The sequence below is a fragment of the Alosa sapidissima genome, chromosome 6, assembly GCF_018492685.1.
Source record: "Alosa sapidissima isolate fAloSap1 chromosome 6, fAloSap1.pri, whole genome shotgun sequence".
Lineage (NCBI taxonomy): Eukaryota > Metazoa > Chordata > Actinopteri > Clupeiformes > Clupeidae > Alosa > Alosa sapidissima.
The window spans coordinates 14203849-14331797 of NC_055962.1; the positions used below are offsets into that span (position 1 = coordinate 14203849).

Consider the following 127949-nt stretch of genomic DNA (forward strand, 5'->3'; position numbering starts at 1 on the left):
TCCTTGGTCATCCTAACACTGACTGCACCTTCATTGTTTACACAGATGCGAGTGCCATAGGTCTCGGTGCTGTACTTGCTCAGAGATCGTCAGTGTTGGCTGATGAGGAAGTGCTAGCATATGCGAGCCGGTCACTCTCTGGTGCAGAGAAGAACTATTCAACCACTGAGCGTGAGTGTCTAGCTGTGATGTGGGCGCTAGAGAGATGGAGACACTACTTAGAGGGAAAACCGTTTGTAGTGGTGACCGATCATTCCTCTCTTCTTTGGGTGTTCAACACCACTAAAGCAAACTCTCGTCTGGTGCGTTGGGCCTTACGTCTGCAGGAGTTTTGTTTCACCATAGAGTACAGGAAGGGTAAATTGAATGCTGCTCCTGACGCGCTCTCCCGTGCAACCTGCCTTGGCGGTGAGAGTTCCTTGGCTGTGTGTAGTGTAGATTTAGACAAGCTTGTTCCATTCCCTTTGACTGACGATGACGTGTGGAAAGCACAACAGGAAGATCCTGAAAGTCAGGGGCTATACAGAATGGTAACTGAGGCAGAGAGCACCACTGGTCCGTGTGCCTTAGAGTATGCAATTGTGGAAGATAAGGTCTATCGTAAAACTGTGCATCCTCAGCGGGGTACACATTATCAGATCTTTGTCCCCAGACCATTGCGTGACTCTGTACTCAGAGCTTACCATGACAGCCCACTGAGTGGTCATTTGGGTCGTTATAAAACTCTGAAAAGAGTAATGGATGTGGCTTACTGGCCAAAGATGTGGAAGGATGTTGGAGATTATGTCCAGACCTGTCGTGTTTGCCAGACCCATAAGCCAGAGTGTGTCAAACCTGCTGGTTACTTGCAGCAGACTGAAGTTTCAGAACCATGGCAGATGCTTGGTCTTGATCTCATGGGTCCTTTGCCGCAAAGTTCTCTGAGGAACACCCAGTTACTGGTAGTGGTAGATTACTACACAAGGTGGGTTGAACTCTTCCCACTACGTCAAGCTACTGCAGAGGCAATTAGCAAATGTCTGCTTAAGGACATTTTCACTCGTTGGGGTGTCCCGCAGTACATTTTATCAGATCGTGGGCCGCAGTTTGTGTCTGATGTCTTTAAAGACCTTTGTGATCGCTGGGGTGTGGTGAAAAAACTAACAACTGCTTACCACCCGCAGACCAACCTCACTGAAACGGTGAATCGTACCCTTAAGACGATGTTGAGCTCGTATGTGGGTGATCAGCACAAACTATGGGATAAACACCTCCCAGAACTGCGTTTTGCCATCAACACTGCTGTGCAGGAATCCACTGGCCATTCACCTGCTGAGTTACTGCTCAGAGGTAAAGTAATGGGACCGTTTGATAGGGTGTTACAGCCTCAGCCTCAGTCACATCACAGAGCTCCGCGAGATCTTGAACATCTCCGGTTGCTAGTAGCCAAGAACTTGGCAAAAGCAAAAGAAAAACAGAAAAGAAATTACGACAAAACTCGTCGGGAAATTACCTACGACAACAAAGAGCGAGTGTGGATGAGAGCTTATCCCTTGTCTCAAGCGTCTCGTGGTTTCTCGGCAAAGTTGGCTCCTAAATGGGTTGGACCCTATAGAGTTGTGTCAAAGTTAGGACCTGTCAACTATCAAGTGGTGAGAGAAGATTCTGGGGAGGACTTGCGTACAGTCCATGTGAGCCGCCTTAAGCAATGCTTCCTCACTGCTGCTGAAGTTGACCGTAGAGAACGGGAGCAACTATTGAAAATCTTTTCGGAACCTGATGTTGATGAGTTCCTAGGTTTCATTTAGGATGTCCTCCTAAGATCAACTTTTCTTGTTTCTGTTCTTTCTTAGGTATAGACACCTATTGAATATCTTGTAATATGGGTGGTCCACTTTTGTCCTTTTTTAAGGGGAGAAGAGTGTGGCAATCAAACCTGACCCCCTATAATAAAGTAATGTAATGAAAACATGGCAGCTACATACGGAAGATGGTCAGCGTCTATAAATAACAGCCCAGGTAGCGCTGTCCCCGCCTCTCTCGTTTCCCTCTACCGGTGTTTCGTCTGCTGTGTGTTTGGTTCGCTGGTGTTGCCCTGCGTAGGCTGAACGTGACGACAGGTAGTGTTTTGCCTTGTGAGAGCGGCCTGGTTGGTCCTTGTCTCGGACGCTCCGTGAGTATTGCCTAGCCTCAAAGAACTGTCTTTCCATTGTTCGGCAGGTTGATAACTCCACCGAGTTGTTCAGAGTTTTGTGCGTGTTTGGTCTAGTCCAATCACTTTGCAATAACGAACTGTTTTATCATTGTTCAGCAAGCGATCACGGCAGCAAAGTTGTTGTTCCTGGCCTGTCGGCCTGTCTTGCCCCATTCGTTCCGTGATCTCCTTGCGCTGTAACTGTCTTATCATTGTTTGCAGGAGTCACGCAACGTGGGTAAGCTAGTAGTTTTGTGCGAGTTGTTTGGTCCTTTGGTGTGCACTCCATTCGCTCCGTGATCTCCTTGCATTAGAACTGTTTTACCATTGTTTGCAGGAGACACGCGACAGTAGCGAAGTTGTAGCAGCTGGCCCACTTCTCTGTGTTGTCCTGTGCTCTTTAAAAGCGCTCTTGTTGTTTAGTCGTGAGCGGCGCGACTTTAAGTTGAATATAGATTACATAGGCTACTGGGGAGGGTTTCCTTAGGGGTTTTCCTGGGGATTATTATTTTGTCTTTTGGGGATATTTTTATTTCTACATTTTCCTTTCCTCCGGCGCCGGCCTGCCTTTATTGTAATCTAATCTAAACTGTAAACTGAAAGCAATCACGTTTGTGCTCTAGTTTTGGAGAGCTCTTCTTTTGTTAAGTGATTTTGCTATTTTATGTTATTTTGTTTATTGGTTTATCCACACTGGGAGCTTTGAAGCAGTCGGCTATGTTATAGTAGCCAATTAGTTATAGCCTAACTAAAAGGTCTTGTTTGTGCTGCACTTGAGTAGCTTGTAAAAGCAGCATAATTTGTTTAACCTGTTTGAATTTATTGTGGCCTTAGGCCGAAGAGGTCTTTTTTGACCGAAGATACTTTTCGTTTTTGGACCTTTTTGCGTCTTGCCTTTTGCATTTTTGTCGAGGCTACCGCCTACTGCCTCCTAGTGGCCTGACCTAAAAATAGGCTGAATGGACTGCTACTGCTGTTGTGGTGATTTGTTTGCTTGTGTGGTGTTCATGTGTGTCCTGAACAATATATTCAATTTTTGAACACACCTGTTTGCATTTCTTGAAGTCTTTTAGGTAGAGTTAAAACCATTTAATGTTTTGTGGTGCTTTATAAAGCCATTTAGTTATTATTTCTTAACTTTAGTTTATCTTCACTCTGTCTGAGTGGTGGTGGATAAATCCACCTGGCGCCCAACCGTTACGCTACCCCACTACCGCCAAACCTCTATGCCATGAACAATGCATTGCCCTCTATTCTGTATAGGCGAATCTAGTGTAAAGGGGATACATTTTAGCCTATATTGTCCAGGCAAAACAGATTAAACACCCCAAACCATATATTTTCTAAAAGCATATAACCTCTAGATGAGATATAACACCAGTTAAGACATGTCTTATCTTCCTCCATGCCATGGAGATGGTTAATAATCCTGTATTGCATTTGCTCTGTATTAAAACGCATTGATTTTAATTTATGGCTGAAAAAGGTAGAGCATTGAAACATTTTCAATTTTAACATTTAAAATCCTATTCTTGTTTAATTTGACCATCATTTGATATCAATTTCACCCCTGTAGGCTGAATAGTAATTGAGATATAGCCATTCTAACCTGTTGACAGCCATTTTGGCGGCCATTTTGAAAATGACCCCTTTCCCAAGGTCAGATTTTAGTTTTTTAGTATGTTATTTAGCATGTCCAACAGTACCAGAATTCATAAAAAAAACTTTTGTATAATTTTTTTTGACGTTGAACCCTATATTGACCCGCCTAGATACTTTATGCTAGAAACAAACTGAGCACACCTTTCAAAAGAGTGGAAGATAGGCTTTTATCTGAAACCTTGATTGTACATGTAATTAGAATGTAAGAGTTAACAATGCCTCTTAATTCATAGGTATACAAAGATATATATAAATATTTAAAGAACATTCCATTATATTCAGGTGGCATTCTTTTCCCTTTGTTGTTGTTAAAATAAACAAAATACCATGTGAAGTTAACTTTTACAGATTAAATAATATTTTGATCATTTTACTAACCAGACTTCAGACCCATTAACACATTTAGAGGGAATTCAATTTCAAGCCTATGATTGCCTATCAAGTCAAACAAGATCCAAGAAAGGTTTACTGTTAATCTGTTAACTGATGTGAATTGTAGTACAGCTCTGTTTCTATACAGTAGGCCTACATAGTTTGCCTATTTAAGCAAGATCTGTTATTTGTATTATAATGTCTAGTATTTCTAATATTCTTTCACAAATGGGATAGCTTTATTTATTCTATCGAAATTAAAAAAAAAGGATTTCAGGATTTGGGGTTAGGCGGGTTATTCTGGAGTTCAATCCAGGTGTTTGGAGTGTAAGATAGACAACTAAATGTTGAAAGACTAAAACACACAGGAGTCATGTGTGGAGTAGTTTTTTTTTAAATACTGATTAAAACAGTTACATTAAGCAGCAATTTGTAAAAAAAAAAAAAAAAAAACAATTAATGAAACAGGCAAACAGATTACAATTCAGGGTGATAACTAATTTCTGTAATAATGTTTATACAATTTGTTTAGCTGTTTTCAGAGTCACTGCTGCTGTCGCTGCTCTCTAGTGTTTCAGCAGATAGATAGATAGATAGATAGATAGACAGTATCCACATAGTGGGTGATTTATCAACAGGTGCTTGCAATGACTGAGGCAGGGACTGAGCCTGTGATTCTCTGTGCATAGTAAGGTAAGGTAAGGTGCTCTGTGTGAGTGAGTGTCATGGTGATGGTGCAAATGAGTAAGTCCAACAGTGCAAGAATAAAGTCTAAAGACCAGCATAAAATAAGTATGGACATATCAGCGAGTAGGCAAGGTAATATAAAAAACTATAGAAAAAACTATATCTATCTATCTATCTATCTATCTATATATATATATATATTATATATATATATATATATATATATATATATATATATATATATATATATATATATATATATATATAGATTTAGATATTAAGATAGATTTAGATATTATATTAAGTATATTAATATAGATACTATATTAAGAAAAGGTTTAGTGTGGCCACAATTTGGCTGTGGCATGGAGGGAGGGGTTATGCATATGTGCTAATATAGCACGCAAACAGTGAGGAAGTAAGACAGTGGTAAAAAGTGGCTAGTGGCAGTATCCAAACATGGAGGGGGTGGAGAGGCAGACAGACTATGCGGAGAAGTCTATCTCTCCTCTTCCCTTAGGTGAAGCATTGAACAGTTCAATGGCCCTGGGGACAAATGACTTCCTTGTCTGTCTGTTGTGCAAGGCAGTGAGCGAAGTCTCCAGCTGATCAGGCTCTTCTGCTTTACAATAGTGCTGTGGAGTGGATGACACTCATTGTCCAAGATGTTGATCAGTGTTCAGGGTCCTTTTGTCAGATATTGAAGTGATGCATTCCAGTTCAGCTCCCACTACAGAGCCAGCTTTCCTTACCAGCCTGTCAAGTTGCCCCGCATCCTTCTTCTTTGTGCTTCCTCCCTAGCATACCACTGCATAGAAGAGGACGCTGGCAACAACAGACTGCTTGAACATCCTGAGGAGCTTGCTGCACACATTGAAGGACCGCAGCCTCCTCAGGAAGTACAGCCTGCTCTGCCCTTTCTTGTAGAGTGTGTCCGTGTTGGCTGACCAGTCCAGTTTATTGTCCAGGTGGAGACCCAGATACTTTTGTAGGTGCTTACCACCTCCACATTGACCCCATCAATGGAGACTGGTAGCAGAGTGGGCTTAGACCTGCGTCAGAAAACTTCTGTATGTGGCATGACTCTGTGTTGTAGCAGAAGTCAGATGTGTACAGGGTGAACAGGACTGGTCAGGTAATCTGTACCAGGTTACCAGGTGAGCATCCACACCCATCTGCAATAGCTTGTCTCCTAGTCTGAGGGGTTGGATGGTGTTAAAAGCACTTGAGAAATCAAGTGATGTCTTGATGTCTTTCACAGTGTTGGAACTTGTCCGAGGCGTAGACTCAAGTTAAAGATGTGCTTCAGTGGCTTCCCCAGTTCAGCAGCACAGGCCTTGAGTAGCCTTGGACACAGTCTGTCAGGCCTTCTTGGGGCGAAGTTTCTTTAGTTGAACTCTTACTTGATCTGTTGTGATGATGGGGGGTGTGGGGAGGGGGAGGGGTGCATCTGGGATCTGTGTGTGATTGCTGTTGACTGAAGTCATTGTCACCTCATTGTTCGTGATCGCTATGTGGGGGAGGGGTGCAATATCCAGTGATGGGGGGGTACGATAGCCTGTGATGTGGAGGTGAGTGTTGCACTGGTATTGTGGGGGTGCATGGGGGCTGGGGAATGACCACCTCCTTGATGTCCCTGTCAAGGATGCCAGAGTCGTGGACACCTCAACAGGCACAGGCAAGGAGGCGTCAGGGTGCAGGGCGTGAGGTGATGGTGGCTTAGGTCGTTGGGTGTCACCGGGATGCAGAGCTGGAGAGACTGGGAGGCTGGGAGGTGAGGATAGGGCAGGCACGCAAACAAGAGCAATGTCTGAGTCAGCAGGGGGTGGTGGACAGACCACTGCCATTGGAGCTGGAGCAGGGCAGTCAAACCTGTTGTAGAAGTGGTTCAGCTGGTTCGCCCTGTCCAGGTCCCCCTCAACAGAGCTGCTGCTCTTCTTCAGGCCCCTGGCAAAGGCATCCTATGTAGCATGGAATTGCCCTCTTTGCACAGGAGCAGCTCTTCTGACAACCCTTAACACAACCACATGATATTGCCATGGCCATTGACACAGGCCAGGCAGGCTGTGTAGATGGAATTGAAAATGCTTGGCCCTCATCCAGAGACCATCCAAAATTTCTGATTTTTTACTGCCCAAGCGATTCATCATTATTATAGTGTTCATATTAATAGCGACTTGAAATACAACCCCAAAACAGAAAAGTTGGGACGTTGTGCAAAATGCAAATAAAAACTAAATGTGATAATATACAAGTCTCGTAAACCCATATTTAGCAGCAAAAAGGACACAGACAACATATCTAATATTGAAAATGAAAATTTGGACTATTTCATGGAAAATATATGTTCATTTTGAATTTGATGCCAGCAACATGTTTCAAAAAAGTTGGGACGGGAGCATGTTTATCACTGTACTGCTTCACCTCTTCATTTAACAAAATTCTGTAAATGTTTAGGAACTGAGGAGACTATTTGCTAGAGTTTTGAGAATGAACTCTAGCAAATAGTCATTACTACACGATTTCAGTTGCTCAACAGTATGGGGTATTCTTAGTCATGCGTTCCACTCCATTATGCACCTAATTTGACAAATCTGAACTGCAGACAGGCCATTTTAGCACCTGGACTCTTCCTCTATGGAGAAATACTATTTAAATATGTGCAGAATTCATTTGGCCATTGTTTTCCTGAAATATTCAAGGTCTTCTCTAGAATAGATATTGACTGGATGGCAGTATATGTTGCTCAAAACCTATATACATCTTTCAGAATTGATTGTGCTTTGCCAAATGTGCAAGATGCCCATGCTGTAGGCACTAATGCTCCTCCACACAGTCATAGATGTTGGGTTTCAAACTGAGCACTAAAACAAGTTGGATAGGTTGGATACATGGATAGGCCCTCTCCTCTTTAGCCCAGATGAGTCCATGATTTCCAAAAACAATGGCAGATGTTGATTGGTCTAACCACAGGACCTTTTTCAACGTTACCTCAGTTCATTTTAAACAAGCTCAGACCCAGATAAGACAGTGGTATTTTCTGTATTGTCTCAATACAATTTCGGTTGTTAGAATTTTGGCTGCAGTTTTTGAATTGAGTATCAAACAGTGCACATAGACAATGGTTATCAGAGGTTGTCCTGAGCCCATACAATGACAGGTGTGGAAACAGGTCTGGTGTTGATGCAGTGCCATCTGAGGTCCAGAAGACCACGACCATCCAATGTGTTTTTCAGCTCCTTCCCTTGTCCTGTAGATGATGGACCCCCCAAATACTTCACAATTTCATCTTAAGAAGCATTAAAATGCCATTGTTTCATCATTTGTGTACACAGGTTTACACAGAATGATGAATACCCGTACATCTTTACTTCTAAGAGACCCTGCTCGGATGCTCTTTTTCATACCCAATCATGTTGCCAGTTACCCGAATTAGTTTTGAAACATTCCTCCTTTTGTTTTCTTTATCATTACACAACTTTTCCAGCATTTTGTTATCCCTGTCCCAACTTTTTTTGAAACATGTTGCTGGTATCAAATTCAAAATTAAAATATATATTTCATGAAATAGTCAAATTTTCCATCAATAGTCAACATTTGATATGCTGTCTGTGTCCTTTTTTCAAGTAAATATGAGTTTAAGAGATTTGCAGATTATTACATTCTGTTTTTATTCACATTTTACACAACGTCCCAAGTTTTTCTATTTTGGGTTGTAATTGTTTTATAATGAAAACTGAAAAGCACTTAGACTACCATGAAATTTCTCAATATATTATATATTTATATATATCTAAAATATTGCCTTCTAGTGGTGAAATGAAAATCCAAGTAGCCTAGCCTATTTTACATGGGATTTCCAACAATACAGGAAGTAGCGTTAATCGTGCACCACCAGTGACGGACTGGGATTAAAAAACGGCCCTGGCATTTTCACCAACCAGCGGCCCACACGGGGACGCGCATGCATGCGCATGCATGTGCTCGCCACACACAGATATAACTTCACATGCACGGACATAACACGTTTGCAGCCCCATTGGTGATGAACTCTAACTTTAATATGCATAAAGACTGAACCAAGAACATGGATATATCAATGCACAACTCCAAAAAAATGAATGCAATATGAAATATGAAAATGAAAAAAGCCTAGAATACATGGATTTCTATGTAACGTCACGAAAACATGCGTGCGCAAGAGGCAGAAAGCACCATAGAACAGCATATTCAGCATTTACACCCACTTCTTCTGATGAGGCAGGAGTTGACCACACAACCATGATAATTTTAATACTAAGCAATGCACAAAGAATCAAATATATTAAAGAATAACAACTCATTAAGCTTGGATGAATGAATCAAATATTGTTTAATAAAAAATACTGAGTGAGACAACAAGATGTGTGTGTGTAAATGTGTGTATCTAACTGGAAAAACAAGAACAAAGTGAAGGAACAGGGAGGAATATTATAAGTGATTAATACATTTTAAAAAAATCCTCCACATAAATCAGGCTTCAGAGTGCATCAGGGCTGAAAGGAAGGACAACATTCATAATAAAGGTACCTGGCATAAGATAAAAATGAACAGTGTGGAACAAAAAAAAAATGGGAACAAGGAACAAGCATGAATAATATCAACAAACATACGTACAGTGGCCACAACAACGATACTGGTGGTCCAGCAAGATCTGTTGAGACAGGGGCACAAATATGTTCTAACAAGCCAGTTCACTCAGGACTGCCTAGAACATACTTTCTCTTGCATACATCAGACTCACACCTGTGGAGTTCCACTATGCACTATGGCCAGTCACTGTAGGGCAGTTCCTCTCGACAACGCATACTAACATCCTCTTCATCTGTGTCCTGGACACTAAAATGCAGATAAAGTGAAATAGGGCGACAATAGATTCAACAATAGATTCAACAATGGACAGACACCACCAGCAGCCATGGCCAGCACCAGCCACCATTACCAGCAGCCGCCACCAGCAGCAGCTGCCAGCAGTAGCCGCCACCAGCAGTCGCCACCAGCAGTAGCAGCTACCAGCAGCAGCCGCCATCACCATCCTTCTCCAACACCAGCCAGCTCAAGCAGTCATCGCCTCCAGCAGCAGCCGCCTGCAGCAGCAGTGTTTGGGGAACAAATTAGTCACACTACTGTCTGAGTAATAAACATTTTAAAGCTCATTATGGCTTATGATATTTTTTTGTGTGTAATAATTTGTATTCCTACATGCAATCCAACAGCCATTTCAAGGGTGTAATTAAACAAACCTTATTTCTACTAGCATCAGATACACAGTACTCAGCTGACTAGCTAACACCGCCAGGTTCAGCAGATACAACCTAAAAAAAAAACGTCCTTAATCAACCTTAAAGATCCTAGTAATCTAACATCAATAATTTACTAAATAAAATGTCAGAGATTCACTACTGAACTTCGTAATTTTTGGTGTAGCGATACCTTCTTCACAGCTCGCAAAATCAAGATAACTAAGTAGCAGGCAATGACTGAAAATCGGTTGTCTACCAAGTTAAGACAATATATATAAATTGCACTGTGCACATACAAATAAATATAAGCATATGCACCATAAAGGGCCTATTTATATAATATACAGAGTTGACAATTCAAAAGAGGTAGCTATTTAATCAATTTACGCCTGGATATAACGTTAACGTTACCTTTACAGAGGGCGAAGTCAAGCTAACAAACTAGCAGGCAATCGGTGGTCTACCAAGATAAAACATATATATATATATAATTACGCTGTGTACATACAACAAAAGATCAGTATATGCATCATAAAGGGCCTATGATACAATATAGACAGTTGACAATTCAAAACAGGTAGCTATTTAATCAACTTACCTCAGAAGTTACTCGACAGTCAGCAACAAAGTGAATGATGTCCAACGCCATAGAATGGCTTTTTGGAACTACGCGAGGCTGCATACCCCGGAAGTAGGCGGCAAAAAGCGTACAACGGAGTCCAATGGGAGTGTCGCAGCTCTGGGCCGGCCCAAACGGCCCACGAGGGGCCGCGGCCCTTCTGGCATCTGCCCAAATGCCAGACCGTCCAGACCGACTGATATCTTATTCATGGACTGTTTTACAAGATCACCTTTTCGGTAAGTAGTATACGTAAAACTATTTGATCAATCAAAACTATTTTATTTGCAGCAGGCTAAGCTAGAACTAGTGCTAGTGTAGAAACATGGATAATTAGCAACAGAAGTTCAAAGTCTTTCAATGTAACGTTACATGATCACAACTTTATTTCATACTGCTTGTACAATCAAGATATCGTTTGAAAGCTGTATTCCCGTTGTGTTGGTAGGGCTGTAGATTTCACAACTAAAATGATAGCAGAGATATGAAAGCAGTTATGGATGATGGCATTTGATCGCGACTGCTAGCTGCCTGATATGGAACTGCAAAGAGCTTCAAAAGCGCATTTTTTTGCGGGGGGACATACATACTTTGAACACATCCTACAAGTTTCCAGCAGCTTGTTGACCGGTTGTCCACCCAGGTTGTGATCCTCAGACATCATAGATTTCAATTTTATATGACAACCTTTTACAGCAGCCCATGTCTGATTTAGTAAAAAACGGGTGTTTTGCCCCCTGGGTATTCGGTGTTTTATGATTAAGTGTTTGTCCGATAATGTCAAGGAGCAAGCAAACTGTATGTTACACTTGAGTTAACGTTATATATCATATACTACTCAGTTCGCAACTTTCTTCTCACTAAGTTACATTCCTTTGCGATCAAAGCCATCGTGTCAAAAACATTACGAAAAGCGTTTATTACTACATTCTATTATTTTTTGCGAAACAATGGCACTGTAGTCATCGCACAATCTTGTTCAACGAGTTCCTCTCCATGTATTTCCAGGCGCCATAAGAAATCAATGTACCCACGCTGCATTCCAGCATGCCTGATCGCCACAGGGTAGAATCTAATCTGATGACATCACACAAACCAAGTTCGACTGGTCTTTCTGGTTGGCAGAAGTTCTGATGTCAAAATGTTGTCTCTGTGTTAGTAGATTAGCATCAATAGACCCGTTTTCTGTTTGTACACAATGATGACGGAACTACGCGAGGCTGCATACCCCGGAAGTAGGCGGCAAAAAGCGTACAACGGAGTCCAATGGGAGTGTCGCAGCTCTGGGCCGGCCCAAACGGCCCACGAGGGGCCGCGGCCCTTCTGGCATCTGCCCAAATGCCAGACCGTCCAGTCCGTCACTGTGCACCACTGCAGAAGAAGACGTTGTGTTTTTGATGTGTTTGTGGACTAAGTTTGTGCACAGTAAAAGTGCAAGGATACAAAGACAGAACCGACTGATATCTTATTCATGGACTGTTTTACAAGATCACCTTTTCGGTAAGTAGTATACGTAAAACTATTTGATCAATCAAAACTATTTTATTTGCAGCAGGCTAAGCTAGAACTAGTGCTAGTGTAGAAACATGGATAATTAGCAACAGAAGTTCAAAGTCTTTCAATGTAACGTTACATGATCACAACTTTATTTCATACTGCTTGTACAATCAAGATATCGTTTGAAAGCTGTATTCCCGTTGTGTTGGTAGGGCTGTAGATTTCACAACTAAAATGATAGCAGAGATATGAAAGCAGTTATGGATGATGGCATTTGATCGCGACTGCTAGCTGCCTGATATGGAACTGCAAAGAGCTTCAAAAGCGCATTTTTTTGCGGGGGGACATACATACTTTGAACACATCCTACAAGTTTCCAGCAGCTTGTTGACCGGTTGTCCACCCAGGTTGTGATCCTCAGACATCATAGATTTCAATTTTATATGACAACCTTTTACAGCAGCCCATGTCTGATTTAGTAAAAAACGGGTGTTTTGCCCCCTGGGTATTCGGTGTTTTATGATTAAGTGTTTGTCCGATAATGTCAAGGAGCAAGCAAACTGTATGTTACACTTGAGTTAACGTTATATATCATATACTACTCAGTTCGCAACTTTCTTCTCACTAAGTTACATTCCTTTGCGATCAAAGCCATCGTGTCAAAAACATTACGAAAAGCGTTTATTACTACATTCTATTATTTTTTGCGAAACAATGGCACTGTAGTCATCGCACGATCTTGTTCAACGAGTTCCTCCATGTATTTCCAGGCGCCATAAGAAATCAATGTACCCACGCTGCATTCCAGCATGCCTGATCGCCACAGAGTAGAATCTAATCTGATGACATCACACAAACCAAGTTCGACTGGTCTTTCTGGTTGGCAGAAGTTCTGATGTCAAAATGTTGTCTCTGTGTTAGTAGATTAGCATCAATAGACCCGTTTTCTGTTTGTACACAATGATGACGTAGAACGTTTGCGCGCGCATTTTGGCAACAGAAGTATGGAGGAGATACACAGCTTGTCAAGCTATGCAAGGGGATTATCAGCTAAAGATCGCGAATGTTACTTTAACAAGTTAACTTTAACAAATGGTGTCCGACTTACAGATCCGTCTTCTATTAATACATGGGTTGAAGATGTTAGAAAGTGGCCAAATATACAGTGGCCGGATATATATACCTATTTAATTGAGAAACCAAGTGTGTACACCAGAGAGAAATTACGAGCCTATAAGTCACTGGATGCTTATGAATACGTTGTCTGTGGACATGTACAGGATGTCAAATACCATGACATAGACTCAGAGTTTTGTGTTTTAAGAGCAGAAGTTCTCCCTAGTCAACGACAAGGACACAAGACAATGATGTACGATGCTTGGGTTATAATCAACAAACAAGAAACCTACGTCCTCACAGCTAATTGCACCTGTATGGCAGGGTAAGTAGTATTATTATTTGGTGTTGTAGACTTTTAGATAACAGTTCAGAGGTGCGTTTCCCAAAAAACATAGATGAACTAGCCTATATTAACAAACTTAAGTCAGCAACGTTGTTGGTTAATGCAATTTCCAACTAAGTTGCTAACAGGTAGCATAACATAGCATATAAGTTGCTGTTGCTATGGTTTTGGGAAAGCATCGAGAACTCTTTGATCTAGTTGTTATGCAAAGATGAAATAACCAGGTGATACCAAGATCCACGCGAAGCTGGTTAGGTGCAGGTAGATTGCAGGAACATACTTAAATAGCAAAAATAAGATAGCTCTACCGCACACTGTTGACGTTTACTCGATTTAATGACTTGAGTAAACGTCAACAGTGTGCGGTAGAGCTATCTTATTTTTGCTATGAAATAACCAGGGTTTGAAACTAACTGATTACGTTTAGGATACTTACCGGTAGTCATATATCTAGTAAGTTAGATGTTTATTACCATCTAGTAAGTTAGATGTGTACCTACCTCATAGCCAGAGTTGAGATCTGTTTGAGTGTTACTTTCAAGCCCTGGTCATAACATTATGGATCAGAATGTATGTTTATTAGCCTACTGTATGTTTTTGTGAAATTTCAGGCTTGGGTCATGCTACAGCCATGCATCTGCAATATTATTCAAAGTTGAGTTATATGGTAGGATGGGAAGGACAGAGAAAGAAGCGGTTACTTCTTGAGTGTGCATGTGGAAAGATGTCAGCAGGAAAGAAGTCACACCGGCTCCATTGAGGGATATCTGCTTCCAGAAACCAAAAAGGCTAGGCAGGCAACTTTCAGCAGCTTCAACATCTACTAGGAAGAATAGTATCACACCCAGAGGCATGTAGTGTATAATAGTTGACAGAGCCTAGATAAGTTTCCTTTTGCCATTGTGCGTTTAATTAATTCTCGGGATTTCTTTTCAGTGTTTTGACACAATAATAGCCTGAGAAAGGTGTTGATAATGCAAAAATGAACAGGCTGACAGACCAACATGGCTGATTTTTCATTAACACACTCAGTTTGAATAGTTTCACTATTATGTTAGTTTGAATGTCTTCAGATTACTGATTCTAGAAATTAGATTGTTATCTACAGCTTAACTGGTCTGGTTTTTAGAAATATTCTTATGAAGCACACTGATTGTGTCTTTTTGTTGCTCTATTGTCAGTGTTGACAGATGATGACATTCGGGAACTGCGGGATGTGGACCCAGGTGCTGCAGTGCTGACAAGCCTTGAAAACAGTGACACGGACACAGCATCATCTGACACTGATTCAGAGGAACATCCAGACTTACCTGAGCCCTTGACAGCTTTATGGGATGCAACACTAAGGGAGCTCTCACCACAGGACATGCAGGTGAAATGTGAAGATACATTTCTTAAACTAAAAACTACACTACAACCTCAGCAATGTGAGAAACTGGAATTTGTGACACGGCAACAGTCAAAGTCAAATGAGTGGCACACCTATAGGGCTGGTTGGATCACAAGCACCAAACTTCACCATGCAACCACAACTGACAAGATAAGCAAAACATACCTAAATGATATAATGCAGTACAACAAAACAGAGTTAAATGTCCCATCTGTGCTCTGGGGTCAAAACATGGAGGAAACAGCAAGACAAGCCTACACTGCATTTATGTCCCAAAGCCATCCAGATTTCAGCATCAGCTCATGTGGCTTAGTAGTACAACCTTCTGAGCCACACCTTGGATCATCGCCAGATGGGATTGTAAGATGTTCCTGCTGTGGCAAAGGGGTGGTAGAGATAAAGTGTCCCTACAAATATAGGAATAGCCTTCAAGGATGTACAGAAGACAAGCAGTTTTGTCTGGACAAGTCATTTTCGTTGAAACATTCGCACACATACTATTATCAAACTCAACTTCACATCTTTGTCTGTGATGTAAGCTATTGTGACTTTGTGTTGTGGACGAAGGAGAAGTTCTTTGTGCAACGCATCATAAGAAATGAAGAGTTTCTCCAGGAGGCTTTGCCAAAAGCACATGACTTCTTTATCTCAAATGTGTTGCCTGAATTACTAACAAGAAGACATGATCCACAGAGCCTGTGAATACTGTGAAAGACCAGATTTTGGTAAAATGATAATCTGTGCCAAATGCAACAACCACATTCACTACAGTTGTGCACAAATAAAAAGGAAGCGAGCAACATGGTTGTGTAGGAAATGTGTGAGGGTAGAGGCTTGAATGCCTTCATGTACGAGTGGGCAATATGATGTATTGTGATAAAAGACCATATATGGTGTTAGATGTTGGTTATGGAATGTTTTTCTTTTGTTTTTGAAGTTAGATAAAAGTTAAATGATGTACTGACTATCTACAGTAATAACTATTCCAGATCATATATATAGATTAAAGATCCCATTGTGTAAATGTTTGTGTTATTGACTGCTGTGTCTATGCACTTCAGTGCAACAAGATATTTAAAAGTTGTACTCTTTAATTCAATGTACGTATCAATAGATATAATTTAGACCTAAAATTATTATTGTTTACAACATACAAAACCAGTTTGATTATAATATATTGTACATACTCCTACTATCCATGTTGTTATTGTTTAATGAAATGGAAATGGAATGAAACTCATTAGTAACAACATTACAAATAAAAAAGTTAAACTACACTCGGAATTGTTGAGATAATCTGGGTGGAGGGGAAGGACCATTACACACACCAGTATCAGCCAATGTGGGGAGGTTTATTAAAATTCATTAAGTAACAGAGAAGAACTGTAACAGTAAGCCTAAATACATGTTTTACAAAAAGTAAAATCCCTTTACATGTCATACATGTTTATGTGTAACTCATTTGGGAACAACACTCTTACAGAGGTTTGTGAGGGCACCACATACAATAACAACATCATCTAGTATGTTAACCTGCGACACTGGAATAACTGTCTGCAAAATCTTAAAGTTTTTCACCGCAGAAAGCTGCTTCTTTCCTTTTGTGAAATGAGGGATACGTAGGGTTGCACCATAGGCCGCAAGCTCGTCTCTGATGAGAAATCCTCTGTCAGCTAAAACCTCATCCCTAGGCTCCAAAAGTTTTAGGAAACCTGACTCATTAGTGATCTGCTTGTCTGAGACCCTTCCTCCCCACCCAGGAGACAGAAATGAAATTGCACCAGCTGGACTGATGGCGATCAAATATTTAATGGTGTTGTTGTGTTTATAGTTTGACCATGTCTGGGCCCTGGCAGTCAGACTACTAGGTCTAGCTATGAAAATTTCGGTGCAATCTATTATGCACCTGCATCTTTTAAAGTTGCGCTTGAATATTTTTGGCATATTTTTCAGTATTGCACCCTTACTTGGCCATTTAATGAGTGGCTTGAGGATGAAGGCCATAGCAGGGACCCAGCTCCGCAAAATATTTGATATGGTGGTTTTTGATACCTGAAATCTATAAGCCAAGTCAGTATTGCATAGGCCCAACCTTAATATAATCAATAGGTGGTCCTCTACTGTAAGTTTGTTGTGAATTCTCTCTACGCTGCCCATTATTTTGGTAATCAGCCACTCAAAGACCACAGAGGTCAGTCCTGTGAGAAAAAGCAATTGTGTAATGTTGCATTTAACAGTGGTGTAGGAGAATGTAGATTTGTGTAGATCAGCTTTACATTTTCTGCTCGTAGTGTCTCCAATTCCTGTCGCAGGTTGACATAGTCCTCCTGAAGTTGACAGTATTTCAGGTTCAGATCATCATATTCTCTTGGAACTGGGATGTCCTCTTCAGCTTTAATATAGAAAAATGAAAAATTAACATGTGCGGTAACCAATGAAAACAAGTTCACAATCCAGGGTATTTCACAGTTCCACACAATGAATTTTCCAAACATGACAGAAAAGAAGATACATTATTGATTTCTCATCAGAGACGAGCTTGCGGCCTATGGTGCAACCCTACGTATCCCTCATTTCACAAAAGGAAAGAAGCAGCTTTCTGCACAGGAAGTGGACAGAACTAGACAACTTTCTCGTGTGAGGATCCATGTAGAAAGAGTAATTGGTCGGTGGAAAAAAGAAGATACATTATTGATCCCAGGGAGAGATTTCTCCTCTGCATTTAACCCATCCAGGGGACAGTGGGCCTTGCAGGAGCACGCTCACACACACACACACACACACACACACACACACACACACACACACACACAACGAGCAAACTGACTTTCAGTGAGGGTGGGAACTGTGACAATCAATCAGTTAATTGTAAGATGATAATTAATATATTCATACCAGGACAATGATCCATGCTGCATTCTTGTTCTGGAGGTTCTGGAGTTTCAGAAGGAGCACGTTGGTTTGCTGCAGTACTAGGTCCGTCTTCTCTCCTCCTTTTCCTATGGTACCTACAGTAACAGCAGAAATATACAGGTAGACTCAGCCACATGTCTCAAAACAGCAGCTGTAAGCTTATTAAAAACAAAATGCAGCACCTAAACGAGGTGGAGCAGCAAAGCTAGATCTAACGTTACGTGTCAAATGTTTTCGCTAATCCAGAAGTCGCCAAATCAGTCGGTGAATGCACCATGAACAAAGCAAAAGATTGGAAGATTATCTAGCGTTTCTACTTTGGACACATCAGTTAACTGAAGGGAATTCGAGGTTAAGTCACAGGGTTGACAGGTATGGCTTAGGGGAAAACAAACAATACAAAAAACGACCGAGGAGGGCAACTCTAATCCTACCTGTCCATCTTTGCACCTGGGTTCTGGCTTTGTTTTGTGTATGTAAACACAGATGGCACAAAATCAGGACTAGGCCTACTAGAGTCCAATGACATCTCGCCTGCAAAAATAAAACACAAACACGTCTGTTTAGCTAGCAAGCTATCAAACTTTTAAGCTGCATAGCAAGCTAGCAGCTACTACTAGCTAAATCTAACTCCAGTCTATCCAATTTAAGCTGCATTTTATTATTATTCTACATCATACAATTATAAATGTAAACAAGGCTTTCCTGTAATATTAAAGAGTAGCCTATCTAGATAGATAACCTTACCTGATATAAAGTGGGCGCCGCAGACACGAGCATTTTTGATGATGTCCTCATTCCAGTCCACACGTTTAATAGTTTGCAGCCACAGACGCCTTCGGTTGCTCTGAAATGGTCGTGGTCCTGTCGGAATCCTATAAAACTTAAGTCCACTGGTTGAATAGCGGTTAGTACAACCGTACACGCAACAACCTGACATGTTGATGCCTTATACAGTTCGTGAATACCTACTAACTGGTTGCTACCTCCTCTTCCTCAATCAGAACTGCTGGAAAATAACACGACTTCTGTTGCCAAAATGCGCGCGCAAATATTTGCTGACGTCGGATGTAAATGGGTCTATAGTGCAGCAGCCTGCTCAGGCCTCAGTTTTTTCATGTTTAGCCTCTTGTCAGACGCTAACAATGAACATTATCATCAAAATAAACAATTTCACATAGTCATAAAGCCTAGGCTACATTAAAATAGCCCTAATAATAATTGACTAATTAATTTTAACAGAAACCGTCAGAGTAAGGACAAGGTGACATTGTAAGGAGAACTAATTAATTAGATAAGGTAAGCTTTTTTTTTTTTGTAATTTCAATTTTCAAGTTGGATCACATACATAACCAAAGTTGTTCTTGGTCACAATGTACGTATACAGTAAAGGAGAAAAACAAAACAAAAAAGCAAAATAACTTACAAAACGATATAGAGTAATAAACCAGGGAGTCCATTTAGACAAAAGTTCTGTTTACTTCAAATAGGCCTAATTATAAGCTACCATTTAAATTATTAGATTTGCACCAAATGGGGGAACAGCTGCCCCCAGTGTATCAGAACCCACACTACACAAAATCAGGCCTTTGATCGGCCTACATAGGAAAGCCACAACAACCAGTTTTCATGAAATGTGTGTTTGGCCTCGCAAGGTTTCCATGTTATATTATAAACCACATCGATCCATTCATTCACTGTTGGAGGGTGGTTTTGAAGCCATTTTCTTGTTAAAGGAGTGGTTCAGGATTTTGGACATAGGACCTCATTTTCAAGTTAGCAAGTGTGATATTTATCAGTGGAGACCGCTTTCAACACGTTTCATCCAGTCCTTTTAATTGCAGAGTTTGCAGGTGCTAGGCTAGCGCAAGTCATCGGTATGTGTTAGCCCGCCACTAAAAACAGTCTTACCACCCCTTTAAAGCCTTTTTCGCTGCCACTAATAGTATTCTCAACAAATACTCAACTCCTCTTGTACAGTGAAGCTCCTCAAAATCACCAAGATACATTGCTTTAAAATCATAGTTGATTCTTAGTCCAAGTGCTGATTCTAAGCCATCATGAACTTTGGTCCAAAATGGAGCCACAGAGGGACAATCCCAAAAGATGTGGAAGTGATCTGCCACAACGCATCCACAAGATCTCCAACAGTCAGTTTGATCAGAGTATTTGACCTTTTGAGCAGGAGTACAAAAAAACGTACCATATATTTCCAGACTCTCCAAGAGGGTGAATTTGTAGTCCTCCACTGCTCTCTGCAAATTCCCTCCCATTCCTCCTGTGTTATTGTTAAATTACCCTCTTTTTCCCTAACCTGGCAATAGCCAAATGAATTTCGCTCCGCCTAGCTCCACTCATCCATCTGGAACCGATCCATTGAAGTGTTGCTTCAGAAGGCTGGGCCTAATCAAAAAATGCTTGCATATGATTGAATAAGCCACTTGTCCGTCATCTATTGACGTGCTACTTCAACCACTCACATCGAAGCCAACCCGTGACGCTAATAACAGACTCACAGTCGCTTCTACGCTATGTCACATCTATGAAACTCCCACCCTGCGTCCTGATTGGCTAAACCATAAAGTTAGTTGGAGAAATCACTCTCAATGGAAGAGGTCCCAGATGGATGTGAGTGAAGCTAGGCGGAGCTAAGCGGAACGACATTCATCTGGCTAGGGTCAGGTTACTTTTTCCCCATCTGGCTTTAATTGACAATGTATGATCACCTGATAAGGCCTGAAGAGTTACACACAATTGAGATAATTTTTTGGTATGCTACATCTTCGTAGGCCTTTTGAAAAATGTCAATGAGGTCTCTGCCCACCATCATATCTTCTTTTGAAAATGTCTTGGAAATAAAGTCCCTGATCTGTAAATATCTAAAATGATAGTCTATACATTGTTAAATTGTGTTACCTACATCCGAAAACGAGCACACTTTGAAATAGTCAAATTTTCCTCAGGCAGTAATTTGCCTAGTTGCTTATCTATGCATGCTGCTTTGTTTAGGCCTAGGCTACTATCAGAGATGGTGTTGCGGAGGTGGTGTATTCCGATGTTTCACTGAGCAACCCTCTCACGCACGCACACACACTTAAGGTAACAAAAAGTGTAAATTAAGTATAGCCTATCGTAGCAGCATTTTTTCCTCTACAGTTTGCAATAGGAAAGTAGAATAGGCTACAGTGCAAGTTGACCGATAATTCATCTCCCATGTCGCGTCTCGTTGCAGAGCCTTTAGCACTAAGCAAATCTGCAACCAGCCCAGCCGGTATTGGAGGAGGCCTAAACATCAGATGAGACTGCCTGGCTTATCTAGTTTCGATATCATATATAAAACACATAGTCATTGTAGCCTACCATTCAGGGAATAGGCATTTAAAAGAGAGACAGATTATGGAGTGATATGACTCAGAAATGGCATCGGGCAATGCGAGATGAGAACGTAAGAGTTAAACTTCTACAAGCTCAATAACATCCACTTCGGGAAAAAGAAGGTAAGATAGTCGGAAAACTTAGATGTGTAAGGCAAGCAAGCAAGTTTGATGGTTGTTACTAAAAATGTGAGCATGCACGTTGCACTGTTGTGCGGTGGACTTTCGGAATGAATAGAGTCGGCGTTTCTTTACATTACATTATATTACATTACATTTGGCTGACGCTTTTTAACCAAAGCGACTAACAACATGGTAAACAGTAAGTTTTAGAACAATTCTCACAATTTTAGGACAGTTTAAAAAAAAAAAAAAAAAAAAAAAAAAACATTATAGTACAGTAAGAATAAGTGCGTCGGTGAGTGCTGTTTTTAACAGTTACTTGTCAGTTTAAAACGGCTGGTGAGTGCTAGGATCAGTAAGACTTGTTGTAAGTGTTGCTATGAGAGTAGATGTTCTCTAAAGAGCTGGGTATTCAGGAGTTTTTTGAAAGTGGAAAAGGATGTCCCTGACTTTAACCTGTCTTTGACCTGTCTTTAATATCGAGGCGCCATACACTGTAAAAAATAATAAGTAATGGTTACTTGAAAAAAGGGTGGAAACTCGTTGCCTTAAATAAGTTAAGTAAACAAAACTTTTCTCTTTCAAGTTATGTTTACTTGATGTCTACAAGTAATGCTTACTTAGAAGAAGTTATCCTTACTTAAGACTTTAAAGTTCTGGTTACTTACTTCCAACTAGTAAAGTTTACTTCATGCCCTCAAGTAAAGCTTACTTGAAACAAAGTTGTATTTACTACTGTTAAATGAGTTACCCTTACTTTGAGTTGTAAAGGGTACTTTATGTTGGATAGTAAAGTTTACTTGCAGAATATACACAAATAGTTGGCACTATTAGATTAGATAACTTTATTGTCATTTTGCAGAGTACAAGTACAAAGACAACAAAATGCAGTTTGCATCTAACTAGAAGTGCAAAAAAAGCAGAAAAATGCAATGTGATATACAAAGACAGGTGGTGCATAGACAGGATAGGAAATATGCGGTGTAAACAGTAGTATACAGTTGGTTTACAGAAGGTGGTTTAGAGTAATATAAATTAGGTATAAATATGTGCAGTGTATTAGCAGAATAAATATGGCTATATTTGGTATGAACCATATAGACATATATGTACAGTATACAGCTATGTGCAGTGTGGTAACAGTACTGTAGTGCAGAAACAGTAACATTATAACAGTAGTAAGAATACGTGTATGTGCAGGATGAATAGTATGAAGAGCAGTAGAAAATGGAATGGCTATATGTGTAATTACAGTATGTACATTTGTAAATAAATAGAACACTATGGGTGGGATAGGGTAGTGCAATTGTCCACGGGGGGTGGGTGTCCCCCGTCAAGGTTTCCGTGGTCATGGTGGACACCTCAACAGGCACAGGCAAGGAGGCATCGGGCGGGGGCTTAGTTGGTTGGTTGTCACCGGGATGCACAGCTAGAGTTCAGTAGGGTGACAGCCGCAGGGAAGGAGCTTCCTCTGAACCTGCTGAATCTTCATTAAGAGAGCTCATGAAGACAACTGCTATTGGCAAATTTATACAGCCTAGTTTTAGACCCCAGGCGCCACCACTTCCTCATAACTTCGATAACAAAAAATATCAAAGGGCTTGAATACCTAGAATATTTGTTTTCTGCTCAGCATGGTCTGAGGCAGTGTTAACAAAGATCTTTGGTTTTAACTCGCATAGCTGCTATCAGTTAGCTGCAAACTGTTAGCAGCTAGCGCATATATCGGCCACTTAGCAAGTTGAACTTAACATTACCCCAGCTGTTAATGAAACCGAATGTACAGTTTTGCACAAATGCTGTTAGTTCAACCTATACTGTAAACATTTGACACATTAATACATACTGTAAACTTACCGGACAGAGCAAGTCACTGGTGAAGCTGCGTTACACTCCCATCCCAAAAGTCAGCCACCGTAACACTGCCGACCAAAGATTCTAGAACAGAGCTCTGTTCTAGAATCTTTGCTGCCGACCGTTGGCTGTGGAATCCAGAATGCTCCCTCTGCAACTGTGCGCGTGTGCACTGCGTGAGTCCAGTTTACTCAGGTCTGAGTTGTGAAGCTTACTCGTGTATCTCAAGTTTTAGACCCCATTGTTGCAAGTTCGGCACATTACTAATGTTACTCTAGTAAGAACACTAGGTCAGCCTATAGTAAGTAAAGTATACTTGTGTTACTGCAGTAAGATGTAGTGTTATTTTTTACAGTGTAGTTTGACCGATCGGCCTGCTGCTATAAAATGAATTGCGCTGTCGGTCTGAAAAAGACGCGCTCTCTTCCCATGCAGTCAAAATGAATGGGAGTCTTCAGAGCAGGCTTGTCATAGTGTCACCCTGACATGGCAGTGCATAAAGTAGCCTATAATGTGAATGACTTGTTGATTTATTAAGGATTTCTTTCTTTTTGCAAAAAATAAAGTACAATAGGCATTAATTAGTAGGCAAAATAGCAGCATGTTGAAATTACGTACCAAATTGCATTTTTTATTACAATGATAGGTTACAGGCCGATGTGCGTTTTATTTGGAGACTGTTTTGCGAGACAGAGACTGAGTTTGCTGCTGATATTCTGGGGATAGGCTACAACATAGCCAATGTAGGACTTTATCATTGTAATATATTTGCTGCATTGAATCAGTCTTTCTAGAACAGGCAAGAGCTTTCTAGCCTCACGTCAGCAGCGCAGCATCACCCATAAAAAAAAAACAGCGGATGGCGGGCGGGTGCGGTTTTGAAAATTGGTCAAAAAACGTTGGTGCGGATGGATGGCGGATGGATGATAATATGCAGTTACGGTTGAAATAATAGCCCATCCGCGCATCTCTAGTCTACATACACCAAAAATGAACGTTCTGTCACACTGCCCCTAAACTCTGGATTTCTCTTGATTTGACTGCATAAGTTGATATTTTTTATTTTAATATTATATTAATTATTTTTGTAAGTGACCTTGGGTGTCATTAAAGGCACTTTTAAATAAAATGTATTATTATTTATTATTATTATCTGAGAAGGGTTCCCTTGGTAAAGATGAACGATTTTGAAGTTGAACGAAAGTTGACGTCTTCTGTTCCTGATATATGTTCCAGTATCTGTAATTTCTTTTATTATTGAAAATACATTGTCTATTTTTATTTGAGACTCGTTTTTCCATCCCCTGAATTGCCCCATTTCTCCCATATCATCAGCATGGTCAGCGAAATGTCTTGCTATTTGGTGTTTTTCTTGAGATGTTTTTTTCTCCTTTCTAGGCATCTTCAAACGTTTTAGATACACATACAGCAGGCAATGTTTGTGACTAGATTTCTACGGATTTCATTTCACAGCTGCAGGAGGATTGTTATTATGCTGCTTTTCAGCCTCTCTATAACTGGAAGTCACTCACATAATGAATTGATAGAGGATGCGTTGCCCAAGCTCCCACAAAAAAGCACTATTAAGAAGATCCTGGTAATGTTTATGACAGTAAAAAGTTCATCTTAAATTAAATGAAGGTCACATGGGAAAACCATTCTAGAAGTTACGCTTTGCCTCTGTCAGGACTTAGTTCTTACCATTTTGGGTCATATAACTCTATCTCCAAAGGAAATGATCAGACACTCTCCATTAGATACCAGAGGAGTGATTATAGGACTCAAACATCTTCACAGCCTCTCTCTCACTTTCTCTCTCTCACACACTAGGTGGATGTTGCTGATATGTGTATTATCATTGATTGTAATTTCTTACTGATTTGAAAGGTGGATGAATCCCAAGATAGGCTTTGCGGGGCTACACATTCTTGTTATTTTCATCCTATAGAACCATCTACTTACTATGCAATGTTCTAGTAGTGGAACTTCATTCTATTAATGGATATGGTTTTAGTTGCTTGGCAGATCCAAATCCAAAATGATTTACAACATACTGTACATTATAAAAACATTACAATAGTTTACAATACAGTGTCTTATTAAAATGTCTGTGTCTTTGAAATCTGCTGTACTTCCTTGCATTTTAAATTTCACAGGAATTACATCAGAAAAATAAATCTCAAAATCAGTGTTCTACTTTTGATCTAAAATCAAAAGTCTGACAAACAAAGTGTTGTTGTAATAGGTTTGTATCACATTCATAAACAAATAATGAAATAACAAGTATTTTTTTACATTTTGGATTCTCAATTGAATCAAATGAACGAATCATACACAGACTATATGCGTACCTCAATCTTAGAAATATTTAAACCTTATAGTACTCCATCATTTGCTTGACAAATTAAAGGAACACGCCAACATTTTGGGAAATTAGCTAATTCAGAGTCTACTCCAGAGTTAGATAAGATGATGCATATCCTTCTCGTCTCTGGGCATGCAGTAACTCAGTATGACGCACTCACTGTTAGCCTAGCTTAGCATAGCTCATTGAGATGGGCAGAACCAATTAGCCTTCAGCTCCCAAACGTGATAAAAGAACTCCAACATTTTCCACATTTACATGTTTTGACTTGTATACTTACAACATAGGCTACAAATACCAATATAAAATGAGACCATGATTTTCTATGTTCTCATTCAGGCAAAGAACTTGGGTGGAGTGATTTGCACGTAGCACCTGAAAAGATCCGGTGTTACTTCAGCAAATCCCAACTAGCAGTGCTTTGCCTGAATTAGAATGTAGTTCTAAGTTGTACATGCTTAGAAAAGTCATGTGTCTCATTTTAGATTGAAATTTGTACACATTGTAAATAGTCTCAACATGTAAATAGGACAATGTTGGAGTTATTTTGACACTTTTGAGAGATAGCTAGTTGGATCTGGCCACCTCTGCTAAGCTAGGCTGATGGTGGGAGCAATGATGTATGACTGGGGGCACGGTGATGTGCGGCTGGATGTGCATTGCTTCACAGTAGTGCTTAACACATCCATGTGATGTCATGGTAATGGCCACTTAGAAATAATTGTTTTGTTGTCATTGCCTCTCTCATTTGACCTGATCATCTGCTTTGCCTCTCAGCATAAAGATGAAGATGACAAGAGTTCAGTCCTGCTGGAGTAGGGCCTTGGTCTGTGTTGTGGCCTTCCTCTTCAGCTGTGTGATGTTCAAGAGGTACCACTATGTGGTCGTCCCACTGGACTCCAAATCATCACCTTTCCACCAGACACACACACACCCTCTGTTGTCCAACATATTTAACAGTGGCACTCCCTCACCACCAGTGTCCCCCCCATGCTCTGGCAATGACAGCACAGAGGTCATTCCATCACACCTGCCCCAGTCATACCAGGAATTCTTACGCTACAGACATTGCCGGACATTCCCAATCCTATTGACCCCTTCACCTTGTGAGGATGACCTCTATCTACTGTTGGCCGTGAAGTCCACAGCTATGCATGTCGACCGCCGTGCTGCAGTGCGGAACACCTGGGGTCACGCAGGTAAAATCCAGGGTCGACGAGTTAAGCTGGTCTTCCTGATGGGCCGCTCACATGACCTGGTGCAGGGTCACGACCTTCAGCCACTGCTGCAGAGGGAGAGCCATCGCTATGGGGACATCTTGCAGTGGGACTTTGTGGACAAATTCTTGAACCTGACCAGGAAGGAAGTAGGATTCCTCAGTTGGTTCTCGCGTATGTGCAACAGCACGCAATTTGTGTTAAAGGGTGACGATGACGTGTTTATAAACACAGAGAATCTGGTTGAGTTCCTGACAGACCACAAACCTGTGAATCACCTGTTTGTAGGATACATCCATGACCCTGAGTTGCCCATCAGAGACAGAAACTCAAAGTATTTTGTCCCTGTTGAGATGTACCCAGCCGGTAAGCTCTATCCACCCTTTCCGAGTGGCGGTGGATATCTGATGTCACAGCAGACTATGTTGAGACTGGATGTGGCGGCCCAGAAGGTGAAGCTGTTCCCACTCGATGATGTCTTTTTGGGATTGTGCTTGCAGAAAATGGGTGTGAGCCTCACACACCATAGAGGTTTTCTGACATTTGGCTTCAGAAATAAAATAAAGCACCCCTGTGTATATCGTGAAATCATGCTGCTGCACAAGATGAACCCAGTAGAGATGCAGCTCATGTGGTTGTTGATGCAAGACAGTCCACCATGTGGAAATTGAAAGGAAACACTTTGAGCCTGTGGAATGACAAAAAACTAAACTAAAACTATAAAGTCTCAAAAATGTCTTTAAACAGCCTAGGGGGGACAAAGTCTGGGAGGGAATTTAATTTGGCCAATGATATCCTTTAGAAGAGAAAGTGTGACACATATAAAATTAGCTGAAGACAGCAGGGTAGCCCTGTGTTCAGCCCCTCCTACATTCTTGTCTATCAGCATGAGTAATCTCATTCAACCAAGGTTCAGATTAAGATTTAGTTCTCATGGTTTTGAGGGAGCAACTATATCCAAGATCTTTTTGGAAGTGGACTAAAGAAGTGAGAGAATTATTTACAGTCAAGGGGTGTGCTTAAATGAGTCGCAGTAGCATGTTTCAAAGCACTTGAGGATTGGGTAGCAGACAGTGGAAGGATTAAAGGAAAACTCCAGCGATTTTTCACACAGATCTCTGTTTCTCCAGGTCACCAAGTAGTAAAAAAACAACAACAACTAGAGCAGCTAGGGCATCTTTAAAACCATGCCCCCAGAGTGTAGCACTGTAGCTGTTTCCATTTTTCTTTGTACAGACAGTACTCAGTAACCTTGAGAAACCGAGATCTATGTGAGAAATCGCCAGTTCTCCTGTGTGACAATAATGGGATTCTCACTCACTTACTGTTATGACCTTGCCAGGTCTTTCTGGGCCCTGCCCATCTTGTGTGCCCATGTGTCTCTTTTCCTCTCAGTTGCAGCAGGTGAATAGCCAAGGTGTACTCAGGTGTAAGAGGCCTGCTTTCCCCATTCTGGCTGTTCTGATTTCTGTTTTGCTTTACGTCCCCAAGACACTGACTGGCATTAGGGGCCTTCACACCAAGAACGATAACGGTAACTATAACCATAGCGATAAAAATGTCCACACTGAACAACGACAAACATTAACAAAGTCTCTCCTTGTGTTAATGAATGTGACAGCTAAAATTTGATGGGTTCTGATTGGCTATTAGCTTTTTATCGTTCTCAAAATCGCTCTGAAAGTGATCCCCAACGATCTCGTTCTTCATGTCGTTATAGGTTATGTGTGAACGTTGTCATTCATATTCACAAGAATAATATTTGTTTATAGTTATCGTTGGTGTGAATGATCCTTTACACTTTTGTTTTATCTGACTTTCTTAAAGGAACCATATGTAAGAAATGTATTTCAATTAATCATAAAATGGCCCTGATATGTCACTAGACATTAAGAAATCATGCTAATTTCAAATACTTATATCACTGACAACAGTAGTCCGGCCAGGATATTGTCATTTAAAAAGTGAAGTTGCAACCCTCAACTCATGTTGATGTTGTGTTTTGTCATGTCATGTGTTTTGGCCTGATGCGCCACCCTCCACCTATCTACTAATCACAAAGTCAGTTGTGTTTCGGCATCCGGGTTGGCAACCTCAAATCAGGGGGGAGGGGGAGGGCATACACCGCTCTACAGTAATTTGAAAGTGATTGTGGCCAAAACTGGTACTGCAATCTTACATATACAAGGATACAAGGAAGTTTATTGTCACATGCATATAGTTACTGGAAGTAAGAAATGCAGTGAAATTATGTCTGGTGTCAGCCTATTTGTGCATTAATGGGGGGGGGGCAAGGGCTGCATAGGAAAGTGTGCTGTAAGTATGTTGGGGATGTGTGTTGGAGAAGCTTCCTGATGAAATAATGTGCTGTGTATGTAGGGGATGGGGGGGGGGGGGGGGGCAGTGTACTGCAAGTATGGTGAAGGGACTTACTATTGCAAGCAGAGTACTGTATGTATGATGTATGTGAGTGATGATAGTGAAGATGTGTGTGTGGGCGGGAGGGGAGTGGAGCAGTGACTGTGTGTGTGGTGTGTGTGTGTAGTGTGTGTGTGGGTTGGTGGGGGCAGTGTGCTGTAAGTATGTAGAGGATGTGTGTTGGAGAAGATCCTGTAGACAATGTGCTGTGTATGTGGGGGGGGGGGGGACATACGGTTCCTTTAACATTTTTATTCTTTAATAAATGTACTTATGATTTAAATTCTGTGTGTGGCCTCCCTTTCCTGTTTCCACGCTAGAGTCGGCATGTATTAAAGGTGCCCTGCCACACTTATTTCATTACTTTGTGGTAATGTCTGAAGTTCTACCATAGATTCTGTAACATTTTTTGTGAAAAACATGCCTTGGTTACCTTGTTTAAAGCCATTCTAGCTGTATAGAAAGCCTGTAGGAAGACTCCGCTTGATTTGCGCCACTTCTCATTAATATTCAACGAGCTAAGTTGCTTGACTGTAATTGGCAAACAGCTAGTCGGTTTTGTCCATAACATGACAGCTATCAACTAATTTGGCATGAACTTAGCTTGGCTAGTGAGTGCTAGCATTGTCCAAATGGGCATAAAACCTGCTAGGCTAGCAAGTGCATTAAACCTAATAACACTTCCTTGAGTTTACAATATCCTTTTACTTACGGACTGGGCACTGGTCGTAGACTGCCGCGATGGTAGCTGTTATCAACTAATTTTAGCTTCATTGCATGAACTTGGCTTGCGAGTGCTAGCCTTGTCCAAATAGGCATAAAACCTGCTAGGCTAGCAAGTCTATTAAACCTGTATAACATAGTGTAGTGAGAAATTCCAGACTGTATGTATTTTAACATTAATTTTAATCATCACCCTAGTCTTTGATTATGCCAAACCCTTTGTCGACCAAACTGCTCTTGTGACCTTTGTCAATCAAATGCTCACGTGACCCATTGTTACTAGACGATCATGAGAACCGCATGAGGACACATGACGACAATAGAGTGGTGAAGTCCCGCCCCTTCCGTTTGCCTCCATGGGACCTATCTTTCAAAAAAATTTGAACGGCAGTCTATAGCGAAAAATAAATTATTTTCTGGTCCCGGTTGACTTGTGCCTTGAATTACCCATATGATGTTTGTCAATTTTAAAGACAATTTTTCATGTAAAGACATTTGCAGTTTGTTTCGTAACTATTGAATTACAACATTGTGAAAGATCGTAATTCCAACGACTACAAACCCATCAGTCGCGCTAGTGACGTTAGCTCATTCACAGCCACACTAGAATGTACAAGCATACCAGCAACAGGTCTTAATTGGGCTTTCCTTGCCGAAGAAAATACCATGAGTCAGAGGATTAATTAATTAAGTAAGTTGTATTCGTCCATAGACTGTACATTACATACTGTTAAAGGAACCATAAGTAAGAAATGTATTTCAATTAATCATAAAATGGCCCTGATATGCCACTAGACATTAAGAAATCATGTTCATTTCAAATACTTATATCACTGACAACAGTAGTCCGGCCAGGATATTGCCATTTAAAAAGTGAAGTTGCAGCCCTCAACTGATGTTGATGTTGTGTTTTGTCATATCATGTTGTGTTTTGGCCTGATGCGCCACCCTCTACCTATCTACTAATCACAAAGTCAGTAGTGTTTTGGCATCCAGGTTGGCAACCTTGAGTCAAGGGGGAGGGGGAGGGGATACACCACTCTACAGTAATTTGAAAGTGATTGCAGTACCAGTTTTGGCCACAATCTTACATATGGTTCCTTTAAGTGACATAGCAGGCAGCAAGATGCAACCGTTAACTAGCATAACAGCTCTTATCGTTTCATTACGTTGGTGACGTACATCGTTCGAGACGAGAGATGTAGTCCACTGAGTGGAATCGCACAAAACCAACATAACTTTTGAAGTCTATCGAACAACAGTACTTTCTTGACGTGAAAAATTATCTTTTAAATTCACACACATCATATGTGAAATTTGTGGCACAATTCAAACTGGACCAAAAAATAATTGTAATCTCTCCATTAACTCCCGTTCATAATTTTTTGAAAGATAGGTCCCATGGACCGGAAGTAGAAGGGGCGGGACTTCACCACTCTATTAATCATTTGATGATGAGTCCTTTCCTCTTGACACAATCAAAGAGGGTGGGCTACGCTTTAAATGCAGAGGGAAGACGCAGCTCTAGAGGTTCAGTTGGCCACCGCCATAAGCGATGAGCTATGCTGGCCTCTGAGCTCGTAGTTCTAACACCATTGTTAACCAATAAACGTTTCACCATGTTTTCAAACCTGCCTCTGTCTGTTTGCACTCAATTTTTCTTACAACAATAGCACTTACTTGAGTTGACAATAACGTTTTACTTACGACTGGGCACTGGTCGTAGACTGCCGCGATGGTAGCCTATACTGCTCCAGGCTTCAGCAGCAACGTTTTTGCAAAGCCTGTGGTATTGTTCCAAAAAATAAACTGAAGCCATTTGATCCTCAACTCAATTTTATCAACCACGTCAAACTGAAGAGCTATTGCAATTGGTCTGATGTCTCCGCTTATTTCTTTTCAGTGGCTAGAGCTGACAGAGGAGGTAGCTGTTCATTTTCACATTCACGACATACTGTAGCACAAACACATATGGACCTATAATGTATTTTTAAAAATACAAGTAAAAATGATTGTGTGGCAGGGCATCTTTAAGGGCCGTTCACACCAAGAACACTAACTATAACAATAACGGCAAAATAATTATCATTCTAGCTAATATGAATGACGATGTCCACAGATAAACTATAACTATAACAACATGAAGAACGATATAGTTAGGGATCACTTTCAGAGCGATTTGAGAATGATAAAAGCTGACAGCCAATCAGAATCTATCAAATTTTAGCCATCACATTCATCAACACGAGGAGAGACTTTCCCTATCGTTGGTCAGTGTGGAAGCTTTTATCACCATAGTTATCTTTACTGTTCCTGGTGTGAACAGCCCTTAACACTTATGCACACAACAGCAACTGATATCTTGTTACACGCACGTAATACAGATGATATACATGTTTCCTTTCTGATATTAAACACGCCTTCTTTGAGAAGTTTGAACACAACACAACAAACAAACAGGTTTACAAACGTGTTTTTTTTTTTCATGCTACTTTTATTTTTACTTCACATGCTTGTTGACTTTTAAATGATCAAGACAGCACAATAACAACAGCTGTCATTGCTGTTACAGAAATACATCTCATCAACACAGATCACTGCTACACCAGTGTGGGAAGTCCACTTTAATGCATGTACTAATGGTCAATCAAACCCTTGGGTCCTCAGTGGGAGACTCATCCTTCCAACAGCCAGTTCTTCCTCAACAAGGACACCCAAACCGGACTTTGTAGTCCCGGCAGTCTTGTTTGGGCCCGTTCTGGCATACAAGCCCAGTCGTCGGAGAGTAGCTGTACAGAGAGGGGTGGGGGTATAGACATGTGCCAGTCATCGTACTTATAGAGCGAGACATTAATCTTACCCTATGTAATGGGATTTCCCATTTTTACACTTACAGCCCTGAAAAGCCTTTCTTAGGTAAAATCAACTATTTGTTTGTCTGTTTTAAACTCAAACTCCAAGATATATTTTACATTAATACTCACACTCTTGCTGACATATACAAGGGAAGTACATTGTAGTAAAATACATAAATAACTATATTTTGAAAATAAAAAAATCCCTTACTGGAGGAAGTCTTCGCCAGTCAAGGTCGCGGGCTTGTTTGTGTCCACAGTTCTGCTCTCAATGGCGATGGGATTGGCGCAGATCTCTCCAGGGTTCGCATTTTGCAGGTTGGTGAGTAACTCCCAGTCACCCGTACCGGAGGGATCGTCACGATCGTACCACTTTGTCCAGCACACTGCACGAGAGCACAAGAAAGGAAATCTGGTTTAAATAGAACGTCAGATGTGTTGTAGCAGTTATTGTTTTAGTGTACCTATACGGACCCGGTTGGATGAACATGTTAAGATGTGCATGTGAAGGTTTTTCACATGTATCACAGTTGAATAAAGAGTTGCCCTGTTGGGCAGAAACAATATATTCAGGGCCAGATGTACGAACACTTTTGCGTGCGTGCATGCGTGCATAATCATTGCCAGGTATGTACAAACAGGCCGCACTGAGGTAAAAGCGCAAACTGCCTGTCGCGGAAGCTGAAAATGGCTACAGAATGCAGAAATGTTATGGACAAAACCGACTAGCTGTTTGCCAATTACAGTCAAGCAACTTAGCTCGTTGAATATTAAAGGTAAACTACATACATTGAGACCAGCACCGATCTGCACGCTGCAGCCAGGGGCTTCTGCGAAGGTAGCACACAGTCGAAAGTGGCACACAGTCTATGAATATGGGGGCGACATATTCCTATTTCGCCCAGGGCGCAGGATTGCCTTACCCCGGCCCTGAGTCTAGCAGCTGTGTTTTGTACCATTTGTAATCTGGCAATGTTAGATTGGGTCATGCCAGTGTATAAGGAGTTACAATAGTCAAGCCTTGAGGTGATAAAAGCATGGATAAGAATTTCAAGGTCATTGTGAGATTAAAAAGGACTTTACCTTAGCTATGGTTCTGAGCTGATAAAAACTGCTTTTAACCACACTACTGGTTTGTTTGTTGAAATTAAGTGAGTTGTCCAATAAAACTTCTTTCCACACTGATTTCTGACCACACTGCAGGCTGGCAGACAGGGGACCAAGTCCATTACTTAGACTGGTGACAGAGCCAAATAAAATTACTTTGGTTTTACTACCGTTTAGTTGAAGAAACCGTAAACAGTATCTTTAGTGAACCGGTTACATCAGATGTGAGTGGTAAGTACAACTGTGTGTCGTCTGCATAGCAGTTATATTGAATATTATGCTTCTGCAGGATAGAACCAAGTGGCAGTATGTAGAGAGAGAATAAAAGAGGACCTAAAATTGATCCTTGAGGGACACCATCTAATTTGACTGAGAAGGTTCTATCTTTCAAATAAGTCAAGTCAAGTCAAGTCAACTTTATTTCTATAGCACATTTAAAAACAACTGAGTTGAACCAAAGTGCTTACAAACAAACATAAAACAATGACAATGGTACAACAACAATATAACATGGGGGGGGAAATAAATGAATAATTGAAATAATAAACAAATTGGTCAAAAATAAAATAAAGAATAAAGAGTGTGTATGTGTGTGTGTGTGTGTGGGGGGGGGTATTAAGGTAGATTAAAAGCTTGGGATAAAATGAAAGTCTTTAAGTTAGACTTAAAGCAGTCAATGGTTGGAGAGGACTTAATATGTACAGGTAGACTATTCCAGAGTTGGGGGGCAACAACAGAGAAGGCTCTATCACCCTTAGTCTTAAGGCGTGTTTTGGGGATATAGAGAAGATTCTGAGATGAAGACCTAAGTGATCTTGGAGTGCTGTAAGGAATTAGTAGGTCACCTATGTAACTAGGTGCCAAACCACTGAGGGCTTTGAAGACAAAAAGTAAAATTTTAAACTTAACTCTGTGCTCCACAGGTAACCAGTGCAGCTTAGCCAACACAGGAGTTATATGCTCACGTTTCTTAGAGCCACTTAATAATCTAGCTGCTGCATTTTGAACTAGCTGAAGTCTGTTGAGAGTGGAGTTGGTCAGGCCTGCATATAATGAATTACAATAATCTAGTCTAGATGTTATGAAAGCATGTATAAGAGTTTCAAGATCGGAGAAGGACAAAAAGGGCTTCAGTTTTGCAATGGTTCTTAAATGGAAAAAGCTGCCTTTGACCACACTATTTATTTGCTTATTAAAATTTAAAGAGGAGTCAAAGAAAACCCCAAGATTCTTCACTGTGGCAGTTTGCAGAGAGAGGTCCTAGTGCATTTTTCAAGATAGAAACATCACTTGGAGGACCAAAAATAATTATATCAGTTTTACTTTCGTTCAGTTGAAGAAAATTTCTTGCCATCCAGCATTTGATGTCACTGAGACAGTTAAAAATATTCTCCAAAGAACAAATGCCATTAGTGTTAACAGGCAGGTAAAACTGAGTGTCATCTGAATAGCAGTGATACTGAATGTTATACTTTTTAAAAATTGAGCCAAGGGGTAGCATATAAAGAGAGAATAAAAGAGGGCCCAAAATGGAACCCTGAGGAACACCACACTTTATAAGGGCAGAGGAAGAGGAGAAATTGCCTAAACTAACTGAAAATGATCTATCACTAAGATAAGAATAGAACCATTGCGAAACAGAACCCTGGAGACCAACTTCATCCTCCAAGCGTTTTAATAGGATGTTATGGTCAATGGTGTCAAATGCTGCACTCAGATCAAGAAGCACCAAGAGGGCGCAAGATCCAGAATCAACTGCTAAGAGAATGTCGTTTTGGACTTTAAGCAAGGCCGATTCAGTGCTGTGCAGAGATCTAAACCCTGATTGGAATTTATCACATATATTGAACTCACTCAGATAAGAAGAAACCTGAGAGAGGACAACCTTTTCTAGTATCTTTGACAGAAAAGGTAATTTAGAAATAAGCCTATAATTCTTCAGGTCACTGGGCTCAAGGTTAGGTTTCTTAAGTAAAGGTTGCACAATTGCACGTTTAAAACCTGAGGGGACCACTCCATTGGTTAGTGAGTGACTAATTATGGCCAATACAAGAGGGCAGATGATGGTAAAAACTTCTTTAAAAAGGTGTGCAGGTAAAACATCTAAGTGGCAGGATGTAGATTTCATATGGGAGACAACCTCAGAAAGCTGGGAGGAAGATATAGCCTGAAACTGTTGGAGGCAGCTAGGTGAAAGTTCTATCACTGAGGGATCCGAATCTGGAGGTGAGATTTGAGATTTTATTTTGTCAATTTTATCGATGAAGAAGTTGAGGAACTTCTCACAGATTTCTGTTGAAGAAGCAAGAGTAGATGACGCAGAGGCAGGATTTATAATAGAGTTAATGGTATTAAATAAGACTTTTGGCCTATGAGCATTATTGTTGATAAGCTGAGCATGATACTCAACCTTTGCTGCCTTAACAGAGTTTTGGTAGGTCTTTAGAGAATCTCTGAAAAGGTCATAGAAGACCTGAAGCTTCTCTTTTTTCCATTTGCGCTCTGCTTTCCTGCAAGATTTTCGCTTTTTTTGATTTTTCAAGATAAGAGGTGAACCAGCTTAACACCGGGCCCCCCAGGCCAACTGTATGTTCCAGGCGTTTTAGTAAGATGACGTGGTCAATCGGGTCAAAGGCAGCACTGAGATCAAGCAAGACCAGCAGAGTGCAGGAGCCAGAATCACCTATGCACCTTTAGCAGGGCAAACTCTGTGCTGTGCGGAGCCCTGAAACCAGACAGAAATGTATCCAGAATATTAAAATTGTTCAAGAAAGACGAGAGCTGTTCAAATACCACTTTTTCTAGGATCTTGGAAATGAAGGGTAGCATAGATTGGCCTGTAATTTTTAAAGTCAGCAGGGTCACGGCTGGGCTTCTTTAGCAGCGGTTGGACAATAGCATGCTTAAAGCTAGAGGGGACCACTCCCTTTGCTAGGGAGCTATGACTATGGCTAAAATGAGGGGGCAGATGATAGTAAAAACATCTTTATGGCTTCATGTGAGAGACCTTAGACAGCTTGGAGGAGGACACTGGTGTGTGCGGAAAAATCAGCCTTGCAACTTTCATCTGACTGGCCGCCAACCTCAGAGTCAGAAGTCTCGTGATCTCTCGATGTAACAAATTGCTTTACAGCACTACACACATACACGCCAGGCACTATAACAAGGTAGTGATAGAGTTTCTCAGACATTCGTCATGGCAGAGCTGGCGACAGGGGCGTAGCACCAAATTCTGGGCCCTATGCACAAGTGGTGGCCAAGAAGGCTGTTAACACTTGTTTTCCCTCATTTCTTTTTTTCTCCCTTTCTTGCCTCTCTTTTCTTTTCTGGGAAAGCTTTCTTAGACTCAGACATCTTCACACAGTGACCGTCTGCATTGCCGCTTCGGCAGAACGTTACTTCAAAAATGCGCCTAGCAGGGGAAGGCGGACTGAACCATTTCGTGCAAGGGAGAGGGAGCCTGCCCTCAAACAATGTTGGCTTGGAAACACAATTTAATACATCAATCAACTGATGCATTTACCCGAAATATTTGCATCTATATTAGTTAATAACATTTATTAAGATCTTTAAATTAAGGAAATTATTTATTATTAAGGAAAATAAAATTCAACTCCTTAGGGGCCCTCCCCCCACTTGGGGCCCGGGTAATTTATTCCCACTCGTCTCCCCACTACGACGCCCTTGGCTGGCGAATAGAAGCACAAAGCGAGTACACCGTTGTTGGAGGAACTGGGTAAGAGGAAACGACAGACTGACCTAGCGAGGTGTGTCGTAAAATGTGTATTCTGAAGCTGTAGAGGGAGCTCTGTAGAGAAACTACGAGCAAAATGCGAGAAAACAGTGAAGAAATTGAACAATTGACCCTGAATCAATGCAAACATCCGCCCTTTAAAGTGGAACTTGGCAACTATTTCAACTTAATAAACCCGTTTAGAAATCATTTGGATGGTTAAATGACCCGTTCCGGTGAAAATGGTGACTTTCCCCGCTCCCCCTAGCGTCCCCAGGCAGAAAACCAACCTTGCAACTTTGGGACTACCGTCCTAGTAAGAGAAGTGAGAAACAAGAAACTTGTTTTAAAGGGACACCAGGCAACGTTTTTGTGTTAATTAATCATCTTCGGAAGTTGGTATATGGTTAAATGACTCATTACGGGGCGAATGAAGGCTCTCTCGCCCGCCCCTACTGCCTGTTGGAAGAATATCCCACTTGCAAGTTCGGTGTATCCTACCCGCCGACCGAAGCAGGATCAGTTTACAGCACAGAGGCAGGCTAACGAAACGCTAGAGATTGTTGCAAACGTGTCTATAATGGCAGAGCCGGCGAAGAAGCAGCGAAAACCCTTGACGGAAGACGCAAAGAAAAGGAAAAGAGCTTCAGACCGAGCGAGGGCAAGTTTCGTAGAGAAAAAGCATCAGGCTTGCCTGGTGTCCCTTTAAACTCGTGTTTCTTACCTTGTAACATCCACATTGTTCTACAATGTAAACAAATCCATGTGCTTTATTGTTATTTTTTTTCCAGAGTTTGAAATAGCATAATGCACAACTTCTCCAGCACAGGGGGAAATATAGCTAATCCTGCCAAGTTTCCCTTTAAAGAATCCTTGGACAAATAAAGATTTCTGTTATAATCCACTATTCAGAAAAAAGGTTTCCAATAGCCAGTTAAAATACACTCCTCAATGGTTAGACCTGTAGAGCAACATGTTGATTGGCTAGAATGGTATGTGACTTATTTGGTCTAATGTCCCATCTACACGCAGGAGACAGGTAGCTAGAGGACCACAAGGACAACACAGATGAATGTAGAATTTGACAAATGGTGTACTATATTAAAATCACAGACTGGGACTAATAGGAATGGTTGTCTACAGGTTCACATACTTTTCTCTGTGCCACAGAATGGAGGGTGGCAGATGAAACGGACTTTGTAGTCCCGGCAGAAGCATCTCTCCTGATCTGCGTTCTTACAGATGAGACCAGTGATGTGATCATTCCTGTGCCAAAAATAAACCACCATTAAACTGTATCGTTGCCAGCTCAGCAAACATTTGTTATATATGTCCTTACTGACTATGATAGTGACTACGCCACCCCCCTATATCTAGAGAGGAACCCCTGGAGCTACCCACTCAGCCCCCCAGCTGTAGGCTAATGTTCAAGACAGGGTATCAGGAGGCACAGGTGATGATGATACACAATTTAATTTATTATATTCTTAGACAAAAGCTTAAAACATCATTTGCGCCCATACAAGCGTGTGGTAGCGAATGGGCAATTCTTGGACTAAACAGGCAAAGGCAATCCTAAATACCGTCCACACTCCCCAGCGAATGGGAGGAGAGGAATACAGGCCAAATAGTAATCAATACTAACAGGTGAAATAACATTAGTCATGCACAGCACACCGGTATCAAATCAAACTAGGCCTAAACCAGAAAGAAATTAAAGAAATAAAAATAATTAATCAAATAGGTTAAACAACACCAATATCACACCAGAGGCAATTTGCACTGCAAATCAACAATGGACCAAGTTACTAAAGCCTATCAGCAACAGAATACCAGTAGCCTATCTGACCTACTCCAACCACGAACCTGGAGAAGAGTTAGTATAAATAGATATCGCCTAAATAGGAAACTAGCGATGATATGAATAGAGCATGGAATGTTATATGCCAACGCAAGGAAACCCCAGTCAATAGCTGGTAACTGACCAATTGCACGTTGCCCAATAAATTACCCACATCCCCCCTCACAATCCCATATAAATACGCACACGTGCACAGTCGCTAAACAGTATACAGGAATCCCTCATGAACTCAATAGGAGAAAAACAGTGGCTACACAGAGCTGCAGCCCAAGGGTCTGTATCAGTGTCCACAATCCACCTCAAATGTCCCCGCTGTGATCGCCACCTACACCTCGTTCCCAGACGGAATGCTGACTCGGTTCAGGCTGTGGGAGATTTATTTGCACATAAGTAACTTGTACATGCAGCCAGCCTCTTTTAGAAGCGATGCGGCCCAATATGAGAGATCAGTGAGACGTTACCTCTTGATTTATAATGTCGCCTCGCAAACCTAGCCTGGGTGTTCCCATGCTGCATTGCGCGCGATTTGATTCACGCTGCTAAGGCAGCCTGGAGACCATGGAGCAAATTTTCGCCTGAGATAGGGAACCAATCACAGAACAGGTGGGAAAGCAAGACGATGATGAGCTATGCACAGACGCATTTGATAGACATCCGTGGCACCCAATAAACGGATCTGGGCATTTTTTTCAAAAACGAGAAAATGAACGTTTGGTTCCCAGACCACGTCTCTTTGAGAAGTGGTGGCGCTAGCCAGGCTATCGCAAACCTAGGACCCGACACACTGCAGCACCAGCGTTCTGATTCTCTGCTCCTTACTACCGGAAGTAAACAGTCCGCACGTAAAGGCCCCGATGTATAAATAGACATGCCAATTAACTAATCTATCAATTACCTAATTCATCAGTGTCTGGTGATTAGTTGCCAATCACTTCCCCCCTACCTAGTTGGCCTGTTATTCTTACACGTGCCTAGTGATGGCAGCGTTTCCCCAGTCCCACTTCCCACATATATTATAAGGAACATTTTTACTGTGTTTATTATGTTTTATGTTTATAATTTTGAATACCCATACCAGCTAATATATGCAACAACTAATAAATCGTAACACCCCCAATTATCACCACTTTTGTTCAGAAATTCTGAAACAACGATGTTTTTTAACACTTCAAAATAACATTTGCTAAATGAACCTTACATTTTTCAGTAGCCATAGGTGTTAGACAAGTGCTATTTCAAGAAAAAGTCCTTGTATATGGTCTAGAGGCATTTCTTAGTAAAAGTTGGGAACAGGACTTTTTATCATAATTAACTGCTGAATCCAACTAGCCCTGTTCCCAAGCAGAATTTTGAGTGTTTGACCATCTAATTAGCATAAACAAAATGGCTGCCAAAATGCTGCCAAAATGGCGATTTTGGGCACTTTCTTCGGACGGGCATCATTATACCATGTAAATAAATTAATATTGTTCACATCTGTGCATCTCAGAAATCTCCCGTGGGCAATAAATAAAAAGTAAAGGCTATGAAAAATATAAAAATGCAAAAAAAACTAGTATTATGCTAATTAACCTTATTATCACCTGATTATACTCTTGACTATGTTTACGGTCCTCTTTGGCAAAGAGTGTGGCCTGACTTCATTGGTAAACATCTTCTTTGTCGTGGGGAGACACATGTTTGGAGTTTAAAATCATTGGAGTTCCTTTGAACTAATCATGAACAACCGTTAACTAACAAGCTAGCATCATATCCTTGATTCCAAATGGGAAAGATGGCCAGCAGTCACATGTTTCATTTGATTAGATTATCTTAGATTCAACTTCATTGTCATTGTGCAGAGTACTGAAAATATATAAGTGTATGTGCAGTATGAACAGTATAAATATCAGTAGAATATCGCTATGTTTAAGTGTAATAAAGTGTGTACATTTATAAATATAAATAGAATACTATGGGTGGGATAGGGGCAAAATGTTCGCCTCCTTGTTGTCCCTGTGAAGGTTGCCATCGACATGGACACCTCCAAGGGCGTAGCTTTCGTCTGAGCTTTGGTGGGGACACTACCCACTAATCCCCCCGAAAAAAAAGGAAAAGCCACTCAACTCTTTCACCAGCCACTATAGATATATAAAATGATTAAAATGTGCTACTGTCCAACTACCCATGATTAAAATGTGCTACTGTCCAACTTGATCTATACTGTGTAGCACATAATCTGATTTTAATATGTATACATATGTAGGCTACTGTATATTTAACATTTATTTTCTATTTGGTCTGTTATGATGTAAAGATGGCATCCTCTGTGCTCCTGTTCTGGCAAATTCTCTTGAAGCACTCTATACTGCAAACAAAATCTACCTCTGGGTACAAATAAAGTAACTTGAACTTGAACTTGCACTAGTTATAAAGTTATTAATCTAGCTATTAATTCACAGGACATTCAATCATTTTACTAACACAAAGGTTATGAAGAAATATGGGTAACACTTTATGGTAAAGGTACATGAATTATCATGAATTCATGCATGAATTAATTCATGATTTATGCATTACTTCCTTTATCCTTTATATCCTATTAATCATCAGGAATTGACATGAATTCACATACTCTCATTCATGATGACCTCACGTATGAACAACACATCAACTAAAGCATTAGGTGTGATGGGTATATCATTGTGATTTATGATTTCTTAAGCATGATCATCATGATTACATGAATTTTAGGATAATTGCTCATGCATTCATCATGTCTGTGGCCCCTCAACTAAAGTAGTGAATAATGACATGTGTTTAGAGAACTCCAGTTATGAGAATTTGAGCAGTGATGACCACATTTTTGGCAGAAAAATAAAGTCATGATCATGGTTAATACATCTTAATTCATAATGATGTGCCCATCGTACCTAATACTTTAGTAATGTGTTCATGTATGAGGTCACAAATGACAAACTATGGACTCAGTAAATTCCTGATGATTAATTAGATATTAATGAATGAAGTAATACATAAATCATGAATTACTTCATGTATCCTTATCGTAAAGTGTTACCGAAATGGGTAAAGGCCTGTGTAACTTAATCCGAGCCTACATACATTACCAACCTAATTAGATAGATAGATAGATAGATAGATAGATAGATACTTTATTGATCCCCAGGGGAAATTCAAGAAATTCGCTTCAATTATGTAAAATGTAATGTAAATCAGGTTTTATGGCCAAGTATACTTGGGTATACAAGGAATTTGTCTCTGCATGTATCCCATCCGTGAATTAGTGAACACACAGGTCACACATTAAAGCACACATTAACCTGGAGCAGTGAGCTGCCTTGCTACAGTGATGCCCGGGGAGCAGTGAGGGGTTAGGTGCCTTGCTCAAGGGCACTTCAGCCGTGGATGTGGGCATGGGAGACTAGTGCTCAACCTTTCCACCACCCACATATTTCCTACTGGTCGGGGATCGAACCGGCAACCCTTTGGTTTCAAGCCTGAAGACCTAACCAGTAGGCCACAATTTTAAACTTTACATATCACCACTACACATCTTTCTTGACCCTCAAAAAACATAAGTCTCATTCGTCAAATACCGTGTGCCTGCTCAGTTATAACATTTTAACAATTACATTTTTCAAAGGTTTTTTCAGGTAATTAACATAGGCATAATACTAGATTTTTTTTCTTTTTTTCACAGCCTGTATCCTTGATCTATTGGCCAAGGGAGATTTCTGTGAACAATATGAATTAATTTACATGGTATGACATCCGCCCAATGAAAGTGCCCAAAATCGCCATTTTGGCAACCATTTTGTATATGCTAATTCGATGGTCATAAACTCAAAATTCAGCTTGGGAACAGGGCTAGCTGGATTCAGCACACCTTAATTATGTTAAAAAGTCCTGTTCCCAACTTTTACTAAAAAAATGCCTCTAGGAAGCACATATCTCAAAAATATCACCTGTCTATGTGTAGATTTTAACAATATCTGCTTTGGTTCTTAACGGGAGCATTTACTGCCTGAAATATCCGATTTTGTTTACCATGCTCTGAGTTATAGTGCTGGCCTGATGGGTCGCCTACTTACGCCGTTTCAATGACACATGAACGGTTAGACCGAGAATTGTAGCCATGAAATTAAAATGCCACTGGAGCTCCAAGCGGTTGTGTACACACTGCCTTACAACACTGTTTACAGCTCTTCATGTTACGGTAAAATGTCGTTTTTTGGTACATAGCTAATTTAGATACGCTTATGGTGTGGGTGGTTGCGTTTCTTTAGGAGTCCGTTTACCGTCGATCCTGTATTTCCGCCGTCTTGCGTGTATGTGGCACTTAATATCCATTTCTATACAACAAAGACGGCGGAAATACAGGATCGACGGTAATAGGGGGAGTTCCGATAGTTTTTTAATTGAGACAAGGCATTGCCCTTTTCAGCAAACCATTTGTGGTGGGGTGTACGAAGAAAATTATTGTATTATTTTTGAATACATATGCTTACATTACATTATATTATATATTGTATTACAATGCTCTTGTAAACACTCACGCATAAAACACGTTGCCTGCATCAGCCAGGCTGATGCCATCCACACTTGCCACCTCGATGGCGGTGGGGTTGGGGCACATGGTCTTGGGGTGCTCCGTCTTCAGGTCACTGACAGTCTCCGAGTCTCCAGTTCCAGTTGGGTCATCATGGTCCATCCAGTCTGTCCAGCACTCTAATGGAGACCAAAGCGTCTGTCAAATCCCATAACCATAACACACCATAACAAACTAGATGTACCGCATAGCGGTACAAAATATGACAGCCGCTCAGTCCTGTACATCCGTTCCGTGAAAATAAATCACACTTCAATTTGTCTCCATATTTTACTCCATCCCCCACTCTTGAAACTTTTGTATGCTTGTTTGGCATGCCTGAGTGTGTGTGTGCGGCTGCACAGAAAGTAGCCTACTGGTGCTGAAAAGGTGGATAGATTGTAGAATAGCCAAAGAAGATGTAGCATTGTTATAAAACCTTTAAAATCTCTGAACAATCACAAGTAGGGCAGTTCATCACAGTTCATCCATTGCAACTGGATTGATGAAAGGTCACTTACACCTGTAGGCTACATTGTATTTGGGAAAAGCAAAAGGTATCAGCATAATGTTATTTATTTATTTATTTATTTTTTATGTATTTATAAACAAAAACATCTCTGTCAGTTCCATGCCGTTTTCAACAGCTATCAAAAACAAAGGTCATTTTTGGATGGATTTTTTGTGAATGTTTCTTCTTCTACATAAGATTTTAGTCATCTTTAGTTCATGTAATACTTTATTGTCAATGCACAAATTAAGTAACAGTAGTCTGAAACGAAATGCTGTTTTACATCTAACCAGTGGTGCAAATAACTGACATGTCCAAATGGGCCTTGATGAAATGCGTCGCTAGACTGAATACACATTTTAACGGGCCAAAGTTGAAGAGCTTTTGTCCGTTATTGTTCGTGCAAATATAGGCTGATTCATGTTCCCTTGCATTCCAGGTCCATGGCTAGTCTGGCTTTCATCAGACCAAGCTCAATCTTTTAAGAAATCAAAAAATAAATAGCGGGCAGATCAGGCTGGGTTCACCCAGCCTAGTCCATAGGCACCCGATATCGTTTAATTTTCCGATTGAGATATACACGCTCTGGCTATTCTAAATGCAAAAATGCATCAGGGAGTTATGACAAAACTGTAACTAACAAACTAGATCCTAATAGAAAGCTGTTAGCTTCCCTAAGCTACAGGTAGGATTATAAGGTAGGCCTATTTACAACATAAATTGGGAATCTCCTTGGGAAACCAATGGCTTACGCCTTACAGTATCAAGCGGACTTAAACTGCCATATCGTGGCGAAAAGTTGTAATAACATTCACGCAGCTCCATGAGTCAAGGAAAGCGCGAATGAAGTAGCCACTTCTAAATGGGACCCACTACACAGTAGCTTAAGGTGTGTTGCTAAAGCAGCCATAATGAAATGAAGGTGTCATTGTTTGGATACTTGACACACACGTGCTTTTTAATTTCACAGACTACAACTACCAAGCTGGAATCAAAGCACATCGATTCCCCTCTCACACCCTGCACACACTTAAAACAAAATAAACAGGCGTCTCAGTCTCACGCATGTATAGGCAAAACTGTATCAGACTGTAACGTTGGTAAATCTTCCATTGCACAGAATGATTTTGTAGCACGTGCAATAAATGACAGTCGAAAGATACAAACAGTGCTGCTATCAATTTGCTTGGTATAACCGCATTTATAGTTTTCTACAAATGCAAGCAATCAAATAGGCCTCCATCACTCAACCAACGCTAACGGTAACATTACCTAGGTCCTTATTGATATTACAAGATTAACATACCTGCAGTAAAAACCAAGCATGTCCGATAAACATCCTCAGATTTATTTCGGCTTCAAGAAGAAATGGGAATTACACTTCATGTGAACATCGTCCTATCCTTATTAGATGTTCGCTGCGGTAAATTACAGTCCTTGTAGGAAGCGTCCATTGTTTTTCCAACCCACTTTTAACTTCCAACAAAATTACGTCTCACTGCAACGATGCGCCATCTAGTGGACAAATGACTACTTATCGCCAATACTGAAAATGCAGCCATGATGATGATGAATATTTATTTTGGCTTTCTTTTAATCCTACTGAATTTGTAATTATGTATCGGCTGTTCTAATACCGATAGTATGTGGGTGCCTGTGTGTGTGCATGTGTATATGTGTGCACCGCCATTACAATGTACACATAACCTAATTTTTTTAGACCCCCCCATGGATGAAATTCTACGAAACTTGGCATACCCCCAGACCTCCAGAGAATGCCAGGTCAATCATACACATAAAATTTGGTGCAGTTCTGAACATCTTAACTGAAGATAGGGGCGATTAAAGCAGAATAATATTGCATTTTCATTTTTTACCGGGGGGAGACCAACATACCATAAAAGATTCTTCATCCTCAGTGCCACGGTTCAGGTAGTTATTTAGGAAAAACTGTTTTTTTTTTGCGGTTCGGGGGGCCCAGCACAGGGGGGGGGGGGGGGGGGGCGGGGTGGGGGCATGCATTCAGAGGGTGTCATAATGATCCTACACTTTTAATTTCGTGCAGTTTTGACCTTGTCAGCCAGAGATATTGTGATGAAAACACCTAATTTTTTGCTTTTTAATTTTTAACTAGGTGGCGCTATACATGAAATAAGTGGTAATGGGATGGGTTGACATGCCCCCTTAAGACCTCCTAGAAGGTGGACCTCCTAGGCCCTACGGTTCTCGAGATATTCACAGAAAACTGTCTCCGGCCACCTACAGGCCAGTTGGTGTATAGTAACATAAATTAATTTATTGTGTGGCCCCCCATGAACGGAATTCCACAAAACTTGGCGTGCATACAGAGGGTGTCATAATGATCCTACACTTCCAATTTCGTGCAGTTTTGACTATGTTAGGTCACAGATACTTAATAACAACACCTCATTTTTACTTTTTTGTGTTTAACTAGGTGGCGCTATACATGAAATGAGTGGTTATGGAATGGGTTGACATGGCCCCTTGAGATCAACATACAAAAAAAAATGGTCCTCCTAAACCCTACGGTTTTCGAGATATTCACAGAAAACTGTGTCTGCCCTATCCTCCTTTCGGGGGGTCCAGTCCAGCGGGGGGGCTACAGATCAAAACGAAAAACGATGGTTCCATGCTATCCATGTGGGGTTACATGCCCACCAAGTTTCGTGTACCCCGGTCATTCAGTGTCCCGGGAATCATTGACGGAAATTTGGGCATGCGAAAAAAAAGAAAAATCAGACTAAACCTACAGTATATGACCGCCGCTTCGCTGCGCGGCGGTCATAATAACACACAATGACAAAAATGCACATCTCTTGTATATGTTTTACGCACTGTGTAGTGTGCAGACACTCAGAGAGTGGAACTTTACACAAACACACACACACACACACACACACACACACACACACACACACACACACATACTGCATGTTTTATCACTTACTGATGTGTTCATTGTCTGTGAAGATGAAAGAAAAGAAATGAATGTTAACACAAATATAAACAACACTAACCGTGGAATGATTGGTAGGTTGAGAATACATTTTTGGTGTTCCCCATGGTTCCATTTGAAGTACTTTATGTAATTTAATAACCCATTATATATGTGAAAAGGCATTCATTAATTGACTACATATCCAAAAGTAAAATGAAACAGTCATTTTCTTTTTACTACTTTCAGCAGGACCACATTGCAGACCAACTTTCTTTTAGGCATAGATCATACCATGGTGGTATACGATACATACATGAAGGCTTGGTCAGTTCCGGCAGAGGTTTTATTTGTGCCAAAGAAACGGCAACCAACGCACACACTACCTGGAACCAAACAAAATCATCACCTGAGTTTAAAACAACATTCAGTGTGGGACAAAACCAAGCAGTACCATCTTCACCAATACCATAGTAAAAAGCTTATTTGGCCTGCTATGGTCGCAATGATTTGTTTTGGGATGCTATGCTGTATTTGGATTGGTTGAAATACAAAATACAATACATTGTCTATGTGACGTGTAACAAAAACTCTACTGTAAGAGCCAATTTGAGTTTATTATTTGTTGCAAATTATTATTTGTTTGTTAATTACAATATTGTATTTACCTACTGTAAATTCTTCATTTAAGTTGTGTATAATTATACTTTTATTAAGTGCTTTAATTATATTCGTCAGTTCATCCATCAGGGGAGAGGTGCACTGGGATTTGCTAAGTAGCCTAAGTCATGTGATGCATACGTGTGCTTAGGTTGCATGAGACGGTCAGGCTAAGAAGGCAACACAGTTTTCTGACCGACACTGACGATGAGAAAAAGAGATAGAGCTAATTAGTTTATTCGAACGACGTCTAAAGATATTATGCCAGATTTGTATAGTTTGGTTACCTAGCAACCGAGGCTTATAGACGACAAGTGGGTGCGTTCAAAGTCGCAAACATTAGGCGAACGTTCGCGATGGATTTGAAACATGTTTCAGTTTGCCTTCAGTTTTCCATGAATGTCTGCGAACGTAGTTCTCCACAAACGTTACAAGACTTTGAACGCACCCACTTGTCGTCTATAAGCCTCGGTTGCTAGGTAACCAAACTATACAAATCTGGCATAATATCTTTAGACTGCTGACAAACTGACTGTTTTATGCGTTCGCTCAATAAAGATTATGGAAATGAAACACCACTTTTCCATCAGAAACATATTAGTAAAAAACATAACTTGTATGATATAGAACATTGTCGGAATATAGAATCAACATTAACAATTTCGTCGTTATAATAGGTAGGAATGTGGCTCAGTAAGTAGCGCGGCAATTCACGACGCAGGAGATCGGGGTTCAAATCCTGCTCGCTGCAGCAATTTTGAAGGTGCATTTCTCACAGCTTAACCGAGTTAGATAGATAGATACAGTAAATATATAGAGATAGAAGGTTGGGCTTGTGGAACTATAGGCTACGTGGACCTCGCTTTAGATTGGGGGGCTGCAAAATTTACTACAAAAGGTTAAGAAAGGTCTTATAAGCGTATTAGTTATCCACCCTTTTATCTTATACACCATTAACTAGCATTAACATGCTGCTTGTTAACAGTTACAGGCTGCACGTCAACTGTTAACAAATATGCTTGTAAGTAACTTAAAAGGCTGCTTATAAACACTTACAAGCTGCATGTTAACAGTTACTTAATGTTATGAACAGTTAGCTAGCTGTTAGTTATGAATTGTTAACTGCTTATTATGCACTGTTAACGCCTAATAAGCACATGTTATTCTAAAGCGTTACCGATTATTGTAATAATGAAAATAACTTGCCGGACTTAAAATACATTTCTACTGGTGTAATGCAAGACTATTGGAAAAAGAGGGGATGGATTTCATACCAGCAGGATCATGGTGAAAGGCAGGTGAAATCTCAGTTACTCTGTGGGGGAGATAAAAGTAATCTATAAGAATGGTCTTTCTAATATATGGAAAGAACTGGGCTTTGCACGATTATTTAGGCCTGATCATTTGAGATGCTGGTATATGAAACACAAGTAACAGAAGTAAAATTACACTACATTACTGTTCTTGTTACATTGTAAATATATCAGTCTATGAGTAATATTCTGGTACACTCTAGAGTATTAAGGCTTTTACACTACCCTTACTTGAGCTTAACAAATGAGCAATGACAAAATAACAGATTTTTTTTTATTGTGCTCTTAGTGTACAATAAGGGACTCCCAAGTGCAATAATGTGTTTAACACTCATCAGTGTTAAAAGATCCATGTTTATTCATTTAGCTAGTTATCATCTTTAATATCAATTATTTATTTACCTAATATCAATTATATATCTAACCCTTGTCTACACCACTGCACTGCGAATTAGGTTGTATTATTTGTGCACTGACATTAAAGACATTCTATTCTGTTCTATTATATTATATGTATGCTATTCTGTTCTATTCTATGTTATGCTATTCTATTCTATTAATTTTCTTTTATATAAGAAAGAAAATTGCTTACCTGTAAGTCAGAATAAGGACACTGTGTGGACATGTACTGCCCAAGACACCCTGTATTTGTGAAATGGAGTGGACTGCCGTTCTTTTTTATATGCTGCAGACACACACACACACACACACATAACACACATAACACACATAACACGCACACACATACGCACCCCAGGCGATAGGCAGGATATTTTAAAATACTCAGGTAAAAGGAATCCACATGTGACCCAGTCAGAGATTAGTAACAAAAATGCATTCGGACATTTTGTTTACTTGTTTGTTTGAACATACTGTAAGACAAACACAGACACACAGAAATACCAACACACTAAAAGCTGCCCTTGACTGCGTGCATACAGTATGCTATAGGGAAATCTGAGACATGGGAAGGACACTCTAACCCTCTGTAAGACCCTGCGATTCTGAATAGACTGGGATATTATAACTCAAGATTGTTTTGTTTCACCAGCCATTTGAGACTATCATTCACAAAAGGACTGTGTACCTGTAAGACTATGCCAATACAGTCAAAACAGGGGATTCTGGTAGGGGATTCTGTTGTGTAATTACGGTAATGTTGCAGAGGCCTGTGGGAATTTTGGTCAACTCTGGTATATGGGATATCTCAGGGCAGGTTTGTTTATAAAAACCCTTTGTCACACTACCCTCCCATTAGGGGAGTTGGACCAGTTTAGACATTTTAGCTGCTGAATTACTTGGAGTTATTTGAACCCCAGATTCCCCAGGCCAGGACACCCCCAGGCGAGCTGGATCTATGCAAATCTTATACAGTATGTCTTGTCCCTGCTATGTAAGCCCCACCCATCCTCTGTTAAGCAAGGGACAAAAAGTTGACGCTGGAAAGTACTCACATTGTAAAGAGAAGATTGTCATCTGACAGGCACATCAGGAAAAAAAAACATGTTAAAATACATTTGTTTTTTATTAGAAATTTGGACTATTTGTATAGCTGTCTTTTCATTTATATGAACTATATTCAAAGTCCTTCAATGCCAATTGCCAGGGTTTTATTTTTTTTAATTGGCTGATTTTTTTTCATCAATGGCAGTGGATTTTTTCCCAAAGTCGTTGCGATTGTTTTTTTGTTTAAAACATTTTAAAATTACCTAATATCAACTGAATCAGAGGAAACAACACGTATGATATATTATCAAAACACCCATGCTCTGTCCCATAGGAAATAAAATGTCTAAATAAGATCTTCCTTTGTCTATTCTGTAAGGATTTCTGGGAAATTGAATTTGGGTCTCCTGCGTGAGAGTCAGGAACCTTACCCCTAGGCTACAAGTGACTGGAAGACTCAAGTGCAGAGACAAATTCAGTTGAGTTATTTACGTTCAAACGTTCTTTACTTTAAGGCTATGCAGAGGTATCCAAAAACAAGTAAGAGTAATCCAGGCACAAAGGGGAAAAAAATCCAGGCAGTCAATCAATCACTCAAATCCAACAGAGAAGTAGCAAAAAGGTACGGGGGAAAAAAGGTAAGTGGTAGGGATGTGACGCTCGAAGCTGACGTTTCGAAACAGTGTCGAGCTTCCGAAACGTGTTTCGAACAGTGTGTCGAAGTGTGGTTCAAAACGCCCATGTCACGTGACCATGGCTTAGTGAGGCTTCGTGGTGTTTCAATTTGGTTTGGACAGGTGGCACACTTGCTGCGTGAGCCAATTACCCGAATAGCCTAAACACCTGTTTGATCTAAATTACAGTCCCAGAATGCTTAAAAGTCATTCAAACACATCCTATCTTTGTGGGTTTTTTGTGAGGAGAGAGATTTTGAGAGATATAGCGACATAGAGACATATAAAGATATAGCGATTTATAGGTTAGTGATATAGATTAATTGACAGGCTAGACAGACAGTGAGCGATAGTTTAGATAGATAGTCTAGTGACGTTAATATTTAGATAGTAGCAGAAGTAAAAAAAATATATGACTGATGCCTTTATTTCAAGAACAGCTGACCCTTTGAAATACTGGCAGGAGAGGAGAGTGGTTTATCCAAACCTAACTGTGATGGCAAAAAAATATTTGTGCATGCCAGCAACAAGTGTGCCTTGTGAAAGAATTTTTTCCAAGGCTGGGGAGGTTTATTCAAAAACAAGAAACAGATTAAATGCCAAGACGGCAGAACAACTGTTATAATAAAAATGTATGTTGACATACAAAAAATGTGTTGTTTATTTTTCCCATGTTGTACCTGATTAGTCTAACCTGCTTCACATGTATCCTTTATTTCCCTACAACATGTTCCAAAAAAAAACCCTGGGCCATAAGCATAGCCTACACCTGTGGACGAAATCTTGCGTTCCATGTTGGCTATTTATATTCTTCGTCTGAAGCAGTTGTGCTTCACGGTCAAAATGTAATGTTAGCAAAACTGGCCACTAGATGTCACCATGGAGTTACGTGTGTCGGATTGTTTCGAAACCTCGACACATTCCGGCGCAATTGCTTCGAACGTTTCGTTGTTTCACAAAGCCTCGTTCTGCCCATCCCTAGTAAGTGGCCACAGCTCAGAAGTCAGATCGCTTTAACTAGCGTTCAACTTACAAGGTGCCGTCATCGAGTATCAATTCAAGACTGAGCAAAACACAAAGGCTCAGGCAGCTTATATAGGAAGGTAAACAAGACTCAGGTGGACATAATTCCCTAATTGAAAATTAGACATGTGACTAATCAAGCACGCACACAGAGTTACCCACATGGGCAAAAGAGGCATTACAGTCCAAAACAAAGTCAACCTGCACACTGAGGACCCCACATGGCCAAAAGGAGCATTAAGTCCTATTCACACCAAGAACAATAACTATGGGCCTTATCATGACATTCTAAAGTGCATCGTCACTCGTCAAAAGTCTATTCAAATTTAGTAGGATGTCCATTTCACATTGGGAGGGGTTTCGTCATCAAACGTGGAGCGCATGGCGCAACAAGGTGTTCCTAGGTTTTTTAATCAGGCATATGGGTGTGTTTGGGGTGTAACATCATTTTAAACCAATGAGAATGACATGTGTCATTCCCTTTAACGGCGCAACGCGCAATATGTCAAATAAATGCATCGGTAATTTGGCATTCAACGGTGCATTTGAAGGAGGCTGCTTGCGAGACCGTATGGAATAGTCATTCTAAAACCATGCTTTACTAAAAACCTAGCATAGCCTTCACGCATTTGCACTCGTCTATTAATTGAACTCATTGGCAAAGTGAAACTAACTTCACCAAGGAGTCAGTCAACGACAAGACAGTTATATGCAGTTACTTTCACTATTGACTGACAATGGGTTACCACCGAAAACATTGGCTGGAAAAAGCAACACTTACCAATATTGCTCAAATGACTGAATAAAACAACATTTATCCTGCAGAGGAGTTGCTTATATCTCGTGACAGTTCGTCTTCAGCTGTGCTCCATACGTGTCTCTCGCCTCTCCCCTAATCACTTTTAACCATCATTACCAATTTGCAAATGATGGTGAATAACTACTCATTATGAGATGTACAGTATTTCATAATATCTTTATTCTAATTATGTTTCCCATTGTAATCGTGCAATTTGTAATGCTTTGCATGGATGTGCACTGGTGTGCATTCATGAATGATAGAAGGATGGAGCGGGCACCTGCCAATATGACTGGTGACATGCGCTCTTAAAATAGCATATGAACAACTCGCCATTGACTTCTGACCAGGTTTAGGTGGTGTATGATAGCGATTTTTAGACAACGCACTAGGCCCCTCCCTAGGTTGTTAATTGCCACACCCCTGGGCGCAATAAACGTGCAAAATACCGAATTCAACTTTGCGCGTGAATAACGAGTATTACGCCATGCGCTGGTGACCCAAAATACAGCCCTATAACTATAACCATAACGATAAAAGCGTTCACACTGAACAACAATAAACAAAGTCTCCTTGTGTTAATGTATGTGACGGTTAAAATTCAATGGGTTCTGATTGGCTAGTAGCTTTTTATCGTTCTGAAAATCGCTCTGAAAGTGATCCCCAACGATATCGTTCTTCATGTCGTTATCGTTATAGTTTATGTGTGAACGTCATCATTCATATTAACGACAACAATATTTATTTATAGCCAGGGTAGGAATTTGGCCGTCGTAGCCCCTTGCGTTGGCCGTGATGCCCCTTTGAAAATCAGAGGTTTACAGGCCACGGTGGCCTTGGTGCCCCCTTCTTTCAATATTCTGCTTTCCGTCCTACTAATAGCGATTTTTATTTAGCCTGTGGCCTGTCAAAATAATCTTAGCATTCACAGCGCAAATTAATTTACCCAGCTAACACATGACGTTGCAGCAACTTCGCCATAAAGTTGTCATTTGGTCACCGCGACATTACCTTCTGGCTACGTTGTTGCAACGTCACAGATACTTTACAAGACAATGTTGTCACTTGGTACCATTAGTGACATTGCAGCGACGTCGTGACCTGGTCAGCTGATGATGTTGCAATTTGGTACCGTTAAGAAAGGTGCCACAACATTGTGATTAGGTCAGCTGGTGACATTGCCATTTGGTGCTGTGGGAAACGTTTCCGCGACATCTGCCTATGACGTTGCCATGTAGTATTGTGAGTGATGTTGCCACAACATCATGATCAGGTCAGCTGATGACGTTGCCATTTAGTATCAGGAAATGTCCCCGCGACGTCAGCCAATAACGTTGACATGTAGTATTTGGAGTGATGTTGCCACGACGTTGTAAACGAGTCAGCTGATGACGTTGACATTTGGTTCCGTGGGAAACGTCCCCGCGACGTCAGCCGATGATGTTGCCATGTAGTATTTGGAGCGATGTTGCCACAACATCGTGATTAGGTCAGCCGATGACGTTGCCATTTGGTGCTGTGGGAAAGGTACCGGCGACATCAGCCGATGATGTTGCCATGTAGTATTTCGAGTGATGTTGCCACAACATCGTGATTAGGTCAGCCGATGACGTTGCCATTTGATGCCGTGGGAAATGTACCGGCGATGTCAGCCGATGACGTTGCCATGTAGTATTTGGAGTGATGTTACCACAACGTTGTAAACGGGTCTGCTGATGACGTTGCCATTTGATGCCGTGGGAAACATCACCACGACATCAGCCGATGACGTTGCCATGTAGTACCGTGAGTGATGTTGACCCAACGTTGTGAACTGGTCAGCTGATGACGTTACCATTTGATGCCGTGGGAAACGTAACCACGACATCAGCCGATGACGTTGCCATGTAGTACCGTGAGTGATGTTGACCCAACGTTGTGAACTGGTCAGCTGATGACGTTACCATTTGGTGCCATGAAGAATGGTGCCACAACATCGTGATCAGGTCAGCATTTTACCTATTGGTAGGGGATCGAACCAGCAACCCTTCGGTTTCAAGTCCTGACCAGTAGGCCATGACTGCCCCAAATTAGTTAGAAATATCCACCATAATGTATTCAGATGTATATGGGGAAATGTATTGGTAATATTTGTAAAGATATATGTACATATATATTGTAACAATATATGCACAATATATGTTACAATATATATGTATATATGAGACCATGCACATACAATGTATGCACAATACATATGTGGTGATATATACAGTATATGTACATTACATGTAACATCTAAAATATATGAGTACTTACAGTTTTTCTCAGTTGCTAAAACACTAAACTCCATTGGCTGAAGAAAGTTCTCAGATGCTTGAACTCATTTAGCTAATTGTTCAGTCTGTTGTCAATACCTTAAACCATTTCACCTTAAACCATTTCACAAGTATCACATGAAAGAGCAGTTACGAATTGTCACCTTTCACTTTGCATGTTGTGGCAACGTTGCTAAACAGGACTGGTGGCGTCGGTAACTTACGTTACGGTTACGAAACGGCACCTTTCAATTCCACGTTGCTGCAACGTAACTTAATGTTGCAGTTACGGATTCGCAACGTTGGGGAGTGACGTTGCGGTTACGAATTCTCACCTTTCACTATGCATGTTGTGGCAACGTTGGATACGACGTTGTGGCAATGTATTTTGGGTCATTCAGTTACATTGCAGCAACGTACTGGCAATGTAACGGTGCTAGCTGGGTAGTCTTTTAGCAGTGGAGAAAGTGACAGGCAAGAAAGAAAGTGCGTCCACCATTCTTCTCAGTTGAACTACTCGCGAAGTAGCCTAGCCTACTCATCATCACACAGACATCACAAGTATCACATGAAAGAGCTTTTTCTCAGCTTTTAAATGATGTTAGCCGATAATTGCTGTGTTGAACGGTTCGTGAGAAAAGTAAATAATATAATATTAAAATTCAATTTAATCATACATTCTACCGAAGGTTTTGCGTCCATGATCTCCCTACCCATTCATCTCGGTGGAATACTTCACGAACCCTTCTTTTAACACGACAAACCATATATCAGAATAAACAGCAGACCTTACCGAACACAAAGGTGTAAAGCAGTCCCCTGTACAGTTAGCCGTTTTTGCAGTAAATTTCGACATGCATGGATGTCTCCAAATTTGGGCTTGAAGTTTTACAATGTGTTTAAATTGTTCCACATGATTTCATAACAGGCCAAATACAAAATAAATGTTACAAATATCGCCTAGATATTGGTAAATCAGAGGACAGCTGACTAAGAGTTTGTGAAAGTAGCCTTAATGATCACAAAATGCTAAGCATGCATTTAGGCTATCTGAGTTTCTTAAAGCTGAGCTGTGCTTAAATTGTTCAATACATGATTAGCAGGCCAAATATAAAATAAATGTTATATATAGCCTAGATATCTGTAATTATTAGATGATCAGATGATTTACAGTTCTATGTAATATGTCATGTTTCATGTTTTTGTAACGTTTCATACAGTGATGCAGGTCTACTGCAGTGAATAGGCTAAATACAACTTTGATCATTTGTATATGCTACTACTGTATAGGTAACTTTGGCCTTGGTGCCCTGACATGTGGCCTTTGTGCCCCCCACCAAATATGCCCAACCCAAGGCTAGAGGGTGTGGAGGAAAGGTTGTCTCCTGCTGCTGATCATTTGGGGAACAAGGTGTAAGAAATGATTGGAGCAGATTACACTTCACTTTAATATGTCTCAGTTGACCTCTGTCCTCTAGGCAGCACTCCTCACATCTACAAACCTGGTTTATCAATCAGAGAAGGCAATAACTTGACTTGATGTGTGACTCAATGACTTTGATGTTTTCTTATATTCAAATGTAATGACATTTACACCAGGGTTGTGCACAATTCAAATTTCAATTCTGCTTCCTGTTTGCTACCTCAGTTGAAATGCAAGAATTGAATTGGAATTTAAGAGCCAGTTTCAATTAAATTCTGGAATTTTGCACAAGACTGATTTACACAAAATGTCTGTCTAAAAACTCTCAAAGTGGTTTCTCTACATTCAGTGCAAATTTGAGGGTAACTTAAGTCAGTGTTGCACCCACAAACCTATGGAGCATTGAAGGGAGGGATCTATTTTGGCTGTTGAGTTCAAATATCAACAATCTTTCTGCTCTATTGCTAACTGTACTTTCATTGATTGACTTTAGACTTGCCCTTTCTGTCTCAAACTGTGTAAAAATGAATTTCAAACATTTCCTTGGGGGAAGATGCCCCTGGATCCCCCATTAAAGCTCTGAACGTCTTAAACTCCCAGCGCCTCTCCTGGGACTTTCCACAAAGGTCTGGCACAACTCTTGGTTTTGCATAATAGACAGACATAGACTTTGCTTTTGGTGTATGTGAATTTTTTTGCCGTTGTTTTGATAATCCCTTAGGAAAAAAAACTTCAAAATAAGATCTGACTTGTTTCTCAAAAACCCACCTTAGGAGAATTAAAGAGCAATAAAAACAGATTGAGAAGAACAAAGGGGTATTTTGAGATTTTTCAGCCATGAAGTACTCATTTTTTCCTCCGTTTTTCCTCTCAATCTATTCTTATTGCTCCTCATTTCTCCTAAAGGGGATTTAGGAATAACAGGTGAGATATCAGTAAGGGCTGATTTATTTGTTGTGAGACAAAATAAAGACATTTTCAAGACAAGACATTTTCTTTTGGGCACTCCCCTGTCATTTTGGAAAAAAACAAACTCCTCACTCTGACGATGATCCATGTCTTTTTGCCAAGGGCAACGTCTTCACCTGAACAGGTTAGACCGCCAACTAGACAGCTCATGATTCAGTTGGTTGACCTCAGTAGAGTCAGGTGTGATTACTCCAACACCAAAGACATCTGGAATATCCACATTCATTGGTGGTCAAAGTCTTTTGTGAAATAAAACACTCTGCTCCCATTCTATCAATCAGAAATGTGCAGTCAGCCTGTGTCCAAACTGCAAGTGGACGTCTGACTTGTCAAATAGCATTGTTCATACACTTCTAGTGCATCCTATTCAACTACTAGTCTCTTGTCCAATACATCATTTCAATAAGAGCAACCGGAAGAAAATGAAAACAGGGTGTCAGTTTTATTTTGTTAGTTTTATTCTCTGCATAGGTTTAAACCATCACAGCAGCAAAATTGAAGAGACATCAACAACAACAGCTGTCAGTGCTTTTACAAAAAAAACTAACCTTATCAACACGTATCATTGCTTCACCATTTTTTACATGTTGTAACATGCAGTCATGCCCTTATGGGTCTCTAATGGATACAGAATCGTCCTTCTCAAGAGCCAGTTTTCCAAAGACACAAGGACACCTAAAACGGACTTTGTAATGCTGGCAGCGCTGGTTGGGCCCGTTCTTGCAAACAAACCCGACCGTCGGAGAGTAGCTACAGGGAGGAAAGACGTAAATGCAGAGCTGCCAACCCTCACGCATTTGATTGGTGTAAAAGCGTGTTGAGCCAATCAAATGAATGAATCTCACTCTCAATGTGTGAGAGTTGGCAGCTCTGTAAATGATGTATTGTGATGAACTCCATTTCTATGCGTTCAACCTTATATTGTAATTAAAAAGTCATAATGTCAATATCTTTGCCCTCTTCTTCATAGGCCAAAACAACTGTTGTTGTTCAAATGTCTTCAAATGTTTATCAAAAGTAATTTGAAGACCCATCTCTGCCATCTACAATCATTGCTGATTAAAGCTGGGAACAAGTTCAAGTTCAATAAGTAATGAAATTCTTGTGATCAAGAGCCAGCTCAACTTTAAAGAATAACTTCAAAGTAGTATTAAAAAGGTATTATTGTTTGTGTGTGTGTATGTCTGTGTGTGTGTGGAGGGGAGGGGGTTGGTGTGTGTGTATGTTTGTGTGGGGGAGAGGGGTGTACCTGTGTGTGTGTGTGGGGAGGGGGTATGTTCTTTGTTTGGGATGATGAAATGGTGTGTGTGTATGGGGGAGGGGGGAGTAAACATGTGTAACTTGAGAAGAAAATTGAAGAGAAAAATAACACTACTCACTGTATGAAAATAAGAAAAATAACACTACTCACTGTGAGAAGTCTTGACCAGTAATGGTCGCAGGAGTGTCTGTGTCCACAGTCCTGCTCTCGATGGCGATGGGATTGGTGCAGATCTGACCAGGGTGTTCTTTCCACAGTTCCGTCAGCGTCTCCCAATCCCCGTAACCGCCGGGATTGTCACGGTCAAACCACGGTGTCCAGCACACTGTACGTGGGCAAAATAATAAAAACAGATGGGTTAAACAGATCATTTCAGGTCTCATCAGCTGGATTTGAATACCTCACTGCCAGGGGTTGAAACTGTTTTTTTATCTTGGCCTAGGCTACACATATAAACATATCAACATATAAATCGACATGTTCTATTTAAGCCAGAAGACATGAGTGAGAGTGGGTTTGGTAAAGGATATCGCCACAGCTGTAATTTGGCCATAGGTACGAGCAGGGGCACAGCTACCCATTTTTTATGCAACAACAATATTGCCCCCTACCCCCCCCAAAAAAAAACAAAACAACTAAAGCAAAACAAAAGGCCAATAATTCACACTATTACTGTGCATTAGTGTGTATAATATATATGTATATTTTAAAGAAATGCTGCCAATTTGATGTTTAACTTGAAGTATTGATAAATGGTGCATTGTCACTTTAAGAGAGTCTAAACGGTTCTCATAACGTCCTTTTGCCAGTTATTGCTCACAAAGGATACGGCTGATAGGCCTACTCTAGCCTTGTTTGTTTGCACCACATTGACAACACAATATTAAAGGACAATTCTGGCGCAAAATGAACCTAGGGGTTAGTAACACGTGTACCGAGTTCGACCGTTCGCTGGGATTTATTTTCATGCTAGTCGAATGTGACCAGTTTTATTGCAAACCGCTAATTAACGTTTAACGCTAGCCTTCGGGGCAGACGTACAGTAAAAAGTAATTGCTATTTCTATACCACTAACAAGGCTCAAAATAGTACCACACTTACACGGTAGCATAATGAGGGTCTCTACATGTAAACCGAAGCATTGAGAACTTTGTAAGTGTACAGGCAGTTTATTAAAAAGAAACACATTACCGTTCACGTCTGGTTCACATACAGGCAGGCGCCTTGGGAAAACAGAACTCTGGGATGTGAAGTGAATTAATAGAGTTAATTAACCTTGAATCCATGAACACTTGTCTACCTTTATTAAAAATCTTTTGAAAAATAAAAAAATCACTAATGTGAAGAAATGACTGCAGATTCACATACTGTTTTGCAGGTCAGCCCAGTATGGAGGGTGGCAGAGGAAACGGACTTTGTAGTCCCGGCAGAAGCATTTCTCCTGATCTGCGTTCATTACAGATGAGCCCAGTGATGTGATCATTCCTGTGACAGAAAAAAACCTCTATTATCGTCCAGCATGCTGTTCCTGAGACATTATGCATGATCTTGTAACTTAAAGGTTTACCGTGTAACACTATGTGATTACATTCATATAATAGCCTACACTAATATTGCACTGCTATGAGCAGACATCCCAAGTCTCCCGGAAGTTCCAAAGGTGTACCCTTGTTTCATATGAGGAAAAAATAACGATAGTCTTGCATGCTGCACTGTTTGTAGTGATATAGCTGCTGTTACACTCTACGTAGTGTTCAACAAGTGGGTTATAAGTTATACTACACTCTAGTGGACAATAGCTGCATAGCATCCTTAAATCAATGTCAAGTACTTGTGTTTGTGTGTGTGTGTTTTCATAGTGTGAGCTTAGTAAAAACACTATCACCACCTCTATTGGTCAGACTAGATTCCCTTTTGAATAATCTGGGGTGCGATCAGACAGGACACGCTTTGCCACTTGTAAAACGCGAGGTGCACTATGTTTTCATTGAACTTCTTTCAATTCGAGGCGCTCAGGGCGCCTCTGCAGAAACGCAAGGCGCAGCAGGCACACAAAACAAGAGGCACTGTGGGCGCATAAGCCGTGCACAAAACACTTACTACGCATATGAAACAACATAAAAAAGGCAGATCTCACTGCAAAACCGTGTCCTGCCTAAGATAATTAGTTGATAACACTAACCCTATACAGCAACCTCATAGGCATGACAATTCCCTCACCAATGGGAATAACTTCCATTGGCTAATGTCATAGAAATACCCTAATGGGCTAATTTCGATTCCACTCCAGTTATCTATGCAGCACACTTGATATTGTCTTCCAACTATTCTTAACCATTTGGAGTGAAGTCTCATGAGAAATTAATTTGTAATACATGATAGTTGCGGTAAACACTCACACATGAAACACATTGCCTGCATCATTCAGGCTGATGCCATCCACAGTTGCCACCTCGATGGCAGTGGCATTGGGGCACATAGCGTTGGGGTACTCCGTCTTCAGGTCACTGACAGTCTCCCAGTCTCCAGTTCCAGTTGGGTTGTCACGGTCCAGTCATCCAGTCTGTCCAGCACTCTAATGGAGAACAAATAACACAATGACAAAAATGCACAGAGTGGAGCTCCAGAATCTTTGGTACAAAATTCACACCGCACACATACACGCACACACCATTTTTGACACACACAGTGACATTCTGAATGCTTAAAAGGTACTTACTGATGTTTTCCATGCATCCAGATTCAGTGCAGATGGCTATTAAGAGAAAAAGGAAATTCATGTAAATTAAATATATATTTGTATTTAAACAGGACAATTATCAGCATAAGAAAATGTGGGGTAAAGCTTGTCATGTCCCATGTGCTTTTTTTTAAAGAATTTCATGTAACTGGCTAACCAAATACATAAGTTTAAAGTGGGCTTATCAATCTTGTTTCCTGGCATAGATTAGACCATGGTGGTACAAATACATACGTGGGGGAGTGGCATTGTCGATACTCTGCATTTGTGCCAAAGAAACAGCAGCCAAAGCACACAGCAGTGTCTGGAGTCACACAAGTAAATAAACACTATTCAGTATGGAATATACAAACGTCCAATAATAAGGTAGTGCTATCTATATACCTGGTCAAATACCATACTAAGGAGTCTGACCTGCCATGTTCACATTGTTATGTTTTGGGATGCTGTATTTGGATTAGCCATTAAATTTAAATTCACAATGCTCAACAGGGTGACACAGAAATGGAAAAAAGCTCTTTATTTCCTAACTAAAATTAGGAAAGACACTAAAATTACATTTTGAACCTAAACTGTACTCTTAGTTGGCTTCTTTCTAAATGAGAAAAGAAGAGCTGGATATTTTTTTAGCAAGATAGTTGCAAAAAAATATGAGGAAATTGCATACTAGCAGTATCATGGTGAAAGGCAGATTTCAGACTTCCTATAATGGGGAGAAAGATCGGGATGTTAAGGTTTGCGAATCTATGAGTGTGACCTTCCCATTATTTGGGAATATATATATGGATTCGGAACATTATATTTTACCATGAAAACAAAAACATTATGAGTATATTTCTAGTATTCAAGTAAACAGTATTGTAGAAATGTTCCAAATCAGATTATAATTATATTTTGGCAATGCACTTGTTTATTATATTCATATTACAGATCATACAGTATATTCTGTCAGAGAAAGAAAAAGAAACTATGGTTACCTATTTTTGTCACCAAAATGTTGAAATATGGAAAAATATTTCTGCGTAGTGACTACCAAGACTCAAGTGATCCTATATAAGCTCTGTGAAATAGGGTGGCTTGTCGTCGTTTTATTTGTTGCACTGGATTTTCCAGTGTTTTGTCACTCATTTGCAGATAGCATTCACAAAAAGATAGTGAACCCATAGTACTACACCAATCCAAATCAAAATAAATGTTGACTTAGCCTTTAAACACTGTTCGTTGCTACCCCCCTTAATTTACTGTTCATGGTCAAATTTGACCGGACAGTTTTAACTGCTCTTAAATACCAATACCATTACAAAAAGTATTATTTAATAGAACATTATTGTAAACAGAACATTTTTAGAACATTAACATCTACACAACGTGTGTGTGTGTGTGTGTGTGTGTGTGTGTGTGTCTTTCTGTATGTGCGTGAATGTGTATGTGCAAACACTGGTGGTTCACATGCACAAGTGGCAACATGACAAAATGAACTGTGTGTGTGTGTGTGTGTGAGAGAGAGAGAGAGTGGGTGTAAATGTGGTTATGTGTATCTGTGTGTGTCTTGTTTTCAGTGGGTTAAGTGTGGTTATGTGTATATGTGTGTCAATCTTGTTTTCAGTGGGTTAAGGCTGGCAGGGCTCTCCAGCAGAAAAACAAAACAGCTAGCAAAGTTTTGCTCCATATCTGCAGTTATAGGCAGCCTTGCAGTATGGCGCAGGAGATGTTTTTTGTACCCCTGAATACCATTGAGTGACAAAGCCCTATCTTATCTCTTGAAATATTTGAATCCTGTCTGTTGTAATATGATTTGTGGATTTAAATAAAGAATTAAAATGTGTGTGGGGTGTGTCGTGTGTGTGCTTCTGTATGCTCGTGCATGCATGTGTGTGCGAATATTGGTGGTTCACATACACAAGTGGCAACATTACAACATGAACTAACAACATGAACTTTGTGTGTGTGTGTGTGTGTGTGTGTGTGCTTCTGTGTGTGCATGCAAGCATGTGTAGGAACATTGGTGGTAAGTTGTAGGAAGACTGCCTAACAGCACTTGGAGTAAACACTCTTTTCAGCACTATGAATTTGGATGACTTCTGGGTTCTAGAGTTCCTTTGAGATGAGAGAAGCGTAAAGAAGGACAAACATCAGTGCAGCTCAGTGTCTGGTTTCTTCCACACACACTGTTGGGAATTGTGGCCAAATTGTTCAGTCTTTGTTTCATCAGACCAGAAGACTTTACTTCTCGTGGTCTGAGAGTCATTCAGGTGCTTTTTGGCAAACTCCCGGCAACAAATGGCTTCTATCTGTCCACTCTACCATAAAGGCCTGATTGTTGGAGTGCTGCACTGATGTTTGTCCATACAGGATTACATTTCCCCAGCATGTACAATCATTTATTTTCTGATAAAAGGCTATATGCCTTTGAACTAAATACAACAGTGAATCTATTTTATTTTATTTATTCATTATTCATATACTGTACTGGTGATATCCATGCACTAGCCGCATAAACCATTACAACAGTTGAATGGGGAATGTGTGCAATGGACACAAAAGGATTAACATGTAGTGCCATAACAGTAGAGAACAGAAGATATTTTCACATTGAGGTAAGGGCAGAGAGACCCAAGAGCCACGCTGTGTCTCGCTGCTCATCTCTCACTGTGTCAAAATGAATACACACACATACACACACACACACACACACAGAGCATTACTGACCCACATATCTCCATCTCCGCAATGGCAGTCGTAGCCCCTTGCGTTGGCCGTGATGCCCCTTTGAAAATCAGAGGTTTACAGGCCACGGTGGCCTTGGTGCCCCCTTCTTTCAATATTGTGCTTTGCATCCTACTAATAGCGATTTTTATTTAACCTGTGGCCTGTCAAAATAATCTTAGCATTTACAGCGCAAATTAATTTAGTCTTTTACGCAGTGGAGAAAGTGACAGCGCAAGAAAGAAAGTGCGTCCAAATTCACCCATTCTTCTCAGTTGAACTACTTGCGAAGTAGCCTACTCATCATCACACAGACATCACAAATATCACATGAAAGAGCTTTTTCTCAGCTTTTAAACGATGTTAGCCGATAATTGCTGTGTTGAACGGTTCGCGAGAAAAGTAAATAATATAATTCAATTTAATTTAAAGGTTTTGCGTCCATGATCTCCCTACCCATTCATCTCTTATACTTCACGAACCCTTCTTTTAACACATGACAAACCAGATATCAGAATAAACAGCAGACCTTACCGAACACAAAGGTGTAAAACAGTCCCCTGTACAGTTAGCCGTTCCAGAGTAATCCAGTTTTGAATTTGCAGTAAATTTCGACATGCATGGATGTCTCCAAATTTAGGCTTTAAGTTTTACAATGTGGTTAAATTGTTTCACATGATTTCATAACGGACCAAATACAAAATAAATGTTCCAAATATCGCCTAGATATTGGTAAATCAGAGGACAGCTGACTGAGTTTGTGAAAGTAGCCTTAGCCTAATGATCACAAAATGCTAAGCATGCATCTAGGCTATTTGAGTTTCTTAAAGCTGACTGTGCTTAAATTGTTCAATACATGATTTCATAGCAGGCCAAATATAAAATAAATGTTATATATAGCCTAGATATCTGTAATTATTAGATCATCAGATGATTTACAGTTCTATGTAATATGTTATGTTTCATGTTTTTGTAATGTTTCATACAGTGATGCAGGTCTACTGCAATGAATAGGCTAAATACAACTTTGATCATTTTTATATGCTACTACTGTATAGTTAACTTTGGCCTTGGTGCCCTGACATGTGGCCTTTGTGCCCCCCACCAAATATGCCCAACTGAAGGCCAAGTGGCCTTGCCCCCAGAATGGTGAAATTCCAAGCCTGTCCACCACACATATAAGACGAAGTTTGGTTATGTAAAACACATCTTAGATAACAAAATATATCATAAATCTAAATTTTGTATTTCCAGACACTGCAAAAGAAAACCAGGAAACAGTCAAAAGTTTAGAAAACCGACACAAAAGTGTGAGATGATGAGTCTCCACTATGCAAAGGTTTAATCCAAAAAGCAGTGTCCAAAGTCAAAATCAAACTGGAAATAGACATGACTGGCAATGTAATACCACATAAACTCATCCACAACAGAGTTGAAATGATCCACAACACAGAGTTAAAGCAGTAATTACAGTGGTAAGCCCCCCCCCCCTTTCCCCTGAGGTTCGTTTGCTTTTTTTTGTTTATTATTTTTGTTGTTTTTTGTCTTTTGTAAAGTGACCTTGAGTTTGAGAAATGTGCTATATTTATAAATGTAACTTATCATTATTATTTAATTTTTATTATGTATTATTGCTGATGAGAGGATTGAACTCAGGTGATCTTGGCAGCTGAGTGTGTGGAGGTACATGATAAAAACAGAGTAGACAACATGGTATAAAGGGGAAAATAAACTAAAAACATAAACCATTAGGGATATAGTTGTTAGTAATGACACCTGTTTCTTATGTGCATACAAAACGATAGCCGTATAAATTGTAGAGCTTAGAAACAAGAGAAAATACAGAAATAAGTGACATGAAAAATAATTTATTGACAAGTTTACTTCAAATAAAAATAAATAATAACCTTCATAACATGATTCAAAAATAAAAGGTGTAATGAAAATACATATGTTTCCATATTCATATTTACATGTATATCATATTTACACATACAGTATAAATTAGAGAATATATTAGGCTAGATTTGTTTCCATATTTACATGTATATCATATTTACACATACAGTATACATTAGAGAATATATTAGGCTAGATTTGTTTCCATTCATATTTACATGTATATCATATTTACACATACAGTATAAATTAGAGAATATATTAGGCTAGATTTGTTTCCATATTTACATGTATATCATATTTACACATACAGTATAAATTAGAGAATATATTAGGCTAGATTTGTTTTACAATACATAACAAGTACACTTTAGTTCATTTCTTTCTGGTCATCCTTGTCCCTGTCCTCATCTTCACCGCTGGTTTCGGCATAAGGGCAGATGGTCAACTGGATGGGATAGTTTAGGAGCAGCACCTCTGCATCATGGTACAAATAATCAAAGCATTGCGATTTCGACCAGAACAACCTACCGGGAAAAAAGGCTACAAGTTAGACATCACATCGGCATGGACTGTAATGCATGAACAAGTAGTGCAGTATGCATGAACAAGTCATAACATCGCACAAATGTTTATAGTAAAATCTAAAGTCAAATTATTTACTGTCACATGAGAAGAATTAAATGATATGTAGGCTCTGTAGCACACACCACATATGTGGGCCCTTTGTGTTCATTCACACACGTTCATTCTGGATTTAACCCTCTATGATACGGTGTTACCTGTAGGCAACATTATGCTATTTTGCCTTGTTGAAATAAAATGAGACATCCCTTAAAGAAAGTAAATACCTCTTTAAGAACTGGACAACTCAATACTAACCAATGAAAATGCAAAATAGTGGTCACATGCCCCACAGGCGGCTATTTTGACCCTTCTTTCAGCAGATGCACACGTTTGGCTGGGTATCATATTTTCTCCATTGAGAAGTGTAAATTTCACTAATTTCCCTCAAGTTCACATTCTTCAAAAAAATGACAACCATCATTTTATGTATATAAAATAATGAATATTGTAACAACTGATGCAGCACACAGATGACCAATCAAAGGTTTATTAACGGAAATGGGAAACACATCAAGACACCTTTACATAGGAACCACAAGGGAAGTCAATAAAACAAGCACAATACACGAACAGGGTAGTCACATACAATACACCGGGTAAAACACATGAGGTATAACCTAAAGAAAGACTACACAAGCTAACACATACATGACATGGTAAACATAATTACACTCACTAAAACCGACATTACGCAATCTAGCATTCACACACATTGCATTCTGGGAGGCTAGCACTCAGTCCAGAAGACACCGACGTTACAATATTTTAAAAAATAGCAAAAATCTGCATGTACCGTAATGGAATCACAATAGGCCATACGTGATATAATTGAGGGAATGTAGGGGATTTTTTACTTATTGTAATGCTTTTTACTACTTTTAATCTTAATAAACAGTCATTTAAAATAATCTACATGATGATTTGAAGATATTATGATTTGTTTATGATAGTGTTTCACAATGGTACAATGGTACCTGTGGGCAACGGGTGAATACGAACGGGTATGATACGATACTTTTTTGAGAAAAATAAATAATATTAGGGGGTAAAAACCACATAATTTTGTTTTCTATTTCTTTGGTTAAATAAAAATATATTCTATAAGAAAACCTACATAGTTTAATGTTTTCCATTATGGTATAATGTTGCTTACAGGCAACGGTTTTATAAAAATAAAATAAATCTGAAATTTTACACATTCAGATCATAATGCGTACCATGGTCTTGGCAGATAGTCCAAATCAAAGATTCTAGAGCAGAGCTCTGTTCTAGAATCTTTGGTCCAAATCATGATTTATGTACAGTAAGGGATAACGGCCGCCGAGGTGTCCTGTTATACGGAATTAATGGACTCGGCGAGGGGCAAAGAACTCCCGGACGCGCCGCGGAGGGGAGTTGCCTCCGGATTCCATGGATTCCAGTTGCTGCTACTGGAAGAAACTGGAATCCATGCATTTCCACTGAATTATTTTTGGAATCTGATCCCTTATCATACCTGTTCATTCTTACTCCTTGCTCGACTTATCGTGACTAAATTCAAGATGGCTGCAAACGTTAAACTTCGTGAAGATACTGTCTGTATAAATCGTCTTGTAAGTAAACTACCAGTGCTTTTTCAAAGTTCTCAATGTCTCGTTTTAAATGTCAGGGCCCTAGGAAGTCTACCAATGAAGTGTGGAGATACATTGAGCCTCGTAAATGGGTGTAAAACAGTGATTTATTTGCATGGCTAGCCCGATGCCGAAGCACCACTACTGAAAAAGTTGTTGGTAGCATCGGCTAACTAGCGCCAGATTTTGGAGTGCAGGGGACAAGTCGAGATGGGCTATGAGACATACGTTCACACTCGGTATCATGTTTCAATACACTTTAGGTCAATATCACACCGGAATTCTCCTTTAACCCATTTCACCCCATCGGTCACAATTGTGACCGAAAAAAAAAAATGTACTTATGAGCCTCTAAAACTGTAACTGGGGAATATCCCAATACTCTTTCAGTAAATATTGAAACAATAGAGTGTTTCAATGTAATGTGTGCAGTGACAAATGTTTTGAGTAAATTGTCACATGACCAGAGCTGTTTACTTCCTGGTTGCACCTTGAGAATGATGAGGATGTACGTATATATATATATATATATACACGCGCACACACACACACACAATATGCACACTAACTCTCACACCCCATGCAGATACACACACGCAGACCATATACACTAACTCTCACACGCACGCAGACATACACTTTCAGGGTTCTATTTTAACGAACCGAAGCTCCTGGTAAATAAACAATGTTTACATATTTTTCATATTTATTATTGCCATTGGTCTCAGTGTTCATATCAGTTTGAAAAGTCCTGTCAGAATACCTTTATTTTAACAAAAAAGCAATTTGAGCAACCTTTAATTGAGTATACACATATTATCCCACCGGTCACAATTGTGACCGGTAATAAAACTCACTTTTTCATCTACTTTTCTACATTTTAAAAAAATAAATAATTATTGATTCCTTCAAAGGGTTGCACATGATTTGCATATTTGCATGTCTGGGAAAATTTTGGGCTTAAATGGGTTAATAGCTACGGTATTTGTGAGAATTTCAGCTTAAGCCATTATTTGGCATGGGATAATTCATCTTTGGTTAACCCTAACCCAGTTTCACACATTGTGTGTGTGTGTGTGTGTGTGTGTGTGTGTGTGTGTTATGCTAACAGAGAGTGAGGATTTTGACACAATGAAAGAGGTGAGCAGTGATACAAAGAGGTGTGTGTGGCTCTTGGTTCTCATGGTCACACACTCCTGACCCTTGTCCTGAACTCTGACTTTTCTGAGGGTGTAGATTTACAATCCAGAGATCCCTATGTGGGATTGTTTTGATATGTTGAGTGGTGATGTCTCCATAAGGATTGATGATGGTATTGTGGTTGCAGAACTGGGCTTTGAAGTGGAAGCTAAAAAGGTTTGGATTCAATTCCGGCCTGCTAATGTTTTGCCCCTGAGCAAGGCACTTAACCCTGACTTGCAACCAGGGAGACTGTCTCTATAATGCATATATGAATGAATGGATGGATGAATGAATTAATGAATTAAGTAATTATTAAATATTTTGAATAGCCTCATGCCTACAGTACATGCCTTGTGTTTGACCCCAGTTCATGCCCAGTTTATGACCCCACTGGAAATGTCATTGGAGTTGGGAGATAAGTGGCAAAGACACATTTCTCCTCTCAGGTGTGCTTAGTTACTCTGCCTCATTTGCAGTACAACATCTCTCACCATTCCTCCTTGTTTACTCCTCTGACACACTGATAAGTCTTGGCAGAATCTTCTCTTTACTGTAGTTTACTTGACTCTGTGTGCGTGTGTTTTTTTAACAAGCCTATTGGTAAGTGATATTTGTAACAGGTGTTCATGTAAGCTTCTTACTGAATGTGTATTTCTCATGAGCGGTCAGTATTAGGGCCCCTTTTCTCTATTTACACCACTTCTTTAGGTGAGATCATTCACTCTCATTGATTTGGCTATCGCTGCAATGCAGATGATACTGAAATTTACCTGTCTTTCTCACCTGATGACTACCGTTTCAGGTCGTATTTCAGCATGCCTTAAGGATATTTCAGTTTGAATTAAAGATTGGAACCTCTATCTTAATCTCTCCAAGAATGAAACTGTTGGTGTTGGCAGCTATTACAGCTATTGCCCAACAGATTAATATCCAGCTTGGCTCATCTTTACTGACCCCAACTAAATCTTGGGCGTCACAATTGATGACCGATAGAAAAAATAGTTTTTTCTGAGTGCGGAGCCTCAGAGCGTCTGCTGTGTCGACCAGTCATTAATGCTAAGAGGTCACATCCAACACTCTATTTAATCTGTTGGTCCTTGTTGATGGAATGAGTTGCCTAGTGTTCTTGAGGGGTTTAATGACTCATCTGTTTCATTAATGTAAAACTAATTATTTCCATTATTGATATTTTATATTGTTATTATTACTATTATGCTTATTGTAGGCTCTGCATGCATGCGAGAGAGAGAGAGAGAGAGAAAGATAGAGAGAGAGACGTGTTAATAGTTAGTGGGAATTTTGACACGATTAAAGGTGCTTGTCTGGCCAGGCTGGGGTGTGTGGTTGCTGGTTCTCATGTTCACACACGAGTGACCCGTATCTTGAACTCTGACCTCTCAGTACAGTTCTATCTGTGTGAGTCCTTGAATAACATATGTAATACAGCTTACATAATCCAGCAAAATAAATTATGTCTGTGGTGAACTCATGAACATATGTAATGTAAGTTTATGAACATAAGCAGTAAAACAACAGCATTAAAAATGCAGTGAACTGAACAGTAACTGTAACATTCTCTGTCAGATAGCATTATCAGTTCCAAAGATGATTTCAAGACGGTTGAAGAAGGTACAGTTCAAGTAATTTTACACCACATGGAAAAGTTCTAAAGCACCGAGATGTTTAGGTAAACTGATATTATATAGTTCCTGCAATTGCTTGAGATTATTTGACTGGTGATTAGGCCTACTGCTGTGGTGCAAGATTAGCCTACTACATTTCTACAAAGCAAGCAATGCTTGCCAAGTAGATAAACTCACCTTTAGAATGCTATTGCAAATCAGTGCATACGACCATTTGTGCAGTTGTCACCTCAACACACACCCCTTTCTGGCACATGTTTGCGCACCTACGTTGCACGCGTTGCCTGGCAGCGTGCCAAAATGAAGGTGTCAAACCACAATTTGACACGAGCTGCGTCTCCTTTATAAATGGATCCTTCGCTCAGATTCGTGAACATACTTCACCACAGACTCGAAGGATTAAGGACTTGCATCGCTCGGGAATAATCGTATGGAGTGCTCTACTTGTCAAACTAGGACTATGGAGATAACCATTAATTCTTGCCTTGGACATACCGGATATAATAATGAAAATACAACACACGAGCCAACATACACGCGTGCTCTGTTTTGGAGACCGTGGACACAAGGACAGTTGGAACAAAGGGACTCTCATGGAGTGAGTTTATTTGAATCAAATGATGGATTAAGAGAGATAAATGAACGGCTGGACAAAAACCTGTAATGTTCATATAAAAAACATAAACCGTGTTATTCTCATTGTTTCTTTGATCCCGCTAACGTTATTTTCTTTCCTTTCTTTCTCAGTTTTACGGCAAATCTCCAGTTGAATTATCAGATGCAAAGAAGCCCAACAGAAGCCCACATCCTGTAAAGTGAGTCTTAGCTCTCAATCACATCACGTTGCCAGAGTTTCTGTTTTCATCATACGTGACGTAGGCTATCAATTGTATTGGATTCCTGTGGTTTCTAACACAAACCTTGTTTCCTTGGTAGGTTATTCTGGCCTCGATCGCGCTGCTATGATTATCTGTATCAGGACGCCGAAGCGCTGCTTCGGAATTATCACGTCCAGGCGACTGTCTGTCTTTACGCAGACTCCAGCAGCGACGAGGACAGTGACGAGGAGGACGAGAAAGAAATTAACTTGACAGATTTATGAATGACAATTAGATGGGACATAATATATTTGGTAATTTATTTCGGTGCGAAATTTGTAAATACGTAATTTAATGGATGCTTATCAACACCTTTATTTTTGTATTACTCTTTCAAAGTATCACTATTTATATTAAAATATTTAAAGTATAACTACATTGTCCAGCTTGGTATAAAAATAAATATACAAAAATACATATTTGTTTACATAATGCCCAATTTATTTGTCGTCCATTTTTACCACATGATATGCTGTGATTCGACTATAAAATGAAATATGTTCAGAGAAATCATTAAAACCAATAATATCATTATATATTGTTTGGCAACAGTGGACAAATCATGTATAATATATACACCTTTGAAAGCTACTCTTGTTTTCATTGCTGTTACATCTCATGACTGGCTACCTGGTAGTGCCAACCAATTTAAGGTCTAAGTTGGTATTTATTGCATGTCTGAAGGATTGATGCATCATCCCTGCAAAACTGTGCAGTATGCTCTTTTGAACTTGATGAGAGAGAGGTAGATAGAAAGAGAGATTGATAGAGCAATGACAGTGAAGAAAAAGGCAAGAGAGAAAGAGAGGGAGAAAGAGTATCAGGAGGAGAGAGATGGGAATTTTTTCTCCAGCTTTGAGGAGGCTACCTGCAGAGACATTTAGTGACTGTACACTATGCACACACACACACACACACTCATGAACACATGCAAACACACAAAAAGATACATGCACAAACATGCAGGCACACACATACTGTAAACACACACACACGCAGGCCAGTGTTTGGGAAGTTACTTTTTCATGCAGACCAGTGTTTGCTCGTTACTTCTTTAAAAAGTAACCCTTGACTTAGTTACCCTGTATGGAAAGTAGCTGTTTACGCTACTCGTTACTTTTACGTTATGTTGCTCGACTTTGGGCAGAACCCAATATCTGTCCTAAATGTGTTCTACATAAAGTTCTATGGAGGACATAACAGGTTCTTTTGTGCTCTTTATTATAAAAAATGCCACAAACAGAGCACTTGACAAGAAAACATTGGGCTATTATATAGGCTTCAACACCACCACTAAAGCACAATATCAAACAGCCTCAATGCACGTTATGGGCATATAGGTGAACACAAAATCCATAAGGGCTTATTTTATAGCCTTAAACAGGCTGAAAATGACACATTTAGCTTGCAAAAGGCTGTTACTCTCTCAAAACACTTAAAACATGCAGCAAAAGTTTACCCGAAATGAAGTGTTGGGTCTTCTATTCACGGACCCTGATTCTGAAGGGGAATATCTGCCTTCAGAAAATGACGGTGATTCGTTTAGTGAGGCTTCAGATGCGTCCCTGTCTTGCAATGGTGCAGCTGGACAAAGTGAGAGTTTAGCTTACACCAAGCACAAACGTTGAATCGTTTGCCCAATGTCAGTGGTGGGAATAATGTTTCACGGGGTTGGAGTGTTCATCAGGAAGTTAGCAGGGTGTTAGTGGTGTGGCGAACGAGGCTGGAGGTAATGTCCATGTAGCGCTAGCTTCTGTCTTCTGACCGTGTGCTTCTCCGCAATCGCGGCGACAGTAACGTGGTGGAGCCTTTGTCTAATGCCACTGGGTATGTTAGACGAGGTCGAAGTGCTCATAGGATAGTTAGGGAGGAACGTAGAGGCAGTGTGGGGAGTCGCAATGAGAATGACAGTAGGTCTAGTCCGAGCTGCGCAAATTCTCTCCACTCGGCGCGCGCGCGAGGCAGATCTGGCCATGCTGCTCGCAGCAGGAGGAGAGGTGGTGACACGGGGCAGGGGAGCCATTAGGCTATGCATAGTCTATCACAAGATGATGGGAATGCCGGCCCTGTATGGATAAGGATAGGGAGTCATTATCTCTACAGCAAAAGGCCTGCTACATAAAAAAAAAATTGTCAGCCATTTATTAGTAATGATTTACACTGTTGATTTGCTACCTATTTCCCTGACCATTTAGGACATACACTAGGCCTATGTGTTCTTTTTTTATGTGTTCATGTCCTTGTGATGTGTGTGTCTTTGTCAGCTAAGAAAAAAAACCATCAACATAAACAACAAAAAGAAAAAAAATACTAATATTGTCTCTTGTCTTGTCTCGTCATCTCACTCCTGATCTGTGCCTTGCCGTGGCAAGTGAGGTTTTGAACTAAACAGGTCTTGTCTACTTGTGTTTGTGTGTCATCTGAATAATATATATTTGCCCCATACATGGAATCAGAGTGCCTACTGTATGTAGTAAATGGAAAATCTCTACAGCAAAAGGCCAGCCTACCGCTACATGCATTTGGTTTGTTTCTGCCATTTATTAGTAATGATTTATACAGTTTGTTTACTACTTACTATTTACCTGAGCATTCAGTATTGTGCAATATAGCATACAGAAGGTGAGGGACATTTGGGGGAAAAGAAGTGGTGCATTTTATCATTCAAACATGCAACTTTTCACGAAAATTCTATAATCCAAGATGGCCGCCACCATATGACGTCATAATATGCAAATTAGATATAAACATTTAATCTCTACATAAACTTTGGGTCATCCTTAATATTTCTCTAATTTACAGAAAGTCTCTATCTCTTATCACTTTTAAGATATAGCCTAAAATCGAACGTTTCGAAAAAAAAAACTCTGGCGCCTAAAGGGTTAAAGGAACCATATGTAAGAAATGTATTTCAATTAATCATAAAATGGCCCTGATATGTCACTAGACATTAAGAAATCATGCTAATTTCAAATACTTATATCACTGACAACAGTAGTCCGGCCAGGATATTGTCATTTAAAAAGTGAAGTTGCAACCCTCAACTCATGTTGATGTTGTGTTTTGTCATGTCATGTGTTTTGGCCTGATGCGCCACCCTCCACCTATCTACTAATCACAAAGTCAGTTGTGTTTCAGCATCCGGGTTGGCAACCTCAAATCAGGGGGGAGGGGGAGGGCATACACCGCTCTACAGTAATTTGAAAGTGATTGCAGTACCAGTTTTGGCCACAATCTTACATATACAAGGATACAAGGAAGTTTATTGTCACATGCATATAGTTACTGGAAGTAAGAAATGCAGTGAAATTATGTCTGGTGTCAGCCTATTTTGTGCATTAATGGGGGGGGGGGGGGGGATAAGAAAGTGTGCTGTAAGTATGTTGGGGATGTGTGTTGGAGAAGCTTCCTGATGAAATAATGTGCTGTGTATGTAGGGGATGGGGGGGCAGTGTACTGCAAGTATGGTGAAGGGACTTACTATTGCAAGCAGAGTACTGTATGTATGATGTATGTGAGTGATGATAGTGAAGATGTGTGTGTGGGCGGGAGGGGAGTGGAGCAGTGACTGTGTGTGGTGTGTGTGTGTAGTGTGTGTGTGGGTAGGTGGGGGCAGTGTGCTGTAAGTATGTAGAGGATGTGTGTTGGAGAAGATCCTGAAGACAATGTGCTGTGTATGTGGGGGGGGGGGGGGGGACATATGGTTCCTTTAACATTTTTATTCTTTAATAAATGTACTTATGATTTAAATTCTGTGTGTGGCCTCCCTTTCCTGTTTCCACGCTAGAGTCAGCATGTATTAAAGGTGCCCTGCCACCTGCCACACTTATTTCATTACTTTGTGGTAATGTCTGAAGTTCTACCATAGATTCTGTAACATTTTTTGTGAAAAACATGCCTTGGTTACCTTGTTTAAAGCCATTCTAGCTGTATAGAAAGCCTGCAGGAAGACTCCGCTTGATTTGCGCCACTTCTCATTAATATTCAACGAGCTAAGTTGCTTGACTGTAATTGGCAAACAGCTAGTCGGTTTTGTCCATAACATGACAGCTATCAACTAATTTGGCATGAACTTAGCTTGGCTAGCGAGTGCTAGCATTGTCCAAATGGGCATAAAACCTGCTAGGCTAGCAAGTGCATTAAACCTAATAACACTTCCTTGAGTTTACAATATCGTTTTACTTACGGACTGGGCACTGGTCGTAGACTGCCGCGATGGTAGCTGTTATCAACTAATTTTAGCTTTATTGCATGAACTTGGCTTGCGAGTGCTAGCCTTGTCCAAATAGGCATAAAACCTGCTAGGCTAGCAAGTCTATTAAACCTGTATAACATAGTGTAGTGAGAAATTCCAGAGTGTATGTACTGTATTTTAACATTCATTTTAATCATCACCCTAGTCTTTGATTATGCCAAACCCTTTGTCGACCAAACTGCTCTTGTGACCTTTGTCAATCAAATGCTCACGTGACCCATTGTTACTAGACGATCATGAGAACCGCATGAGGACACATGACGACAATAGAGTGGTGAAGTCCCGCCCCTTCCGTTTGCCTCCATGGGACCTATCTTTCAAAAAAATTTGAACGGCAGTCTATGGCGAAAAAGAAATTATTTTCTGGTCCCGGTTGACTTGTGCCTTGAATTACCCATATGATGTTTGTCAATTTTAAAGACAATTTTTCATGTAAAGACATTTGCAGTTTGTTTCGTAACTATTGAATTACAACATTGTGAAAGATCGTAATTCCAACAACTACAAACCCATCAGTCGCGCTAGTGACGTTAGCTCATTCACAGCCACACTAGATTGTACAAGCATACCAGCAACAGGTCTTAATTGGGCTTTCCTTGCCGAAGAAAATACCACGAGTCAGAGGATTAATTAATTAAGTAAGTTGTATTCGTCCATAGACTGTACATTACATACTGTTAAGTGACATAGCAGGCAGCAAGATGCAACCGTTAACTAGCATAACAGCTCTTATCGTTTCATTACGTTGGTGACGTACATCGTTCGAGACGAGAGATGTAGTCCACTGAGTGGAATCGCACAAAACCAACATAACTTTTGAAGTCTATCGAACAACAGTACTTTCTTGACGTGAAAAATTATCTTTTAAATTCACACACATCATATGTGAAATTTGTGGCACAATTCAAACTGGACCAAAAAATAATTGTAATCTCTCCATTAACTCCCGTTCATAATTTTTTGAAAGATAGGTCCCATGGACCGGAAGTATAAGGGGCGGGACTTCACCACTCTATTAATCATTTGATGATGAGTCCTTTCCTCTTGACACAATCAAAGAGGGTGGGCTACGCTTTAAATGCAGAGGGAAGACGCAGCTCTAGAGGTTCAGTTGGCCACCGCCATAAGCGATGAGCTATGCTGGCCTCTGAGCTCGTAGTTCTAACACCATTGTTAACCAATAAACGTTTCACCATGTTTTCAAACCTGCCTCTGTCTGTTTGCACTCAATTTTTCTTACAACAATAGCACTTACTTGAGTTGACAATAACGTTTTACTTACGACTGGGCACTGGTCGTAGACTGCCGCGATGGTAGCCTATACTGCTCCAGGCTTCAGCAGCAACGTTTTTGCAAAGCCTGTGGTATTGTTCCAAAAAATAAACTGAAGCCATTTGATCCTCAACTCAATTTTATCAACCACGTCAAACTGAAGAGCTATTGCAATTGGTCTGATGTCTCCGCTTATTTCTTTTCAGTGGCTAGAGCTGACAGAGGAGGTAGCTGTTCATTTTCACATTCACGACATACTGTAGCACAAACACATATGGACCTATAATGTATTTTTAAAAATACAAGTAAAAATGATTGTGTGGCAGGGCATCTTTAAGGGCCGTTCACACCAAGAACACTAACTATAACAATAACGGCAAAATAATTATCATTCTAGCTAATATGAATGACGATGTCCACAGATAAACTATAACTATAACAACATGAAGAACGATATAGTTAGGGATCACTTTCAGAGCGATTTGAGAATGATAAAAGCTGACAGCCAATCAGAATCTATCAAATTTTAGCCATCACATTCATCAACACGAGGAGAGACTTTCCCTATCGTTGGTCAGTGTGGAAGCTTTTATCACCATAGTTATCTTTACTGTTCCTGGTGTGAACAGCCCTTAACACTTATGCACACAACAGCAACTGATATCTTGTTACACGCACGTAATACAGATGATATACATGTTTCCTTTCTGATATTAAACACGCCTTCTTTGAGAAGTTTGAACACAACACAACAAACAAACAGGTTTACAAACGTGTTTTTGTTTTTCATGCTACTTTTATTTTTACTTCACATGCTTGTTGACTTTTAAATGATCAAGACAGCACAATAACAACAGCTGTCATTGCTGTTACAGAAATACATCTCATCAACACAGATCACTGCTACACCAGTGTGGGAAGTCCACTTTAATGCATGTACTAATGGTCAATCAAACCCTTGGGTCCTCAGTGGGAGACTCATCCTTCCAACAGCCAGTTCTTCCTCAACAAGGACACCCAAACCGGACTTTGTAGTCCCGGCAGTCTTGTTTGGGCCCGTTCTGGCATACAAGCCCAGTCGTCGGAGAGTAGCTGTACAGAGAGGGGTGGGGGTATAGACATGTGCCAGTCATCGTACTTATAGAGCGAGACATTAATCTTACCCTATGTAATGGGATTTCCCATTTTTACACTTACAGCCCTGAAAAGCCTTTCTTAGGTAAAATCAACTATTTGTTTGTCTGTTTTAAACTCAAACTCCAAGATATATTTTACATTAATACTCACACTCTTGCTGACATATACAAGGGAAGTACATTGTAGTAAAATACATAAATAACTATATTTTGAAAATAAAAAAATCCCTTACTGGAGGAAGTCTTCGCCAGTCAAGGTCGCGGGCTTGTTTGTGTCCACAGTTCTGCTCTCAATGGCGATGGGATTGGCGCAGATCTCTCCAGGGTTCGCATTTTGCAGGTTGGTGAGTAACTCCCAGTCACCCGTACCGGAGGGATCGTCACGATCGTACCACTTTGTCCAGCACACTGCACGAGAGCACAAGAAAGGAAATCTGGTTTAAATAGAACGTCAGATGTGTTGTAGCAGTTATTGTTTTAGTGTACCTATACGGACCCGGTTGGATGAACATGTTAAGATGTGCATGTGAAGGTTTTTCACATGTATCACAGTTGAATAAAGAGTTGCCCTGTTGGGCAGAAACAATATATTCAGGGCCAGATGTACGAACACTTTTGCGTGCGTGCATGCGTGCATAATCATTGCCAGGTATGTACAAACAGGCCGCACTGAGGTAAAAGCGCAAACTGCCTGTCGCGGAAGCTGAAAATGGCTACAGAATGCAGAAATGTTATGGACAAAACCGACTAGCTGTTTGCCAATTACAGTCAAGCAACTTAGCTCGTTGAATATTAAAGGTAAACTACATACATTGAGACCAGCACCGATCTGCACGCTGCAGCCAGGGGCTTCTGCGAAGGTAGCACACAGTCGAAAGTGGCACACAGTCTATGAATATGGGGGCGACATATTCCTATTTCGCCCAGGGCGCAGGATTGCCTTACCCCGGCCCTGAGTCTAGCAGCTGTGTTTTGTACCATTTGTAATCTGGCAATGTTAGATTGGGTCATGCCAGTGTATAAGGAGTTACAATAGTCAAGCCTTGAGGTGATAAAAGCATGGATAAGAATTTCAAGGTCATTGTGAGATTAAAAAGGACTTTACCTTAGCTATGGTTCTGAGCTGATAAAAACTGCTTTTAACCACACTACTGGTTTGTTTGTTGAAATTAAGTGAGTTGTCCAATAAAACTTCTTTCCACACTGATTTCTGACCACACTGCAGGCTGGCAGACAGGGGACCAAGTCCATTACTTAGACTGGTGACAGAGCCAAATAAAATTACTTTGGTTTTACTACCGTTTAGTTGAAGAAACCGTAAACAGTATCTTTAGTGAACCGGTTACATCAGATGTGAGTGGTAAGTACAACTGTGTGTCGTCTGCATAGCAGTTATATTGAATATTATGCTTCTGCAGGATAGAACCAAGTGGCAGTATGTAGAGAGAGAATAAAAGAGGACCTAAAATTGATCCTTGAGGGACACCATCTAATTTGACTGAGAAGGTTCTATCTTTCAAATAAGTCAAGTCAAGTCAACTTTATTTCTATAGCACATTTAAAAACAACTGAGTTGAACCAAAGTGCTTACAAACAAACATAAAACAATGACAATGGTACAACAACAATATAACATGGGGGGGAAAATAAATAAATAATTGAAATAATAAACAAATTGGTCAAAAATAAAATAAAGAATAAAGAGTGTGTATGTGTGTGTGTGGGGGGGGGGGGGGGTATTAAGGTAGATTAAAAGCTTGGGATAAAATGAAAGTCTTTAAGTTAGACTTAAAGCAGTCAATGGTTGGAGAGGACTTAATATGTACAGGTAGACTATTCCAGAGTTGGGGGGCAACAACAGAGAAGGCTCTATCACCCTTAGTCTTAAGGCGTGTTTTGGGGATATAGAGAAGATTCTGAGATGAAGACCTAAGTGATCTTGGAGTGCTGTAAGGAATTAGTAGGTCACCTATGTAACTAGGTGCCAAACCACTGAGGGCTTTGAAGACAAAAAGTAAAATTTTAAACTTAACTCTGTGCTCCACAGGTAACCAGTGCAGCTTAGCCAACACAGGAGTTATATGCTCACGTTTCTTAGAGCCACTTAATAATCTAGCTGCTGCATTTTGAACTAGCTGAAGTCTGTTGAGAGTGGAGTTGGTCAGGCCTGCATATAATGAATTACAATAATCTAGTCTAGATGTTATGAAAGCATGTATAAGAGTTTCAAGATCGGAGAAGGACAAAAAGGGCTTCAGTTTTGCAATGGTTCTTAAATGGAAAAAGCTGCCTTTGACCACACTATTTATTTGCTTATTAAAATTTAAAGAGGAGTCAAAGAAAACCCCAAGATTCTTCACTGTGGCAGTTTGCAGAGAGAGGTCCTAGTGCATTTTTCAAGATAGAAACATCACTTGGAGGACCAAAAATAATTATATCAGTTTTACTTTCGTTCAGTTGAAGAAAATTTCTTGCCATCCAGCATTTGATGTCACTGAGACAGTTAAAAATATTCTCCAAAGAACAAATGCCATTAGTGTTAACAGGCAGGTAAAACTGAGTGTCATCTGAATAGCAGTGATACTGAATGTTATATTTTTTAAAAATTGAGCCAAGGGGTAGCATATAAAGAGAGAATAAAAGAGGGCCCAAAATGGAACCCTGAGGAACACCACACTTTATAAGGGCAGAGGAAGAGGAGAAATTGCCTAAACTAACTGAAAATGATCTATCACTAAGATAAGAATAGAACCATTGCAAAACAGAACCCTGGAGACCAACTTCATCCTCCAAGCGTTTTAATAGGATGTTATGGTCAATGGTGTCAAATGCTGCACTCAGATCAAGAAGCACCAAGAGGGCGCAAGATCCAGAATCAACTGCTAAGAGAATGTCGTTTTGGACTTTAAGCAAGGCCGATTCAGTGCTGTGCAGAGATCTAAAACCTGATTGGAATTTATCACATATATTGAACTCACTCAGATAAGAAGAAACCTGAGAGAGGACAACCTTTTCTAGTATCTTTGACAGAAAAGGTAATTTAGAAATAGGCCTATAATTCTTCAGGTCACTGGGCTCAAGGTTAGGTTTCTTAAGTAAAGGTTGCACAATTGCACGTTTAAAACCTGAGGGGACCACTCCATTGGTTAGTGAGTGACTAATTATGGCCAATACAAGAGGGCAGATGATGGTAAAAACTTCTTTAAAAAGGTGTGCAGGTAAAACATCTAAGTGGCAGGATGTAGATTTCATATGGGAGACAACCTCAGAAAGCTGGGAGGAAGATATAGCCTGAAACTGTTGGAGGCAGCTAGGTGAAAGTTCTATCACTGAGGGATCCGAATCTGGAGGTGAGATTTGAGATTTTATTTTGTCAATTTTATCGATGAAGAAGTTGAGGAACTTCTCACAGATTTCTGTTGAAGAAGCAAGAGTAGATGACGCAGAGGCAGGATTTATAATAGAGTTAATGGTATTAAATAAAACTTTTGGCCTATGAGCATTATTGTTGATAAGCTGAGCATAATACTCAACCTTTGCTGCCTTAACAGAGTTTTGGTAGGTCTTTAGAGAATCTCTGAAAAGGTCATAGAAGACCTGAAGCTTCTCTTTTTTCCATTTGCGCTCTGCTTTCCTGCAAGATTTTCGCTTTTTTTGATTTTTCAAGATAAGAGGTGAACCAGCTTAACACCGGGCCCCCCAGGCCAACTGTATGTTCCAGGCGTTTTAGTAAGATGACGTGGTCAATCGGGTCAAAGGCAGCACTGAGATCAAGCAAGACCAGCAGAGTGCAGGAGCCAGAATCACCTATGCACCTTTAGCAGGGCAAACTCTGTGCTGTGCGGAGCCCTGAAACCAGACAGAAATGTATCCAGAATATTAAAATTGTTCAAGAAAGACGAGAGCTGTTCAAATACCACTTTTTCTAGGATCTTGGAAATGAAGGGTAGCATAGATTGGCCTGTAATTTTTAAAGTCAGCAGGGTCACGGCTGGGCTTCTTTAGCAGCGGTTGGACAATAGCATGCTTAAAGCTAGAGGGGACAACTCCCTTTGCTAGGGAGCTATGACTATGGCTAAAATGAGGGGGCAGATGATAGTAAAAACATCTTTATGGCTTCATGTGAGAGACCTTAGACAGCTTGGAGGAGGACACTGGTGTGTGCGGAAAAATCAGCCTTGCAACTTTCATCTGACTGGCCGCCAACCTCAGAGTCAGAAGTCTCGTGATCTCTCGATGTAACAAATTGCTTTACAGCACTACACACATACACGCCAGGCACTATAACAAGGTAGTGATAGAGTTTCTCAGACATTCGTCATGGCAGAGCTGGCGACAGGGGCGTAGCACCAAATTCTGGGCCCTATGCACAAGTGGTGGCCAAGAAGGCTGTTAACACTTGTTTTCCCTCATTTCTTTTTTTCTCCCTTTCTTGCCTCTCTTTTCTTTTCTGGGAACCAGATTTAGCTTTCTTAGACTTAGACATCTTCACACAGTGACCGTCTGCATTGCCGCTTCGGCAGAACGTTACTTCAAAAATGCGCCTAGCAGGGGAAGGCGGACTGAACCATTTCGTGCAAGGGAGAGGGAGCCTGCCCTCAAACAATGTTGGCTTGGAAACACAATTTAATACATCAATCAACTGATGGATTTACCCGAAATATTTGCATCTATATTAGTTAATAACATTTATTAAGATCTTTAAATTAAGGAAATTATTTATTATTAAGGAAAATAAAATTCAACTCCTTAGGGGCCCTCCCCCCACTTGGGGCCCGGGTAATTTATTCCCACTCGTCTCCCCACTACGACGCCCTTGGCTGGCGAATAGAAGCACAAAGCGAGTACACCGTTGTTGGAGGAACTGGGTAAGAGGAAACGACAGACTGACCTAGCGAGGTGTGTCGTAAAATGTGTATTCTGAAGCTGTAGAGGGAGCTCTGTAGAGAAACTACGAGCAAAATGCGAGAAAACAGTGAAGAAATTGAACAATTGACCCTGAATCAATGCAAACATCCGCCCTTTAAAGTGGAACTTGGCAACTATTTCAACTTAATAAACCCGTTTAGAAATCATTTGGATGGTTAAATGACCCGTTCCGGTGAAAATGGTGACTTTCCCCGCTCCCCCTAGCGTCCCCAGGCAGAAAACCAACCTTGCAACTTTGGGACTACCGTCCTAGTAAGAGAAGTGAGAAACAAGAAACTCGTTTTAAAGGGACACCAGGCAACGTTTTTGTGTTAATTAATCATCTTCGGAAGTTGGTATATGGTTAAATGACTCATTACGGGGCGAATGAAGGCTCTCTCGCCCGCCCCTACTGCCTGTTGGAAGAATATCCCACTTGCAAGTTCGGTGTATCCTACCCGCCGACCGAAGCAGGATCAGTTTACAGCACAGAGGCAGGCTAACGAAACGCTAGAGATTGTTGCAAACGTGTCTATAATGGCAGAGCCGGCGAAGAAGCAGCGAAAACCCTTGACGGAAGACGCAAAGAAAAGGAAAAGAGCTTCAGACCGAGCGAGGGCAAGTTTCGTAGAGAAAAAGCATCAGGCTTGCCTGGTGTCCCTTTAAACTCGTGTTTCTTACCTTGTAACATCCACATTGTTCTACAATGTAAACAAATCCATGTGCTTTATTGTTATTTTTTTTCCAGAGTTTGAAATAGCATAATGCACAACTTCTCCAGCACAGGGGGAAATATAGCTAATCCTGCCAAGTTTCCCTTTAAAGAATCCTTGGACAAATAAAGATTTCTGTTATAATCCACTATTCAGAAAAAAGGTTTCCAATAGCCAGTTAAAATACACTCCTCAATGGTTAGACCTGTAGAGCAACATGTTGATTGGCTAGAATGGTATGTGACTTATTTGGTCTAATGTCCCATCTACACGCAGGAGACAGGTAGCTAGAGGACCACAAGGACAACACAGATGAATGTAGAATTTGACAAATGGTGTACTATATTAAAATCACAGACTGGGACTAATAGGAATGGTTGTCTACAGGTTCACATACTTTTCTCTGTGCCACAGAATGGAGGGTGGCAGATGAAACGGACTTTGTAGTCCCGGCAGAAGCATCTCTCCTGATCTGCGTTCTTACAGATGAGACCAGTGATGTGATCATTCCTGTGCCAAAAATAAACCACCATTAAACTGTATCGTTGCCAGCTCAGCAAACATTTGTTATATATGTCCTTACTGACTATGATAGTGACTACGCCACCCCCCTATATCTAGAGAGGAACCCCTGGAGCTACCCACTCAGCCCCCCAGCTGTAGGCTAATGTTCAAGACAGGGTATCAGGAGGCACAGGTGATGATGATACAAAATTTAATTTATTATATTCTTAGACAAAAGCTTAAAACATCATTTGCGCCCATACAAGCGTGTGGTAGCGAATGGGCAATTCTTGGACTAAACAGGCAAAGGCAATCCTAAATACCGTCCACACTCCCCAGCGAATGGGAGGAGAGGAATACAGGCCAAATAGTAATCAATACTAACAGGTGAAATAACATTAGTCATGCACAGCACACCGGTATCAAATCAAACTAGGCCTAAACCAGAAAGAAATTAAAGAAATAAAAATAATTAATCAAATAGGTTAAACAACACCAATATCACACCAGAGGCAATTTGCACTGCAAATCAACAATGGACCAAGTTACTAAAGCCTATCAGCAACAGAATACCAGTAGCCTATCTGACCTACTCCAACCACGAACCTGGAGAAGAGTTAGTATAAATAGATATCGCCTAAATAGGAAACTAGCGATGATATGAATAGAGCATGGAATGTTATATGCCAACGCAAGGAAACCCCAGTCAATAGCTGGTAACTGACCAATTGCACGTTGCCCAATAAATTACCCACATCCCCCCTCACAATCCCATATAAATACGCACACATGCACAGTCGCTAAACAGTATACAGGAATCCCTCATGAACTCAATAGGAGAAAAACAGTGGCTACACAGAGCTGCAGCCCAAGGGTCTGTATCAGTGTCCACAATCCACCTCAAATGTCCCCGCTGTGATTGCCACCTACACCTCGTTCCCAGACAGAATGCTGACTCGGTTCAGGCTGTGGGAGATTTATTTGCACATAAGTAACTTGTACATGCAGCCAGCCTCTTTTAGAAGCGATGCGGCCCAATATGAGAGATCAGTGAGACGTTACCTCTTGATTTATAATGTCGCCTCGCAAACCTAGCCTGGGTGTTCCCATGCTGCATTGCGCGCGATTTGATTCACGCTGCTAAGGCAGCCTGGAGACCATGGAGCAAATTTTCGCCTGAGATAGGGAACCAATCACAGAACAGGTGGGAAAGCAAGACGATGATGAGCTATGCACAGACGCATTTGATAGACATCCGTGGCACCCAATAAACGGATCTGGGCATTTTTTTCAAAAACGAGAAAATGAACGTTTGGTTCCCAGACCACGTCTCTTTGAGAAGTGGTGGCGCTAGCCAGGCTATCGCAAACCTAGGACCCGACACACTGCAGCACCAGCGTTCTGATTCTCTGCTCCTTACTACCGGAAGTAAACAGTCCGCACGTAAAGGCCCCGATGTATAAATAGACATGCCAATTAACTAATCTATCAATTACCTAATTCATCAGTGTCTGGTGATTAGTTGCCAATCACTTCCCCCCTACCTAGTTGGCCTGTTATTCCTACACGTGCCTAGTGATGGCAGCGTTTCCCCAGTCCCACTTCCCACATATATTATAAGGAACATTTTTACTGTGTTTATTATGTTTTATGTTTATAATTTTGAATACCCATACCAGCTAATATATGCAACAACTAATAAATCGTAACACCCCCAATTATCACCACTTTTGTTCAGAAATTCTGAAACAACGATGTTTTTTAACACTTCAAAATAACATTTGCTAAATGAACCTTACATTTTTCAGTAGCCATAGGTGTTAGACAAGTGCTATTTCAAGAAAAAGTCCTTGTATATGGTCTAGAGGCATTTCTTAGTAAAAGTTGGGAACAGGACTTTTTATCATAATTAACTGCTGAATCCAACTAGCCCTGTTCCCAAGCAGAATTTTGAGTGTTTGACCATCTAATTAGCATAAACAAAATGGCTGCCAAAATGCTGCCAAAATGGCGATTTTGGGCACTTTCTTCGGACGGGCATCATTATACCATGTAAATAAATTAATATTGTTCACATCTGTGCATCTCAGAAATCTCCCGTGGGCAATAAATAAAAAGTAAAGGCTATGAAAAATATAAAAATGCAAAAAAAACTAGTATTATGCTAATTAACCTTATTATCACCTGATTATACTCTTGACTATGTTTACGGTCCTCTTTGGCAAAGAGTGTGGCCTGACTTCATTGGTAAACATCTTCTTTGTCGTGGGGAGACACATGTTTGGAGTTTAAAATCATTGGAGTTCCTTTGAACTAATCATGAACAACCGTTAACTAACAAGCTAGCATCATATCCTTGATTCCAAATGGGAAAGATGGCCAGCAGTCACATGTTTCATTTGATTAGATTATCTTAGATTCAACTTCATTGTCATTGTGCAGAGTACTGAAAATATATAAGTGTATGTGCAGTATGAACAGTATAAATATCAGTAGAATATCGCTATGTTTAAGTGTAATAAAGTGTGTACATTTATAAATATAAATAGAATACTATGGGTGGGATAGGGGCAAAATGTTCGCCTCCTTGTTGTCCCTGTGAAGGTTGCCATCGACATGGACACCTCCAAGGGCGTAGCTTTCGTCTGAGCTTTGGTGGGGACACTACCCACTAATCCCCCCGAAAAAAAAGGAAAAGCCACTCAACTCTTTCACCAGCCACTATAGATATATAAAATGATTAAAATGTGCTACTGTCCAACTACCCATGATTAAAATGTGCTACTGTCCAACTTGATCTATACTGTGTAGCACATAATCTGATTTTAATATGTATACATATGTAGGCTACTGTATATTTAACATTTATTTTCTATTTGGTCTGTTATGATGTAAAGATGGCATCCTCTGTGCTCCTGTTCTGGCAAATTCTCTTGAAGCACTCTATACTGCAAACAAAATCTACCTCTGGGTACAAATAAAGTAACTTGAACTTGAACTTGCACTAGTTATAAAGTTATTAATCTAGCTATTAATTCACAGGACATTCAATCATTTTACTAACACAAAGGTTATGAAGAAATATGGGTAACACTTTATGGTAAAGGTACATGAATTATCATGAATTCATGCATGAATTAATTCATGATTTATGCATTACTTCCTTTATCCTTTATATCCTATTAATCATCAGGAATTGACATGAATTCACATACTCTCATTCATGATGACCTCACGTATGAACAACACATCAACTAAAGCATTAGGTGTGATGGGTATATCATTGTGATTTATGATTTCTTAAGCATGATCATCATGATTACATGAATTTTAGGATAATTGCTCATGCATTCATCATGTCTGTGGCCCCTCAACTAAAGTAGTGAATAATGACATGTGTTTAGAGAACTCCAGTTATGAGAATTTGAGCAGTGATGACCACATTTTTGGCAGAAAAATAAAGTCATGATCATGGTTAATACATCTTAATTCATAATGATGTGCCCATCGTACCTAATACTTTAGTAATGTGTTCATGTATGAGGTCACAAATGACAAACTATGGACTCAGTAAATTCCTGATGATTAATTAGATATTAATGAATGAAGTAATACATAAATCATGAATTACTTCATGTATCCTTATCGTAAAGTGTTACCGAAATGGGTAAAGGCCTGTGTAACTTAATCCGAGCCTACATACATTACCAACCTAATTAGATAGATAGATAGATAGATAGATAGATAGATACTTTATTGATCCCCAGGGGAAATTCAAGAAATTCGCTTCAATTATGTAAAATGTAATGTAAATCAGGTTTTATGGCCAAGTATACTTGGGTATACAAGGAATTTGTCTCTGCATGTATCCCATCCGTGAATTAGTGAACACACAGGTCACACATTAAAGCACACATTAACCTGGAGCAGTGAGCTGCCTTGCTACAGTGATGCCCGGGGAGCAGTGAGGGGTTAGGTGCCTTGCTCAAGGGCACTTCAGCCGTGGATGTGGGCATGGGAGACTAGTGCTCAACCTTTCCACCACCCACATATTTCCTACTGGTCGGGGATCGAACCGGCAACCCTTTGGTTTCAAGCCTGAAGACCTAACCAGTAGGCCACAATTTTAAACTTTACATATCATCACTACACATCTTTCTTGACCCTCAAAAAACATAAGTCTCATTCGTCAAATACCGTGTGCCTGCTCAGTTATAACATTTTAACAATTACATTTTTCAAAGGTTTTTTCAGGTAATTAACATAGGCATAATACTAGATTTTTTTTCTTTTTTTCACAGCCTGTATCCTTGATCTATTGGCCAAGGGAGATTTCTGTGAACAATATGAATTAATTTACATGGTATGACATCCGCCCAATGAAAGTGCCCAAAATCGCCATTTTGGCAACCATTTTGTATATGCTAATTCGATGGTCATAAACTCAAAATTCAGCTTGGGAACAGGGCTAGCTGGATTCAGCACACCTTAATTATGTTAAAAAGTCCTGTTCCCAACTTTTACTAAAAAAATGCCTCTAGGAAGCACATATCTCAAAAATATCACCTGTCTATGTGTAGATTTTAACAATATCTGCTTTGGTTCTTAACGGGAGCATTTACTGCCTGAAATATCCGATTTTGTTTACCATGCTCTGAGTTATAGTGCTGGCCTGATGGGTCGCCTACTTACGCCGTTTCAATGGCACATGAACGGTTAGACCGAGAATTGTAGCCATGAAATTAAAATGCCACTGGAGCTCCAAGCGGTTGTGTACACACAGCCTTACAACACTGTTTACAGCTCTTCATGTTACGGTAAAATGTCGTTTTTTGGTACATAGCTAATTTAGATACGCTTATGGTGTGGGTGGTTGCGTTTCTTTAGGAGTCCGTTTACCGTCGATCCTGTATTTCCGCCGTCTTGCGTGTATGTGGCACTTAATATCCATTTCTATACAACAAAGACGGCGGAAATACAGGATCGACGGTAATAGGGGGAGTTCCGATAGTTTTTTAATTGAGACAAGGCATTGCCCTTTTCAGCAAACCATTTGTGGTGGGGTGTACGAAGAAAATTATTGTATTATTTTTGAATACATATGCTTACATTACATTATATTATATATTGTATTACAATGCTCTTGTAAACACTCACGCATAAAACACGTTGCCTGCATCAGCCAGGCTGATGCCATCCACACTTGCCACCTCGATGGCGGTGGGGTTGGGGCACATGGTCTTGGGGTACTCCGTCTTCAGGTCACTGACAGTCTCCGAGTCTCCAGTTCCAGTTGGGTCATCATGGTCCATCCAGTCTGTCCAGCACTCTAATGGAGACCAAAGCGTCTGTCAAATCCCATAACCATAACACACCATAACAAACTAGATGTACCGCATAGCGGTACAAAATATGACAGCCGCTCAGTCCTGTACATCCGTTCCGTGAAAATAAATCACACTTCAATTTGTCTCCATATTTTACTCCATCCCCCACTCTTGAAACTTTTGTATGCTTGTTTGGCATGCCTGAGTGTGTGTGTGCGGCTGCACAGAAAGTAGCCTACTGGTGCTGAAAAGGTGGATAGATTGTAGAATAGCCAAAGAAGATGTAGCATTGTTATAAAACCTTTAAAATCTCTGAACAATCACAAGTAGGGCAGTTCATCACAGTTCATCCATTGCAACTGGATTGATGAAAGGTCACTTACACCTGTAGGCTACATTGTATTTGGGAAAAGCAAAAGGTATCAGCATAATGTTATTTATTTATTTATTTATTTTTTATGTATTTATAAACAAAAACATCTCTGTCAGTTCCATGCCGTTTTCAACAGCTATCAAAAACAAAGGTCATTTTTGGATGGATTTTTTTGTGAATGTTTCTTCTTCTACATAAGATTTTAGTCATCTTTAGTTCATGTAATACTTTATTGTCAATGCACAAATTAAGTAACAGTAGTCTGAAACGAAATGCTGTTTTACATCTAACCAGTGGTGCAAATAACTGACATGTCCAAATGGGCCTTGATGAAATGCGTCGCTAGACTGAATACACATTTTAACGGGCCAAAGTTGAAGAGCTTTTGTCCGTTATTGTTCGTGCAAATATAGGCTGATTCATGTTCCCTTGCATTCCAGGTCCATGGCTAGTCTGGCTTTCATCAGACCAAGCTCAATCTTTTAAGAAATCAAAAAATAAATAGCGGGCAGATCAGGCTGGGTTCACCCAGCCTAGTCCATAGGCACCCGATATCGTTTAATTTTCCGATTGAGATATGCTATTCTAAATGCAAAAATGCATCAGGCAGTTATGACAAAACTGTAACTAACAAACTAGATCCTAATAGAAAGCTGTTAGCTTCCCTAAGCTACAGGTAGGATTATAAGGTAGGCCTATTTACAACATAAATTGGGAATCTCCTTGGGAAACCAATGGCTTACGCCTTACAGTATCAAGCGGACTTAAACTGCCATATCGTGGCGAAAAGTTGTAATAACATTCACGCAGCTCCATGAGTCAAGGAAAGCGCGAATGAAGTAGCCACTTCTAAATGGGACCCACTACACAGTAGCTTAAGGTGTGTTGCTAAAGCAGCCATAATGAAATGAAGGTGTCATTGTTTGGATACTTGACACACACGTGCTTTTTAATTTCACAGACTACAACTACCAAGCTGGAATCAAAGCACATCGATTCCCCTCTCACACCCTGCACACACTTAAAACAAAATAAACAGGCGTCTCAGTCTCACGCATGTATAGGCAAAACTGTATCAGACTGTAACGTTGGTAAATCTTCCATTGCACAGAATGATTTTGTAGCACGTGCAATAAATGACAGTCGAAAGATACAAACAGTGCTGCTATCAATTTGCTTGGTATAACCGCATTTATAGTTTTCTACAAATGCAAGCAATCAAATAGGCCTCCATCACTCAACCAACGCTAACGGTAACATTACCTAGGTCCTTATTGATATTACAAGATTAACATACCTGCAGTAAAAACCAAGCATGTCCGATAAACATCCTCAGATTTATTTCGGCTTCAAGAAGAAATGGGAATTACACTTCATGTGAACATCGTCCTATCCTTATTAGATGTTCGCTGCGGTAAATTACAGTCCTTGTAGGAAGCGTCCATTGTTTTTCCAACCCACTTTTAACTTCCAACAAAATTACGTCTCACTGCAACGATGCGCCATCTAGTGGACAAACGACTACTTATCGCCAATACTGAAAATGCAGCCATGATGATGATGAATATTTATTTTGGCTTTCTTTTAATCCTACTGAATTTGTAATTATGTATCGGCTGTTCTAATACCGATAGTATGTGGGTGCCTGTGTGTGTGCATGTGTATATGTGTGCACCGCCATTACAATCTACACATAACCTAATTTTTTTAGACCCCCCATGGATGAAATTCTACGAAACTTGGCATACCCCCAGACCTCCAGAGAATGCCAGGTCAATCATACACATAAAATTTGGTGCAGTTCTGAACATCTTAACTGAAGATAGGGGCGATTAAAGCAGAATAATAATGCATTTTCATTTTCATTCAACATACCATAAAAGATTCTTCATCCTCAGTGCCACGGTTCAGGTAGTTATTTAGGAAAAACTTTTTTTTTTTGCGGTTCGGGGGGCCCAGCACAGGGGGGGGGCGGGGTGGGGGCATGCATTCAGAGGGTGTCATAATGATCCTACACTTTTAATTTCGTGCAGTTTTGACCTTGTCAGCCAGAGATATTGTGATGAAAACACCTAATTTTTTGCTTTTTAATTTTTAACTAGGTGGCGCTATACATGAAATAAGTGGTAATGGGATGGGTTGACATGCCCCCTTAAGACCTCCTAGAAGGTGGACCTCCTAGGCCCTACGGTTCTCGAGATATTCACAGAAAACTGTCTCCGGCCACCTACAGGCCAGTTGGTGTATAGTAACATAAATTAATTTATTGTGTGGCCCCCCATGAACGGAATTCCACAAAACTTGGCGTGCATACAGAGGGTGTCATAATGATCCTACACTTCCAATTTCGTGCAGTTTTGACTATGTTAGGTCACAGATACTTAATAACAACACCTCATTTTTACTTTTTTGTGTTTAACTAGGTGGCGCTATACATGAAATGAGTGGTTATGGAATGGGTTGACATGGCCCCTTGAGATCAACATACAAAAAAAAATGGTCCTCCTAAACCCTACGGTTTTCGAGATATTCACAGAAAACTGTGTCTGCCCTATCCTCCTTTCGGGGGGTCCAGTCCAGCGGGGGGGCTACAGATCAAAACGAAAAACGATGGTTCCATGCTATCCATGTGGGGTTACATGCCCACCAAGTTTCGTGTACCCCGGTCATTCAGTGTCCCGGGAATCATTGACGGAAATTTGGGCATGCGAAAAAAAAGAAAAATCAGACTAAACCTACAGTATATGACCGCCGCTTCGCTGCGCGGCGGTCATAATAACACACAATGACAAAAATGCACATCTCTTGTATATGTTTTACGCACTGTGTAGTGTGCAGACACTCAGAGAGTGGAACTTTACACAAACACACACACACACACACACACACACACACACACACACACACACACACATACTGCATGTTTTATCACTTACTGATGTGTTCATTGTCTGTGAAGATGAAAGAAAAGAAATGAATGTTAACACAAATATAAACAACACTAACCGTGGAATGATTGGTAGGTTGAGAATACATTTTTGGTGTTCCCCATGGTTCCATTTGAAGTACTTTATGTAATTGAATAACCCATTATATATGTGAAAAGGCATTCATTAATTGACTACATATCCAAAAGTAAAATGAAACAGTCATTTTCTTTTTACTACTTTCAGCAGGACCACATTGCAGACCAACTTTCTTTTAGGCATAGATCATACCATGGTGGTATACGATACATACATGAAGGCTTGGTCAGTTCCGGCAGAGGTTTTATTTGTGCCAAAGAAACGGCAACCAACGCACACACTACCTGGAACCAAACAAAATCATCACCTGAGTTTAAAACAACATTCAGTGTGGGACAAAACCAAGCAGTACCATCTTCACCAATACCATAGTAAAAAGCTTATTTGGCCTGCTATGGTCGCAATGATTTGTTTTGGGATGCTATGCTGTATTTGGATTGGTTGAAATACAAAATACAATACATTGTCTATGTGACGTGTAACAAAAACTCTACTGTAAGAGCCAATTTGAGTTTATTATTTGTTGCAAATTATTATTTGTTTGTTAATTACAATATTGTATTTACCTACTGTAAATTCTTCATTTAAGTTGTGTATAATTATACTTTTATTAAGTGCTTTAATTATATTCGTCAGTTCATCCATCAGGGGAGAGGTGCACTGGGATTTGCTAAGTAGCCTAAGTCATGTGATGCATACGTGTGCTTAGGTTGCATGAGACGGTCAGGCTAAGAAGGCAACACAGTTTTCTGACCGACACTGACGATGAGAAAAAGAGATAGAGCTAATTAGTTTATTCGAACGACGTCTAAAGATATTATGCCAGATTTGTATAGTTTGGTTACCTAGCAACCGAGGCTTATAGACGACAAGTGGGTGCGTTCAAAGTCGCAAACATTAGGCGAACGTTCGCGATGGATTTGAAACATGTTTCAGTTTGCCTTCAGTTTTCCCAAGGGGGCAGGCGAATTCCCGGAAGTAGAAGAATCGACGTAGGCTGGAGGGACCACCTCTCTGCTAACTCCCATAGAAGTCCATTCATTCTAGGATTTTTTTTAAATACCATAACTTCATATAACATATATCCTGTGCTGATATTGTAGCTTCTGTGTAATCTACATAAACACTACAAAGGCAAAACAGACTCCATTACCTCGTCTGTAACGTTGGTTACCCGTAAGAAGAATAGTTAGCTTGTTCGGTTGGAGGGAAGCTAGCTTTGACGTAATCTCTTTTTCGCGCCGTAGGGAGATAACCGTATTGTTTGGATAAGAAGCTCAGTCCACCTTACTGTCTATGACGGTAACTCATAAGCAAAACCCATAGATATATCTATGAGCAAAACCTAGCATACACGACCGTATGTTAAGGTAAAGCATTACACAGAGGCAACCTAATAATAATAATAAAAAAGTAAACCTATTTTTTTTTAAAAACGGCACTAATCATTTCAGAGGTTTTCGATGGATTGACCGTAGGTCGGAAAAGTGGAAAGAAGATTAGCTTCAAGGCTATAACTTTTTTGTTTTGTTTTAGCATGACTGTTTTTGAAGATGATCATGTATGGTAGCTTCAACATTAACACGACTTATTGAGAATGATATTAATAATAATACATAAATAAATGTTTAACTTTGATGACTTTGAAGGCGAAGGAAGTGTGAGAAGAATTTCTGTGTATCTATCATATGAGTTACAAGATTCAGTTCGATGGCTAACGTCACGAAGTTAAGTGTGAGTCTGCGCAGTACTGGGGGGACCAACTGAAAAATCGTTCTATTTGACTCAGTGCCCTCCCATTGAAAACGACGGAGTCTGTTCGTCCATTTCTTTTACTGTCTATGAGTTTTCCATGAATGTCTGGGAACGTAGTTCTCCACAAACGTTACAAGACTTTGAACGCACCCACTTGTCGTCTATAAGCCTCGGTTGCTAGGTAACCAAACTATACAAATCTGGCATAATATCTTTAGACTGCTGACAAACTGACTGTTTTATGCGTTCGCTCAATAAAGATTATGGAAATGAAACACCACTTTTCCATCAGAAACATATTTGTAAAAAACATAACTTGTATGATATAGAACATTATCGGAATATAGAATCAACATTAACAATTTCGTCGTTATAATAGGTAGGAATGTGGCTCAGTAAGTAGCGCGGCAATTCACGACGCAGGAGATCGGGGTTCAAATCCTGCTCGCTGCAGCAATTTTGAAGGTGCATTTCTCACAGCTTAACCGAGTTAGATAGATAGATACAGTAAATATATAGAGATAGAAGGTTGGGCTTGTGGAACTATAGGCTACGTGGACCTCGCTTTAGATTGGGGGGCTGCAAAATTTACTACAAAAGGTTAAGAAAGGTCTTATAAGCGTATTAGTTATCCACCCTTTTATCTTATACACCATTAACTAGCATTAACATACTGCTTGTTAACAGTTACAGGCTGCACGTCAACTGTTAACAAATATGCTTGTAAGTAACTTAAAAGGCTGCTTATAAACACTTACAAGCTGCATGTTAACAGTTACTTAATGTTATGAACAGTTAGCTAGCTGTTAGTTATGAATTGTTAACTGCTTATTATGCACTGTTAACGCCTAATAAGCACATGTTATTCTAAAGCGTTACCGATTATTGTAATAATGAAAATAACTTGCCGGACTTAAAATACATTTCTACTGGTGTAATGCAAGACTATTGGAAAAAGAGGGGATGGATTTCATACCAGCAGGATCATGGTGAAAGGCAGGTGAAATCTCAGTTACTCTGTGGGGGAGATAAAAGTAATCTATAAGAATGGTCTTTCTAATATATGGAAAGAACTGGGCTTTGCACGATTATTTAGGCCTGATCATTTGAGATGCTGGTATATGAAACACAAGTAACAGAAGTAAAATTACACTACATTACTGTTCTTGTTACATTGTAAATATATCAGTCTATGAGTAATATTCTGGTACACTCTAGAGTATTAAGGCTTTTACACTACCCTTACTTGAGCTTAACAAATGAGCAATGACAAATTAACAGATTTTTTTTTATTGTGCTCTTAGTGTACAATAAGGGACTCCCAAGTGCAATAATGTGTTTAACACTCATCAGTGTTAAAAGATCCATGTTTATTCATTTAGCTAGTTATCATCTTTAATATCAATTATTTATTTACCTAATATCAATTATATATCTAACCCTTGTCTACACCACTGCACTGCGAATTAGGTTGTATTATTTGTGCACTGACATTAAAGACATTCTATTCTGTTCTATTATATTATATGTATGCTATTCTGTTCTATTCTATGTTATGCTATTCTATTCTATTAATTTTCTTTTATATAAGAAAGAAAATTGCTTACCTGTAAGTCAGAATAAGGACACTGTGTGGACATGTACTGCCCAAGACACCCTGTATTTGTGAAATGGAGTGGACTGCCGTTCTTTTTTATATGCTGCAGACACACACACACACACACACACACACACACATAACACACATAACACACATAACACGCACACACATACGCACCCCAGGCGATAGGCAGGATATTTTAAAATACTCAGGTAAAAGGAATCCACATGTGACCCAGTCAGAGATTAGTAACAAAAATGCATTCGGACATTTTGTTTACTTGTTTGTTTGAACATACTGTAAGACAAACACAGACACACAAAAATACCAACACACTAAAAGCTGCCCTTGACTGCGTGCATACAGTATGCTATAGGGAAATCTGAGACATGGGAAGGACACTCTAACCCTCTGTAAGACCCTGCGATTCTGAATAGACTGGGGTATTATAACTCAAGATTGTTTTGTTTCACCAGCCATTTGAGACTATCATTCACAAAAGGACTGTGTACCTGTAAGACTATGCCAATACAGTCAAAACAGGGGATTCTGGTAGGGGATTCTGTTGTGTAATTACGGTAATGTTGCAGAGGCCTGTGGGAATTTTGGTCAACTCTGGTATATGGGATATCTCAGGGCAGGTTTGTTTATAAAAACCCTTTGTCACACTACCCTCCCATTAGGGGAGTTGGACCAGTTTAGACATTTTAGCTGCTGAATTACTTGGAGTTATTTGAACCCCAGATTCCCCAGGCCAGGACACCCCCAGGCGAGCTGGATCTATGCAAATCTTATACAGTATGTCTTGTCCCTGCTATGTAAGCCCCACCCATCCTCTGTTAAGCAAGGGACAAAAAGTTGACGCTGGAAAGTACTCACATTGTAAAGAGAAGATTGTCATCTGACAGGCACATCAGGAAAAAAAAACATGTTAAAATACATTTGTTTTTTATTAGAAATTTGGACTATTTGTATAGCTGTCTTTTCATTTATATGAACTATATTCAAAGTCCTTCAATGCCAATTGCCAGAGTTTTATTTTTTTTAATTGGCAGTGGATTTTTTCCCAAAGTCGTTGCGATTGTTTTTTTGTTTAAAACATTTTAAAATTACCTAATATCAACTGAATCAGAGGAAACAACACGTATGATATATTATCAAAACACCCATGCTCTGTCCCATAGGAAATAAAATGTCTAAATAAGATCTTCCTTTGTCTATTCTGTAAGGATTTCTGGGAAATTGAATTTGGGTCTCCTGCGTGAGAGTCAGGAACCTTACCCCTAGGCTACAAGTGACTGGAAGACTCAAGTGCAGAGACAAATTCAGTTGAGTTCTTTACGTTCAAACGTTCTTTACTTTAAGGCTATGCAGAGGTATCCAAAAACAAGTAAGAGTAATCCAGGCACAAAGGGGAAAAAAATCCAGGCAGTCAATCAATCACTCAAATCCAACAGAGAAGTAGCAAAAAGGTACGGGGGAAAAAAGGTAAGTGGTAGGGATGTGACGCTCGAAGCTGACGTTTCGAAACAGTGTCGAGCTTCCGAAACGTGTTTCGAACAGTGTGTCGAAGTGTGGTTCAAAACGCCCATGTCACGTGACCATGGCTTAGTGAGGCTTCGTGGTGTTTCAATTTGGTTTGGACAGGTGGCACACTTGCTGCGTGAGCCAATTACCCGAATAGCCTAAACACCTGTTTGATCTAAATTACAGTCCCAGAATGCTTAAAAGTCATTCAAACACATCCTATCTTTGTGGGTTTTTTGTGAGGAGAGAGATTTTGAGAGATATAGCGACATAGAGACATATAAAGATATAGCGATTTATAGGTTAGTGATATAGATTAATTGACAGGCTAGACAGACAGTGAGCGATAGTTTAGATAGATAGTCTAGTGACGTTAATATTTAGATAGTAGCAGAAGTAAAAAAAATATATGACTGATGCCTTTATTTCAAGAACAGCTGACCCTTTGAAATACTGGCAGGAGAGGAGAGTGGTTTATCCAAACCTAACTGTGATGGCAAAAAAATATTTGTGCATGCCAGCAACAAGTGTGCCTTGTGAAAGAATTTTTTCCAAGGCTGGGGAGGTTTATTCAAAAACAAGAAACAGATTAAATGCCAAGACGGCAGAACAACTGTTATAATAAAAATGTATGTTGACATACAAAAAATGTGTTGTTTATTTTTCCCATGTTGTACCTGATTAGTCTAACCTGCTTCACATGTATCCTTTATTTCCCTACAACATGTTCCAAAAAAAAACCCTGGGCCATAAGCATAGCCTACACCTGTGGACGAAATCTTGCGTTCCATGTTGGCTATTTATATTCTTCGTCTGAAGCAGTTGTGCTTCACGGTCAAAATGTAATGTTAGCAAAACTGGCCACTAGATGTCACCATGGAGTTACGTGTGTCGGATTGTTTCGAAACCTCGACACATTCCGGCGCAATTGCTTCGAACGTTTCGTTGTTTCACAAAGCCTCGTTCTGCCCATCCCTAGTAAGTGGCCACAGCTCAGAAGTCAGATCGCTTTAACTAGCGTTCAACTTACAAGGTGCCGTCATCGAGTATCAATTCAAGACTGAGCAAAACACAAAGGCTCAGGCAGCTTATATAGGAAGGTAAACAAGACTCAGGTGGACATAATTCCCTAATTGAAAATTAGACATGTGACTAATCAAGCACGCACACAGAGTTACCCACATGGGCAAAAGAGGCATTACAGTCCAAAACAAAGTCAACCTGCACACTGAGGACCCCACATGGCCAAAAGGAGCATTAAGTCCTATTCACACCAAGAACAATAACTATGGGCCTTATCATGACATTCTAAAGTGCATCGTCACTCGTCAAAAGTCTATTCAAATTTAGTAGGATGTCCATTTCACATTGGGAGGGGTTTCGTCATCAAACGTGGAGCGCATGGCGCAACAAGGTGTTCCTAGGTTTTTTAATCAGGCATATGGGTGTGTTTGGGGTGTAACATCATTTTAAACCAATGAGAATGACATCTGTCATTCCCTTTAACGGCGCAACGCGCAATATGTCAAATAAATGCATCGGTAATTTGCCATTCAACGGTGCATTTGAAGGAGGCTGCTTGCGAGACCGTATGGAATAGTCATTCTAAAACCATGCTTTACTAAAAACCTAGCATAGCCTTCACGCATTTGCACTCGTCTATTAATTGAACTCATTGGCAAAGTGAAACTAACTTCACCAAGGAGTCAGTCAACGACAAGACAGTTATATGCAGTTACTTTCACTATTGACTGACAATGGGTTACCACCGAAAACATTGGCTGGAAAAAGCAACACTTACCAATATTGCTCAAATGACTGAATAAAACAACATTTATCCTGCAGAGGAGTTGCTTATATCTCGTGACAGTTCGTCTTCAGCTGTGCTCCATACGTGTCTCTCGCCTCTCCCCTAATCACTTTTAACCATCATTACCAATTTGCAAATGATGGTGAATAACTACTCATTATGAGATGTACAGTATTTCGTAATATCTTTATTCTAATTATGTTTCCCATTGTAATCGTGCAATTTGTAATGCTTTGCATGGATGTGCACTGGTGTGCATTCATGAATGATAGAAGGATGGAGCGGGCACCTGCCAATATGACTGGTGACATGCGCTCTTAAAATAGCATATGAACAACTCGCCATTGACTTCTGACCAGGTTTAGGTGGTGTATGATAGCGATTTTTAGACAACGCACTAGGCCCCTCCCTAGGTTGTTAATTGCCACACCCCTGGGCGCAATAAACGTGCAAAATACCGAATTCAACTTTGCGCGTGAATAACGAGTATTACGCCATGCGCTGGTGACCCAAAATACAGCCCTATAACTATAACCATAACGATAAAAGCGTTCACACTGAACAACGATAAACAAAGTCTCCTTGTGTTAATGAATGTGACGGTTAAAATTCAATGGGTTCTGATTGGCTAGTAGCTTTTTATCGTTCTGAAAATCGCTCTGAAAGTGATCCCCAACGATATCGTTCTTCATGTCGTTATCGTTATAGTTTATGTGTGAACGTCATCATTCATATTAACGACAACAATATTTATTTATAGCCAGGGTAGGAATTTGGCCGTCGTAGCCCCTTGCGTTGGCCGTGATGCCCCTTTGAAAATCAGAGGTTTACAGGCCACGGTGGCCTTGGTGCCCCCTTCTTTCAATATTCTGCTTTCCGTCCTACTAATAGCGATTTTTATTTAGCCTGTGGCCTGTCAAAATAATCTTAGCATTCACAGCGCAAATTAATTTACCCAGCTAACACATGACGTTGCAGCAACTTCGCCATAAAGTTGTCATTTGGTCACCGCGACATTACCTTCTGGCTACGTTGTTGCAACGTCACAGATACTTTACAAGACAATGTTGTCACTTGGTACCATTAGTGACATTGCAGCGACGTCGTGACCTGGTCAGCTGATGATGTTGCAATTTGGTACCGTTAAGAAAGGTGCCACAACATTGTGATTAGGTCAGCTGGTGACATTGCCATTTGGTGCTGTGGGAAACGTTTCCGCGACATCTGCCTATGACGTTGCCATGTAGTATTGTGAGTGATGTTGCCACAACATCATGATCAGGTCAGCTGATGACGTTGCCATTTAGTATCAGGAAATGTCCCCGCGACGTCAGCCAATAACGTTGACATGTAGTATTTGGAGTGATGTTGCCACGACGTTGTAAACGAGTCAGCTGATGACGTTGACATTTGGTTCCGTGGGAAACGTCCCCGCGACGTCAGCCGATGATGTTGCCATGTAGTATTTGGAGCGATGTTGCCACAACATCGTGATTAGGTCAGCCGATGACGTTGCCATTTGGTGCTGTGGGAAAGGTACCGGCGACGTCAGCCGATGATGTTGCCATGTAGTATTTCGAGTGATGTTGCCACAACATCGTGATTAGGTCAGCCGATGACGTTGCCATTTGATGCCGTGGGAAATGTACCGGCGATGTCAGCCGATGACGTTGCCATGTAGTATTTGGAGTGATGTTACCACAACGTTGTAAACGGGTCTGCTGATGACGTTGCCATTTGATGCCGTGGGAAACATCACCACGACATCAGCCGATGACGTTGCCATGTAGTACCGTGAGTGATGTTGACCCAACGTTGTGAACTGGTCAGCTGATGACGTTACCATTTGATGCCGTGGGAAACGTCACCACGACATCAGCCGATGACGTTGCCATGTAGTACCGTGAGTGATGTTGACCCAACGTTGTGAACTGGTCAGCTGATGACGTTACCATTTGGTGCCATGAAGAATGGTGCCACAACATCGTGATCAGGTCAGCATTTTACCTATTGGTAGGGGATCGAACCAGCAACCCTTCGGTTTCAAGTCCTGACCAGTAGGCCATGACTGCCCCAAATTAGTTAGAAATATCCACCATAATGTATTCAGATGTATATGGGGAAATGTATTGGTAATATTTGTAAAGATATATGTACATATATATTGTAACAATATATGCACAATATATGTTACAATATATATGTATATATGAGACCATGCACATACAATGTATGCACAATACATATGTGGTGATATATACAGTATATGTACATTACATGTAACATCTAAAATATATGAGTACTTACAGTTTTTCTCAGTTGCTAAAACACTAAACTCCATTGGCTGAAGAAAGTTCTCAGATGCTTGAACTCATTTAGCTAATTGTTCAGTCTGTTGTCAATACCTTAAACCATTTCACCTTAAACCATTTCACAAGTATCACATGAAAGAGCAGTTACGAATTGTCACCTTTCACTTTGCATGTTGTGGCAACGTTGCTAAACAGGACTGGTGGCGTCGGTAGCTTACGTTGCGGTTACGAAACGGCACCTTTCAACTCCACGTTGCTGCAACGTCACCTGATGTTGTGGTTACGGAGTGGCGACGTTGGGGAGTTACGTTGCGGTTACGAATTGTCACCTTTCACTTTGCATGTTGTGGCAACGTTGCTAAACAGGACTGGTGGCGTCGGTAACTTACGTTACGGTTACGAAACGGCACCTTTCAATTCCACGTTGCTGCAACGTAACTTAATGTTGCCGTTACGGATTCGCAACGTTGGGGAGTGACGTTGCGGTTACGAATTCTCACCTTTCACTATGCATGTTGTGGCAACGTTGGATACGACGTTGTGGCAATGTATTTTGGGTCATTCAGTTACATTGCAGCAACGTACTGGCAATGTAACAGTGCTAGCTGGGTAGTCTTTTAGCAGTGGAGAAAGTGACAGGCAAGAAAGAAAGTGCGTCCACCATTCTTCTCAGTTGAACTACTCGCGAAGTAGCCTAGCCTACTCATCATCACACAGACATCACAAGTATCACATGAAAGAGCTTTTTCTCAGCTTTTAAATGATGTTAGCCGATAATTGCTGTGTTGAACGGTTCGTGAGAAAAGTAAATAATATAATTCAATTTAATCATACATTCTACCGAAGGTTTTGCGTCCATGATCTCCCTACCCATTCATCTCGGTGGAATACTTCACGAACCCTTCTTTTAACACGACAAACCATATATCAGAATAAACAGCAGACCTTACCGAACACAAAGGTGTAAAGCAGTCCCCTGTACAGTTAGCCGTTTTTGCAGTAAATTTCGACATGCATGGATGTCTCCAAATTTGGGCTTGAAGTTTTACAATGTGTTTAAATTGTTCCACATGATTTCATAACAGGCCAAATACAAAATAAATGTTACAAATATCGCCTAGATATTGGTAAATCAGAGGACAGCTGACTAAGAGTTTGTGAAAGTAGCCTTAATGATCACAAAATGCTAAGCATGCATTTAGGCTATCTGAGTTTCTTAAAGCTGAGCTGTGCTTAAATTGTTCAATACATGATTAGCAGGCCAAATATAAAATAAATGTTATATATAGCCTAGATATCTGTAATTATTAGATGATCAGATGATTTACAGTTCTATGTAATATGTCATGTTTCATGTTTTTGTAACGTTTCATACAGTGATGCAGGTCTACTGCAGTGAATAGGCTAAATACAACTTTGATCATTTGTATATGCTACTACTGTATAGGTAACTTTGGCCTTGGTGCCCTGACATGTGGCCTTTGTGCCCCCCACCAAATATGCCCAACCCAAGGCTAGAGGGTGTGGAGGAAAGGTTGTCTCCTGCTGCTGATCATTTGGGGAACAAGGTGTAAGAAATGATTGGAGCAGATTACACTTCACTTTAATATGTCTCAGTTGACCTCTGTCCTCTAGGCAGCACTCCTCACATCTACAAACCTGGTTTATCAATCAGAGAAGGCAATAACTTGACTTGATGTGTGACTCAATGACTTTGATGTTTTCTTATATTCAAATGTAATGACATTTACACCAGGGTTGTGCACAATTCAAATTTCAATTCTGCTTCCTGTTTGCTACCTCAATTGAAATGCAAGAATTGAATTGGAATTTAAGAGCCAGTTTCAATTAAATTCTGGAATTTTGCACAAGACTGATTTACACAAAATGTCTGTCTAAAAACTCTCAAAGTGGTTTCTCTACATTCAGTGCAAATTTGAGGGTAACTTAAGTCAGTGTTGCACCCACAAACCTATGGAGCATTGAAGGGAGGGATCTATTTTGGCTGTTGAGTTCAAATATCAACAATCTTTCTGCTCTATTGCTAACTGTACTTTCATTGATTGACTTTAGACTTGCCCTTTCTGTCTCAAACTGTGTAAAAATGAATTTCAAACATTTCCTTGGGGGAAGATGCCCCTGGATCCCCCCTTAAAGCTCTGAACGTCTTAAACTCCCAGCGCCTCTCCTGGGACTTTCCACAAAGGTCTGGCACAACTCTTGGTTTTGCATAATAGACAGACATAGACTTTGCTTTTGGTGTATGTGAATTTTTTTGCCGTTGTTTTGATAATCCCTTAGGAAAAAAAACTTCAAAATAAGATCTGACTTGTTTCTCAAAAACCCACCTTAGGAGAATTAAAGAGCAATAAAAACAGATTGAGAAGAACAAAGGGGTATTTTGAGATTTTTCAGCCATGAAGTACTCCTTTTTTCCTCCGTTTTTCCTCTCAATCTATTCTTATTGCTCCTCATTTCTCCTAAAGGGGATTTAGGAATAACAGGTGAGATATCAGTAAGGGCTGATTTATTTGTTGTGAGACAAAATAAAGACATTTTCAAGACAAGAAATTTTCTTTTGGGCACTCCCCTGTCATTTTGGAAAAAAACAAACTCCTCACTCTGACGATGATCCATGTCTTTTTGCCAAGGGCAACGTCTTCACCTGAACAGGTTAGACCGCCAACTAGACAGCTCATGATTCAGTTGGTTGACCTCAGTAGAGTCAGGTGTGATTACTCCAACACCAAAGACATCTGGAATATCCACATTCATTGGTGGTCAAAGTCTTTTGTGAAATAAAACACTCTGCTCCCATTCTATCAATCAGAAATGTGCAGTCAGCCTGTGTCCAAACTGCAAGTGGACGTCTGACTTGTCAAATAGCATTGTTCATACACTTCTAGTGCATCCTATTCAACTACTAGTCTCTTGTCCAATACATCATTTCAATAAGAGCAACCGGAAGATAATGAAAACAGGGTGTCAGTTTTATTTTGTTAGTTTTATTCTCTGCATAGGTTTAAACCATCACAGCAGCAAAATTGAAGAGACATCAACAACAACAGCTGTCAGTGCTTTTACAAAAAAAACTAACCTTATCAACACGTATCATTGCTTCACCATTTTTTACATGTTGTAACATGCAGTCATGCCCTTATGGGTCTCTAATGGATACAGAATCGTCCTTCTCAAGAGCCAGTTTTCCAAAGACACAAGGACACCTAAAACGGACTTTGTAATCCTGGCAGCGTTGGTTGGGCCCGTTCTTGCAAACAAACCCGACCGTCAGAGAGTAGCTACAGGGAGGAAAGACGTAAATGCAGAGCTGCCAACCCTCACGCATTTGATTGGTGTAAAAGCGTGTTGAGCCAATCAAATGAATGAATCTCACTCTCAATGTGTGAGAGTTGGCAGCTCTGTAAATGATATCTTCAGCACTATGTAATGTGATGAACTCCATTTCTATGCGTTCAACCTTATATTGTAATTAAAAAGTCATAATGTCAGTATCTTTGCCCTCTTCTTCATAGGCCAAAACAACTGTTGTTGTTCAAATGTCTTCAAATGTTTATCAAAAGTCATTTGAAGACCCATCTCTGCCATCTACAATCATTGCTGATTAAAGCTGGGAACAAGTTCAATTTCAATAAGTAATAAAATTCTTGTTGTGATCAAGAGCCAGCTCAACTTTAAATAATAACTTCAAAGTAGTATTAAAAAGGTATTATTGTTTGTGTGTGTGTGTCTGTGTGTGTGTGTGTGTGTATGTTTGTGTGGGGGAGAGGGGTGTACCTGTGTATGTTCTGTGTTTGGGATGATGAAATGGTGTGTGTGTATGGGGGAGGGGGGAGTAAACATGTGTAACTTGAGAAGAAAATTGAAGAGAAAAACAACACTACTCACTGTATGAAAATAAGAAAAATAACACTACTCACTGTGAGAAGTCTTGACCAGTAATGGTCGCAGGAGTGTCTGTGTCCACAGTCCTGCTCTCGATGGCGATGGGATTGGCGCAGATCTGACCAGGGTGTTCTTTTCACAGTTCCGTCAGCGTCTCCCAGTCCCCGTAACCGCCGGGATTGTCACGGTCAAACCACGGTGTCCAGCACACTGCACGTGGGCAAAATAATAAAAACAGATGGGTTAAACAGATCATTTCAGGTCTCATCAGCTGGATTTGAATACCTCACTGCCAGGGGTTGAAACTGTTTTTTTATCTTGGCCTAGGCTACACATATAAAAATATCAACATATAAATCGACATGTTCTATTTAAGCCAGAAGACATGAGTGAGAGTGGGTTTGGTAAAGGATATCGCCACAGCTGTAATTTGGCCATAGGTACGAGCAGGGGCACAGCTACCCATTTTTTATGCAACAACAATATTGCCCCCCCCCCTCCCCCCAAAAAAAAACAAAACAACTAAAGCAAAACAAAAGGCCAATAATTCACACTATTACTGTGCATTAGTGTGTATAAAATATATGTATATTTTAAAGAAATGCTGCCAATTTGATGTTTAACTTGAAGTATTGATAAATGGTGCATTGCCACTTTAAGAGAGTCTAAACGGTTCTCATAACGTCCTTTTGCCAGTTATTGCTCACAAAGGATACGGCTGATAGGCCTACTCTAGCCTTGTTTGTTTGCACCACATTGACAACACAATATTAAAGGACAATTCTGGCGCAAAATGAACCTAGGGGTTAGTAACACGTGTACCGAGTTCGACCGTTCGCTGGGATTTATTTTCATGCTAGTCGAATGTGACCAGTTTTATTGCAAACCGCTAATTAACATTTAACGCTAGCCTTCGGGGCAGACGTACAGTAAAAAGTAATCGCTATTTCTATACCACTAACAAGGCTCAAAATAGCACCACACTTACACGGTAGCATAATGAGGGTCTCTACATGTAAACCGAAGCATTGAGAACTTTGTAAGTGTACAGGCAGTTTATTAAAAAGAAACACATTACCGTTCACGTCTGGTTCACATACAGGCAGGCGCCTTGGGAAAACAGAACTCTGGGATGTGAAGTGAATTAATAGAGTTAATTAACCTTGAATCCATGAACACTTGTCTACCTTTATTAAAAATCTTTTGAAAAATAAAAAAATCACTAATGTGAAGAAATGCAGATTCACATACTGTTTTGCAGGTCAGCCCAGTATGGAGGGTGGCAGAGGAAACGGACTTTGTAGTCCCGGCAGAAGCATTTCTCCTGATCTGCGTTCATTACAGATGAGCCCAGTGATGTGATCATTCCTGTGACAGAAAAAAACCTCTATTATCGTCCAGCATGCTGTTCCTGAGACATTATGCATGATCTTGTAACTTAAAGGTTTACCGTGTAACACTATGTGATTACATTCATATAATAGCCTACACTAATATTGCACTGCTATGAGCAGACATCCCAAGTCTCCCGGAAGTTCCAAAGGTGTACCCTTGTTTCATATGAGGAAAAAATAACGATAGTCTTGCATGCTGCACTGTTTGTAGTGATATAGCTGCTGTTACACTCTACCTAGTGTTCAACAAGTGGATTATAAGTTATACTACACTCTAGTGGACAATAGCTGCATAGCATCCTTAAATCAATGTCAAGTACTTGTGTTTGTGTGTGTGTGTGTGTGTGTGTGTTTTCGTGCTTCATAGTGTGAGCTTAGTAAAAACACTATCACCACCTCTATTGGTCAGACTAGATTCCCTTTTGAATAATCTGGGGTGCGATCAGACAGGACACGCTTTGCCACTTGTAAAACGCGAGGTGCACTATGTTTTCATTGAACTTCTTTCAATTCGAGGCGCTCAGGGTGCCTCTGCAGAAACGCAAGGCGCAGCAGGCACACAAAACAAGAGGCACTGTGGGCGCATAAGCCGTGCACAAAACACTTACTACGCATATGAAACAACATAAAAAAGGCAGATCTCGCTGCAAAACCGTGTCCTGCCTAAGATAATTAGTTGATAACACTAACCCTATACAGCAACCTCATAGGCATGACAATTCCCTCACCAATGGGAATAACTTCCATTGGCTAATGTCATAGAAATACCCTAATGGGCTAATTTCGATTCCACTCCAGTTATCTATGCAGCACACTTGATATTGTCTTCCAACTATTCTTAACCATTTGGAGTGAAGTCTCATGAGAAATTAATTTGTAATACATGATAGTTGCGGTAAACACTCACACATGAAACACATTGCCTGCATCATTCAGGCTGATGCCATCCACAGTTGCCACCTCGATGGCAGTGGCATTGGGACACATAGCGTTGGGGTACTCCGTCTTCAGGTCACTGACAGTCTCCCAGTCTCCAGTTCCAGTTGGGTTGTCACGGTCCAGTCATCCAGTCTGTCCAGCACTCTAATGGAGAACAAATAACACAATGACAAAAATGCACAGAGTGGAGCTCCAGAATCTTTGGTACAAAATTCACACCGCACACATACACGCACACACCATTTTTGACACACACAGTGACATTCTGAATGCTTAAAAGGTACTTACTGATGTTTTCCATGCATCCAGATTCAGTGCAGATGGCTATTAAGAGAAAAAGGAAATTCATGTAAATTAAATATATATTTGTATTTAAACAGGACAATTATCAGCATAAGAAAATGTGGGGTAAAGCTTGTCATGTCCCATGTGCTTTTTTTTAAGAATTTCATGTAACTGGCTAACCAAATACAGAAGTTTAAAGTGGGCTTATCAATCTTGTTTCCTGGCATAGATTAGACCATGGTGGTACAAATACATACGTGGGGGAGTGGCATTGTCGATACTCTGCATTTGTGCCAAAGAAACAGCAGCCAAAGCACACAGCAGTGTCTGGAGTCACACAAGTAAATAAACACTATTCAGTATGGAATATACAAACGTCCAATAATAAGGTAGTGCTATCTATATGCCTGGTCAAATACCATACTAAGGAGTCTGACCTGCCATGTTCACATTGTTATGTTTTGGGATGCTGTATTTGGATTAGCCATTAAATTTAAATTCACAATGCTCAACAGGGTGACACAGAAATGGAAAAAAGCTCTTTATTTCCTAACTAAAATTAAGAAAGACACTAAAATTACATTTTGAACCTAAACTGTACTCTTAGTTGGCTTCTTTCTAAATGAGAAAAGAAGAGCTGGATATTTTTTTAGCAAGATAGTTGCAAAAAAATATGAGGAAATTGCATACTAGCAGTATCATGGTGAAAGGCAGATTTCAGACTTCCTATAATGGGGAGAAAGATCGGGATGTTAAGGTTTGCGAATCTATGAGTGTGACCTTCCCATTATTTGGGAATATATATATGGATTCGGAACATTATATTTTACCATGAAAACAAAAACATTATGAGTATATTTCTAGTATTCAAGTAAACAGTATTGTAGAAATGTTCCAAATCAGATTATAATTATATTTTGGCAATGCACTTGTTCATTATATTCATATTACAGATCATACAGTATATTCTGTCAGAGAAAGAAAAAGAAACTATGGTTACCTATTTTTGTCACCAAAATGTTGAAATATGGAAAAATATTTCTGCGTAGTGACTACCAAGACTCAAGTGATCCTATATAAGCTCTGTGAAATAGGGTGGCTTGTCGTCGTTTTATTTGTTGCACTGGATTTTCCAGTGTTTTGTCACTCATTTGCAGATAGCATTCACAAAAAGATAGTGAACCCATAGTACTACACCAATCCAAATCAAAATAAATGTTGACTTAGCCTTTAAACACTGTTCGTTGCTACCCCCCTTAATTTACTGTTCATGGTCAAATTTGACCGGACAGTTTTAACTGCTCTTAAATACCAATACCATTACAAAAAGTATTATTTAATAGAACATTATTGTAAACAGAACATTTTTAGAACATTAACATCTACACAACGTGTGTGTGTGTGTGTGTGTGTGTGTGTCTTTCTGTATGTGCGTGAATGTGTATGTGCAAACACTGGTGGTTCACATGCACAAGTGGCAACATGACAAAATGAACTGTGTGTGTGTGTGTGTGTGTGAGAGAGAGAGAGTGGGTGTAAATGTGGTTATGTGTATCTGTGTGTGTCTTGTTTTCAGTGGGTTAAGTGTGGTTATGTGTATATGTGTGTCAATCTTGTTTTCAGTGGGTTAAGGCTGGCAGGGCTCTCCAGCAGAAAAACAAAACAGCTAGCAAAGTTTTGCTCCATATCTGCAGTTATAGGCAGCCTTGCAGTATGGCGCAGGAGATGTTTTTTGTACCCCTGAATACCATTGAGTGACAAAGCCCTATCTTATCTCTTGAAATATTTGAATCCTGTCTGTTGTAATATGATTTGTGGATTTAAATAAAGAATTAAAATGTGTGTGGGGTGTGTCGTGTGTGTGCTTCTGTATGCTCGTGCATGCATGTGTGTGCGAATATTGGTGGTTCACATACACAAGTGGCAACATTACAACATGAACTAACAACATGAACTTTGTGTGTGTGTGTGTGTGTGTGTGTGTGTGCTTCTGTGTGTGCATGCAAGCATGTGTAGGAACATTGGTGGTAAGTTGTAGGAAGACTGCCTAACAGCACTTGGAGTAAACACTCTTTTCAGCACTATGAATTTGGATGACTTCTGGGTTCTAGAGTTCCTTTGAGATGAGAGAAGCGTAAAGAAGGACAAACATCAGTGCAGCTCAGTGTCTGGTTTCTTCCACACACACTGTTGGGAATTGTGGCCAAATTGTTCAGTCTTTGTTTCATCAGACCAGAAGACTTTACTTCTCGTGGTCTGAGAGTCATTCAGGTGCTTTTTGGCAAACTCCCGGCAACAAATGGCTTCTATCTGTCCACTCTACCATAAAGGCCTGATTGTTGGAGTGCTGCACTGATGTTTGTCCATACAGGATTACATTTCCCCAGCATGTACAATCATTTATTTTCTGATAAAAGGCTATATGCCTTTGAACTAAATACAACAGTGAATCTATTTTATTTTATTTATTCATTATTCATATACTGTACTGGTGATATCCATGCACTAGCCGCATAAACCATTACAACAGTTGAATGGGGAATGTGTGCAATGGACACAAAAGGATTAACATGTAGTGCCATAACAGTAGAGAACAGAAGATATTTTCACATTGAGGTAAGGGCAGAGAGACCCAAGAGCCACGCTGTGTCTCGCTGCTCATCTCTCACTGTGTCAAAATGAATACACACACATACACACACACACACACACACAGAGCATTACTGACCCACATATCTCCATCTCCGCAATGGCAGTCGTAGCCCCTTGCGTTGGCCGTGATGCCCCTTTGAAAATCAGAGGTTTACAGGCCACGGTGGCCTTGGTGCCCCCTTCTTTCAATATTCTGCTTTGCATCCTACTAATAGCGATTTTTATTTAACCTGTGGCCTGTCAAAATAATCTTAGCATTTACAGCGCAAATTAATTTAGTCTTTTACGCAGTGGAGAAAGTGACAGCGCAAGAAAGAAAGTGCGTCCAAATTCACCCATTCTTCTCAGTTGAACTACTTGCGAAGTAGCCTACTCATCATCACACAGACATCACAAATATCACATGAAAGAGCTTTTTCTCAGCTTTTAAACGATGTTAGCCGATAATTGCTGTGTTGAACGGTTCGCGAGAAAAGTAAATAATATAATTCAATTTAATTTAAAGGTTTTGCGTCCATGATCTCCCTACCCATTCATCTCTTATACTTCACGAACCCTTCTTTTAACACATGACAAACCAGATATCAGAATAAACAGCAGACCTTACCGAACACAAAGGTGTAAAACAGTCCCCTGTACAGTTAGCCGTTCCAGAGTAATCCAGTTTTGAATTTGCAGTAAATTTCGACATGCATGGATGTCTCCAAATTTAGGCTTTAAGTTTTACAATGTGGTTAAATTGTTTCACATGATTTCATAACGGACCAAATACAAAATAAATGTTCCAAATATCGCCTAGATATTGGTAAATCAGAGGACAGCTGACTGAGTTTGTGAAAGTAGCCTTAGCCTAATGATCACAAAATGCTAAGCATGCATCTAGGCTATTTGAGTTTCTTAAAGCTGACTGTGCTTAAATTGTTCAATACATGATTTCATAGCAGGCCAAATATAAAATAAATGTTATATATAGCCTAGATATCTGTAATTATTAGATCATCAGATGATTTACAGTTCTATGTAATATGTTATGTTTCATGTTTTTGTAATGTTTCATACAGTGATGCAGGTCTACTGCAATGAATAGGCTAAATACAACTTTGATCATTTTTATATGCTACTACTGTATAGTTAACTTTGGCCTTGGTGCCCTGACATGTGGCCTTTGTGCCCCCCACCAAATATGCCCAACTGAAGGCCAAGTGGCCTTGCCCCCAGAATGGTGAAATTCCAAGCCTGTCCACCACACATATAAGACGAAGTTTGGTTATGTAAAACACATCTTAGATAACAAAATATATCATAAATCTAAATTTTGTATTTCCAGACACTGCAAAAGAAAACCAGGAAACAGTCAAAAGTTTAGAAAACCGACACAAAAGTGTGAGATGATGAGTCTCCACTATGCAAAGGTTTAATCCAAAAAACAGTGTCCAAAGTCAAAATCAAACTGGAAATAGACATGACTGGCAATGTAATACCACATAAACTCATCCACAACAGAGTTGAAATGATCCACAACACAGAGTTAAAGCAGTAATTACAGTGGTAAGCCCCCCCCCCTTTCCCCTGAGGTTCGTTTGCTTTTTTTTGTTTATTATTTTTGTTGTTTTTTGTCTTTTGTAAAGTGACCTTGAGTTTGAGAAATGTGCTATATTTATAAATGTAACTTATCATTATTATTTAATTTTTATTATGTATTATTGCTGATGAGAGGATTGAACTCAGGTGATCTTGGCAGCTGAGTGTGTGGAGGTACATGATAAAAACAGAGTAGACAACATGGTATAAAGGGGAAAATAAACTAAAAACATAAACCATTAGGGATATAGTTGTTAGTAATGACACCTGTTTCTTATGTGCATACAAAACGATAGCCGTATAAATTGTAGAGCTTAGAAACAAGAGAAAATACAGAAATAAGTGACATGAAAAATAATTTATTGACAAGTTTACTTCAAATAAAAATAAATAATAACCTTCATAACATGATTCAAAAATAAAAGGTGTAATGAAAATACATATGTTTCCATATTCATATTTACATGTATATCATATTTACACATACAGTATAAATTAGAGAATATATTAGGCTAGATTTGTTTCCATATTTACATGTATATCATATTTACACATACAGTATACATTAGAGAATATATTAGGCTAGATTTGTTTCCATTCATATTTACATGTATATCATATTTACACATACAGTATAAATTAGAGAATATATTAGGCTAGATTTGTTTCCATATTTACATGTATATCATATTTACACATACAGTATAAATTAGAGAATATATTAGGCTAGATTTGTTTCCATTCATATTTACATGTATATCATATTTACACATACAGTATAAATTAGAGAATATATTAGGCTAGATTTGTTTCCATATTTACATGTATATCATATTTACACATACAGTATAAATTAGAGAATATATTAGGCTAGATTTGTTTTACAATACATAACAAGTACACTTTAGTTCATTTCTTTCTGGTCATCCTTGTCCCTGTCCTCATCTTCACCGCTGGTTTCGGCATAAGGGCAGATGGTCAACTGGATGGGATAGTTTAGGAGCAGCACCTCTGCATCATGGTACAAATAATCAAAGCATTGCGATTTCGACCAGAACAACCTACCGGGAAAAAAGGCTACAAGTTAGACATCACATCGGCATGGACTGTAATGCATGAACAAGTAGTGCAGTATGCATGAACAAGTCATAACATCGCACAAATGTTTATAGTAAAATCTAAAGTCAAATTATTTACTGTCACATGAGAAGAATTAAATGATATGTAGGCTCTGTAGCACACACCACATATGTGGGCCCTTTGTGTTCATTCACACACGTTCATTCTGGATTTAACCCTCTATGATAGGGTGTTACCTGTAGGCAACATTATGCTATTTTGCCTTGTTGAAATAAAATGAGACATCCCTTAAAGAAAGTAAATACCTCTTTAAGAACTGGACAACTCAATACTAACCAATGAAAATGCAAAATAGTGGTCACATGCCCCACAGGCGGCTATTTTGACCCTTCTTTCAGCAGATGCACACGTTTGGCTGGGTATCATATTTTCTCCATTGAGAAGTGTAAATTTCACTAATTTCCCTCAAGTTCACATTCTTCAAAAAAATGACAACCATCATTTTATGTATATAAAATAATGAATATTGTAACAACTGATGCAGCACACAGATGACCAATCAAAGGTTTATTAACGGAAATGGGAAACACACCAAGACACCTTTACATAGGAACCACAAGGGAAGTCAATAAAACAAGCACAATACACGAACAGGGTAGTCACATACAATACACCGGGTAAAACACATGAGGTATAACCTAAAGAAAGACTACACAAGCTAACACATACATGACATGGTAAACATAATTACACTCACTAAAACCGACATTACGCAATCTAGCATTCACACACATTGCATTCTGGGAGGCTAGCACTCAGTCCAGAAGACACCGACGTTACAATATTTTAAAAAATAGCAAAAATCTGCATGTACCGTAATGGAATCACAATAGGCCATACGTGATATAATTGAGGGAATGTAGGGGATTTTTTACTTATTGTAATGCTTTTTACTACTTTTAATCTTAATAAACAGTCATTTAAAATAATCTACATGATGATTTGAAGATATTATGATTTGTTTATGATAGTGTTTCACAATGGTACAATGGTACCTGTGGGCAACGGGTGAATACGAACGGGTATGATACGATACTTTTTTGAGAAAAATAAATAATATTAGGGGGTAAAAACCACATAATTTTGTTTTCTATTTCTTTGGTTAAATAAAAATATATTCTATAAGAAAACCTACATAGTTTAATGTTTTCCATTATGGTATAATGTTGCTTACAGGCAACGGTTTTATAAAAATAAAATAAATCTGAAATTTTACACATTCAGATCATAATGCGTACCATGGTCTTGGCAGATAGTCCAAATCAAAGATTCTAGAGCAGAGCTCTGTTCTAGAATCTTTGGTCCAAATCATGATTTATGTACAGTAAGGGATAACGGCCGCCGAGGTGTCCTGTTATACGGAATTAATGGACGAGGGCGAGGGGCAAAGAACTCCCGGACGCGCAGCGGAGGGGAGTTGCCTCCGCCCGAGTCCATTAATTCCGTATAACTGGACACACCTCGAAGGCCGTTATCCCGCTTATCACCCAGTTGCCACTGTAAAGCAAAGGAAACACACGGCTCCGTTTAAAAAGAAGCTCACTAGTTCAGCTTGTTGTACAACTTTCGTTGGCCCTATAACAGCAATAGCATGGACAGTTAGCTTGTTTACAGTTGATTCCATTGTTGCGAAGCCTTCCTCCAGGCTGAACCGTCATCCTACTATAGTTGTTATAGTTACTATTCATAAGCATTGATATGGAACGGCGATTAAACTTTTTTTTACCAGATCTACTTCATAGGTGTCCCGTTACTCAGAATTAAAAGCCACCCCGCCAGCCAATCAGAAAAGAGTATTTCTTCTCTCCGGGTGATAAGCATTCCTAAAACAGGTGAACCTTAATCAGACAAGGAGGTTTAAACAAAGAAGTCTTTGCATTTACAGAGACCTCGATATTGCCTTTGATTTCTATATGGGGAGGAAACCCTTTAAAAAAGGAGGTTCATAAATACTATCTCCACATAAGCTCTGCAAATTAATCAATGATCAATTCACTTGTAAGTTTAAAGCTGGCTTACCAAAATAAGGCCACTTAACCCATTTCACCCCATCGGTCACAATTGTGACCGAAAAAAAAAAAATGTACTTATGAGCCTCTAAAACTGTAACTGGGGAATATCCCAATACTCTTTCAGTAAATATTGAAACAATAGAGTGTTTCAATGTAATGTGTGCAGTGACAAATGTTTTGAGTAAATTGTCACATGACCAGAGCTGTTTACTTCCTGGTTGCACCTTGAGAATGATGAGGATGTATATATATATATATACACGCGCACACACACACACACAATATGCACACTAACTCTCACACCCCATGCAGATACACACACGCAGACCATATACACTAACTCTCACACGCACGCAGACATACACTTTCAGGGTTCTATTTTAACGAACCGAAGCTCCTGGTAAATAAACAATGTTTACATATTTTTCATATTTATTATTGCCATTGGTCTCAGTGTTCATATCAGTTTGAAAAGTCCTGTCAGAATACCTTTATTTTAACAAAAAAGCAATTTGAGCAACCTTTAATTGAGTATACACATATTATCCCACCGGTCACAATTGTGACCGGTAATAAAACTCACTTTTTCATCTACTTTTCTACATTTTAAAAAAATAAATAATTATTGATTCCTTCAAAGGGTTGCTAATAGCACATGATTTGCATATTTGCATGTCTGGGAAAATGTTGGGCTTAAATGGGTTAATAGCTAACACAGTTTCTAACACAAACCTTGTTTCCTTGGTAGGTTATTCTGGCCTCGATCGCGCTGCTATGATTATCTGTATCAGGACGCCGAAGCGCTGCTTCGGAATTATCACGTCCAGGCGACTGTCTGTCTTTACGCAGACTCCAGCAGCGACGAGGAGGACGAGAAAGAAATGTACTTGACAGATTTATGAATGACAATTAGATGGGACATAATATATTTGGTCATTTATTTCGGTGCGAAATTTGTAAATACGTAATTTAATGGATGCTTATCAACACCTTTATTTTTGTAATACTCTTTCAAAGTATCACTATTTATATTAAAATATTTAAAGTATAACTACATTGTCCAGCTTGGTATAAAAATAAATATACAAAAATACATATTTGTTTACATAATGCCCAATTTATTTGTCGTCCATTTTTACCACATGATATGCTGTGATTCGACTATAAAATGAAATATGTTCAGAGAAATCATTAAAACCAATAATATCATTATATATTGTTTGGCAACAGTGGACAAATCATGTATAATATATACACCTTTGAAAGCTACTCTTGTTTTCATTGCTGTTACATCTCATGACTGGCTACCTGGTAGTGCCAACCAATTTAAGGTCTAAGTTGGTATTTATTGCATGTCTGAAGGATTGATGCATCATCCCTGCAAAACTGTGCAGTATGCTCTTTTGAACTTGATGAGAGAGAGGTAGATAGAAAGAGATAGATTGATAGAGCAATGACAGTGAAGAAAAAGGCAAGAGAGAAAGAGAGGGAGAAAGAGTATCAGGAGGAGAGAGATGGGAATTTTTTCTCCAGCTTTGAGGAGGCTACCTGCAGAGACATTTAGTGACTGTACACTATGCACACACACACACACACACACACACACTCATGAACACATGCAAACACACAAAAAGATACATGCACAAACATGCAGGCACACACATACTGTAAACAAACACACACGCAGGCCAGTGTTTGGGAAGTTACTTTTTCATGCAGACCAGTGTTTGCTCGTTACTTCTTTAAAAAGTAACCCTTGACTTAGTTACCCTGTATGGAAAGTAGCTGTTTACGCTACTCGTTACTTTTACGTTATGTTGCTCGACTTTGGGCAGAACCCAATATCTGTCCTAAATGTGTTCTACATAAAGTTCTATGGAGGACATAACAGGTTCTTTTGTGCTCTTTATTATAAAAAATGCCACAAACGGAGCACTTGACAAGAAAACATTGGGCTATTATATAGGCTTCAACACCACCACTAAAGCACAATATCAAACAGCCTCAATGCACGTTATGGGCATATAGGTGAACACAAAATCCATAAGGGCTTATTTTATAGCCTTAAACAGGCTGAAAATGACACATTTAGCTTGCAAAAGGCTGTTACTCTCTCAAAACACTTAAAACATGCAGCAAAAGCAAATCTTGCCTTCAAACAACACATCCTGTCGTCAAATCACTGTGTGATTTGAATCAATCATTACACAGTTACATACAACAAAATGCAAAACATAGTTCTCAAAATGAGCATTTTTGCTATGTCTGTTCAGTTTATTTCTCATTTTCTCTGGTATCAGAAAAAACTGAAAAGACTAAATGTACTGAATAAAAAATAATTGCATTCATTCCTCCCAAGATGTAACTGTCATTGACATGTAAGACATTGACATGTACATGCTTACAGAAAGCATGTAGACACAACAAATTTCATTGAACTACAACTTGTCATTTTTCATCAAAATAGTTAACACCTTGTAGGCTACTGTTTTCTTCACCAAATAGGCTATATAATCCTGTAATTTCTCTAAATGTGCCTTAGATCCATAGCCTACTTGCAAATAGCAACACAGAACAGGCATCTCTTATGAATAATTACAGTAAGCAATCAGAAAAAAACTGTAATGATTGCTGATTGAAGAATTGTGCAAAGGAGTTGCACACAGGTGTATCAGAGATTCAGACTTATGCAAGGAATCTCTCCCACCTGGGAAAATATGTTTTCCTTTTGTTCAGCACAGGAAAGAAAACCAATGGAGTTTGGGTTTTTTGAATGACATCTGTGTTAACTGTTTTGCAAAAGGGTGTGAGAACTGTGTGAACCCAATGAAAACGTGTTTACACATTCGCAAGATTGGACTTCTGCTGTGCAAAGAAAGTGTTCATGAGGACCAAGAGGATCCCAGTTTCCTTAAACAGGTAAAAGCAATCGAGAAAAACTGAAATTAAATCAATGTCAAAAACTGGTAGTTAAATGCAAACAAAACATCTCCTGATGCTAAATGAAGCACATGTGACTATACAAATAAGCCATTTCAAGAAGACATGCTACAGGTAGGCTACAATGAGCAGATAATTGCCATAAGGTGATTGCACATTTTCTTGATTAAGAGGGCAACTAGCCTACGTCATGTGTTACGCTAATAAGCTCATGCTCTCCTCCTGTTGGAAGAACACGGCAGCTCACCAAGCATCTTCAAATACAGGTTCGCATAGCAATGGATAAAACTTAGTCTGTTGGTTGTTTTATGTGGACACTTTTGCCTACGAGCTAGATTAATATTAAACGTTGAAATGAGTAGCTGAAGGTTACGCGGGAAAAGAGGGGTGCACAGTTATGTCAAGTGACGTATCGGCTCCATCTGTTCTGGAAGTGGTTTCTGTTGTAGGTAAAGCTGTTTGCGCAGGCGCGGCATTGACAGCAGCTCTCTACTTGATCCGCAGAGTGTGTTTAATAATGGCCTGGAAATCAGGAGGAGCTAGCCAAGCAGAGCTCGTCAACAACCTTCGCAGTAAGTTTTGTTATAATATAGATAATCTTGTGCTCAAAAGACCTTTGCAAGTCGTGGAAGTCGTATAAGAAATGACAAATATTATAAGAATAACAAATAATTATAGGCTACAGCTGTGTCGGAGTCAATAAGATAAACAGCCTATAATTATACAGTTATACTTGCCTTGCACTACAAGTCCATATTGACAAGTACATGTAGCTGTAATGTAATAGTGCGTTAACCTCCACAACCCAACAGCATTCTATTGTAGTATGCGAACATCCACAACCCAACAGCATTCAAACACTAATGCTTCAAGTGTGATTTGAACTCTCAACCTAAGAATTACCAGTACAAGGCATTATCACACTGAGCCACTGTTAATCCTGTTGGCCAGTCACATTCACATGGTGAAAATGTGTATTGGTAAACACACAACAAGAAAAACTCCAAGCATACATTTGACAATAAAATAAAGGGCTTCCTTAAAAGAGTACACCTGAGAACTTTTTGAAATTCTGGGGCAATTAGACATTTGTAGAGATGAACACTAATGGATAAAATATAAATATGACAGACGTAATGATGAAGAAAACTGCTCCATCCTGCTTCAATGACTACCGCCCTGTGGCACTGACACCCATCATCATGAAGTGCTTTGAGCGGCTTGTCATGTCACATATCAAAGCCATTCTCCCCCCCACCCTGGACCCCTTCCAGTTTGCATACCGAGCCAAGCGGTCTACAGAGGATGCAATCTGCTCTGCCCTCCACCCAGCCCTCACCCACCTGGAAAAAAGAGACTCATATGTGAGATTGCTGTTTATAGACTTCAGTTCTGCATTCAACACCATAATACCACAACAACTCATCTGCAAACTTGACAAACTGGGACTCAGTACCTACCTCTGCAACTGGCTACTGGACTTCCTCTGTCAGAGGCCCCAAGTAGTACGTGTTGGCAACAATACCTCAAGCAGCATCACACTGAGCACAGGGGCCCCCCAAGGCTGCGTGCTCAGTCCGCTGCTCTTCACCCTGCTGACACATGACTGCACTGCAACCTACAGCAACAATCACATAGTGAAATTTGCTGACGACACAACTCTGGTGGGTCTCATCACCAAGGGCGACGAGACTCAATACAGGTTGGAGGTCGACCATCTGACCACGTGGTGCAGGGACAACAACCTCCTGCTGAACGTCAGCAAGACCAAAGAGATTGTTGTTGACTTCCGGAGAGGTCACACCCAACACCTGCCACTGACCATCGACGGTGCTGTGGTGGAGAGAGCGAGCAGCACCAAATTCCTGGGGGTGCACATCAGTGAAGACCTCTCCTGGACCACCAACACTGCATCACTGGCGAAGAGAGCTCAGCGCCGCCTGTACTTCCTGCGGAAACTCAGGCGAGCAAGTGCTCCACCAGCCATCATGACCACATTCTACCGAGGCACCATCGAGAGCATCCTCTCCATCTGTATCGCTGTGTGGGGCGGAAGCTGCACTGAATACAACAGGAAAGCCCTGCAGCGCATAGTGAACACAGCTGGAAGGATTATTGGTGCTTCACTCCCCTCCCTGAAGGACATTTACACCACCCACCTCACCCGCAAGGCGACCAAAATTGTGAGTGATGCAAGTCACCCCGCTCACAATCTGTTTGATCTACTGCCCTCTGGGAAGAGGTACAGAAGCCTGCGCTCCCGCACTACCAGACTCACCAACAGCTTCATACACCAAGCCGTAAGGATGCTGAACTCTCTCCCTCCTCTCCCCCCTCCACCCTCAGCTACATAACATCCTGGACATTGGACCCAAAAATGGCCGCCTGCACTACTCCACTTGCACACTTGCACACTTGTACACTTTACAACTGGTGTTGTTGTCCTGAAAACACAACACTTCTGCTGCTCTTACATAACTTGCACCACTATGCCACTTTCTTCTTACTTAGGTCAAACAGAACTACCCAAGCCTTTTATTGGCCTGAATTTGCACTAGTATTTTTATTGACTGTCTATGCACAATTTCAACCACATTTTGCTGCTCTTATTTTTTCATTATTATATGTGCCCTCTTATTTACTTATTTACTTACTTTTTTATTTACTTATTTACTTACTTTTTTGTTTACTCTAATGTTATGTTTGTCTGTGGACCTAAATTGGTAAAACATGTCTTGTCTTCACCGTGGGATAGTGAGAAACGTAATTTCGATCTCTTTGTATGTCTGGAACATGTGAAGAAATTGACAATAAAGCTGACTTTGACTTTGACTTTGACTTTGATGAAGGAAAAATAGTAAACAAAGAAGTTCCCCTAAATGTAATAGATAGTCCCGGCATTCTGATTCTTGGTAACTGATGAGTGTGAATGTTGATTGGCTGATGTCATTAAGGTGTTGTTCAATGGTGTGAATCTTAAATGACAAATCCTAAAGCTCTAACAGGGATTCGAACTCTCAACCTGAGAAACACCAGTACAAGGCATTATCCCACTGAGCCACTAACAATCATACACATTGGGCAGTCAAATTCACATGGTGAAAATGTGTGTTGGTAAACACACAAGAAAAACTCCAAGCATACATTTGACAATAAAATGAAGGGCTTTCCTGAAAGAGTACACCTGAAATCTTTTTGAAATTCTGGGGCAATTAGACATTTGTAGAGAAGAACACTAATGGATGAAATATAAATATGATAGACTTAATGATGAAGGAAAAATAGTAAACAAAGAAGTTCCCCTAAATGTCAGAGTGTCTCGGCATTCTGATTCTTGGCAACTAATGACTGTGTATGTTGATTGCCTGATGTCATTCAGGTGCTGTTCAATGGTGTGAATCTTCAATAACCAATAGTATTTGAGCTAGAGCCTAAAGCACTACAACACAACAAACACCAGCACTAGGCATTATCCCACTGAGCCTCTGACAATCCTAAATATTTGGCAGTCACATTCACATGGTGAAAATGTGTGTTGGCAAACACACAAAATCAAGAAAATTCCTAGCATACATTTGACAATAGAATTAAGGGTTTTATAAAAAATAGTACAGATCTGAAAATGTGCACTGTTAATGGTATCCACATAATGATGGTTGTATGGTTGTTCTCCAAGGAAAAAAAATACTCATATAGGAATATACTGTAGGTGATATAGGAGAAATGGGATGAGTGGTCGAACTTTATTGGTCTATATCTCTGAAATGGAACAACATATCCAGATTCTTTTGATAACTTTTGTGAGGCTTTGTCTACACATTGTCTGTGAGAATTTTGGTGAAGATTTGATAATTTTTGAAGCCTGTGAAACTTTTTATGATGTTTGGCTTTTCTCTGAAATTGTGGCAAAAGTAAACATTTTTAGAGCATAAGACCAGGGTGAAAAAGATGCATCTAAATGTAGAGATTAATATGATGAACAAATTTTGAGTCTAGGTCAATCTGGTAAGGAGAAATAAGCATTTTTGACAAGAGCGCCACCTTGCAGCTACGCTGCTTGGACCCCTAATAAGTGTGCTGCTTTGCAAGCAAGCACACTTAATAAAGGTCACTGAATGCTGTAAATTGACTTCTGTTCTGTGGGCTGTGTAACATTGAGTTTGCCTTCTAACTTACTACTGCCCATACAAACACTGCTGCAATTAGTCTATGTAATCGACCATGAAAATTAGTCAACGGCAATCAGTTTAGTGGACGAGTCGTTTTACTATTGATTTATTTCTGGTCTCCCGTCTCGACCGGCTCGCTGTGATGTTATTAAGTGTGCTTGCAAAGCAGCACACTTATTGTTCTTCTTAAGTTTTATTTTTCCCGTCTCCCTAATTTTTTGTCAGCTCTAGCGCCTAGGCCCTTTGAGACAGAGACACCGTTCCAACTTTAAAACGTCCGCTGAGTACCGGTGTAAGTTGGTCGCGAAGATGACGTCAGGTGGGCGTGTTGCTCGTCCGCCATATTGGATTGAACAGAAAGCGAAACAAAATTTTCACAGGTCACAAATTTGGTCCGAACGCCACGAAACTTACATCATCCTTGGACCAAGCCTGACAAAAGTTACCAGAAGGATTTTTGATTTTCGAAAGCGTTTGCCCATCACAGCCAAACGAAATCGGCGGCGAAGCTCCGAAACAGGAAGTTGTCCATATCTCAGGAACACTGTCACATATTGATACCAAATTTTGTATTTGAACTCAGGACTCCAATGTGAGGGTGCATAAGCTAAAAAAAAAGAGAAAACATTCCAAAAGTTTCCATAATTTGGCAAATCACCAACCTGTATTTGGTAACTATCACCTTCCAGATTTGCAGTTGTACTGGTACATCTGTCACAATGCCTTGCAAGTATGCACAATGTCTCTGGGCAATCTTGCCCAATCATGAAATCCTGGCTCTGCCATGGGATAGTATGGACTTACGAACTGAAATGGTAAGGATAACATTAGCTATTTATTGCTGACGTAGTGCAGTTATTTTCACATTGACGGTGTTCAAATTAAATTTTTCATTATTGTTAAATATCATGATGGGAGAGTATTATTGGTAATTGGCAATGAGCTGGTAATCGCTCATTGAAGAGGGAACTATGATAAAAAGATTGTTTTCCTAAAAGCATGGAGTTGACGAAAGAATAAGCAAGCAATGTCACGTTAATGTTAAATACATCTGAACGCTAGGTGGCAACGTTGTATTACATTTTACTAAATACGGTGGCATTAGTGAGCTTCATAAGTAAGGAAGGTGCAAATATGTAATTTATCATGGGAAATTATTGGAAATGTTATTTCTTGTTTATTCTAATTGCAAACCACACACATCCATTCGTAATCACTCGTACACTTTTGATACCATTGGTATCAAAGACTGTCGTTTCGTTTATTTGTTGTTGCCTAGCAACTCTGGGAACAACAGAGCAAAGAGCTTCAGAGAGACACGTTTTGAGTTTGTGGCCAAGTGCCTAAAATATCGGTTTCCATGTGTGTGCTGGATCAAAGATCCTTGATTACTAGCAAGATAGAGCAACGTAATTCGTTACTATGGGAGCAAAACGGGACAGTTCCGGTCTGCATAAGTGGGAGTGTCACCCTACGTCACTAAATAAACTTTTTCTCTTAATAAGCAATAAGAACAAATAAACATAATTGTGTTCACAGTATTATTGTATATAATCGTGTATGATACCAATGAATCATTCTTTAGGACATGATATGAATAATTTAATAAGTCATGTGAACCGAGCTAGCTTGCTAGCTAACGCTAGCTTAAAATGCTATACAAGTGGATGGGAGTAGCTATGGCAATAGTACAGCTATGCGCTAACAAGTGACTAGTTGAAGGACTTCGCTTAAACTTAATATACTGTTGCAAATTCACTTGAGTATAAACTATCCACTTTAACTAATGTCAGTAATGTTATTCAGCTAGTTGTCATTTCAAAGAAACACTTCTCCGTTTAAAATGTTACCTTAGCTAAGAGGCTAGCTAGCATGCTAACAACCGGACAGTAACTGCAGAGACGGTTGATAAAGCATGTATATTAAGGATCTTTGGTAACTGGCAGCAGCATGGTCTGATATTAGGTTATTTTATTACAAATCCGAACACTAAAAAATTACACTTTTAGGCTTGAAATTATCCCAAACACTTACAGATTATGACAAAATTTTCCAAAAAAAACCTCAACAAATCCAGAAAGACATAATGACCAATTTATTGGTAAAATTCCACAAGTCTCCATTGACATTAGTGCAGCGAGGGTTTACTCTGGTCTGCATAAAGGGGGATTTTCCCCCCTCCCCCTTGCAATAATCGAACGCGGAAACTGTCGAACGTTTGCGCCTGTCTGTCTGTGACCGGACCAGGGCAAGCACACTTTCACAGTTCCCGCCGGAAATGCAGTCTAGTTAACTCTGTTATTCACTCTTGAGAAGTCTAATGACTGGATTTGGATGTTAAACAGGCTACTTAGACTTTGGCTGTCATGTTTTAAACACCGCCATGCACGCAAGTGTAAACGCGAAGCTGCGTGCCTGCGTGCTTTCAGCGTGATTCATTATTAGGCAAAGCTAAGCCTAGGCTACGCTAGTCCAGACTCTGACTAATATAATAATGTGGAAATTGCAATAAGTGAAGTGAAGACGGTGTCTCACGTGGACAACGCAACGGCGTGTCATTGATTTATTCATGCTCTTATGTGCCAGTAATTAACTTCACACCACACACTGGTTTCTGCTCCTTTTTGTTATATATCCATAGAGATCCTTTCTATGTTGGCCAACATTCGTGATTAGCTTACATGTTGGACCTTACATATATTACATGTCAGTGGTGAAAAAGAAGTATATATGACTTAAGTCCATGAAAGTCTCTGGCCATATGCAATGGGCAGTAACCTCGGTCAGGGTCATATAAACTCAAAGCCCATAATGTGCTTGTAAGCTGTAGGCTATTACTGCAACACTTTACTGTTGTGCAAAGGAGAATGAAAACTTTAAGGTGTTTAACCCTTTTTTTTCTATCTCAAGTGCTGTAAGAAGTGAGGTGACCTTCCCTTTTAGGTCACTCTCAAGATGCATGCACAGCACCTCTGAGTAGAGACCAGTCGACACCCAGTGAGTATTCATCACACCACACTTTAAACAGTTACTTTTGTATTTTGTCAGGCCTTCTGAAATGTATGAATATTCTGTGTTTTTCAGGATCTCGACATGCAGCATGATGACCGATCCCGTAGTGACGCCCCCAGTCCTCCAGCCAGGTCCAGACATGATGACCGATCCCGTAGTGGCACCCCCAGTCCTCCAGCCAGGTACAGACATGATGACCGATCCCGTAGTGACGCCCCCAGTCCTCCAGCCAGGTCCAGACATGATGACCGATCCCGTGGTGATGCCCCAGTCCCCCATCCAGGTCCAGACATGATAACCGATCCCGTGGTGATGCCCCCAGCCCCCAGTCCTCCAGCCAGGTCCAGACATGATGACCGATCCCGTAGTGGCACCCCCAGTCCTCCAGCCAGGTACAGACATGATGACCGATCCCGTAGTGACGCCCCCAGTCCTCCAGCCAGGTCCAGACATGATGACCGATCCCGTGGTGATGCCCCAGTCCCCCATCCAGGTCCAGACATGATGACCGA

General features: G+C 40.1%; 4 protein-coding genes and 6 long non-coding RNA genes across 11 annotated transcripts; 2 read left to right on the forward strand and 8 right to left on the reverse strand.

The window, feature by feature from the left end:
- Positions 1 to 9615: 9615 nt before the first annotated feature.
- LOC121712201 lies at positions 9616 to 23541 on the reverse strand. The gene is made up of 3 exons (XR_006032535.1): positions 23531 to 23541; positions 14228 to 14230; positions 9616 to 9772 (listed from the first exon to the last, which is right to left on the reverse strand). It is a non-coding gene; the product is annotated as an uncharacterized LOC121712201 (long non-coding RNA).
- Positions 9790 to 10831, reverse strand: LOC121712208. 2 transcript variants are annotated; one of them, XR_006032547.1, is made up of 3 exons: positions 10775 to 10831; positions 10177 to 10248; positions 9790 to 10020 (listed from the first exon to the last, which is right to left on the reverse strand). It is a non-coding gene; the product is annotated as an uncharacterized LOC121712208 (long non-coding RNA). The 2 variants fall into 2 exon arrangements; XR_006032546.1 differs by having other exon boundaries at positions 10588 to 10793.
- On the forward strand, positions 12078 to 28267 carry LOC121712173 (N-acetyllactosaminide beta-1,3-N-acetylglucosaminyltransferase 4-like). The gene is made up of 2 exons (XM_042096268.1): positions 12078 to 12295; positions 26551 to 28267. The coding sequence occupies exons 1-2, from the start codon at positions 12267 to 12269 to the stop codon at positions 27659 to 27661; spliced, it is 1140 nt and encodes a 379-aa protein (XP_041952202.1). The 5' UTR covers positions 12078 to 12266; the 3' UTR covers positions 27662 to 28267.
- On the forward strand, positions 14468 to 16239 carry LOC121712177. The gene is made up of 2 exons (XM_042096273.1): positions 14468 to 14604; positions 14936 to 16239. Exons 1-2 carry the CDS (start codon positions 14469 to 14471, stop codon positions 15844 to 15846), a joined length of 1047 nt encoding a protein of 348 aa, XP_041952207.1. The 5' UTR covers position 14468; the 3' UTR covers positions 15847 to 16239.
- Positions 28268 to 32591: 4324 nt separating the features above from the next.
- On the reverse strand, positions 32592 to 59776 carry LOC121712190 (cartilage intermediate layer protein 1-like). The gene is made up of 9 exons (XM_042096293.1): positions 59758 to 59776; positions 50308 to 50400; positions 49677 to 49717; positions 48059 to 48128; positions 47755 to 47769; positions 44244 to 44415; positions 38980 to 39092; positions 33198 to 33372; positions 32592 to 32920 (listed from the first exon to the last, which is right to left on the reverse strand). The coding sequence occupies exons 3-9, from the start codon at positions 49686 to 49688 to the stop codon at positions 32833 to 32835; spliced, it is 645 nt and encodes a 214-aa protein (XP_041952227.1). The 5' UTR covers positions 49689 to 49717; positions 50308 to 50400; positions 59758 to 59776; the 3' UTR covers positions 32592 to 32832.
- On the reverse strand, positions 39919 to 40569 carry LOC121712200. Its single transcript, XR_006032534.1, has 3 exons — positions 40457 to 40569; positions 40149 to 40177; positions 39919 to 40052 (listed from the first exon to the last, which is right to left on the reverse strand). It is a non-coding gene; the product is annotated as an uncharacterized LOC121712200 (long non-coding RNA).
- Positions 59777 to 59846: 70 nt separating the features above from the next.
- LOC121712204 lies at positions 59847 to 63404 on the reverse strand. The gene is made up of 6 exons (XR_006032538.1): positions 63325 to 63404; positions 63015 to 63050; positions 62327 to 62362; positions 62007 to 62182; positions 60976 to 61092; positions 59847 to 59932 (listed from the first exon to the last, which is right to left on the reverse strand). It is a non-coding gene; the product is annotated as an uncharacterized LOC121712204 (long non-coding RNA).
- A 15789-nt stretch (positions 63405 to 79193) lies between these two features.
- On the reverse strand, positions 79194 to 107440 carry LOC121712189 (cartilage intermediate layer protein 1-like). Its single transcript, XM_042096292.1, has 9 exons — positions 107349 to 107440; positions 97769 to 97861; positions 97138 to 97178; positions 94621 to 94690; positions 94317 to 94331; positions 90838 to 91009; positions 85574 to 85686; positions 79789 to 79963; positions 79194 to 79511 (listed from the first exon to the last, which is right to left on the reverse strand). The coding sequence occupies exons 3-9, from the start codon at positions 97147 to 97149 to the stop codon at positions 79424 to 79426; spliced, it is 645 nt and encodes a 214-aa protein (XP_041952226.1). The 5' UTR covers positions 97150 to 97178; positions 97769 to 97861; positions 107349 to 107440; the 3' UTR covers positions 79194 to 79423.
- Positions 86608 to 87285, reverse strand: LOC121712203. The gene is made up of 3 exons (XR_006032537.1): positions 87051 to 87285; positions 86743 to 86771; positions 86608 to 86646 (listed from the first exon to the last, which is right to left on the reverse strand). It is a non-coding gene; the product is annotated as an uncharacterized LOC121712203 (long non-coding RNA).
- Positions 107441 to 109700: 2260 nt separating the features above from the next.
- LOC121712213 lies at positions 109701 to 111011 on the reverse strand. Its single transcript, XR_006032551.1, has 4 exons — positions 110932 to 111011; positions 110622 to 110657; positions 109935 to 109970; positions 109701 to 109790 (listed from the first exon to the last, which is right to left on the reverse strand). It is a non-coding gene; the product is annotated as an uncharacterized LOC121712213 (long non-coding RNA).
- Positions 111012 to 127949: the final 16938 nt, after the last annotated feature.

What these genes read in the sequence shown, in the direction of transcription:
- LOC121712189 (XM_042096292.1), bottom strand. An exon ending in ATTCTGTGGCACAGAGAAAA is followed by an intron (nt 79,964 to 85,573) that starts GTATGTGAACCT and finishes GCTCTCGTGCAG; the next exon opens with TGTGCTGGACAAAGTGGTAC. An exon ending in ACTGGCGAAGACTTCCTCCA is followed by an intron (nt 79,512 to 79,788) that starts GTAAGGGATTTT and finishes CTCTCTGTACAG; the next exon opens with CTACTCTCCGACGACTGGGC.
- LOC121712177 (XM_042096273.1), top strand. Translation starts at nt 14,469, where the DNA reads ATGTGGAAAGATGTCAGCAGGAAAGAAGTCACACCGGCTCCATTGAGG. An exon ending in GAATAGTATCACACCCAGAG is followed by an intron (nt 14,605 to 14,935) that starts GCATGTAGTGTA and finishes CTCTATTGTCAG; the next exon opens with TGTTGACAGATGATGACATT.
- LOC121712173 (XM_042096268.1), top strand. Translation starts at nt 12,267, where the DNA reads ATGGACTGTTTTACAAGATCACCTTTTCG. An exon ending in TTTACAAGATCACCTTTTCG is followed by an intron (nt 12,296 to 26,550) that starts GTAAGTAGTATA and finishes TTTGCCTCTCAG; the next exon opens with CATAAAGATGAAGATGACAA.
- LOC121712190 (XM_042096293.1), bottom strand. An exon ending in GCAGGCAACGTGTTTTATGC is followed by an intron (nt 39,093 to 44,243) that starts GTGAGTGTTTAC and finishes TTTTTGGCACAG; the next exon opens with GAATGATCACATCACTGGTC. An exon ending in ACTGGCGAAGACTTCCTCCA is followed by an intron (nt 32,921 to 33,197) that starts GTAAGGGATTTT and finishes CTCTCTGTACAG; the next exon opens with CTACTCTCCGACGACTGGGC.